Source organism: Brachypodium distachyon, chromosome 5 (genome assembly GCF_000005505.3).
Source record: "Brachypodium distachyon strain Bd21 chromosome 5, Brachypodium_distachyon_v3.0, whole genome shotgun sequence".
NCBI classification, from domain to species: domain Eukaryota; kingdom Viridiplantae; phylum Streptophyta; class Magnoliopsida; order Poales; family Poaceae; genus Brachypodium; species Brachypodium distachyon.
In genome coordinates, this window is record NC_016135.3 from 14543617 (window position 1) to 14687219 (window position 143603).

General features: G+C 48.9%; 3 protein-coding genes and 2 long non-coding RNA genes across 23 annotated transcripts; 2 read left to right on the forward strand and 3 right to left on the reverse strand.

The window, feature by feature from the left end:
• The first annotated feature begins 34998 nt into the window (after positions 1–34998).
• LOC100826105 (auxin response factor 9) lies at positions 34999–43453 on the forward strand. Its single transcript, XM_010241640.3, has 14 exons — positions 34999–35490; positions 36024–36139; positions 36243–36338; positions 36427–36483; positions 36595–36744; positions 36824–36908; positions 37122–37212; positions 37326–37490; positions 41225–41344; positions 41429–41513; positions 41641–41809; positions 41975–42408; positions 42503–42693; positions 42779–43453. Exons 1-14 carry the CDS (start codon positions 35439–35441, stop codon positions 42906–42908), a joined length of 1941 nt encoding a protein of 646 aa, XP_010239942.1. The 5' UTR covers positions 34999–35438; the 3' UTR covers positions 42909–43453.
• A 660-nt stretch (positions 43454–44113) lies between these two features.
• On the reverse strand, positions 44114–50751 carry LOC104585342. 19 transcript variants are annotated; one of them, XR_002960939.1, is made up of 10 exons: positions 50457–50742; positions 48662–48774; positions 47775–47883; positions 45659–45857; positions 45453–45545; positions 45304–45366; positions 45011–45084; positions 44750–44851; positions 44603–44623; positions 44114–44474 (listed from the first exon to the last, which is right to left on the reverse strand). XR_002960939.1 is itself a non-coding variant. In XM_024455720.1 (9 exons), the coding sequence occupies exons 4-9, from the start codon at positions 45483–45485 to the stop codon at positions 44433–44435; spliced, it is 354 nt and encodes a 117-aa protein (XP_024311488.1). In that variant the 5' UTR covers positions 45486–45545; positions 45659–45857; positions 47775–47883; positions 48662–48774; the 3' UTR covers positions 44114–44432. The 19 variants fall into 19 exon arrangements, 3 of the variants coding, with proteins under 3 accessions (XP_024311488.1, XP_014751641.1, XP_014751640.1); XR_002960938.1 differs by having other exon boundaries at positions 50201–50742; XR_002960937.1 differs by having other exon boundaries at positions 50016–50742.
• A 309-nt stretch (positions 50752–51060) lies between these two features.
• Positions 51061–54545, forward strand: LOC100826728 (putative pentatricopeptide repeat-containing protein At5g08490). The gene is made up of 2 exons (XM_024455721.1): positions 51061–53377; positions 53480–54545. The coding sequence occupies exons 1-2, from the start codon at positions 51267–51269 to the stop codon at positions 53883–53885; spliced, it is 2517 nt and encodes an 838-aa protein (XP_024311489.1). The 5' UTR covers positions 51061–51266; the 3' UTR covers positions 53886–54545.
• A 2361-nt stretch (positions 54546–56906) lies between these two features.
• Positions 56907–58527, reverse strand: LOC104585343. Its single transcript, XR_733045.3, has 2 exons — positions 57839–58527; positions 56907–57724 (listed from the first exon to the last, which is right to left on the reverse strand). It is a non-coding gene; the product is annotated as an uncharacterized LOC104585343 (long non-coding RNA).
• Positions 58528–66693: 8166 nt separating this feature from the next.
• LOC112269286 lies at positions 66694–84922 on the reverse strand. Its single transcript, XR_002960940.1, has 3 exons — positions 84913–84922; positions 77903–77904; positions 66694–66782 (listed from the first exon to the last, which is right to left on the reverse strand). It is a non-coding gene; the product is annotated as an uncharacterized LOC112269286 (long non-coding RNA).
• Between the last annotated feature and the right edge of the window lie 58681 nt (positions 84923–143603).

The following is a 143603-nucleotide window of genomic DNA, read 5'->3' on the forward strand; positions in this document are numbered from 1 at the left end:
GCTTCCTCTGCATCCGGTCCGCCACCTCCTCGACGAACCTGCTCATGGCCTTGCAGTGAGGAGGGCCGTCCTCGCTGTCCGATAAGGCGTCCAGCAGCGTCTCGAAGGGGAAGTCCGGGTGGTGGAGGTGCACACGAGGCTATCTCCCCATCGCAGAACTTGGAGATCCACACGTCGAGCGCCCCGAGCTTCCCCACCATGTCGGAGAAGAAGGGGATCAAGGTGCTGACGTCCGTGCCGTCCACCTTCGTGGCCTGCATCTCGAACCTCGGCAGCAGGTCGTCCATGGCTTGGGCGATCTCGCGGAGCTTCTCGGTCTCCCTCCGCCGCTGCTCCGCCAACTTGTCGTGGTTGCCGCGCGCCAGCACCACTGCTTTCTTGGCCTGCTGGAGGAGTTCTGCTCGCCGCGAGATCTTCGTGGCCTTGGCCACGTTGTCCTTGCCTACTTTGACGAGCTCCTCCCGGGCAGTGGCCAATTCGGACTCGAGTCGGACGCTCTTCTCCTTGGCGGAGTTGAGCTGCATCTCCTGCTGTGTCGACGCCGCTACCGCGTCCTCCGCAGCTTGGTGCGCAGCCCCTGGAGCTAGGAGAGGTAGCTACAGACCAGCTCGCTCTTCTCATTGAGGCGAGCTTGGGCCGTAGCGAGCACCTCCTCGTGCTCCTTCTTGGCCTTCTCCTGCGCTGCGGCCAGCAAGTCCAGGGCTTGTTGGTGCTCGGCGTGCTGGGCCTCCAGTTGCCGGTGGAGCTCCGCCTCAAGGACGACCAGCGTTGCGGCTTCATCCCTGGCCCGCCAGGCCAGGCGTGTCTCCTCCCACATCCGGGAGAGCTCCTGCCGCTCCCTCTCGACGGCCTGCCGCACCTCGCCGAGCTGGCCCTTTGCGAGCTCGTGGCGCTCCCTCACCTGGTTGAAGGAGGTGACGAACGGCAGTTGCTGCTCCTTGATGGCGTCAAGGAACTGGTGCCCCTGGTCGTAGATGCTTGGGTCCCAGGTGATTGGGTCCCAAGTCGGCCCGACAAGGATGCCGAAGTCTGGGCCGGAGGTAGCAGCGGACGACGACTAGCCTCCTGTTGCTCCCCTGCCGCAGCCTCCTCCACACCTGCACCCACGGGTTGCGGGACTGGTGGAGTTGCCGCACCCCCGGCAGGAGGCGCCTCCTGCTGGGTGATCGCGGGATCCGCGTCATCAGCCTGCACGGCCCGGGATGCGCCACCGAGCTCCGCCTCGGTAGCGACGGTGGGCGCCGCCACCGTTGTGTCTGGTGCGGTAGAACTTGGCACGGGAGCCTCTTTCGGCTCCTCTCTCGTCCCCGCGTCTTCGACGTCAAAGCCAAGATCGACCACCGCATCGCTCGCTCCCGTCGTGGGCGCAGTCGGGTCTGTGACAAAGAAAAGAATTAGAATCTAAAAATAAACTAAGTTACCCGGTGATGGACGCAAGGAAGCTCTGAACGAGTACCTTGCGGGGCCGCCGAGATTGCGGGAGGAGCCTCATCCTCCTCCGTCCCAGCCTTTGTTGCCGGGGCGTCCGCCGGGGGCTGGACTTCGCTTGCAAATCAAGAAAGCGGCACGGTTGTGGATCAATAGGCAGGAGAAGCATAAACAATGGGTCGGCGGCAGGCGCAATGGCGGCGCCACCAGCCCCCGCGCCGCCTGGGGGCGCAGCTTTTTGCTCGGTGCAGCGGGCGGCGAGTCGGCTATCCCCCTCTTGCCGGCTCCCGTCGGGGTGCCGTCCTTCGAGGGGTTGAGCTTGAACTCAAAGCCCCGGAAGAGTCCCCGCTTGGGCAGGGCCGTGGGCGCCTGTGGGGTTGCCGTGCCCCCGATTGCTGCGGGAGCCGCCACGGCGCTAGCGGACACTACAGAGGTGACCGCTGCTATGGGCGCTCTTGACCTCCGCATGATCAAGGGTGCGTCGTCCTCGTCCTCGTCCTCCTCCGCCGCGGGGAGGACAGCTTGGGTCTCGGCAACTTGACCCACCTTGTCGCCGGAGGACTCGAGGTCGGGCCGGCTGAGCACCGACTCTCCTCCACTGTCCTCGGCCACCCGCTTCCCTCGGGTTGCGGGTGGAGGGGGACGTGGGGCCCGAGCGGGGGATTCGGACATCAGCCCCCACTTGTCGTAGGGTGGGTAGCCGCTGATAATCTTGTGCAGCCCCGAGACGCCAGCATGGAGGGAGGGTGCCCCTGGCGGCAGCTCTGTGAAGGGGGCGTCTTCGCCGGTGATCCCCTTCACCCACTCCCGGATTGCTTCCGGGGCCACGCCCCCGTGCTGGAGGCGGGTGGTGTCCCCGGGCCCCGTTTACATCCACGCGGGCCGGGAGCGCAGCTGCAGCGACGCGATACGCCGGCTGATGTAGGTGTGCGGCACGTCGAGGTCGGTGAGCCCTGCTAGCTGCAGGGCCTTGATTCTCTCAACGATGGGGAGGAGTTCAGCGTCGCGGCTGTAGCGGTTCCGCCAGGTGTCGTTGGGCACCGGCTGCTCGGTGGGCGTGTAGATGAACTCCTCAGGTTCCTCCACACGAACCCAGCACCAGTCCGCGCGCCACTCCTTCTCAATCTTCTTCTCCGACCGGACGATGAACTCCGATTTCATCCGATCACCCCCGACGACATCGCCCCCGTCTGCTCGACGCGCGGGTAGAAGTAGTGCCGGAATAATGCCACCGACGACATCACTCCGACGAACCCCTCGCAGAGGAACTGGAAGACGGCGAGGAGGAAGAGGGAGGTGGGGTGGAGTTGCGCCACCCGAAGCTGATACGCCTCCATGAGCACGCGGAGGAACAAGGAGTATGGAGGCACCAACCCGGCGAGGATGAAGCGTGCGAACACCCGGAAGTCATTCTCCTGGTGCTTGGCGCCAGCGGGGAAGATGAGAGTCTCCCCGTACTTGTTGAACCGTGAGGCAACGGTGTGCCGGAACTTGTCCAGCCCCTCGCCGTTGTAGCCGGGCCGGAAGGAGGCGTGCGTGGCCCTCAACGCCCGCCTCTTCTGGTCCTTCTCCGAGGCGGGCTTCTTGGGAGCCATCTCGCTCATGCTGGCCACGGGCTTCTTGGTGCCTTTCCCTTTCTTGGGAGCGGTGGGCAACGTGGGGAACGCAGGCGGACGCTAGCAGGATTCAGGGACGCAAGGGAGCGTGAGGATGGAGAAGAAAGGCTAGAGGGCTAAGCATTTGCTGCTCAGCACAGCGGAGGGGTCTTATAACACCCAGGCGCTAAGCAACGTTCGCATCCGCACCCTATAGGTGCGTTGGGGATAACTACACTTCAAGAGGATAGCGCAGGGCGTGGCCTTAACCACACGAGTTTAGGGGGGAGGGGGGTTAGGGCGGAAATCTCGCGCCCACTACTCTGCCCGTAACGGCAGAATCCTTGAAGCAGCGCATAGACGAGGACCCAAAGCGGCTCGGGACCCACGCGTCGGTCAAGGGCGTAGCCCGGCAACCGACCAGGGAAGAGTCCACCTGGGAACAGGAGTTGCCGGCCCATGCAGGGGGCTACTGTCGCACAAGTGGCACCCGGGGTACCACCGCTGCATGACGCGTGGGCCACCTCGCTTGCTCCCCGGGAGGATCGCACCCCGGGCAGCACCCCGCGAGCTGCTCGGGAAGTCACCAGCACGGCAGGGCTAGCCGGGCTTGCGGGGGTTGCCCTGGAGGGCAGCAAGAGAAATCCCACCTGGGCGCTTCCCGGGAAGGTTACTTGCCGGGAAGGGTGTTCCCGGGCGCAAGCGCCCGCTACAGGAGCGGGACCGAGCAGCATCGGCCTCGTCTTCTCCGACAACAGAGCTAGTTGCCATGGCCCCCCAAGCGGGCTGGTGGTTCTCGGATCGACCCGCGTGGTGCCCCGACGGCACACACGCGGTAGCACGACGTGCAGCGCACATCGCAGGACCAGGGCGATCCCGAGTTTGCCTAGGTGCAGCAGCCGCAGTCGCAGTTGCCACCGCCACCACCCCCTCGGCGGATGACCGACTGAGGGGGCCGGCGGCTCCCAGCGCCGGAGCCAATCGCGCGAGCGACCACAATGCCATACGCGCCGGTCAGTGAGTCCTCTCGCGGGCCGAAGACACGCAGCGGCCGCTGCGCCACGAGCACACCGCGTCACGAGCGACGCCGTCGGGGTCGCACCCTACCCACCCGGGTGCGCCGGGGGACAGGGCGGGGGGCAGCCGGTCGGAGAATCGGCTGCCTCCAGCCCAAACCGCAGGGCAGAAGCTATCATCGCCGCACGGGTCATGGTGCGCTATGAGCCACCGCAGGGCACGCTGACGCACGAGGCATGGAGTGCGGAGCTGGAGGCGCTCCTGGCACTCGCCGCACCGCAACCGCAAGGCGAGGGCACCCCGCGTCCAGAGGAGCAGGAGGATGCTCCCATGGGTGCCGAGGATGGCTGCACCGCGTTCACCCGCGAGCTACGCCGGGTAACATGGCCCCGCAAGTGGGGAGCGCCGACGCTTGGGACGTACGACGGGACCGTGAACCCGAAGGATTTCCTCCTGGCCTACACGTTGGGGATGCAGGCCATCAGCGCCGACGACAAGGTCAGGGCTCACTGGTTCCCGATGGTCCTCAAGGGATCAGCGAGAACTTGGCTCCTCAACCTGCCTGCCGGGTCCATAGCCACTTGGGCGGACCTGCGCGAACAATTCGTGAGCGCATTCCAGGGCGGCTACAAGTGCCCGGGAACCATGGCGGAGCTGCACACCGTGTGCAGAAGCCAGGAGAGACGTTGCGGAGCTTCGTCAACTGCTTCTCCAGCCTCTCCTACTCCATTCCAGAGGCAGAGGCTGCCGCCATCATCAACACCTTCGTCATCAACGTCCGCGACCCGAAGATGCGGGAGAAGCTGAGCACGCATGTTGGGGTCCGAAACTTGGGTTTTTTCCTCATTCTAGGGCTTGGGTTTTAATGTTCCTTAGTGTTTTGTTACTAGCTTTTCACCAAAACTTGGGTTTTCATGTCACTTTACTCTATCATAGTGTTTTATTAGAACATCTCAACATTAAAAAGCAAACATCTACCCAAGTCCTCAAAGGATTCTGCTCCGTCCGTCCGAATTGTGACATTTCCCCCTCTAATTCCAGAACGTTCGTGCGGGTTAGTCTAGTTTGTGAAGGAAGGGCAACCTCAGACACTTGGATTGTGTTTTCCTCTTAACATCATATTTATATACCCATTTTATGACATCATCCAAGATTTCATGTTCTCTGGACCTTTCGTCATGTGATTTGAGACATCGCCCTCTCCCGTGGGCCTCGTGGCTTCTGCGGGGTAGCTTTTCACAAAAACTTGTGTTCTCAAGTCACTTTACTCTACCTTTGTGTTCTACTAGCACATGGGGACATGAAAAACCAAAAGGCTACCCAAGTCCTCAAAGAATTCTGCTCCGTCCGTCCAAATTGCGACTTCGACTTTCCCCCCTAAGTCCGGAACTTCCGTGCAGGTCGTTAGTCTAGTTTGTGAAGGAAGTGCAACCTCAGATACTTGGATTGTGTTTTCCTCTTAACACCAGCTTTATGTATCCATTTCATGACATTATCCAAGATTTCAAGTTCTCTCGACCATTCGTCGTGTGATTTGAGGTATCGCCCCATCCTCCCGGCCTCGTGGCGTCTACGAGATAGCTTTTCACCAAAACATTGGTTTTCTTGATGTTTTGCTCTTACTTAGTGTTCTATTACCACATGGGCACATGTAAAACAAAAAATCTACCCCAAGCCCTCACAGAATTCTTCTCACTCGGTCTGAATTGCGTTTTTTCCTCACTAGAGCTTGGGTTTTAATGTTCCTTAGTGTTTTGTTACTATCTTTTCACCAAAACTTGGGTTTTCATGTCACTTTACTCTATCATAGTGTTGTATTAGGACATGTCAACATGAAAAAGCAAACATCTACCCCATGGACCGACTAAATGATGTTCCGTCGGTATGAATTGAGACTTTTCCCCTCAAGTGTGGAACATTCATGCCCATTCGCTAGTATTGTTTGCAAAGGAAGTCTCACATCAGGGGTATGGATTTGATTTTACCATTAACACACCCTTCATTTACATAAACATGGCACGCCATGCACAAGAGGAAAGTTGGGAAACCATTTGTTTCGTCATTTTCATGCGTCGATGAACCGATCGTAACCAATTAACTCACGGCCATGCAAATTTATGATTTCAGAAACTAAATTTTATAAGTACAAATTGGGTTCAATCTAAAAAAATAATATATACTGCTCTATGTGTTTACGATATGGTTGATTTACATAACAACCAAACAAGAAAAAAGGAAAAAAAATAGCTTTGACGGCGTCTATTGTATGCTCCTTCGGCAAAGCAGCCTTTGCCGGCGGCTATTTATCGGGGCCGCCGGCAAAGAGCAATTTACTTTTCTTTTTTCGTTCGGTTAAATTCGAACGGGGGATTTTCGGAAACAATTCTTTGGGTTTTGTCGGCGGTCTTTTCTAATGGCCGCCGACAAAGAGTAATTTCTTTTTTTTATTTCCTTCGGTTAAATTCAGACGGGGGACGCGGGAAAAAAAAACTTTACCGGCAGCCAGCCTCAAGCAAAGATTTTAAAAGCAAAAAAAAATTAGCCCGCCCGGCCAGACCGAGGCTCAACCAGGAGGGCCCGGGAGTTGACACGGCCAGGCTGGGCCCCACGGGGCATTTTATTTATCTGAGCCCACAATTCGGACCCACATGCAAGCGACTGGGAGGAGAGGGCCCACTGAGCAGGCAAGTTGAGAGCAGGTCAGCTCTCGGGTTAACAAGGAAGTCAAAGGGAGGGGGATGCTCACCTATTTATGTTGGTCGGCCTCCCCTTAAATTGGCGAGGTGGGACTAAAACCCACCCCGCCCGCAGGAACAGCGCTAGGCCGCGCTCGGCCAGGCCAGCCCACGTACACGCGCTCACGGGCAGGCTGGCCCAGGAACGGCGCGCGCATGCCGGCCCGAAGAGCTTTGCTGGCGGCCTTTTCTCCTGGCCGCCGGCAAAGAGTAATTTCCTTTTTTTTTAATGTCGTTCGCGCTGGTGTCTAAATTTGAACGGTACGCGCGGAAAAAACGAATCACTTTGCCGGCGGCATTTTGCGGTGGCTGCCAGCAAAAAAGAAATTCCGCTGGCCGTTTCGCCCGACATCAACCGCGCACGCGGGCCCACATGCAGGGTTTCTTTGCCGTGGGCCTTTCTTTGCCGACGGTCTTTCATAGGCTTTGCCAGCGGCCCATCCTATGCCGTGGGCTTTTCCGCCGGCCCACGGCATATTAGCTTCTTTGTCGGCAGCCCGATAGAAAGCCGCCGGCAAAGAGGGTTGCTGCCAGCAACGCCACGTTTTCCGGTAGTGATGCCTACAGAGTTGTTAGACAATCATCGGCGCACACACGCACACGCACGTATATAACAAAGCACTACAATGCATGGGCACCTGCACAATATGACGTTGGTGAGCTGGCCGGTGTAGTCACCTGGATGGATCTGCAACCATGTCTGATGTCATGCACAAATGCTCATTGCAACGTATGCAGATGGGAAAGTGGAGCCCCAATAGTGGTTCTTCATCCCCATCTGGTTTGGAGCGGGGAACGGGTTCCTTGTTAAGAACCTATATTCACCTGATATTGTTAGAACCTTATGATGAAGTGAGAGAGAGACCTTGAAAAACGAAGTTATAGGGTTTCCTGTGCTAATTGTGCGGTAGTACAACTCTTTTTACAAGGCGGTATTACCTCCCTGGTACCAGCCCATGTAGCGCAAGGGGGTTCAAAACCCTTTTGTTTCCTTGCGGTACTCGAGCGGGGCACTACTACCGGTACCTACTATGCAGCACTACAATGGTTGGATTTTTGGGGGGGTGGGGATGTCTTCTTCTGTCGCACCAGTGGCACCCGGGGTACCACTGCTGCGCGACGCGTGGCCCCCTCCCCCGGGTTCCCGGGAACGTCTCATCCCGGGGAGCGCCAACGAGCTTCCCGGCAAGCTACCAGCCCCGAAATGGGTTAGCGGGGCCTCCCGGAGTATTCCCGATTAGGCACCTCCCGGGAAGCTGCTTCCCGGGAGGAGGTTCCCGCGCGTGCTGGGCCCGGGTGCTTCCCGGGCCGACTTGCGGGGACTGGAGGCTCCCGGACGCGTGCCCCCGCCTCGGGTCGTGGGGCCTGCTGGACAGCGCCACATGGGCGCGTGGCGGGCGCGGAACGCGCGGTCCCACCAAGGCAAGGAGTAAGGTGCGCCGCTCAGTAAACGAGCTGACCGACGGGTAGTTACCCGTCGGGTCGAAGGAACAGTGGTTGTCCAATCCTACCCTAGGGTCTTAGGCCCCTAGCAGCGGAGGTGGCACCCATGCATGCCACCAACTCACAAGGGAGAGTCGCATGCCTCCCCGCTGGACACTTGTAGCCCATGCACCGTGGCACATGTGGCATCCCCTTGTGTATAAAAGGAGGACCCATGCCAACGGTCTGGGAGGAGGGGGGGTTGACAGGTTAGTCAGTTGGTCAGTTAATTGGTTCGGACGAAGTTCGCCCGATAGATGCTTAGTGGCTCCAGCAGGCGGCCAGCAGAGAGCGGTAAGGAGTGCCTAGCCACTGAGAGAAAGCCCGGGGGCTTGCCCGGCAACCTGTAAACATTTGATTCGTAATCAATATCAGCTCAGACAGGCAGGACGTAGGGTTTTACACCTCCGGGTGGCCCGAACCTGGGTAAAAATCGTGCGTACGTCTGTTCTTGGACTAGCGCGTACCTCTAGCACTTTGCCTCACCGGCCCAGTAGGGCCTCGTCGGCCGTACCGGCGATCATCTGGTCTCCACCCCAGACGCCCCTACCGAACCTGAAAGGGGGACGTGGCTGCACGCCCCCGGTGTCAGAGCACCGAGCGACGACATCTTCCCAAGTCGACCCAACTTCAGCTGCCTCCGCCGCCTCCCGGACCGTCGACCGACAATCGGCTGAGGGGACCGGCTGCCCCCAGAGCTGGGGGCAGTCGGGCGAGCACGCATGGCGTCGCCTGGGCCAGCCAACGGGTGGAGACGCGACCCGAGGATGCCCCGCGGCAGCGGCAACCGGAGCACGCCGCGTCCCGAGCGACCCCTGGAGGTTCGCACCCTGCATGCCCGGAGGTGTCCGGGGCCAGGGCGGGAAGCAGCCGTTCAGGAAACCGGCTGCCCCCCGTGCGAACCCCGGCTGAAGCCATCGTCGCCGCGCGCGTCATGGTGCGGTACGAGCCGCAGCAGGGCACGCCGGCGCACGAGACGTGGGGCGAGGAGTTGGAGGCGCGTCTCGCCCTGGCCGCCCAACAGCCGCAAGGCGAGGGAGCCCCGGTAGGCTCCGGCCACGGGCCGAACTCAGAGCGCGAAGGCGCGCCGTCCGCCTCACGACAGGGGGAGAACCCGCCCCCTCCTCAGCGGGGCCTGGTAGACGGGAGCCCGGAGGGGTCCTCAAATTCATCGCCCACCGTCCCAGGGGGCGATGCGCGTGGCATCTTGAACGCCCGACAACAGGAGGATCTGCGCCGGCGCTTGGAGCGCCGGCGCAGGCGCGAGGTGGAGCGCCGGCACCCACTGGAGCAAGAAGATGCTCCCCTTGGCCCAGAAGACGGCTGCACTGCGTTCGCGCGCGAGTTGCGGCGGGTGGCGTGGCCCCGTATGTTCCGAGCGCCTGCGCTCGGTACGTACGACGGGACCGCTAACCCCAAAGATTTTCTCCTGACCTATACGCTGGGCATGCATGCCATCGGCGCCGACGACAAGGTCAGGGCGAACTGGTTCCCGATGGTCCTGAAGGGATCAGTGCGAACCTGGTTGCTCAACCTGCCCGCCGGATCTGTCGCCACCTGGGCAGACCTGCGCGAGCAGTTCGTGAGCGCGTTCCAGGGCGGCTATAAGCGCCCGGGAACCATGGCGGAGCTGCACACCATCGTGCAAAAACCGGGAGAGACGTTGCGGGCCTTCGTCAACCGCTTCTCCAATCTCTCCTATTCTATCCCGGAGGCGGAGGCCGCCGCCATCATAAACACCTTCGCCATCAACGTCCGCGATCCCAAGATGCGTGAGAAGCTGAGCACGCATCGGATCCGGACGACGCAGGACTTGTACGCCTTGGCGCACAAGTGCGCCATGGCCGAGGAGGGGCGCCTAGCGCCTGAGCTGGCAGCCCAGGCTGCCGCGAGCCCGGGCGAGGGCTCGCCGAAGAAGGGTTCCCGTAAGCGCAGCGGGAAGCAAGTCCTCGCTGCGGACTCGGGGGCTCCGGCCGCGAGGCCCACGAAGAAGGCCTCGCCGGGGGGAGAGTCTCGCGGGAAGCAGGGCGACACGTCCCGCTGTCCTATCCACAACAACTCCACCCACGACGCGCAGAGTTGCCGCGTCCTGCAAGGGATCAAGCAGCGGCGGGAGCAGCGCCACGAGGAGCGCCGCGCCGCCGGCGCCTGCTTCAATTGTGACGACATCAGGCATCTCTCCCGAGATTGCCCGAACGACCCCGGGGCGGGTCCGAGGCCGGCCGGCGGGGGTGCCGACAGGGTCGAATCCCAAGGAGGGCGCAGCCAGCCCCTCGCTGTGCAGGAACACCCTCCTCGCGGGCGCGACAGGGTGCGTCCCGAGGAGCAACGCGAGTCCGACCGTTCCGGCGGCGACGAGCCGGGCTTCCAGGAGCCTCGTGGCATCGCCTGTATCCATGGGGGATCTTACGCCCTCCCATCCCACGCCGCGGTGAAGCACCTCACCCGCGACGTGTGCGCGCTGTTGCCGGATGCGGAGCCGCAACAGCCGCTGAGGTGGTCGCACGTGCCGAGCACCTTCAGCGCCGCCGACCACCCGGGGCGACAATTGGGTTCCGGAGTAATACCCTTCGTCGTCTCGCCGATCATTAGCAATATGACGGTGACCAAGGTCCTGGTGGACAACGGAGCGGGGCTTAATCTCCTGTCCGCCAGGCTGGTGGAAAAGCTCCAGCTGCCGATGGAGCAGCTGAAGCCCACCGAACCGTTCCGGGGGGTGAACCCCGGGATCGTGCGCCCGCTGGGACGCATCACACTGCCGGTCACCTTCGGGTCCCGGGAAGCCTTCAGGACCGAGCACACAGTGTTCGATGTGGCGCATACCCCGTTGCCCTATAACGGGATCCTTGGCCGTCCGGCGCTGATCAAATTTATGGCGGCTACGCATTGCGCCTACGGCGTGATGAAGATCCCGTCCGTTTACGGAGTCCTCTCCATCGGGTGCGATCTCAAAGACGCTGCTTGGTGCGTTGGCGAGGTCGTCCGGGCCGCTGCTGCAGCTGACGCGGGCGACGAAGGTGTTGTCGAGGACGACGCCCTGCCGGGTGACACCCCGGCAACGAAGAAGGCCCGCGCCACCCCGCAAGGGCTAGCCGGAGGAGGTGCGGGCTCGAGCGCGCGTCCCGGCAAGGGGCGGGGGCTCCGGGAGGAGGCCGCCAAAGTGAAGAAGTTGCCCCTCCAAGCCGGCGACAAGGAGCGCACCGTTACCGTCGGTGCGAACCTGACCGCCGAATAGGAAAGCGCCCTCGTCACCTTCCTCCGGGAAAATGCCGACGTGTTCGCCTGGGAACCGTCGGACCTTCCCGGAGTCCCCAGGGAGGTGATTGAGCATCGGCTCGCGGTGCGCCCGGACACGCACCCCGTCAAGCAGAAGATCCGGCGGCAGGCACAAGAGCGGAAAGATTTCATCAAGCAAGAGGTGGGCAAGCTCAGGGCTGCCGGGGCGATCAGGGAAGCTTTGTACCCCACTTGGCTGGCTAACCCTGTAGTGGTGCCCAAAGGTGGCGCCCCGTCTGCACTCTACCGCAAAGCATCGCGGAACGTTGGACCAAACGGAAAGCTAAGTATCTGAACATGGACGCTGAATTCGCTAAGAGCTGAACGAAACTGAGCACTGCCCCGCTGGGTGCGGCCCCGGATCCCGCGTGTAGCCGGAGTGTTACAAGGGACGCTTGCGGGGGGAGTGCGCTCCCCGTGTGGCTCCCGGCTCCGCCTCGGGAGGGCACGGCTCGGGGTGGCTACCCCGCAAGCGGAGTGGCTCCCCGCTACCGCTTGGCCCCAGGTCGGCACCGCGGGTCCGTCCCGGGTCCCTGGTCTGGTCAAGGGTGAGGCGTGCGCGAGTCCCCCCGCAACACAAGGCAAGACACGCACGGGCTATGGGAACCACCCCGCGAAGCGGCCTCGGGAATAAAGGACAAAATTTGAGCAAACTAACGAGCTTGATTGACTAGGTGTCGAGTGATTACATGGACTAACCAAAAGATCATTGTCCAAACGGCGCTAAGCGCCATACTTGCAGGTAAAGCAAACAAGAAAGAGGTACAGGGGAAGCAACGAGTATAGCCAGGGGCTGCGGCAGCTAGCTGTCGTCGTCTTCGGCCGGGGGCTCGATGGGGGGTTCAGGCTCCGGCTTCATCTGCATCCGCTCGACGACCTCGTCGACGAACGCGCGCATTGCCTGGGCGTGCGTGGGCTCGTCCTCGCTGTCGGACCAAGCGTCTAGCAGGGACTCGAAGGGAAATTTTGGGTCCCGGAGATGAATCCGCGGGAGGATTGTCCCGGCAACCTCCCGGGCGCAGTTGGCGACTTCGTTGGCGCCGTACTTGGCGATCCAGACGTCGAGCGCCCCGAGCTTCCCCAACAAGTCGGAGAAGAAGGGGATCAGCGTCGTGACGTCCGTGCCGTCCACCTCCGCCGCCTGCAGCTCGAACTTGGGCAGCAAGTCGCGTAGCGACCCGGCGATCTTCGCCAGCTTCTCCGTCTCGAGATGCCGCTGCCCGATCAGCGTGCTGTGATTGAGTCGGGCGTCATGCGCGGCCTTCTTGGCCTTGCTGACGCAGCCCTCCAGCTTCGCAAGCTCCAAAGCCTGGGCCGCGGTCGCCTCGCTGGCCTTGGCGAGCTCTTCCCGGACGGCGGCCAACTCGTCCTCAAGCCCGGCCGCTTTGCCTTTAACCGAGTTGAGCTCGGCCTCGTAATGAGTCGCCGCCCTCGCCGCGCCCTCGGCGGCCTTGACCTGCACCTCCAGCAGGACGCGGAGGCCTTCGATGTCGCCGCAGTAGTTGGCGATCAGCTCGCTCTTCTCGTCCAGCCGCGCCTGGGCCGTCGCGAGCACCTCGGCATGTTCCTTCCGGGAAGCTTCTAGAGTTGCCGCCATTGCGTCGAGCCTACCTTGGAGCTCCGTGCGCTGGACCTCCAGTTGCCGACGGAGCTCGGTCTCCGGGACTACCGGCTCCCGAGCAGCCTCCAGGGCTTGCCGGGCTTGCCGGGCCAGCCGCGCCTCCTCTTCGGCGAGGCGCGTCTCCTCGCGCAGCCGGGAGAGTTCTCGCCGTTCTCTCCCGACGGCCTCCCGCACCTCGCCGAGTTGATTCTTGGCGGCGGTGTGGCGCTCCCTCACCTCGTTGTAGGAGGTGACGAAGGCGAACTGCTGGTCTCGGACGGCGTCCAGGAACCGGTGCCCCCGCTCGAAGACGCTTGGAGTGAGGGTGCCGAGGTCGGTGCCGGGGAGAGCCCCAGAGGACGACGAAGCCCCAGCTGCTGAAGTGGAGCTGGGCGCGGGGTCGCCAACTTGCTCCCGGGGGTCTTTCCGTCCTTCCCCGACAACTTCCCCCGCGCCCAGGCTCCGGGGCACCGGGGTTGGAGAGGGTTCCCTGCTTCCGGCGGGGGTCGTCCCCTGCTGGACAGCGGGTGAGCCCGAGGCGGCCACGTCCGCGACTTCTGGCACGTCGCCGGGTGCCGCCGCGGTGGCGGCGGTCCCCACTGTTGCCGCTGTGTCCGTCGCGGCGGGGGCGGACATGGGAGCCGTTTCCGACTCCACCTCCGCCCTCGTGGCCCCGACGACCGTGTCGGGGTCGACCACGGCCGCGCCCGTTCCGGGCGCGGGCGCGCTTGTCCCTGCACCCGTGGAGAAGCATGAGGGTCGGTGATGGTTGGTGTTATCGGAGGCGAATAGGGGCGACCAGGGCGGTTACCTTGTGCGGCCGTCGGGCGTGCCGATGCAGCCTCCGCTACCTCGCTTGCGCCAGCAGGAGCGTCCAAGGGTTTTGCCGCGGGCGAGCTGCCGCCCGCTGCAGAAAGAGAAGGCATATTTGTGAATTTGGCTAGCAGGAATTGCAGTTGCAGGGAATCGACGAAGACATACCTGGTGCCGGCCCTGTCTCCGCTTGGGCTGGGTCGCCAAAGGGCGCGCCCGTGCCGACGCTGGTCCCCGAGGCAGCGGGGTCGGTGGCGCCGCCAGTGTCCGCGCGCGTCCTCTTGCTTGGCGAGCCGGTTGGAGAATCACTCCTCGCCCTCTTACTGGCGCCCGCCGGCGAGGAGGACTTCGGAGGGTGGCGCCAGAGCGCGAAGCCCCGGAAGACCCCTCGGGCGGGCGGCACCGTGGGCGCCCGCGGTGTCGTCGTGACTCGGAGAGCTCCAGGTGTCGATGGCGATGCCGTCGCACCGTCGGGCGCCAAGCTCGCAAAGGCCCCCGCTACCGGAGCGAAGGCCGTCGCCGGGGCGCCGAAGGCCCCCGCAGGTGCTGACGTTGCCGGGGTGCCGGCGAGAACCCCGGAGCCGGTTCCCGCCGCCGGCAAGACAGGGGCCGCCGCCGAGGCACTCGCGGCCCCTGTTGCCCCGGATGCCGTCGTGGTACCAGCGGGCGCTCTGGGAGCGGCGGCCGCTGCCAGGGTGGGGCCGCTGCCGGGGCAGACGTCGCTGCTGAAGAAGTGGCAGCGGCCGTGACGAACGCCCTCGACCTTCTCAGGGTCAGGGGCGCACTGTCGCTGCTTTCCTCGTCGTCGTCCTCCACGGCCACGACTTCCGAGGACGCAGCCACCTGGCCCGCCTCGTCGTCCAGCGACCGGAGGGAGGGCCAGCTGGGCTCGGACCCGCCTTCGCTCTCCTCGAGCACCTGCTTCCCGCGGGGTGCTTGCGGGGGAGCGTGCGGGATGCGGGTGGGGGTGTCGTCCATCAGCCCCCACTCGTTGCAGGGCGGGAAGCCGCCGACGATGTCGCTGAGTGCCTTGACGCCGGCATGGAGAGCGGAGACCCCCGGCGGGAACTCTATCGACTGGAAGACCTCCCCGGAGATCCCCTTCACCCACGTCTTGAGGGACTCCAAGTCCACGCCGTCCGCCTGTAGGCGTGTCCTGTCCCCGGAGCCCGTGTACATCCACGCGGGCCGGGAACGCAGCTGCAGCGGGGCTATGCGCTGAAAGACGAAGGTGCGCGCCACGTCGACATCTGTGAGCCCCGCTAGCCGCAACACCTTGATCTTCTCCACGATGGGGAGGAGGTCGGCGTCGCGGCGGTACCTGTCCTGCTAGCCGATCTGGGGCACCGGCAGCCCCGTCGGCGCCTGGATGAACTCCTGGGGGTCCTCCACTCGGACCCCGCACCAGTCACCCCGCCATTCTTTTTCGATCTTCTTCCCCGACCGGACGATGAACTCCGACTTCATCTGGTCGCGGGCACGGAAAACCACCCCCGACGACATCGCCTTCGCATTGTCGATGCGCGGGTAAAAGTAATGCCGGAAGAGCCCCACCGACGGCATCACCCCCACGAACGCCTCGTAGAGGAACTGGAAGGTTGCGAGGAGGAAGAGCGAGGTGGGGTGGAGCTGCGCCACCCGCAGCTGATAGGACTCCATCAGCGCGTGGAGGAACAGAGAGAAGGGCGGCACCATGCCGCAGAGGAGGAAGCGCGCGAACACCCGGAAGTCGTTATCCTGGTGATCGACGCCCGCCGGGAAGATCCGCGTCTCCCCGTGCTCGTTGAAGTTGGAGGCGACGGCGTGCCGTAGCTTCCCCAACGCCTCGCCGTTGTAGCCAGGGCGGAAGAAGGCTACTTTCGCGTGCATCTCCCGCCTCTTCTGGTCCTTGGCGGCGGCCGCTTTGAGTGCCACCTCGGTCTTGCTGGTCGCAGGCTTCTTCGAAGACTGGACCTCCTTCCCCTTTCTGGTGGTGGGGGGCGCCATGAGGAGCGAGGGTGGAGGCTGGCAAGAGCGCAGGGATGCGAGATGCGAAAGAGGATGGAGGCGAAAGGGCAAAGTGTTGCTCCCCGTTGCCAACAGTGGAAGCTTTATGACGCCCGGTCGTTTGGTAACGGCCGGCTCCGTACCCTACGGGTGCGCGGGGATAACTCCTAATCACTGGGAGTAATGCGCGGAGTGGCCATAACTACCCCATTTAGGGGGGGGATTAGGGCGGAAATCTCGCGCCCACTACTCCGCTTTTGGCGGTGCCGTACACGGGGCAGCGAAGGGGCGCGGGCCCGCAACTGATCGGGGGCCCACGCGTCGGTTAAGGGCGTAGCCCGGCAACCGGCTAGGAAGAGACCCTTCCGGGGACAGGTGATGCCGGCCCACGCCCGGGGGCTACTGTCGCACCAGTGGCACCCGGGGTACCACCGCTGCGCGACGCGTGGCCCCCTCCCCCGGGTTCCCGGGAACGTCTCATCCCGGGGAGCGCCAACGAGCTTCCCGGCAAGCTACCAGCCCCGAAATGGGCTAGCGGGGCCTCCCGGAGTATTCCCGATTAGGCACCTCCCGGGAAGCTGCTTCCCGGGAGGAGGTTCCCGCGTGCGCTGGGCCCGGGTACTTCCCGGGCCGACTTGCGGGGACTGGAGGCTCCCGGACGTGTGCCCCCGCCTCGGGTCGTGGGGCCTGCTGGACAGCGCCACACAGGCTCGTGGCGGGCGCGGAACGCGCAGTCCCACCAAGGCAAGGAGTAAGGTGCGCGGCTCAGTAAACGAGCCGACCGACGGGTAGTTACCCGTCGGGTCGAAGGAACAGTGGTTGTCCAATCCTACCCTAAGGTCTTAGGCCCCTAGCAGCGGAGGTGGCACCCATGCATGCCACCAACTCACAAGGGAGAGTCGCATGCCTCCCCGCTGGACACTTGTAGCCCATGCACCGTGGCACATGTGGCATCCCCTTGTGTATAAAAGGAGGACCCATGCCAACGGTCTGGGGGGAGGGGGGGTTGACAGGTTCGTCAGTTGGTCAGTTAATTGGTTCGGACGAAGTTCGCCCGATAGATGCTTAGTGGCTCCAGCAGGCGGCCAGCAGAGAGCGGTAAGGAGTGCCTAGCCACTGAGAGAAAGCCCGGGGGCTTGCCCGGCAACCTGTAAACATTTGATCCGTAATCAATATCAGCTTAGACAGGCAGGACGTAGGGTTTTACACCTCCGGGTGGCCCGAACCTGGGTAAAAATCGTGCGTACGTCTGTTCTTGGACTAGCGCGTACCTCTAGCACTTTGCCTCACCGGCCCAGTAGGACCTCGTCGGCCATACCGGCGATCATCTGGTCTCCACCCCAGACGCCCCTACCGAACCTGAAAGGGGGACGTGGCTGCACGCCCCCGGTGTCAGAGCACCGAGCGACGACATCTTCCCAAGTCGACCCAAGTCCGAGCCTCCTCTCTCTACACCATTTTCAAAGATTCATTTCTTCAAGATCTCTCCCCTATTGCTTCCCCCTAGCCAATTGTTTGAGAGTTAGAAAAGAAGGTGTTGATTTAGGGTTTCACCATCTCAAAAGTTGATTCCGCTTGTTTTCCTACAAGGATTTTGTTACTCTTGTGTTTTTCAGAACCCTAGACAGAAGAGGTATCTCCTAGTTCCTTCTTTGTGGTGTGGAGCCTAGGGATTCGAGTACGGAGCATCTCATTAAGTTCTGGAGTGGTGCCCCTCTCAAGTTTGTAAATGCTTTGGGTGCCGCCTTCAAAGGAACAACTTAGTGGAGCTAAACCTCAACCCTTGTGGTGTGAGTTAGAGGAGAATAAGGTGAGCCTTTGCGGGGTAGGTGGACTCCGTGGCACTGCACCTCTCCAAATGAAGACATACTCCTCCCAAAGGAAAAAAACTCCGGAATAAATCTCCGTCTCTCTTGTGTGGTATCATTTCCCTACCTTTACTTAATTGCAAGCTCAATTCGTATACCATGTATGCTTGTGAGTGCTTCGGCTATTGTATGATAGTAGATTGTTCACATAGTTGCATATCTAGTGAACCTACTTTGATTGTATCTTTCAGTTTGACAACGGGTTAAATTGGAAGCCCATCCTACAATTTTAAAGTTTTGTAAACAAAATAGATAGTCCGTCCCTGAAAAATTTGAAACTTTGTTAACATTTGTTGAAAAAGCTCATCCACAATTTTGAAAGTCTGCTCTTCTTCAAAAAAGTTAGTCCATCTTAAGTTTTGAAAGTATTCGTAAACCTAAAATCTCATCTTTAGAATTTTTGTTAGGAACTCAATTTTAAACATTCTTTTTTTAGAAGAATCAAAAGAAAGGGAATAGAAGAAAGCCCAAACAGGCCCAAGTAATATAAAGCTTGGTGCCTTGGTCTCTCTCCTTGTTCGCTCACGGAAACGAAGCGCTGGCTCGCTCCAGAAAATGACACGGTCGCTCGCTCGTGGGACGACATTGCGTCTTTGTGGAGCTCCCCTAACTAGCGATTGCCCGTGTGTTTTATATTCAGTTTCGCTTCCCTGAAAACTTCGTAATGACTTCATATATTTAATAATAAAGGATTATTGTGGAGGTCTCCTCCTTTTGAAGGAAATTATCCTGTATAGAGTTGATCAACCAGAACTAGGCATTTTCCAAAACTTACGAGAGATGATTTGTTGAGAGAACTGGAAGAGCAGAGCAACCGTGTGTTTTGTCCTGCAGAGTAGCCCGTATAACTCTTCCGCTGCTGCCCAGTTGCTAAGTGTTCTGGCGTGTCTTGGTTACATGTTGGAAGCTCAGAACCGTCCCAGAAACTGGAATCATCAATATATTATGATGTCGTACACGCTTTAACATAGAGATGAGAAATTTGGTCTGCTTCAAGTCGATAATACATCTAGCTAGCGAGCTACCTGCCATGCACTGTAACTAGTGTTTAATAACGCATACTTATGCCTTCCTCTTAGCGTATGACCAAAGCAAGTTTATTTATATGTGATGGGTGCCATTGTGGCACCGGTGAAGCATAGCATCTTATCCTACACAGTTGTTTAAACGCCTGAGTGGCCATGCCAGTTGTTTTCTTGTCGATGCCTAGCTACAAACTACAAAGCACGTTGACTAGGATATTAGCGTTAGCACTGCGGTCATGCAGAGTGCATCACATGCACACAAGCACCATGCATATATATCCTTTCGATTGTTACCTTTTCCCTTTCTTGATTTGCCTAGATATCACAGAGCATCTGTTTAATTATTCAATGCCTTAATTTCAACAACTTAGGATTTCAGGGAATAGTAGGAAAGCATTGAAGATATGATGCGCAGATCGATCTTCCTTGGGAGTATTCTCCAGAGGGAAAGGGTAGGACAAGAAAATGAAGTACTCTACCTTTCTCTTGCGAGGAACAATGAAGTATGCCTAACTACTCCGTAGCAGTACTGATCGGTCTACAAAAGTACAAATACACTAGTACTACTCCAAACATTATATAACTTAATCTTGTGTTAATTAATTCAGTATTGATTTCTAGAGGAGTAATAACATAAAAAGTCTGGATTTCTTCGATGCCTTCAATTCGCGAGATTTTAAAAACACAGGAATATGAAAAACATAGGAATTGAATGTCACGTTAATCTTACAGGAATCCAAAACATAGAAGTATGTGATACAGAAGTTGTTTGATTAAAATATAGAAAAAAATGCAGGAATTCACTTTTGATGGAAAAGATGCTAGCCTTAGTTGTCGTAGAAGCAAAGAAAAAAATTCCATGAGATGAGACCTCACGTTCCTTCGCAATTGTATGTGAAGTAGTCCGCTGGAAAAATTCTATGGTTTCAAATCCTGCAAATTAAACAAGTCGTACATGAAAATTGTAAGCCCTTGGGGTTCCGGTTTTGCTGAAATAAACCCTTGAAATCCGATTTTTTTCAAAGAAGACCACCGAAGGCATGGAATCTCCTCGAAAACAACTCCAGGGCTCCATTTTCGCAGGAAAGCCATCGAAGTACCATTTCTTCTCACAAACAGAAGATCTCGGGAGTCTCGCATCGAAGGTTGACCCGAAGGCATTCTCAATGCCTCCCGCTCAAGGGGGCTACTATTGTAGTAAAATAAAACCCTTATATGGGCTGGACCGTAAATTTTACGTGGCGACGACCAAGTCAACATTTTGCAAGCGCGAGTCAAGACGCTTACGTGGCGCGGTCAATCCTACGTGGCAAAGGAAGACTAGTCAACGAGTCAAGCCTCTCATGCCATGGTCAAAGGGTCAAATGAGTTAGAGTAGGAGGTAAGAAAGGTGTGAGAGGGGGCCTTAGTCCATGGTGCACCATGAACCAAGCCCTACTTTTCTCACATGGTGCACACAAAAGTTATGTACCAAAGGAGCTACTTTTACCATTTTGGTCCCACTTTTCTCTCTCCCTCAAGGGTAGTCATGGTCTTTTGTCATGGACCCCTAGGCTATAAATACCCCCCATGGGGGATGAACCATTCACTCTCACTTGAATAAACTCAAGGGGAGAGGGCTAGAGAGCCTCTTTGAGAGGAGCTCTAGTTTCGGGATCTCGGGAAGCCTCGTTCGGCCCGAGCCCGAAGGAGAGGGAGTCGGCTTAGAGTCCTAAGGGTATCTCGACCTCGCTACTTGGGAAGCCTCGTTCGTCCAAAGTACGAGGCGGCCCCTTTCGACCTCTCGATAAGTGATTCGGAGTGCCTCAATCGACCCGAACGCTTTGGCTAACGACCCCCTCGAAGCCTCTCCTAACATAGGACTAAGTCGCACCCGCAGGATCGACCGAACCTAGTCAAAAAATATCAATGTGTCAACTTGTCCAAGTGTACGGCGACCTTCACTATAAGGCCGGCATACACGCCTACTTTTATACTCGCACTTGTGCCATCAAGTTTTGGCACCCCTTACTCCAATCGTTGCCAAGAATAACAACAGTGGCGCCGACCGTGGGGAACCCTCGCCGCAATTGAAAATCTAATGACCTCAACGAAGCCTACTTCATCGGGTCCCCAACTTGCCGCGAAGTCTACACGGTTGCAAACAAAGAAAGCAAATGCCTCGGGGGCTCCTGAGGAAGAAGGAAACCTCACCAATCCGGACGTCGCCGCAAGCATGGTCGCCCCGACGGAAGTCGCGGTCGCCCCTCCGCTACCGACCGTCCCGGAAGGAACCGAGGTGCTTGAAACCATCATAGGCGGTCCCTCGACACTCACCAACGTAGTGGCAAGGATCGGCGAGCTGCCTACGGTTGCCGCCCCCGCAGGGGATCCGGAACTCGGCATGCCTCGCTCGATGGGCTTCACGCCACCTTCCCTACAACCGGTGGTGACCCTGCCCTCGGAACCTACAAGAGGAAACAATGTGGCGTCGGGAGGATCCGCACAAGAAAACCAAGGAGTCCTGGCTTACGACCCCTCCAACCCGGGATTACCTCCACTGGCGATCGCCCAAGGACCTCCTTGATATCATCCTTATTGGGGGCTTCCGTCGCAAGGCGCTCTCCAAGTCGCACACACTCAACATCAACCTCGCTTTGCGAGTGCCCCGCAAGCGCCCCTTGCTCCTCCCGTCGGGATCGAACAAGGCGGCCATCAGGTACCACCTCAAGCTGCGCCTCGCGGGGAACGAGACCCCAACGTGCACGGAAACGAGCAAGTGGCGGAATCCGGAGCTCGTGCCGACGGCGAAAGGAATTCCCGTCGACGCTCCGACCCTCCGAGAAAATGCCTAGATCATTCTCAAAGCGACCCCTCCAGCGACGAAAGCGACGATAGAGGACCTCGCCACCAGAGGAACCAAAAGAATCGGCCGACTTGCAATCCGCTCATGCGGGAGATCCAAGACGCGCCTTTTCCGCCAAGGTTCAAGCCACCCACAATACGGCCGTATGACGGGGAGTCAAATCCTCTTCAATCCTTGGATGTCTACTCCACCGTATGACGGTCCCGTCGAGATGTGCAACCTCTTTCCGCTCGCGCTCACCGAGATGGTGCAAACTTGGTTTTATAACCTGCGGAAAAACTCCGTGCACTCGTGGGAACGCCTCCAAGAATACTTCATAGCCAACTTCCAAGGAAACTTTAAAGAACCCGTGCAGTCTCACGAGCTATACGCCGTGAAACAGAAGCCGAGGGAATCCCTCCGAAGCTTCTTCCATCGCTTCGCGAAGGTACGAAGCCAACTCGCCAATCCGCCATCAACCACCGTGATCGACGCGTGCATGCAAGGACTTCTCCAAGGAGAAGTGAATCGGGCCCTAAGTCGCAATCCTCCGAAGACGACCAAGGAGCTCTATCGGATCTTGCAGGAATACGCTCGGGGCGAAGACGGGGGCATTGCTAAGAAGGACACGCCACGCGCCGCTCCCGAAGGAACTCCCTCATCCGACAAACCCCCTGCGCCCGCTTCGTCTTCCAAGAAGAAGAGGAGGTGGGGGGAAAAGGGCGCCGGTGACCAAGCCCAGAAAATCTTCGCCGTCGAAGGACAAGCACCGTCTCAAAAGACTTGACAACCCAAGAAGCCACCTCGTCCGACCGAGGGAGGAACTGAAAGATGCCTCATCCACAACTCGGCAAGCCACCACCAAGGAGTGCAACACTCTCATCGCGGCCCGCAAAAAATTCCAGGCATGAATGCAAGCCCGGCGCAAGGATCAAAAAACTGCCGAGGCTCCACGCCCCGCCAACGTCCTCGTAGCTGGCCCAGCACCTAAGGAGGACAACCTCCCGTTTCAGGAACCCGCGCATCATGTCGGAGTGATACTCGAGGGCTCCGCCACAGGCCGGGGATCGAAGCGACGGCGCAAGGAGTATGCTCGCGAAGTCAATGTCGTGGGAACCTTCACCCCGACACCACCGCCGAAATGGGCAAGCGTGCCGATTGCCTTCACCAAGGAAGACGCCAAGGGGATACGCTTCCTGCACGACGACGCCCTCTTCGTGACGGCGATCGTCGCTAATTGTGAGCTCAAAAAGATTCTTGTAGATGGCGGAAACTCCGCCGACATCCTATACCTGAGCACTTTGAAGAAGCTGATGGAACCACAAGGGGGATACAAGAACGGCTCGTTGCAGCCATCCCTTTATTCTCTCACCAGCTTCGTACCGGGGAAGTCCATTCAGCCGCTCGGACAGATTGAGCTCCTTACGACCCTCGGGGACGCCACAAATCATCGAACCGAGCTCGTGCGTTTCGACGTGGTGGACATGGAAGCCTCCTTTAACGCCATCCTCGGGAGGACTACGTTAAACCGTCTCTGCGCCGCCGTTCATCACAACTTCTTGTGTATGAAGATCCCGGGTCCGAAAAGCGTGATAACGGTCCGCGGCGAGCAATCTTCCGACCGGAAGACCCTCTACCGCCATGAGACCAAGTGCGCCGAAAAGGGAGAATCATCCAAGAGTATCAATATGCTTTCGAATGCAGGAGAATCCGCGACCGATCTCCTGGAGCGCTACATCCCTAAGCCCCTCCCCGAAGGAGAACTCAAGGGAGTACGTGTCTCCCAAGAAGACGCCACACGCACGGTGAAGATCGCAGCCGACCTCCCGAGTAAACTCGAGGAAGAACTCGTCGACCTACTTCGCAAGAATTCCGATCTCTTCGCTTGGTCTCCTTCCGACATGGGAGGAGTCCCGCGCGACGTCATGGAGCATCGCCTCGCCGTAAGGCCCGACAAAGCTCCCGTAAAGCAAAAACTTCGGAAACTCTCCACCGAGCGATGCGAGGTCATCAAGCAAGAAATCGCCAAACTTTTCGACGCCGGGCTAATCCCAGAAGTTTGGCACCCCAAATGGTTAGTCAATCCTGTCTTGGTGAAGAAGACCAACGGCAAGTGGCGAATGTGTGTCGACTTTACCGACCTGAACAAGGCGTGCCCCAAGGACGACTACCTGCTCCCTCGGATCGACCAACTGGTCGACTCCACGGCGGGATGCGAGAGGTTAAGTTTCTTGGATGCCTGTTCAAGATATCACCAAGTCCACATGGTAAAGGAAGACGAAGAAAAAACCAGCTTCATCACTCCCATCAGCACCTTCTGCTATCGCAGGATGCCTTTTGGTTTGAGGAACGCCGGCGCAACTTTCCAACGCCTCGTCAGCCTCATCCTCAAGGAACAATTGGGGAGGAACACCGAAGTGTACGTTGATGACGCCGTCATCAAAAGTCAAATTGCAGGAACTCATCCCAAGGACCTGCAGGAAACCTTCGACAATCTTCGCAAGTACAGTGTGAAGCTCAATCCGGAAAAATGCGCATTTGGAGTTCGAGGAGGGAAACTCTTAGGCTTCCTTGTCTCCCAACGGGGATTGAGACCAACCCGGAAAAAATTCTGGCCATCCTAGAGATGGAACCTCCTCGGTCCGTCAAAGATGTGCAACGCCTGGCAGGAAGAATGGCGGCCCTAGGACGATTCGTCGCCCGGTCGGCCGAAAGGGGTCTCCCTTTCTTCAAAGCCCTGAGGAGCCTCAACAACTTTGAGTGGACCGACGAAGCCCAAAGGGCCTTCGAAGAGCTCAAGACCTACTTGTCGACCCCTCCACTTCTCACGAGCCCAAAATAGGGGGATCCTCTGCTTCTATACCTCGCCGCGACCCCGGTCGCCGTAAGCGCAGCGCTCGTGAAGGAAGAAGATGGGTCACAACGCCCAGTGTACTACGTGAGCGAAGCCTTGGGAGGAGCAAAGGGTCGATACACCCAGATCGAGAAGATCACGTACGCCCTCCTCATGGCCTCTCGAAAGCTCCGCCATTACTTCATGGGCCACACCATCATGGTGCCAACTACATTCTCACTCAAGGAAGTCTTCGGCAACATGGAGGCCACCGGAAGAATCGCCAAATGGGCAACGGAATTGACACCTTTCTCGTTGGAATTTACGGCGAGAACGGCCATTAAATCCCAAATCCTAGCTGACTTCATGGCCGAGTGGCACGCTCCAGCAGTCTCGCTCGAAGAAATCACATCCAAGACCGAGTTCCCCGAACCACATTGGATAATGAGGTTCGACGGCTCTAAGCGCCTCGACGGTGCGGGGGCTCGGTTATACTCATCGGTCCCGAAGGCAAGATCTTCGAGTACGCCGCCCATCTTGACTTCAATGTTACCAACAATATGGCAGAATACGGGCGCTGCTTCTCGGACTTCGGCTAGCCAAGGCCATGGGAGTCCGATGCCTCCTCATCCAAGGAGACTCCCAATTGGTGATAAACCAAATGGACAAGTCATATCAATGTCTTGATGAAAGGATGAAGAAATACATCGAAGAAGTTCGCAAGATGGAACGGTATTTCCTGGGCATGGAGGCGCAACGCATTCCGCGAGGAGAAAATCACCTGGCTGCAGGTTAGCCCGAACGGCCAGTTCCAAAGAACCACTGCCACCCGGTGCATTCTTCGAAGTAATTCGTGCCCCATCCATAAAGAAAGAAGCCGACACCCTTGACGAAGCATCAAAGACCAGCATGGTCATCGACGCTCCACCCTCTTGGATGACACCGATTATCCGCACCTTGGAAGGCGAGGTGGACGAAGAAGCAGAAGGCCAAAGCGCCAAAACTCTGCTCGCAAAAGCAAAGATGTACGTCCTCCTCGACGGCATCCTATACAAAAAAGGAGCGGCCGCGTTGCTTAAGTGCATAACTCCTGACCGGGGAGCCGAGCTCCTCCTGGAAATCCATTCAGGAATATGCGACCACCATCTTGCGCCAAGGGCCACCGCGGCAAAAGCCTTACGTCAGGGATTCTATTGGCCCACCATGGTGCAAGATGCAATCACCATATTGCGGAAATGCGAAGCTTGCCAGAAAATGGCTAAGTCAATCCATGCGCCCGTGACTTCCGTGAAGAATATCCCGATAACATGCCCATTTGCACGCTGGGGAATGGACCTCCTCGGGCCTTTCCCCGCATGCAACAGGGGCTGCAAGTACCTCGTGGTGACGATTGATTACTTCTCAAAATGGATAGAAGCAGCGCCGCTCGGCAAGATCACGTCACAGGCCGTTCAAATTTTTTTCTGGGAAAACATCATATGCCGATATGGCGTCCCGCGAGAGCTAACCGTGGACAATGGCAAACAGTTCGACTGTGCGGAATTCATCAAATTCTGCGAATGCCTTGAGATCAAGTTGCACTTCGCATCCGTAGCTTACCCCAAAAGCAACGGCGCATGCGAAAGGGCAAATTGATTAATTCTCCAAGGACTCCGCCGAAGGGTAGAGCACACGGTTAGCAAAGCAAGGGGAGCATGAGGAGATGAACTTACTACCATGGTTTGGGGCATACGCACCTCCGTAAGCCGTTCCACGGGCCGAACACCATTCTCTTTGGTGTATGGAGACGAAGCAGTTCTTCCCGCCGAGGTTGAGTTCCGCTCGCCTCGGGTCGAAAGGCTCCAAGAAGCCACCCCAATGGCCTTCATCGAAAATGAAAAGCATCACAAGATGCCCGTCGATCTCGTGGAAGAAGCTCGTGACAAAGCTTTCATGAGGCACGCCGTCTACGAGCAAAGCGCAGCACGCTTCTACAACACAAGGGTGCGGTAACGAGCCTTCTCCCAAGGAGATCTCGTAATGAAAAAGAATGTCGACCCAAAGATCCAGCGCAAACTCGACCCTAAATGGGAAGGATCGTACCGCATCGCCGCAGTATTGGGAAATGGTGCATATCACCTCGAGAACATGAAAGGGCAAAATCTTGTCCATGACAAGCTCCGACGTTTCTACGCCTAAGGAGGATCTTCAAGGGCAATCCTTGCCGCTCCCAAAATGAGATCATCAGCGCCCAACTGGCCTCTTCCCTACGAAACTTCAAGGGATCATAAGCGCCAACGAGGCCATGTCTACATAAGGCTTGTAAGAGCCCATCGGGCCATACTTTAAGACAAGCAAGCAAGGATGAATAAAGCAAATCCTTGAGAAAAAAATTAAGAGTGACACGAGACACTCACACGACTCATCGTCGTAACAGAGCCGCTGCCCCTGTGCCGCTCATCGAGGAACGCAAAAAGGCCTCCGTTGGCCCGAGCATCCTCTAAAAATGTCCACGGACATAGGTCTCTACTAGAGACTTGTTCCTTGGTGAATCCTAGCATGCCTCGAGGCCATCCACCAAGTAGAACCAAGTCCCCGAGGGTCGAAAGCTCCTTAAAACACATTTAAGGGGAACCGTAAATAAGCGAGTTATGCATGAGCTTACTTACCTCGGAGAACCATGCTACCCGTGTGCAAGACGTCGCGCGCGGGCCTGGATCATAGTAACCGGGTTAAGGCTCCATAATAATCGTGGGAAAGCATAGCTTCCTGAAGTCCGAAGAGGGAAAATTCCGCATGAAATTTCTCGAACGGCAAGTCGAAGTGTCCGGATCACTACCGGCATATCGATAGCAACCCTCACAAGGGTACTAGGACCCATGGCTCGTAACCATGGCCTAAGGCACCGAAGCCAAGTCATATCCCAACGGCGACAGCAATTGATGACACAAAAGTGTAATCATAGCGAATGATCGCGAGCTGTATAAACTGAGGAAATATAGTACTTCACAAGAAGGAAATATATTACTCCGAGAAACACATGTTGTGCCAAGTTAACATTTCCGATAATGTCGACTACATGGTGAAACGTGAGAATTACATGCTGAGCTAAGTTAACATTTCCGATAATGTTGACTACATAGTGAAGCATCAAACACAACAAAAAAGCTGCCTTACAACCTCTACGACTAAAAGCCTAAACATGCTGGCCACGAGGCTAGTCAAGTGGAGATATGCAACATCGCATAAGTAAGCAGCTGAGGTACATCACCACCTCCGAGGGCAACGAGGCTCATGCCTCACCATCACCCTCCTGAAGAGCGGGCTCAAGGCAACGCACGAAGCGTCGAGCCCAAGCGCGAAGAGGAGCCCCCTGGTTTGCCAAAAACTTCTTCGCCCCGTGAGACATCTCACTCTCAAGCCCGCTCATCCCGGCACCGCCGTCCAGAACTGTCGCAACCGCCGACGAAACAAGTCGAGTACCCGTACTCAGAAGGCACTTCTTCACGGTAGGCTCGATGAGCTCCACATAGGAAGTAAGCACCCTACTCGCCTCATCCACCGTGCGACACGGAGGAAGGTCCGGCTGGGAAATGCTCCTCAAGCAAATCATCGTCTCCCGAATCTCGGTGGCCTGAGCAAGCAAAAGCGAAACCACCTCGGGACGACGATCCGAAGAAGGACGAGCAGGAGAAGCGAGCATCGGGCCGTCACTCGCTGCAGCCAACTCCACCTTGAGGGAAGCAGCTTCCGCTCGAGCGTGCTCCCTATCAAGGTTGGCAAACACCAAGTCCTCCTCAACTCGACGAGTCTTTGCAAGCTCGTCAGCCTGGCGCTCCTCAGCAAGCCGAGCCATGGTCTCCATGGCCGTGAGCTCCGCCGAAACGCGAGAAAGCTCGGTCTCCACGGCCTCGCGCCGCACCCTCTCCGAAGCCAACTCGCTCAAGGCAAGGGTAGACTTGGACATCTCCACGTCCAAATCGGCAGAAAGCGCCCCCACTTGAGTCTTGAGGGCAGGAAGGGTGCCCACGGCCTCGACCAAACCCCTCACCTACAAAGAATACGGAGTTACCCCAAAAGCAAAACCGAAGGACCGAGGGAGACCTGTCACGGACGCTCACCAAGCTCCAGTGTCACGAGAGGTTCTCTCACCCCATCCTCAATCGTCGGAAGCTCTCCGCCCCTCGCTTGAGTCAAGGGGTCGCCCTCGGGAACCTCGGGAGCCGCGACCCTCGCACCTGAAAGCAAACCAAGGAAACCATGTTAGAATCTTCAAAGAAGATCGACACTGCCAAAGAGAAAGGCACTCACCTGAGGTAGGAGCATCCTCCTCAGGACGCTCGTGACCAATGGAGAACACCGGGACGCCCGCACTACTGGCACCGGTCGACAACTCCACCACCGAGTCGCTCCGCAGCCGAAGGCCTGTCTTGCGAGTGAAAGCCTCAACCTCGTGGCTCGAAGGAGGGAGCACGTGCTCAAGTCCAATCTTCCCCTTCATGTGTAGGTCCAAGGTCACCCTCAAAGGGGACCTCGACTCACCCACGACGGGATCCGCTGAATCCGCCGGAGCGTAGTCGTAAGAAGGAGAAGGAGTCGGGGGAGCCTTCCTCTTGCATCCGCTCGACGGACGAGGTACCTTGGGGACCGGCGCAACAGGCATCGCCAGGCCCAGCACCTCCGTCCCCATCTTCACCTTCCCGCAGGTGTCCCGCAACTTGGACCCTACCGCCAGATTCGACGATGTCGCCAAGCGGGAGTAGCGATCGCCCACTCGAAGGAGGCGCTCGAACTTCGGATCCTGTCGCATTGTCACCATCTTCCCGAAGCACTTCGCGATAATGTTGTGACATCCCCAGCCACTGATCTTGGTCTCGTAGCCACGATGCACCCTGGACGCCGCTTGTGGTCGAGCTTGTACTTCTCCCCGTCAGGCAAGGCACCGTCCCCCTTGGGGAAGTACCCCGCCTCCTCTAGCTGGACAAGGTCCTCGGGGCTTGTCGAAGACGGGAGAATGTAGTCGTGAGCCCAACCGCCCTCCATCGGAGCCATCGGGACCACCGGAGGATCCCCACGCAGACGAAAGGCGACCTTCTTCTTCCTCGACGGTCGGTTCGCCGCACACTCCGCCGCAGAGCCCTTGGACAGCCCTCTCTCGGTCACAAGATCGACGTCGGGACCATTCATCTCACCTACGCAAACAAAGATTCAACAATGGTTAGAAGGGATACGAGAAAATATTCAAGGGGATTAGCAAAAAAAAAAAAGAAAGGGGCAGCAAGGCTGGGCTGCTCCGCCCCGGCGGGTGCAGGAAGGAGGCCGAGCCTCCCAGCCTTCGGCCGGCCCGAGAAAAAAAGAAGAAAAACCAAAACAAGCTCGCGGGGTGTTTGACGCAGTGACCGCCGCGCCGCACGCGCCTGCGCCGTGCGCGTCCCGACCGAGCGCCGGTGCCGCCGCGCCAGGCGCCCCCTGCCGCTGCCCCGCGCTCCCCCTGCCGCAGTATCGCGTGTCCGCGTCGCGCACCCCGCGCGCTGCGCCGCGCGCGTCCGGACGCCCTGCCTCGCGCCCCTAGCTGCAGTGCCCCGCGCACCCGCGCCACACCCGCCCTCTTCGTGCGCACCGAGCCGCTCCGCCGTGCGCGCGTCCAACCACAGTACCACGCATGCACCGAAGGCGCTCGACGGAATGCCTCAAAGGGCTCGCCGACGCCCAAGGAAACCAAACTCAAGCGTGAGTGCCCTCGCCTCACCTTCACACGAACAGGGAAGAGGCGGCCGACGTTGAGGGTCTCCCGGGAAGACTTGAAGGCAGCTCCTACACCTCGCTCCGAGGGGCCTCGTGCGCGCACCTTGTCCCCACGATGCCTCGACGATGACAAGCCTCCACAGCGGCTCCCTAGCAGCCAAGGAGATCGCCGTAACGGCCAAGGTGTGGCTAAGAGCCCCTACAAACACCAAGCCCCGAAGAAATCTCGGACGCCGCCGAACGAGGCTTCGGCGCCGGAGAAGTCGGACAAGGCCGGTGTGAAGCTCCACCACTGGCCCTTGGTTCCATTTTATAGGCCTCAGGGGGTCCTTGGCGTTCAGGCCGGCCAACCCAAGCTCGACACATCGCCGTCCTTTGTCACAGTGCATCAAGACAAGGAGGAGGAAAATTGGGCAAGGGGAACACCTCCTTTCCCCAAAAGGAGACCAGCCTAGCCAAGGGAGGGCGCCCCCCCACGCGGGCTCAGCGTCTTGGCCGAGCCGGCGTCACTACCGGTGACGATGCCGTCTGCGAAAAGGAAAAGGAGGCATCGGTCCCTCCTCCTCCCGTACAGAGGAGGAAGATGACCGAGAACCGTCCGATCCAAGGCATCCCTCCGTTCGGAACCGTCCGATTTCACTTAAGTGAAATCTGAACCGGTATCGGGCCTAGGTGGGCCTTGGCCCAGCCGCGGCCCATGAAACCAGCCTGCGTAAAAAAAAAGAAGAGGAAACCCGCTCGCGCCGGCCCAGAAACCAGCCCAGCTCGCGCCCGTAGCGCGCGCGGCCGGCCCGGCCGGCCCCCTACCCGGTTGGGGTGCCGGAAATTTGCAAATAAGCACATAAATTTGGGGAAATAACAACCGAGCCCTCGGAAATTTTGGGGAGACCCTCAGGGTCCCTAATTTTTGCAAAATGGTCCCTCGGGACATCGGTTTTCTCGCGGAGAGGCCCCTAGGGTCCCGGTTTTTGCTGAAATACCCTCCGAAATCCGATTTTTCCCAAAGAAGACCACCAAAGGCATGGAATCTCTTCGAAAACAACTCTAGGGCTCTTTGTTTGGAGGAAAGCCATCGAAGTACCATTTCTTCTCTCAAACAGAAGATCTCAGTAGTCTCGCATCGAAGGTTGACCCGAAGGCATTCTCAATGCCTCCCGCTTAAGGGGGCTACTGTTGTAGTAAAATAAAACCTTTATATAGGCCGGGCCGTAAATCCTACGTGGCGACGACCAAGTCAACATTTCGCAAGCGCGAGTCAAGACACCTACGTGGCGCGGTCAATCCTACGTGGCAAAGGAAGACTAGTGAACGAGTCAAACCTCTCATGCCATAGTCAAAGGGTCAAATGAGTTAGAGTAGGGGGCAAGAAAGGTATGAGAAGAGGGCCCTTAGTCCATGGTGGACCATGTACCAAGCCCTACTTTTCTCACATGGTGCACACAAAAGTTTTGGACCAAATGTGCTGCTTTTACCATTTTGCCCCCACTTTTCTCTCTCCCTAAAAGGTAGTCATGGTCTTTTGTCATGTACCATAGGCTATAAATACTCCTCATGGGGGGATGTACCATTCACTCTCACTTGAATAAACTCAAGGGGAGAGGGCTAGAGAGCCTCTTTGAGAGAAGCTCTAGTTTCGGGATCTCGGGAAGTCTCGTTCGGCCCGAGTCCGAAGGAGAGGGAGTCGGGTTAGAGTCCTAAGGGTATCTCGACCTCGCTATTTGGGAAGCCTCGTTCGTCCCAAGTACGAGGCGGCCCCTTTTGACCTCTCGCTAAGTGATTCGGGGAATCTCGATCGACCCAAACGTTTTGGCTAACGACCCCCTCGAAGCTTCTCCTAACATAGGACTAAGTCGCACCCGCAGGGTCGACCGAACCTATTCAAAATATATCGACGTGTCAACTTGTGTAAGGGTACGGCGACTTTCGCTATAAGACTGGCGTACACGCTCTACTTTTATACTCGCACTTGTGCCATCGAGTTTTGACACCCTTGCTCCAATCGTTGCCAAGAACAACAACAGGAACAATAGCCCGGGGCTTAATGAAATTGTGGCTCCGTCACTGAACACATCTTCGCCATGCTAAATGGGAGTCCGGAACCCGTTACCCTGGATCTCCAAGTTGTGATTATATATACTACTAGTACTATAAAACACAGAATCAAGGAGGAATAAGTGGGAATCTTGGCCTTTGGCCATGCCAAGGAGACGGCCGGCACGATCATAGTTTATGTATGTTGGGATGGATTAACTAGCATTGTTGATTAGTGGAGCTTGGTGTTGGTACTGTACGACGCTTGAAGCACAATCTGCCAATCCACGAGCCGGCAGCGCTTTGCTTGCTTGGTTTCTTGCTGCAATATACATCTCCGTTTGTTTTTTCTCTGCCCCCTTTTCCTGTGCCTTGCTCCCGTAGCTTCCCCACCAGCAACCAAGCAGATGGAAGAGAAGAGGGGACCCAATGCAAAGATCAGAGCAATAATTGAGCATTAGTTAATGATTATATCTGCCTTTGATTAACCAGTAATGGGAAGGCAGGATTAGAAACTAGCTGTAGTCGTTAATTGGCGCTGTTTAGTTTAGTTTAGTCTAGTTTTGCCGAACTTGACTTGTGACCAGGATTCACGTTCTTCGACCGGGACCTGGGTGTAAAGTGTGAACCAAGGCCTAGATCCTCCTTTACAGCTTGCAAATCGTCGGCTCAATCACTTTGGCCAAGGAAAAAACAATTGCTCCAGCTTCGTTGTGGCTTCTAATTAATCGGGCCGGGGTTCCATTCGTAGTTTGCGTTAGAAGAACCAGAGAGATTTACACCACACTGCATGTCTGCATAGCGAAATCCATCCGTGTTCATCGCTGGTTGTTATTCGGTTTTGCCGGTGCACGGGTTCACGCGATCAACGTCCCAGAGACCCGACCGATCGGGTCGTACGTCACATCGGGTGGTCGAAAACGGCTCTACGGAACGGTCAAAAATGAACTCATGAGACCGCTTGCTAAAAAGGAAATTACTAGGCTAGCTCCGGCAAGGAGGCAGCTGCCAAACCAAAAGTCGCTCTCGCTTTTCCATTTTCCGATCCCCGGGCGGATCGGTGAGAATCGACGGGACGAGGCGTACGCAAAACACCGGGAGACCGCGGGTTTGGAACTTTGGACGCGGACGACGACATGGGCCCTCTTTTTTTCTTCTCACATTTTTCTTCCCCTTGTCCATGTCTCACAGTCTCTGCAGCAGCTCCTTGTCCTCGACCAATTAATTTGCTGTTGGAAAAGCATCACGCATGGAAAGATCCACAGTGGTGGTGATTTGCCCTCACCTCACCTTGGAGGGTGCAAGTTGAAGCAAGGACGGATTACTAATTGCGCCAGCCCTGGCTAGAAAGTAGAAGGTCCGCATAATCAGTCAACCGATCGTGTGCGTCCAAAGTAATGATTGTATGGTAGAGAAGACGTCGACCGAGAGAAAAACAATTTCAAGATGATTGTACGGTTAAGAACGTGTGTGACCGAGAAAAACACGGCCAAGCAAAACCGAAAGTAGAAACTACTCCGGACTTCTTAAAGGGAAAAAAAAAACTTGCACTGGAAATGCCGAGTCAACACACCGCGTGTTGCATTTGCATCCTTTCGCACGGCATGATAGCTGCAAGTCCCAACAGTCCACACCACTACACCACCAAGTTGGCACTGGGCTACTCTGAATTCGGTAGCACACGCCGGACTACCAGAGTGGAGCTACAGTAAATCACATAAACCAAAAATTCTCCATCTGCTATGCGATTGCGTCAACGAACCTTAAACTAGCTAAAGCGAGCACGGGTCCAGCCGCGTTGCTGGACTTGGCTTTGCTTTGCATTGCAGCCGCTCGTACGTAGCATCACATGGCTGGCTGGCTGTCTGGGGCTGTACAGCACGTACGTATATATACGTGGGAGAAAAAGAAAAGAAAAAGGAGGAAGCGGACGTCACGTAGGTAGGCCGGTGCTCTGCGCTGCTTTCTCTGGCTTTGTGGTGGGTGTGGTTGCGTATTGCCGGGTCGGTGAGGGACACGCTGATCGGCTAAAATCTTAGGCAGTTTGGACCTATATGGCGTCGTGCCACTGCCAGTGGGCCACGGGAGACGCCGGACCTCATGTAAAGATCTCACGACGGACGTACGGAACGGCGCCGGCGTCGGTGGTGGCGTGCGCCGCCGTCACGGGCGTGAGACTGCGCATCGATGGTGTCAGCTTTGCCCCAAATGCTGCACGATCAGCAGCGGTGGTTCACTGGTTCTACTTCTACTGCAGGTCACGGGAACAAATAAAAGACGAGCCACCACGACACGGGGTTTCCTCGAAGTTCGGGTGCAGCTGCAGCAGCCGGCAGTGAACACTCGGAAAACTCCACCAGAAGTTTCTCGCAAAATAAAAAGGCGTCCATTGTATCGGCATGCATTGTTAGGATTTTTCGCATGAATTTTCTTAAATAAGCCGTGCATTGCATCGGTTTTTTGTCCGGTTTTTCTTATAAACAGGACCAACTCTTTCTTCTAATAGAACCACGGGTATCACTAAAAAAATGTTTCCCGCAAAATAAAAATAGAACACGGGGGAAAACAAAAGAGGGGAAAACAAGCACCGGCAACAAGCGAGGCCACCCATGATCCGCATCCGTACCGCGCCCATGATCCGCACGCCCGTGATCCGCCTGTCTCCTGCCCGTACCCCCACTGCCTCCTCGGCCTCGTGCAGCTCCCCTCCCTCCTTAGACCGCGACCGCCGCTCGCTGTCAAAACCAAAGCCCCAAACAGGAGGACTCAAAGAGTGGAGAGCAGCCAAATCCAAAGCAAACGCACCTCACCCGCGGCCAGTTCTCACACCTCCTCGGCTCCTCCTCCTTCTCACCACACACGCTACCCGCTGCGCTTCCCTCCCTTGAATTCCACGAGGGCGGCCAGTCCCTCCCGCGTGAGTTCGTGACGTGAGTGGCGTGACCCGGCCCTGATCCGACCGCGCAGCCAAGCCAGCGTCTCCTCGGGGTCCCCCGCCCGCGGACGCCGGGAATTCCGTGGTTTCCGGAGGCCCGGCCGGCTCTCTAACTAAGCCTCGTTGGCCCTTGTGGGCGTCGACGCAGATAGATCCATCATCCATGGAGCTCAGCCCTGCGGAGCATCAACTGTTCTAGTACATCGTGAGGAGCTCTTTGTTTGTTTGGTTCGTAGCGGAATTTCTGGGCGTTCGGCTTCGGGAAGATGGCTGCAGCAGCGATGGAGATGTCCAATCATGCCCCGGGTAGTGCCCCAGGTTCGATTTCGCGTCCCCCTGTCCTCGCAGTTTTTTTTGCCTTTTGGGAAGCTTGTTTGGATACGAATTGGTCTGTTTCGCGTGGACTTGCGTAGTTGACTGTTTGTGTGTAGAAAAAGTAGCGGGACTTCTTCTAATTCGAGTCGATGTTGATGAACAGAACATTAGGCCAACCTAGCCATTTTGGATATTGGATATTTCTGCAACCAGTAACTCCTTAATCTCTTAATCTGTTTGATTTTGGATATTTCTGCAACCAGTAACTCCTACGTGGCTATGTTTTTGTTTCTTAATCTCTCTGATTTGTACTGAATACTAGTATACTTGGTATAGATGCGTTGATGAAAAATTGGACTATAGGAAACTTTAGTGGGGTGGATTCTTGTGCACTATATTAAGTTCTCCTATCATGGTTAGAGCAATCAAATAAATTAAAATTCGACAATCTCAAATTCAGAAAAGAAAATTGTTTTCATCTCTGCGATCCTGAATTTCTGATGACCTATTGTTGTAAATCAATTGCTTTCATGCAGGAATCTGTAGCGATGCACTATTCCATGAGCTATGGCATGCTTGTGCTGGCCCGCTGATCACGGTACCTAGACAAGGTGAACGTGTCTATTACTTTCCTCAGGGCCATATAGAACAGGTACTCAACGATCTATGAGTCCTTTCGGGCCTTTTCTCTTGATTAATAATTTTTTTGTAGATATATATGTTTTTGTCCTCAAACTGGTCGATTTTCACTACAGCTCGAGGCTTCCACAAACCAGCAGCTTGACCAGTACCTGCCGATGTTCAACCTACCATCCAAGATACTATGCAGTGTGGTGAACGTAGAACTCCGGGTCAGTGTTTATTAATGGTTAGTCTAGTTACTGTAGCTAGAAATGTTTTACTTTGCTAACGGACTGAACTCTGTTCTCTGTAATGCAGACGGAAGCTGATTCAGATGAAGTTTACGCTCAAATTATGTTGCAACCGCAAGATGAGGTGAGTCTTTCTGTTTTAATCATCTCTAGGATGCAAAGTATCCATAGTATTCTGCAATGTACACTCTTATGTTCATTCATTAATTTTTCCACATTGAATTGCCTTGATTAGCAAAGTGAGCTCACAAGTGCGGGTCCACCACAAGAACTTGAGAGAGGCACGATACATTCGTTTTGCAAGACACTAACAGCTTCAGATACGAGCACCCATGGAGGTTTCTCTGTTCTTAGGAGACATGCTGAAGAGTGTCTTCCTCAGCTGGTTAGCATCAAAAGCATTTTATGACTCCAGTTGTGCCTACAGAGTTTCTCGGTTATTCAATGGTATCCTTGCTTTGCAGGACATGTCTCAAAACCCACCATGTCAAGAGTTAGTTGCCAAAGATCTCCATGGAGCTGAGTGGCATTTTCGTCACATCTTTCGTGGTGAGTTTGCAATTTCAGTATTCAGCTTGAAGCTATTTTCAATTCCCCGTCACTAAGTTCTTATTTTGTTTTGGTCTAGCACTTCATGTCATAGTTAAATATGCTTACCATTGGGGCGAGACATGTTGAATCTACTGATGCAGTAGTTCATGAGTGTGTGCATGAGATCTATCTTTGGTTCTATCTCATGTATTTCTGTGTTGCTCACTTCAGGACAACCTAGGAGGCATCTACTTACAACTGGCTGGAGTGTCTTTGTTAGCTCAAAAAGATTGGTTGCTGGTGATGCATTTATCTTTCTGAGGTACACGATACTGTAATCTTGTCACTTGGAGGCATTTTGGTGTGTTTACACCTATCTCCTGGCTTGGTTTAGTCGTGGTGAACACTGTTAATTATTATTCGTGTCATTTGCAGAGGTGGAAATGGTGAGTTACGGGTGGGTGTACGGAGGCATATGAGACAAGTAAATAACATGCCGTCATCTGTCATATCAAGCCACAGCATGCATCTTGGAGTTCTTGCAACAGCCTCCCATGCCATCTCCACCGGGACCCTGTTTTCTGTTTTCTACAAACCCAGGTAAAGGTTCAACCAATTTTCGTTGTAGTTACGCGCTTTCTTGAAGCGACCGCGCCCATAAAAGGGTTTGATCTCTATGCTTAAGTGCTAGTCCCTGGATCGACTCACTAGCACACACAGTTTCAAGATGTAATATCATAGAACAAAGGTCTCAAATATTACAACGCAATATCCAGAATTTAAGAGTACTTACAAACTCGCATAACTACATGGGTTAGCTGGAATTAAACGAAAAGTTCAATAGCGGAAAACGGCAAGAGCCACATCAACACCACAGTGGTAGCGTGTTGGAATGTAGGCTCGCAACCCAAAGACCAAACGTACCCTTACTCTTCGTCAGAACTTCCTGCATCATTAAATGATGCAGCCACTAGGGTCAATACATTGAATGTATTGGCAAGATCACATTTTGATATAACAACACCTAACAAGTACATGCATATTTATGGCAAGGTGGAGTTCAGGCTACTTGCATAAAAGCTTAATTGTTTAGTCCTATGATTTTAATCAAATAGTTTTATCACTATTGGACATTGGGTAGACACACCAATGCTCCTATTAAACTATGGACATTGAGTAGACACATCAATGCTCCTAAACCCAAGTTCAAACCATTCATTTTAGTTTTTGGAAATTAGAGTGAGTGAGACTTTCCTTATAGTTCCCTAATCTAGCTGCTCATAAATGTCCATGACTGGGGACACGGTTAAGTACTTAGTTTGACACTCTTGAGAGGTTGTACACTTACCCACAAGAAACCGACGTGTTAATCCCTTGCTGTCCTTAGGGTAGACTAGCAACGGCATCGATTACAAGACTTTCAGAAGTAATCCCCCAGACCCATACCGAGGGACCCGCTCCCACCTACACGGCTACATCATCATGATCACCTCGGGCCCAGGTTCAAACAGCTTACTCAATTTTGGCAGAGCCCATATTACCATGTGGTTGTACTGGAAGCTACTAAACAGGAAACTAGTCCAGTCTCTAGTTACCCCGGGTGGCATCCCACATTAGCGACGCAGGCGCTCCCATAGACATGGAGAGATGACTCATAGAAATGGACCCATAGACATGGACCTGACGCCGCATAACATTCAAAATCTCAAAGCCGCCCACCCAGGATGGTTCATTAACAATTAAGTTATTTTGCCATACTCTAAGTAAAACTCAGCTTTTCTCCATAACCACAATATTATCATGATGTAGTAATTTCCCCCACGATACTACCATAGCATAGCATTCAACTACAGACGATGGCAATTTGGTAGTAAGGTAATGGCATGGGTACAACTACACTACCTGGGATTCATAGCTAACATAGAGATACAAATAATATTCCTAATGTAACTAATAAAACATCTAGTGCATAGTAAAATATTAGGGAAATGATCAAAAGTGACTTGCCTTGTTCAAAGCTGTGGTAGTTCTCGCACTCTTCGCAACAACAAGGTTCACACTCCAAACAATCTAAAATAAACAAGCACAATACACATAAACATGCAATTCAATACAAAGAATATGCCATGATGCAAAGTTTACCATGATGCACTCCTAGCTTGGTTTTAGTATTCAAAATTTTAGTTTCTGTTTTAAAGAATATTTCAAGAGATTGGACAGATTATAACATACTAAGAAGGTACTCATTGTGCAAGAATCAAAATATGATTTAAAAATAGTTTAATGAATATTTTAGAAGGTACGGGCAAAATAGTTTGGTACTGCAAGATTATTTTTCAAAAATAATTCTCCCTCTGATCCTACTGGATAGAGAATAACTTTAAACATTTTTCGAAATGATAACAGGTTCAAAATAATTTTAAAACATTTCATATGAATTACAAACCATAGTTAACCATTCTGTAATTTTGTTCTGTCAAAGTTAATCAAATTCAAATTTGAACAGTGCCAAAAAAATCTACATTCCATGAGGATTCCAGAAAGGTGCAGAACATAAAGTTTGGCCAAACGGTTTAAAAGTTATGATCATTTGAATATCCAGGGGTGTTTCTGCAAAGTTACAGATTAATTTGGCCGGGGAAAATAAGTTTAATTTTAAAACGGACACGTGGCAAGCTGTGATTGGCTGGTACCGGTTCGGGGGTAAAATAAAACACGGGCCGTCGGATCTAACTTAAGTGAGATCCGACGGTCGGATCTGCGTACCGGTTTGGGATTAAAAGAAATCTAATCGCGGCCGTTGAAAGGAGATCGGACGGACGGGATGAATCGGCCTTACCTCCGGCGGGCTAGGGTTCCGGCGAGGTCATCGGCGGCTCGGGAGGATGGCGGCGAGGGGTTCCGGCGAGGTCTCGGGCTCGGAGAAACTTGGGGAAGAAGCGGCTCCACGAGGCGAAGATGATGGTGGCGGCGGTTCTCCTCGAGGGCGATGGTGGCGACGCCTAGGATGAAGAGAAGACGGCGGCGGCGGCGAGCTCACGGTCGTCGGCGGTCCGGGCACTACAGTGCACAAGAAGGGAAAAGAAGCGCGTCACGGCGTGCGCAAAGAAGAGAGGTGAAGGAAAAGCCAGAAGATGGCGGCTATGGCTCACCGGTTAATCGGCGGCGTCTGAAAATTCTCCGACGAGCAATTGGGCAGCCTGGCGGCGTGGAATGGTCAAGCGAGAGAGGGGAAAAGCTGCGGGGGTGAAGTGCTTTATACTGACGCGCTCGGAGAGGGAGATGGGGGTCGTGGGCGAGGCGGACGCGGGGTGGAGTTCGTGGGCGAGGCGGGCGGCGTCTGTGCGGAGAAAGCGGGTGGCGGTTGAAGACGATGCTGACAGGTGGGGCCCGCCTGGCAGCGGCTGCGGCTCGGGCGCGCGTGGAGTGGGCTGCGCGTGCGGTTCGGTAAGTGGGCCGGCCTAGTAAGGGTCGGTCCGGTTCTTTTTTTTTCCTTTTCTTTTTCCTTTTTCTTTTTCTGGTTTTGAACTAAACTTTTGATTCAAAGCTCCAAATTGAGTCAAATAATATGCAACAAAATTTGTAAAATCATATTTTCATATGATTCAACTTTTGGGACAAGAATTCCCTCAAAATAAAATATATAAAAATACTTTTGCCTATAAAATTGACTTTAGGGCTTTAAAACTAATAAAAGTTGTAGGGTTTCAAATTCAAAAACAAATAACAAATATGGGGTACCATAAACATGCATTAAACCACCTTTATTAACACCACCCTAATGGGTCAAAAAATCCAATTGGCAAGGGAGAAGTAAAAAGCAAGATTTCAAATAAAAGAAACTTGGTTATTGGATTTTCTTGAGTTAATTTTCATGGTTTTAAATGTGGTGAAATGCCAAGGTGACCTGATGCTCATGGAATGCAATGCATTATGAAAGGTTTTGAAAATTTTGGGATGTTACATTTCTTGTACTGTTTTTTTTTTTTGCAAGCAACCTTGCATAGTGATGTTTTATCTCTGGCATTTTATTGCATTTGCATCACAATGCAAGATCATGAATAGTTTTTGCAGATTTTACTTAATTCAAAAGGTTGTACATTCTGCTTAGGTGTGAGACATAATTCCTATTCATCTTGTCTACTGTACCCTTAAGCTCAATGCTTATACCTGTGTCATGTATTAACGTCTGAGAATTTACCAGTTTACCACTACCAACCATCCTTTCTTTTTGCTGAAGCGGCACATCATTATGGTTATCATAATGAGTATTAAGATCGACGAAAACAATCTTGTCTAAAAATCTTAATGCACGTCTTTCGTTCTATTCGCAGAACAAGCCGATCTGAGTTTGTTGTGAGTGTTAACAAGTACCTTGAAGCTAAGAAGCAGAACATGTCTGTTGGAATGAGATTTAAGATGAAGTTTGAAGGCGATGAAGCTCTTGAAAGAAGGTAATTTCAGATTGTTTGTGACAAGATTATGTTGCTTCACTCCAACCATCTAGGTGCATATGACAAGCATTTCTCCAATTGCAGGTTCAGTGGAACAATTGTTGGTATGGGGAGCACGCCGACAATGCCATCGTCTCAATGGGCAGATTCTGACTGGAAATCTCTCAAGGTATGAAGATTCTACGTTGTGTGGGTTCAATTGGAGAACTATGTTGTCTCTGGAGTGCTTCTAGTGGTCCACTGTCATGTTTCCGTGTTTGCTTTTCAGATCTTACTCTTTCTGTAATTATTGCCAGGTCCAATGGGACGAGCCTTCATCTATTCTTCGTCCAGATAGAGTTTCACTATGGGAATTGGAACCACTGGATTCAGCTAATCCTCAAACCCCTGAACCTCCATTGAGGAATAAGCGTGCAAGAGCTCTAGCTTCACCTTCTGTGGTTCCAGATCTTCCTCCAAATTTTGGTAAGAAATGCAAAATCCCTTAGCACCTGTTACAAGTTCTAGTTCTGGTTCTGGTTCGTGGATACAATGCTCAGCTCAGTCTTGCACAGCATACTTCCATACGACTTAGTCTCTTGTCCATTATCCTTTTGCTTGACATATCTAAGCCGGTGCTATTTATATCAGGACTATGGAAGTCACCATCTGAACCAAGCCAAACCCTCTCATTTTCGGAACCACAACGGGCTCGAGAGTTATTTCCCACTTCAATCTTCTCATCAACAAACGTTATGTTCGATCAGTTCTACTGGCCAGGAAGAGAAACAAAGGACGGCTCTTATGCTGCAAGCACTAACAAAGTCACTGCTGAAAGAAAGCACGAACCAACAACTACTGGTGGTTGCAGATTATTTGGAATTGAGATAAGCTCTACTGTGGAGGAAACACAGCCCGTGGTTACTGCTTCAGTTGGCGATCATGACCAAACTGCTGCATCTGTTGACATGGACTCTAGTGTGCTCTCGCAGCCATCCAATATCAACAATTCTGATGCCCCAGCAGGAAGCAGTGAGCGTGCTCTTCTTGAGACCCAAAGTCGCCAAGTTAGAAGCTGCACAAAGGTGATAGTTTATCACATTATTTTCATGTTCAAGATGTTCAACTTTCCATTCCTGTAGCTTGTAACATAATAATAAATTACGGTTCCTCATGTAGGTAATTATGAAAGGAATGGCGGTTGGAAGAGCAGTGGACTTGGCAAGGCTAGATGGGTACGGTGATCTTCATCGCAAGTTGGAGGAGATGTTTGATATACATGGGGAGCTATGTTCCACACTGAAGAGATGGCAGGTTGTTTACGCCGATGATGAGGATGATATGATGCTTGTTGGGGATGATCCTTGGGAGTAAGAAACTTTATCACTATCTTTGGGTGGATACAATTTTCCTGAATCCAAGTCCTGATCCCACTGTTAATGCTTGTTGGTGCAGTGAGTTTTGCGGCATGGTGAAAAGAATTTACATTTATTCATATGAGGAAGCGAAGCAGTTGGCACCTAAGGCTAAGACACCGGTCATCGATGGCGCCACCAAATCTGAGTGGTGTGAACTCATGACATGAATAAGTCACCTGTGGAGTGAAACACAGACCCATGAATGCTAACTTTCCTCTAATTCTGTTCTTTGTTCTGTTGATCATTCGGGCAAATGCCTATGGTCCTTCACTATCCTGGGTTGCTAGGGAGAGCTACTCATGATTGCTTCACAGACTAAAGGTGTTGTCTGGCTTCGTCTTGAATTGTGACGGCTTTGGATCTGCAGGGTCCTATATCAACAAAGAATCCGAGAAGAGGCATTCTGGCATCACATGCCGTTTCCTTGCCAGTTACTCGGTTTTAGGCGTGAGCTGGTGAGCCAGGGATATTGCCTTAGGCTTAGCCCCTACCTTTTGTTGCTGCTAGTAAATAGTTGTATGCATGTATATAATTATTGCACGGGTATTTGTGTGCACCGGTGTAATCCAGCAATTGTTACGTTTAGCAGCAGCAACCTTGTGGTGTGTGTTAGTGGCGATGGTAGTATGTTTCTTGTAGCATTTATACATTCTTCCTTGTGAAAGCTATATGTACATATCTAATAAGTAACGTTGTGCTTTCTGATCTTTGAGCTTTTTGCCTTTGGTTTCCTGAGGTCCAGTGTGCATTGACTGCATTCTGATCTCTAATACGGGAGAAGACATAACACAATGCCATGTTTGGTACAACTAGATGTATTTGTAAATTGATTGTGCTCCTATATTCGTGGGGAGCTAATCGGCGGAGCTCCGCCAGGTTCCCTTTCGGCGGACCATTCCGATCAGGTGTGGTCCCGTGCTCGTCCTGTTCCTAGCGTCCTCTTCTCCCCTTTTTGTCCTATCCCGCAATTGGCCTTGTTTCTTCCTTCCGTTCAGCATCGCCCGCGCTCAGCCGTGCTCGCGTTCTGCTTTGTCTGTGTTGGGCCTCGTGTTAGAGCCCAACAAGTCCGATCCAGTCTTTTTCTCTTTTCCCATTTTGTCTTTTTTACTACAGAAAAGTGTTGCCTCAAATAAAAAAACTACAGAAAAGTATTGTTGTCGTGCTTTTTTTTCTTTATCTTTTCCCTTTCTGTGACAATGGTTCTCAGGGAATAAAAACGGGTGGGGAGTAACACTTTCAATCAAGAAGACTAGACCCTTTCAAATCATATTGAGATTTTTTAGATCACGTAGGGAAGGTTTTTATGTCTTTCCAGGCAATAGATATTCAAACTTTTAAAAATACTGAGAAGTTCATGAAAAGCAAGCTTGTGTGGAGGAATCACGAATCTCATATCGAAGAATTTGATTACAATGTGCTCTAACATTAGCTCATTGAGCTTGCAATTTTTTTTTTTGTGGAATGAAGGTTTGAATCCTGCTGTTTTGAGAGAAACAAACAGACGCAAAGTATTTGATGGTTTCTACTGAAAAGCCGAGCAAGAAATAAAAATCTGACATATAAAGAAGGGATCTGAATGTGTTTGGCCATTAATCCTAAGCTATATTAACCTATATCAGTAATATTTTTTTGCGAGGTCTAACAACTCAATGTGCTATCTCCGACCCTTTTGTTTCTCAAAAAGTTTGACTTCAACAAAATGTTTCCCATGTCCATGGGCAATAACCTGGTGTCTACAAAAAAGGAAGATGTAAAACATGTGTTCAGTGAAATAATTGTCATAAAAAACAGTATGGAAAAGATGAAAAGTAAGTTCAAATAAGTGTATGTAAACATCGAAGTTTCCATTTACAAAAAATACCTTGTAATCAAAAGGAACATTCTGCAGGGTGTAAGGTGGGGGGAGTTAGAACAAAAAGAGGGAAGAGTTAGCTTATTTTGTAAGAAAAAACTTTGAAAAAGAATTGCTAAATAAAATACACAGAAAAGGAGGCTTTTGGAGACTTACATGCTTAGAAAAGATTTCCTTTGTCTCTGTCATTAAACACTCATTGCACGGATGCGCAATCAAGTAATATGTTAGAATTTTCCGTAATGCCTTTGCCTTTTCCTGCCAGATGGAAAAGAAGAGTTTATACAAGTATGCGCAATCAAGTAATATGTTTGAACTTGCTGTAGTTCCACCCCAGTTTGCGGAAGAAAACTGAGTCTATCCCTTTCCTATTTGTTTAATATCCTGTAAGGAATTAAGAAAAAAAATGGAACTTACTGGCTCAAAACATAAAATAGTATCTCCATCATGGCTTTTGATAAGTTTCATGACAAAAATACCAATGTCCAGCCCTGTAAAGAAAAGGATAAAATATAATAACCAAAGTTAGAAGATATGTGTACATAGAGAAATGACAGGATTAAAAAAATTAACGTGGTGACCATGTCAAAAACATTGACTTGAGCTCTTGGATTGGCTATCCTAAAAGCGCTATTGAAGTTCCTAACAGAAGTGTTTGCTTCGTCGCAAATGAGATACATCTTGTTATTTGGGTGCAAAATCTCACGGACCTTTTTCTTGAAGTTTGCCACCATGAGATACCAAAAGCCATACGTGGGTAGTGGTAGCAGTATCTGTTTCGAAACAGACCATAACAAAAAAAAATGCTTTAATGAAATTTGAACAATGTAAAGCTATAACAAAGTTGTGCATATTTTACCATATCAATGGCGCCAAGCCGACACCCTGTCATACATTCAGTCAGATGTATGGGCAACGCAAGTGGATTTTCAAAAGCCTTATGGAACAAAGCCTGACCATTCATATTGAAGAAAAATAAACTGAGAAATTGTCAAGAACTGCGTAGCATAGTGTTTGAGAAAAAAAATGCAGCTTAGTACGTTATGAAAAAGGAAGAGTACTTACAGCTGTATCAACTATGATATACTATCTTGTCCAATGTGCTTGACGAAATAAGTCACACTTTTCCCTTTCTTGGTGTTCAACCATTACTGATTTCCCCATCATATTCATGAAATACTTATTGATTCTACCATACATATTCATGTTTCGCCCGAGGGTTTTGTGGTCTACCCAAGTTGAACCAATTCTTATTATTTTTTGGCTGAAAAAAGAGGGAAACAACAAGTAATTAGAAAAGCAGCACATGCTACTAATCTCTGCTTTTGTAGGCATATTGAACAGGTTTAAATATAAAAAAATTACAATGCGAAATGCATGATGCTATATTGTATACAAACCTCCTTTTTTGATATGGTATCCGTGCAATAATATCAGTATAAACATCCTTTTCCATAGAAATAGAGCTGAGACTGCATCATATATTGCTTGTACTCCCTCCGTCCAACAAAAGATGTCTCAAGTTTGTCAAAAGTTGGATGTATCTAGACATGACTTAGTGTATAGATGCATTCAAATTTAGTCAAAGTAGAGACATCCTTTGTTGGACGGAGGGAGTACTTATTTTAGATATTTGACTTTCTTGGTTGGTGGACGTGATAATATGACGTTGCTGTTTTTGTGCATAGTACTCTTTGGCAAGCATGTCAAATGATCGTTAAAAGGTCATGATGAGTTCGTTAAAAGTCGTGATGAGATCGTTAAAAGATCATGATGTGATCGTTAAAAGCTCATGATGTGATCGTTAAAAGTCGTGATGAGATCATTAAAAGCTCATGATGTGATCGTTAAAAGCTCATCATGAACTTAGAAAAATAATGGAAAGCCTATCTCAAGGATTTTCGAAAATTAAAAGCACACGATGTGTTCGTTAAAAGCTCATCATGAAATCCTTAAAATCTCATCGTTACAATGCTAAAAAGCTCATCATAAGATCATTATAAGCTCAACGATTTGTGAAAAAACAATACGAGATTTGTTCATTATAAAACAAATCATGGGATCATAAAAAAACTCATCAATATAATATTAAAACCTCATCATATGGTCTTTAAAAAGCTCATCACTACAAAATTAAAAGGCTCAATGGTTTTTGGAAAAATTAAAAGCTCATGATGAAAATCTTGAAAGTTCATGCTGAGATTGTTAAAAGCTCATGATGAGATCGTGAAAAGCTCATGATGAGATCGTTAAAAAGCTCATAATGAGATCGTTAGAACCTCATGATGAGATCATCAAAAGCACATGATGCAATCGTCAAAAGCTCATGATGACATCGTTAAAAGCTTATCATGAACTTAGAAGAAATAATAATATTAAAAGCTCATCATGTGGTCTTTAAAAAGCTCATCATTACAAAGTCAAAAGGCTCAATGGTTTTTGGAAAAATTAAATGCAAATTATGAGAACCTTGAAAGTTCATGTTGAGATTGTTAAAAGTTCATGATGAGATCGTTAAAACCTATGATGCAATCGTTAAAAGCACATAATCTCATCGTTAGAATGTTAGAAAGCTCATCACTAGAGTGCTAAAAGCTCACCATTAGAATGCTAAAAGCTCACCGTTAGAATGTTAGAAAGCTCATCGTAAAGATCGTTAAAAGCTCATGTATAATATACAAGGAAAAATGGCCTTAGAAAAAGAAATTGAAAGCACATCTCAACGATGTATGAAAATTGAAAAGTACATGATGAGATTGTTAAAATCTCATGATAATATCATTAAAAGCTCATGGAATGGATCATTAAAAATCTCATCATTAGAATGTTAAAAAGTTCATTGTAAAGATCTTAAAAGCTCATGAGGAAAAATGGCTTTAGAAAAAAAATAGAACGCACATCTAAGCGATGTTTGAAAATTGAAAAATACATGATGAAAAAAAATAAAAGCACATGATGCGTTCGTTAAAAGCTCACCATAGGATCCTCGAAGCTCATCATTAGAATGCTAAAAGCAACATAAAAAGTTTAATGGCTTTTGGAAAAAATTAAAAGCTCATGATGAGATCGTTAAAAGCTCATCATGAACTTAGAAAAAATAATTGAAAGCATGTCTCAAAGAGTTTTGAAAAATTAAAAGCGCATGATGAATTTGTTAAAAAGCTCACCATGGGATACTTACAAGGTCATCATTACAATGCTAAAAAGCTCATCATTAGATCGTTAAAAAGCTCCAGAACTAGAATGCTAAAAGCTCATCATAAGATAGTGTTACATGTAGGCATGTCGGGCTGCACATAGGAAATTTTAGATGATGAGCTTTCTAATTAATTTTCACTCTACTGAAACATGCATATGCCTTCGTAAAACTTAAATGTAATAATGCAATAGCAAAAAAGAACTACATCAAACAAACACACAGTATGTAAGCATTATAAAAAAAACATGTAAAGAAATGGCCCCAAAACGAGAATTGATCCACAATGAGTGATGGCATACCATTTTTTGGTTCTGCCAAGGCACAACTGACATAATGAAATGTTTGAAGGTCCTAGTAGGAATTGGCTTGAAGGGGAATGTGCATGGTAAGAACTTTGCGCGAGAATGCATGCTGATTTTGTGAAAAATGAGTTTTATTCCCAAACTCTGAAGAATTGGTTTCCACATGGTCACTACCCAGGACAAAGAGTGAAGATGTGCTGGAAGCAACACCTGAACCGAATATTGGTGCAAGTGTTGAATTCTCAGAAATTTCAATTAAAAGAAAACACAACGATTCGCTCGCTGAGCTATTAAGGATAACAAACAACTGCTAGTGAACCGACAACCCTGATTGATTCCCGACCACTAGTAGAGATCAAATTCAGAGCTTTTATTTTGAGAGGACAGATCAATTCAGAGTTAATTCGATGCAACTAGTTAACTAATTGTAAGCTCAACAAGCAATTGATGTGGATGACTGGATCAGCAGGAGCACACTCTAGAAATGATACACATGGCCCACACACTAGCCACGTACACCTGTGTGTTTTAAAAAAATAAAAGGGAAAATAGTACCACAAAGCATACCTTATCATCGATGATCTCTGCAATACTCTCCCTTCTGATGATTTTTGGTCACCACTGCTAGATGCCCCCGTAAATCTTACATGCACCATGTTGTTTTGATTGAAACAACACCCCTGTTTTTGATGACAAACAATGTTATAATGCTTATATAATATGTTGCATCACAACAAAAACAGGTAATAAATTTGTATCATTCTACACCATACATCCGGAATCATGTATCGTAACTGAAAACCAATCTAATTTGTGTTGGAAGGCTCATTCTGCACAGAAACAAAACTAAAAATTACAAAGGTTACCTGCATGCCTTGACAAAATAGAGACGGTTGCCTCATACAATAAGATATAATATGCCTTGACAAAACTTCGGCAACTTTACACTTTGGCTGGATACAATATTTGGAGTGTGCTAATGTGTTTCGCAGAAATCAAGTGGCTACATGGTGCACAAAAATAAGCAGATATGCAATTTTGTGAATGGGGGGTAGGGGCCAGGCCCAATCACAGTCATTTTGTGAGTGCAATAGCCAATAGCAGATATGCAACCTGACTATGTTTCACAATCCATGGTACTTGAGGGTCCTAGTTTGATCTCAGTGGAGTTTATGTGTAACCTTTTTGCCCTTTAATCATATTGCCAATTTGTTTCATCTTGTCCTTGCAGCCATTGCTAACAAAGAAAGCAGTGGTACATCCCATTGTAAAAAGTATACATCAATCATCACCCAAATCATGTAACCATTCTGTTTTCTTAGGTGCAAGTTTTTAACATTTTAGCTGAGCAAATGGAAAGATAAACATATGGAACTATACGGTGAAGATGCCTGCATTGCGGAATGAATGGTTCTTATAAATTTCTTCCTCCTATTCACGTCGCCCAGGTTTGCACTGAGAATAGCATAACCCCTTTGCAAACAATTAAAATATGTTGAAGCAGCAACAAACTAAAGATTCTCCGCTTTCATCAATCTCAAGCGATGGCCATGTTTGCAAAAATGTCACCAATGGCAATTCATACAATAGTGATATTCAGAGAACCTGAAGCCCCAACGAACCTATCAGGTATTCAGGTGGTGGTTGCTGCAACCCATGATATGGGCATTGAGAAGGATGGAACATTGCCATGGAAACTGCCTAGCTAGTGACCTAAATGTTTTTAAGGAGCTTACAATGGCTACATCAGACCCATGAAAGAAAAATGCGGTCATAATGGGAAGAAAAACATGGGGAACCATTTCTCTACAGTAACCACCATAAGCACTTGCAACAGTATTGAAAATGCATAGCCGGATTTATTTAGAGGTCAGTCATATCCATATCACAGGTAAACAGGGATAGAAAAAGGAGTGGCCACCTACTGATGCTTTACCGCAAAATAACAGCAGACACACACTCCCCATCTGGTCTCCTCCGACACCTGGGTCTCCACGCTGCCACCTCAATCTCGCGTCTTGCGCGCATAGGAACAGCGCAGCCGTATTAAATACCAAGGACGCGGCAACTACATGAAAGGGAGGGTTCCAAGTGTGTTACCCCTACCGTGGGATGGCCGGGCCCGAGCAAATCCGGTGAGGAGACGCTCTGCGAATCCAGCAGCCTAGAAGCCCCGACGCGGCGACTACGAGGATTCACGCCGCTCTCGGAAGTCAGCAGCCACCCGCACCAACGAATCCCCTGAATGGGGCGACCACCACCCCACGGCGTCGACTCGACTGAGTGGGGTTACCACCACGACGAGGGCCCTCGCTGATTCCGGTGCCCAGCAGCAGAAAAAATCCCAAACCCCCGCCCTCACCTGGGCCGTCGAGGAATCTCGCGGATGGAGGAAGGCAGCTTCTGACATCACAACGCCGGCGAGGATCTGTACGACCACTAGAAAGAATCGGGGATGGAGGAGAGCGGCGGAGTCCAGGAAGCAAAAAAGCACGAGGACGATCCAAAAAAATTGAAACGAATGGGAAAAGGGAAGAGACCGTCTAGATTGGGGAAGATATTTTGGCTAGAGGAAACCGGAGGCTGGGACAGAAAAGGAAAGGGTGCAGAAAGAAAAAAAGGGAAAGAAGGAAGGCGCGCGTGGTTGGATTTCGTCCGCGCGGTCCGGACGAGCGCTTAAGAGGGGTTTCGTCTATATATATGGAGCGCAGATAAATTTTAAGAAGTGGTAATTGCACCTGACCCAACAATTAGAGAGCTACGCGTTTAGTTCAACAAATTGCAAAATGAGCTTGATAAATTTTAAAAAGTACTACTCCTGCCAATTCAGCTTGTATATTTTCATTTTTTTTAGCAAAATGTAAATATCCGAACTGAACTGGCATAGGTTCGATTTTCAAAATACAGTAACTAAATTAAAAGTCGAAATCAAGTCGAACGATGGTGAATGCATTTTACTCCGTGTTTGCGCAGCTTGCGCCCACGCAGGCGCGCACCCCGCCTTCGAAACGCCGTCCCCTCTCGGTCTCATTTGCTCCCTTCCCAGAGCGTGCGGCCGCGGCCCGGACGTTGGTTCGCCGGCTCGCCGCAACGAGCGTTCCAACGATTCCACGAAAGCCACCCATGCCGGCCCACCCCCACGCCCTTCTCCACACTCGACCTTCCACTGATTATGCTCCTGCTCCCCACAAGGCTGGTCAAACCCGGATGCTGCTTCTCTCCTACAATCTCCCCCCGTCTCGCCCATGCCGCTCTCTGCTGGAACCGGCTCCACAAAAGCGATGCGCACAGCCTGTTCGACGCGGTGCCTGCAACGGACCACAGGCACTGCAGCGAGCTGCTCAGGGCGCGGACAGCGAACGGGGATCATTCCGGTTCTATCTCCCTCCTTCGCGGGATGCTCGGGCGGGGCCTCCGGCCCGACAGGCTCGCGCTCGCCGCGGCGATCAAGTCGGCGTCCGCGCTCCGGGACGGCGAATCCCTGGGGAGGTGCCTCCACGGGTTTGTTGTCAGGACCGGGCACGCCGCGGGCGTGGCTGTGGCGAAGGCGGTCATGGACATGTACGGGAGGTGTGGGACTCTCGCGGACGCCCGCCTGGTGTTTGATGAAATGAGCTGCCCTGATACGGTGTGTTGGAACATCCTGATCACTGGGTCCTCCAGGGCTGGGTATTTTGACGACGTGTTTGACTTGTTCCGGTCGATGGTTGCATGTGGTGCAGATGAGAGCATGCCGACCGCTGTGACGGTGGCTGTCGTCATTCCGGTATGTGCAAAGTTGAGGGTGTTGAGGGCTGGGATGAGTATCCACGGCTATGTCGTCAAGACCGGGTTGGAATCTGATACTTTGTGTGGAAATGCATTGATATCACTGTATGCAAAATGTGGTGGAAGTGGGACCATGGATGATGCTCATAGAGCATTTTCTTCAATCGGTTGCAAGGATGTTGTTTCATGGAATTCAATCATCGCAGGACACTCTGAGAACGGGTTGTTCAAAGAAGCACTCGCGCTATTTGGTCAGATGACCTCAGACAAATGTCTTCCAAATTATTCAACAGTCGCTAATATTCTTCCTGTATGCTCATTCATGGAGCACGGGAAGTACTATGGCAAAGAAGTGCATGGTTTCGTCTTCCGGGTTGGTTTATATGTGGACATATCTGTTTGTAATGCACTGATGACACATTATTCCAAGGTGTATGAAATGAGGGCTGCGGAATCAATATTCAGAAGTATGAATACAAGAGATATCATTACCTGGAACACAATAATTTCTGGATATCTGATGAACGGGTACCACTCTAGGGTGTTAGACCTGTTCCATAGGCTTCTTTCTACAGGAATGACTCCTGATTCAGTTTCATTGATCAGTCTGCTCACTGCTTGTGCTCAAGTAGGTGATGCCAAAGGGGGGATGGGGGTTCATGGTTATATTTTTCGACATCCAGTACTTCATCAGGAAACATCCTTAATGAATTCTCTTGTTAGCTTTTATAGCCAGTGTAACAGGTTTGATGACGCTCTTCATGCTTTTGCTGATATTTTGAGCAAGGACTCGATATCATGGAATGCAATTCTATCTGCCTGTGCTAAAAGAGGAAAACATATTGAAGAGTTCTTTAAACTCTTCAATGAAATGTGCCACGAGGTGACTCGGTGGGACTCGGTCACAATCTTGAATGTCGTCCGCGTGAGTAACTTGTGTGGCAGCACTAAGATGGTTCGGGAAGCTCATGGATATTCCTTGCGAGTTGGTTATATTGGTGAAACTTCAGTTGCAAATGCTATTCTCGATGCATATGCAAAGTGTGGCTACCCACAGGATGCAGATGTACTCTTCAGAAATCTTGCAGTTCGGAACATTGTAACGTACAATACTATGATTTCTTGCTACCTGAAGAATAGCTCTGTAGAGGAAGCTGAGATTATTTTCAACCAGATGTCTAAGAAAGATCAGACGACATGGAATCTCATGATCCAAGTGTATGCACAGAATGGTATGTGTGATCAAGCTTTCAGTCTATTTCGTCAGTTGCAGTGTCCTGATACTATCAGCATTACAAATATTCTCCTGGCTTGCATCCATTTGAGTCTGGTACAACTTGTGAGACAATGCCATGGCTACATGCTCAGAGCATCTCTGGAAGACATTCATCTTGAAGGATCCCTTCTTGATGCATATTCGAAGTGCGGGAACATAACCGATGCATACAACCTATTTCAAGTCAGCCCTACCAAGGACCTTGTGACGTTCACTGCCATGATAGGAGGTTATGCAATGCATGGAATGGCAGAAGAGGCAGTAGAGCTATTTTCTGAAATGCTCACACTTGGCATTGGACCAGATCATGTCGTTCTAACGGCTCTGTTGTCAGCCTGCAGTCATGCTGGACTTGTTGATGCAGGAATCAAGATTTTCAAGTCTGTCAGAGAGATTTACAGAATTGAACCGACGGCAGAGCATTACACATGCATGGTTGACCTTCTTTCCCGTGGCGGACGTCTCCAAGATGCATATAATTTTGCCTTGGATATGCCCCCTCACTTGGTCAATGCCAATGCTTGGGGCTCTCTAATAGGGGCGTGCAAGGTCCATGGAGACGTCAGAATCGGCCAGCTCGCAGCTGATCAATTGTTCTCCATGGAGTTTGGGGACATTGGGAACTATGTCACTGTGTCAAATATATACGCAGCTGGTGAGGAATGGGATGGTGTTGAGCATGTCAGGAAACTGATGAAGTCCAAGGATATGAAGAAACCTGCAGGATGCAGCCAGGCACTTTCATAGCCAGTGATGTTAAGCATCAAGATAGGTCTTCTATCCACGACACGTCAGGAATCTTGTATCAGCAAATCAAAGATATGCAGCCAGGCACAGAACATTCTGTTGTTAGTTACATCATTGACGCAATCGAACTGGCCAGAGGTTACAGAAACTTGAATGGGAAATTTTGTTCTAAAAAAATGTCTTTCATAGCTTATTTGCCATCCATTGTATCTATCATCCTGAGGTATGCTACGCAGTAACGGGAAAACATAACCTGGTGGCATCAACTCTGGATGACTTGATAATTTGTGTCCATCACTGATTTATTATACGAACTAAATCATCTATTGGCAGAGTTACGGATGGGGAGTTATGGATTGGTGTAAGGAGGCTCATTATACAAATAAGTTACATGATCCACCAGACCACAACATGCATTCTAGATTTAAAGCAAACAGCGACTACATCATGTCCATCTCCACTGGAACTCTCCTGTGTCCTGTCAGTTTTCTACAAACCCAGGTTAAATAACTTCTCACTTTTTTCATGCATTTCTGCGCATCTGATTTACTTCTGGACTTCTGGTGTATTGCCAATGTTCTACCATGATGCCGAACAAGTATAAAAAATAATGTTGCCTGCTGATTTGATTGAGCTCGAAAGGAAACTATTTATTGCCTATTTTTCTTTGGCCGGCACTTGCGAGAAAGGATTCTTGTTCATCTGGGCTGCTACGGCTTATTCTTAATACTTGTGCTTTAAATCCTGCATGTATGCCTTACAATTCACCTTTTGGATAAGGTAAAAAGAAGATAAAAAGAAAAGAAAGAACATACTGTTTGTGTGCAGTACATTTATCGTACTTCCATCCATGGGCTCCCCGATAAATGATCAGCAGCTATACCGAATTCTGCTATACCCACTCGCCTCTCTTCACTGACACGATGACCCCACGAACCAGCACGCTCGATATCCCACCCCCACTGCCTACTATTCCCACAGCATAGAGCGTCTGTGCCTAGCAGGGAACGAGGAGCGCGCCATTTTTGGCAAAAAGAGTTCAGTGGGGGAAGGGGAAGCTCCACCCCCACTGCCTTTTCTTTTGTGAATACCATCCCATTGCCTACTATCCGTGCATACTCCCTCTCTCTATTTCCCTGACTCTTGGGGGATTTGGGCGCTTTCCAGTGTTCTCTCTCCGGCGGCTGCTTGGGTTCTTGCGGGGTGAGTTGAGGCCGGTGTCGATCTGCCCTGCTCTTCGTTCTCGGTGGGTTTTCTCTCTTTACTTCTTAGGTATGGGGTTTTGGGTGGATGGGTGGGGTTGATTGAGTGCTTTACTAGGTTTAGAGGTCAATATTGGTTCATTTTGTCGTCAGGGTTAGAGTGAAATCCTTGATCACAATCTCGCAAGTCGCGAGTTTTGGGATGGTTCTCTGAAAGTAGACTGCGGATTTTTGTGGTCATGTGCATTTTGGGTTCTTGCTCCTTCATTGCAAAAAAGGTGTTAGTTTTTGAAACTAACATTAGTAATTTTTTTTTTCGCTCCACCTTTTGCAAGATCTCCTCTGCTTCTTTAAACTAGAAATCAGCTTGTATGCTGACGTACTTGCCTACACCAAGGGAACACAAAGGGAAGAAAACCTACTCAGGGGATAGAGACAAGGGAGACAAGCCAAGCCCTTAAAAACTCTTTACTTCTTTAGCCCCAGCACTAAACCTACAGCTCTGAGATCTGAGAGAGATCTGGAGTTTAACCAACCAAGAATCGACAGAGGGCGAAATATTGTTGAAGATAGATCATTTCTGCCTTTCCATATTTCCCAGGCAGCCGAGAGAAACACTTATCTGTGGATGGAAATGGGGACACATGTTTTGATCTTGTGTACCTTGTCCCGAATGGAAGAGCAGTTGCCTAGCTGGGACCAGTTGATCCCCAACCGAAGCTAGCAATTTTTGCTAAAGGAGCAGGCGAAAAAAAAGGTGATTGCTGGTTTCCCTGCAGTTAGAAGAGCAGAGAGAACCCCATCTCTATTACAGCACCTACGGTACATCATGTCCCTTGTATTCAGACGGTCATAGGAGAGCAGCCAGATGAAGCCTTTAATTTTGGGGACACACTCCCTCCAATCCATATTAGTTGTCGAAATATTACATGGATCTTGACACTTTTTAGGCATAGATACATCCATATTTGGACAAATTTGAGACAATCAATATGGATCAGAGGGAGTACTTGTTTTTTGTCCTTTACGGATCAATTAGGCAAATTATGGTACTGAACTTGCCTGATGCCCCTCTGGATATTCCAAACCACATTTGGTGCATCTGTTGGCTAGAGACGACACGCACATTGACTGTTTTTAGAGTAAATTGCCTTCATGCGTGTTTCTGATTTTGGTTAATAGTTTATATTTGAAATATGCAGAAAGAATGAGCTGAAAATGAGATTTATGAAAAAGACAAGACACCTAATTGGAAAACAGCCGCTGCATTTATATACACAAACCAGCATTTATATACACAAACCATGGCGCACCTAATTTAAGGGTTGAATCGGACACATTGGAAACAGGGGAAGAGTAAGGAGGAGTAACGGAGGAGAAGTAGAAGCGGAGCTCACCAGCTTGAGGGCCTAGAGGGTAACCACCTTCAGAAGCAGCGCCTTCTTCTCCGGCGGCGGGATCGTCTTCTCCGACGGATGTTCGGTCGCCATCGCTGGCGGAGCAAATCAGAAGAAGGGCGTCCCGAAGCTGTCTAGGGTCGAGAGGTACCGAGCAGGCGATTGGGGAGCGGCGAGGTCGCGGGAGAGGTGGAGGCGGGGAAGGAGGAGGTCTTGCGCTCCGTGAGCTCGCAGTAGGTAAGCAAGCGCAAATACACATTTTACATCATGTAGAAATTGGACTTTAAGAACTCAAACACAAAATTGGATTCTATCTCAGAGGCTTATATCAGGTTAGCACTTCAAATGAGCCCAAAAGGGACAACAATAAAGCTGCAACTTGCTCTAACATAATAACATCAGAAATTAGATTCTTTTCAGCCTACAGTAAAATTCTTTCAACTATATTAACCAATTGATATAAACAAGTACATATGACTGGAGAAGCAAACAAGCTATGGGATTTCATACAAAAAATATTTTTTCTTCACTAGTTGGTTTAACCATAAAATCAGCAACATCCAGGAAGAGTGTTAGTTGTCCACCTCATTGCAATCAAAATAAATCTACACTGAAACTGGTAGTAACCAAGCATTGCTCCGGCAAACACAAGCTACTGCCGACGGGAAACACAGCAAATCATGGAGTCAGAGTGATGGACCTTTTGGGGCATTACGAGGTGGCGATTTGCAGAACTTCTCCTTGCACAGGTCGGACAAATTTGTACAAATTGCAGCGCAGCAATAATTTAGGCAGCAGCGTGATGCAATTCTCCTTGCTGCTGCAAGTGAAGGGGACCTCGCCGTGATCCCCAACTGCCGGTCGAGGCTGCCGTTGTACACCTGCGTGACAAAGGGATTCAGATCAAGCTTGCAGAACCTCCCGGTCGCTGGACCTTGTTGCTGAAGGGGACGAGGTCGCCGAGCATGTTCTCGGTCTGAAAGGACGGCCACCAACGAATCCAATGCGCTGCCAACGTCCAATGCTGAACCAACCTGATCAGTGTTTCAATAAAATACTTCCATAGAAAATAAAATCTTGTAACATTGGTCAGAGTTTCAAGCTTGCAGAGAAGGATGTAAAGAACAAACCTGCAGTGTACCCAGAAAATAAAAAACACTCTCACGAGCATTCCATCAAACAGGTGCAAGTCAACTTGATCCAATGTGATATTTCTCATGGCTGATGCAATCAACTACGCCTACTCATAGCAGCAACAAGTTTTAATCGCAAGACAAGGATAAAAACGAGCATATAGAAAACAAAATTCCATCGATTCATCCAGCAACCATTCGGAGGCAGCATGACGACTTACCGGGTGGCGTCTGCGGCGACAGGCGGCAAGTACAGGCATAGCAAGGCGGCGACCTCGTTTGGAAAAATTGGGGGAAAATGAGAAAGAAGAAATCCACGGGTTTGGCCGATGTCGGTGGCCACGGTGGCAGCGAGGTCAAAAACGCGGCCAAGGGAGGAGCTGCTGGCGAGGGGGTGGGAGCAGACGTCACGTGGTCGACGACGCCAAGCCACGGGTGCGTGCTGGCCTGGGAGCGGATTTCGATTGCCTCCAGCGCGGCGTCGGCGAGGAGGTGTCGGAGACGTATGCGTCGTGTGCGCTGCCTCGGCCTCGGCGAGCTCGCGGTAGGTGTCCCGCACGAGCTTGTCGAGCTGCTCCTCGCTCAGGCCCCAGTCGTCGTCATCGAAGTCGCCGGCGCCGCCTACGTTCGGCGCAAGCCGTGCCCACGCCACTCGCCGCCGGCCTCAGGCCCAGTCGTCGTCGTCGTTGAAGCTGCCGGCGCGGCGCCGCCTAGGTTAGCCGCAATTCCAGCCGCGCCCGCGCCACTCGCCAGCCACGACACCCCTGCTCCACCCGAACCGCACGCACAATCTGAGAAAGGTGGGCTTCTTTTTTACGGGAAGGTGGGCTCGGTTATCTGCAGGAGAGAAACTGCCGTCGTAAGAAAAAAATTGAAATTACGTCGACTGAGGTCGAGTGGCCTGGGTCTCGTTCTGGTCCGGGCGTCCGGCTCGTTAGACGGACCACGTGTAAAATAGTTATTCTGCATGTATCCAACAGAGTTTCTAAGGAGATGGATTTGGTGCGCCTGTCGTCCTTCTTTTAGTTCTTTCTATAATTTCACGAGAATTGATGAAGTATTCCTTCTCTTACATGCATATGACCACTTTTGACCAGGATTCAAATTGTTGCTCCTTTTAGCATTTTGTTTTGTTTGAGGTGCACAAAAATTCAAAAACACTACTATTTTGGATTGGGCCATGGACCACTAGGCCTAGGCATTGAATCTCGTGGCACATGGATGGCCGGTTTAGAAATAGAATGGGTCTTGAAAGCAAATGGCAGTGGAAAGAAAAGGTCAGATTGGGTGGTCCATGGACAGTTCACGTGCAACCACTGATGTTTTGCTCCAATCTCCCCTCACAACGGGTGGCACTCATTCCTTCACAAAATAACATAAAAACAAACACATTTGATTCTTATAACTAGATCGATCCATATGCTCTAAATCGATAAGAGAGGTATGGATTTTTCGCTCAGATTTAATTTTTTCCTTTTCTTTCTGTTTGGACAAGAAGATATATTAAATATTTGACTAAGACTGGGTTTGATTCTACTTTCCTATTTCTCAACAACAACTTCGCTCATCAGCTATTTCGTGTTTTCAAAGTTATTAATTGTCTCATACATTATTTTCGATTTCGATAGTCTGGTGTAGCGTACCTTATGCAAACAGAATTCTAAGGTTTCTTTATTTTATTATGCAATAAGAAGAATTCTTCCATTCTCTTTTTCTTTGGTTTTAGGAAAATCCAAACTAAAAATTTTATAGGGAAAGCAATTCCTAGTAAAAAAATCCTGGATCCTTCCACTTAACATAGATCAAAAGGAATTTTTCCAATAGAACTATGGAACCCCTGAGCGGTTGTACTTGTACTGCAGGAATAGGAAAACTCGCTATTTACTTAGTTTATTTGCCATAATGAGTTATGTGGGAGAGATGGCTGAGCGGTTCAAGGCGTAGCATTGGAACTGCTATGTAGACCCTCGGAGAGAAGGAAGAGATCTTCGAAAAGTAGTTTTTTATGATTTGATAAAGAATCAAACTTCTTTAAATGTTCCAGCTATTCTCTATTTCCTTGAAAAGGGTGCTCAACCGACAAGAACTATTTATGATATTTTAAAGAAGGCGGAATTCTTTAAAGAAAAAGAAAGAACTTTGAGTTAAAATAGAGAACTAAATGAATAAAAAAGTAGGAGAAGATTACTAGTATCCCTCGTTGTCTAATTATTTAGATACAATTTTCTTAGTCCTATTTGGATTTATGTCGTGCCAATTCAACATAAACCCCTATTTTATTTACTTTTTTTATCTAATTTTTTTCTTACCATTGTATCTCCATTGACAAAGGTCTCTTGAACAACTAGAATTTGTAGATAGATAGGTCTCTTTATCCTCACTCCATATTCTACTTTTCTGCCTACACTTCCCTCAAATGATAAGGGTGTTTCTCTTCCATCTATTTTCATAGAAGATTTTTTTAATTTAAATTAAAAATCGCTAAAAAAAGGACAATTTTCCCATCGCGATTGGGGTCACTCTTTTTTTTACCTTAGGGGAATTTAACTGGATCTGTTCGTTTTAGCATTTGAGTCTTTTTCATGGTCGATAAAATCTTTCTTTTTATGTCTTGCTAGTTCAATGGTTTGGCAAAAGCGCGCGGTGTAATTCTATTGATTTTTGGATTTCGATCGTATCTAAGATTCTTTTTTATCTGGGTTGCTAACTCAATGGTAGAGTACTCGGCTTTTAAGTGCGACTATGATCTTTTAAACATTTGGATGAAGCAACAAATTCGTCCAGACTCTTGGTAGAGTCTAGAAGACCACGACTGATCCTCAAGGGTAATGAATGGAAAAAAAGCATGTCGTAATAAAATTCATTTCTTTTTTTTATTTTTGGAATGGAATAGAAAATTTACTATTTTCTTGGTCTAGTGAATAAATGGATAGAGCCTGGCTCTAATTCTGGTAAAATAAAAAGCAACGAGCTTTACTTCTTAATTGGAATAATTCCCCGCTCTAATTAGACGTTAAAAATGGATTAGTGCCAGATGCGGGGAAAAGTAGGGTTTTCCTATGAGTGGGCCCTTTATTTTTTCTTTTTTTAGAAATCCTTATTATTCTTGATTATGGGTTGAATAAAGGATGTTATGTATTGAACGTAAAGGAAGCAGTATATTGATAAAGAGACTTTATTCCAAAGTCAACAGAGCGATTGGCCTGCAAAAATAAAAAAAGGGGTTCTGCTCTCTTTTCTAAATTAGAACAAACATAAACTAATTGGATAGAAAAGGAACAAAAAAAAGTGGATTAGACTCCCTTTCTTTCCAGGGTTTTTATTAAAAAATGCAACACCCTGTTCTGACCACATTGCACTATGTATCAGCATTCGATAAACCGAGAAAAGCTTCTTCTTTCTGATTCAAGTAGAAATACAAATGGAAAAATTCGAAGAGATTTCAGAAAAACATAAATCTCCTCAACAATACTTTGTATACCCACTTCTCTTTCAGGAGTTTCTTTATCTATTTGCCCATGATTATGGATTAAATGATTCTGAACCTGTGGAAATTGTTAGTTGTAATAACAAAAAATTTAGTTCACTACTTGTGAAACGTTTAATTATTCGAATGTGTCAGCAGAATTTTTGGATTAACTCGGTTAATCATCCTAACCAAGATCGATTGTTGGATTACAAAAAAATAAATTATTCTGAGTTTTTTCTCAGATTGTATATGAGGGGTTTCCGATCGTTGTAGAAATCCCATTCTCACTACAAGAATTTTTTTGTCCGAAAGAAAAAGAAATACCAAAGTTTCAGAATTTACGCTCTATTCATTCAATATTTTCCTTTTTAGAAGACAAATTTTTGCATTTGCATTATCTATCGCATATAGAAATACCCTATCCTATCCATTTGGAAATCTTGGTTCAACTCCTTCAATACCATATCCAAGATGTTCCATCTTTGCATTTATTGCGATTCTTTCTCAACTACAATTCGAATTGGAATAGCTTTATTACTTCAATCAAATCTTTTTTTCTTTTAAAAAAAGAAAATAAAAGACTATTTTGATTCCTATATAACTCTTATGTATCAGAATATGAGTTTTTTTTGTTGTTTCTTCGTAAACAATCTTCTTGCTTACCATTAGCATCTTCTGGAGGCTTTTTGGAACGAATCCACTTTTCTAGGAAGATGGAACATTTTGGGATAATGGACCCTGGTTTTTTTTGGAAAACCTTATGGTTCTTTATGGATCCTCTTATGCATTATGTTCGATATCAAGGAAAGGCAATTCTTGCATCAAAAGGAACTCTTTTTTTGAAGAAGAAATGGAAATGGTACCTTGTCAATTTCTGCCAATATTCATTTTCTTTTTGGACTCAACCGCGAAGGATCCATCTAAACCAATTGGCAAACTCTTGCTTCGATTTTTTGGGTACCTTTCAAGTGTACCAAAAAGTCCTTTGTTAGTAAGGAATCAAACGCTGGAGAATTCTTTTCTAATAGATACTCGAATGATAAAATTCGATACCATAGTCTCCGCTACTCTCCTCATAGGATCTTTATCGAAAGCTCAATTTTGTACTGGATCGGGGCATCCTATTAGTAAACCCATTTGGACAGAGTTATCTAATTGGGATATTCTTGATCGATTTGGTCAGATATGTAAAAATCTTTTTCATTATCATAGTGGATCTTCCAAAAAACGGAATTTGTATCGACTAAAGTATATACTTCGACTTTCATGCGCTAGAACTTTAGCTCGTAAACATAAAAGCACGGTACGAACTTTTATGCAACGATTGGGCTCGGTATTTGTAGAAGAATTTTTTACGGAAGAAGACCCAGTTTTTTCTTTGATGTTCACCAAAACAACCCTTTTTGATTTCCGTGGATCGCATAGTGAGCGTATTTGGTATTTGGATATTATCCGTATCAACGGCCTGGTGAATCCTCGTAATTAATTATTAGACAAAACTAATAAACAGGAAAGGGTCGATGAATGATCAAGATAAAACTTTCATATTTTTGCATTCTGAAATGTTCTTCATAATTTTTGCATTCTGAAATGTTCTTCATAATTTTTGCATTCTGAAATGTTATTTATATTATAATAAAGAGTAGGCGAATCTATTTTTATTTGGGTACCATATGCACCTCTTTGGGCTTCTATTGAATCGAGAAATTGGATTGTACATCTTTCATCTTTTTGATTTTGATATCGATTTTGATACATATAAGGTGTCCTACGGATAATGCAAATCGAAGCTATTTGATGTCTGACTCAGGCCTATATGACCGATCGATCGAAATACTCCAAGACTCCACCTTTGTCATATATTCCATATATCGCATTAGGTAGATATCATATTCATGGAATACGATTCACTTTCAAGATGCCTTGATGGTGAAATGGTAGACACGCGAGACTCAAAATCTCATGCTGAAGAGCGTGTGGAGGTTCGAGTCCTCTTCAAGGCATAATATGGAGAATGCTCCGTAGAAGTATTCCGGAAATCTGCGCCTGGCGCTCTCCTCTATCTTCTGAGGTCCTTAACCATCTCTCTGAAAAAAGTAGACAGTAAAAGCCAAAATAGACTAAATATAGCCTGAACGATCCTAAAAATCCCTCGAAGGAGATAATAAAGAACCCAAAACGGATGGTATCCTACTGCAAGGGTGGTCTTAAGAATCCAAAAGAGGTTGCTCAGAAGAGATAGATGTATCCCAACCTCTATTGCTCTCGCGTAAAGACTTTTTTTTACGCGACAGGAAAAAGTGACTACGAATTCCCCTTTTTGTTTGCGAATCCCTGGTTGTATCCTTTGAGCGCACGCCCATAAGTAGCGATCAAATCAAGGAAATCGAGCAAACGATCCCAATACCGTGAAAGAGAAACTTCCCAGATCCAGGGAAGCTTATCATAAAGGGCTTCGACAAGGGGTTTTATTCGTTCTTTGAGCAAAAAGATAAAGATCGGATAGATTCGAACCACAATTGCAAAGGTAATAACTACTATGCCAGCCCAAATCATGATCTTCACCAACTTGGATTTGGTTCTCTCGCTAAAATCGTGAGTTGCAGAGATGAGAATCATGAAAAGCAAGATCCCGAATAAGAAAACAGAAACCGAGGAAACCACAAGAGTGAAGACTAGTAGAGTCTTGTCTTTTGTCATTCTTTGCTCCTTTTTCACTCAATGATTCTTTCTAATTTCCAGACCAAAAATTCTATATGTCTATTCTATGATATTTCTATATATATAGAATATGATATCTAATATGACACCCGATTTGTCAAAGGGGTTGGATTTGTGACGACGTTCCAAAAACGGGTACTATCGGCTCGGGTGAATTAGAGAATAGACAGAGGTCCGTTGGCATTTCAGCCTTTCTTCTCCTTTCAGGGCCTATCCGAAAGAGAATCTAGTACCTCTTGGTCCTGAATATCAGAATAGGACGAACGAACTGGCCTCCGCGGATATCTTTGCTTCGGAACAAAACCCTGCAATCAAATGGATTGTCCCAAGGGCGCCATATTCTAAGAGCCCAAGTTATGCTATTGAAAATTCGTTCCTCTAGCAGTTCCGGTTTGACCATTCCGTTCCCTTTTTCAAACTCCACTTCTTTTCATATAGCAATCCCTGATCAAAGAGAGAACAATATCCATTTCAAAACATTTCTAACGGATTCCTTGGTTCGGACCGACGAAGTAATGGCACTTGATTATTATCAACCTGACTGCAATCTTTTTCTGTCGGTAAGGATTGCATTAGAGCACCTTCTACTTCTAATAGGCCATGAACTATAGATAGAGAAGAATCATTCTGAGCGAGTCCATAAGAAGCGATCCACTTTTTTTCATTGGTTCCAGGGGAAGACCAAAGATCTTGCATGGCAGGTCCGCCATAAAAACGCAAAAGAGAAAGAAGTCACGTTAATCTCTTCATGCTCGTTCCAAGTTCGAAGTACCTTTTGGCCAAAGAAAAACCCGCTTCCTAACACGATCACCTCTTTATATAGATAGATTGATTCTATGGGGTTATTACTTATAAGTCTATTTTGTACAAGAGCCCCTCATATCTGATAGAAAAAGGTCCCATGATCCTGAGCCGATCTTACCTTGGCTCGCAAACCACAAGTTTGTCTATGAAGAGTTAATCTAATTGTATTTTTTTCTATAATGGATTTCTTATGTGGAATACTAATGGACAGGGCCTCGTTGCTAAGTGCTACAAGATCTAGTGCACTGGAACTCGTGGTTATGCACCCGAATCTTTTAGTATGGAACATTGTATTTTCTAAGTAAAAACCCCTAGTATATGAAAGAATGAAAAGGTGCTTTCGTTCTTGTGGAATAAGAAGCCCTCGTACCTTAATGAAAGGAAAATCGTAATTTTTCGTTAGGTATTTGACCAAATAGGATCGTCCAGTTCTTATAGAACCTGTCACTAAAATACCCGATAGGGCTAAACGGAACGAAAAGGGTTTTCCATGAGATGGTAAATGAAAACGATTAGCCCCACATGAGGTTTGGGAATAAGTGATTGTCTGATAATGAGCAAGGAGTATACGTCTTTCTGCTAAAGAGGATCTATTAAACTCATAATTCATTAGATCCTTGTTATCAATGCCAACTAGGTATCATAAGTAAATGGATCCCGGTTGTTCAATCCTTTGATAACCAAGGTCATTCTTTGCTAAAGAGAAATGATCACTATGAGTCAGACTCAATAGAATTGGATCAATTCCAAATAGAGAGAATTAGGATTCTTGATCCCTCTCAATCTCTCTTTCAATTCGAGGATCCAGAGAGGTGTTTTCATAGTCATCTCCGAATATTTGCCATCTCCGAATATTTTTGATTTCATTTTTCTATGATATGTCTTTCTATATGAAAATTGGTTATTTACGATGTAGGATGATCCCTGTTAAGCATCCATGGCTGAATGGTTAAAGCGCCCAACTCATAATTGGTAAATTTGCGGGTTCAATTCCTGCTGGATGCACGCGAACGGGAACGTTCCATAAGTCTATTGGAACTGGCTCTCTATCCATGGAATCTCATCCATCATCCATACATAACGAATTGGTATGGTATATTCATACCATAACATAAGAACAATAAGAACTCGAATTCTTATCGATACAGGAACTCAGAGCATAGGAGGGAAAGTTGATTTATGGATGGAATCAAATATGCAGTATTTACAGAAAAAAGTCTTCGTTTATTGGGAAAGAATCAATATACTTTTAATGTCGAGTCAGGATTCACTAAGACAGAAATAAAGCATTGGGTCGAACTCTTCTTTGGTGTTAAGGTAGTAGCTGTGAATAGCCATCGACTACCCGGAAAGGGTAGAAGAATAGGACCTATTCTGGGACATACAATGCATTACAGACGTATGATCATTACCCTTCAACCGGGTTATTCTATTCCACTTCTAGATAGAGAAAAAAACTAAAAGAGAATACTTAATAATACGACGAAACATTTATACAAAACACCTATCTCGAGTACACGCAAGGGAACCATAGACAGGCAAGTGAAATCCAATCCACGAAATAATTTGATCCATGGACGGCACCGTTGTGGTAAAGGTCGTAATTCTAGAGGAATCATTACCGCAAGGCATAGAGGGGGAGGTCATAAACGCCTATACCGTAAAATCGATTTTCGACGGAATCAAAAAGACATATCTCATACACTATGAGGATGGTGAGAAGAGATATATTTTACATCCCAGAGGGGCTATAATTAGAGATACTATTTTTTATGGTATAAAAGTTCCTATATCAATGGGAAATGCCCTACCTTTGAGTGCGGTTTGAACTATTGATTTACGTAATTGGAAGTAACCAATTAGGTTTACGACGAAACCTAGAAATCGATCACTGATCCAATTTGACTACCTCTACGGGATAGACCTTAACAGAAAACTGTTGATTGAGTAACGGCAGCAAGTGATTGAGTTCAGTAGGTCCTCATAGAAAATTATTGACTCTAGAGATATGGTAATATGGAGAAGACAAAATTGTTTGAAGCACGCACAGAACCGGAAGCGCCCCTTGTTTCAAAGAGAGTAGGACAGGTTATTCACATTTAATTTGATGGTCAGAGGCGAATTGAAAGCTAAGCAGTGGTAATTAAGACCCCCGGGGAAAAAAGGGATGTCTCCTACGTTACCCATAATAATTGGAAGTATCAACGTAATTTCATAGAGTCATTCAATCTGAATGCTACATGAAGAACATAAGCCAGATGACGGAACGCGGAGACCTAGGATGTAGAAGATCCTAACATGAGCGATTCGACAGATTTGGATTCCTTTCCTATATATCCACTCATGTGGTACTTCATCATATGATTTATATAAGATCCATCTGTCTAGAGATCATCATATAGAAAGCCGTATGCTTTGGAAGAAGCTTGTACAGTTTGGGAAGGGGTTTTTTGAGAGAAAAGAAGAATCTACTTCAACCGATATGCCCTTAGGCACGGCCATGCATAACATAGAAATCACACGTGGAAGGGGTGGCCAATTAGCTAGAGCAGCAGGTGCTGTAGCGAAACTTATTGCAAAAGAGGGTAAATCAGCCACTTTAAGATTACCATCTGGGGAGGTCCGTTTAGTATCCCAAAACTGCTTAGCAACAGTCGGACAAGTGGGTAATGTTGGGGTGAACCAAAAAAGTTTGGGTAGAGCCAGATCTAAGTGTTGGCTAGGTAAACGCCCCATAGTAAGAGGGGTAGTTATGAACCCTGTGGACCCCCCCCCCCCATGGGGGCGGTGAAGGGAAAGCCCCCATTTGGTAGAAAAAAACCCACAACCCCTTGGGGTTATCCTGCGCTTGGAAGAAGAACTAGGAAAAGGAAAAAATATAGCGATAGTTTAATTCTTCGTCGCCGTAAGTAAATACGTAACTAGGAATATGGAAAATTGCATTTTTTGCATTTGCAATAGTGCGATGGGCGAACGACGGGAATTGAACCTGCGCATGGTGGATTCACAATCCACTGCCTTGATCCACTTGGCTACATCCGCCCCTTATCCAGCTACAGGATTTTTCTCTTTTTTCCATTCATCATTATTCTATTTATTCTGACCTCCATACTTCGATCGAGATATTGGACATAGATTGCCGCTCTTTAAAAAGGAAAAAAAAGGAGTAATCAGCTGTGACACGAAAAAAAACGAATCCTTTTGTAGCTCATCATTTATTGGCAAAAATAGAAAAGGTCAATATGAAGGAGGAGAAAGAAACAATAGTAACGTGGTCCCGGGCATCTAGCATTCTACCCACAATGGTTGGCCATACAATCGTGATTCATAATGGAAAGGAACATATACCTATTTACATAACAAATCCTATGGTAGGTCGCAAATTGGGGGAATTCGTACCTACTCGGCATTTCACGAGTTATGAAAATGCAAGAAAGGACACTAAATCTCGTCGTTAACTGAATTCAGAATAGAAAGATTCAGAATAAAAAAAAGATGCAAAGTAAAGAAATACCCAATATCTTGGTAGAACAAGATATTGGGTATTTCTCGCTTTCTTTTCTTCAAAAATTCTTATATGCTAGCGGAAAATCCTTATCCATTAATAGCGGGAACTTCAAGAGCAGCTAGATCTAGAGGGAAGTTGTGAGCATTACGTTCGTGCATTACTTCCATACCAAGATTAGCACGGTTGATGATATCAGCCCAAGTATTAATAACACGACCTTGACTATCAACTACAGATTGGTTGAAATTGAATCCATTTAGGTTGAACCCCATAGTACTAATACCTAAAGCAGTGAACCAGATTCCTACTACAGGCCAAGCAGCCAAGAAGAAGTGTAAAGAACAGAGAGTTGTTGAAACTAGCATATTGGAAGATTAATCGGCCAAAATAACCATGAGCCGCCACAATATTATAAGTCTCTTCCTCTTGACCAAATTTGTAACCCTCATTAGCAGATTCATTTTCAGTAGTTTCCCTGATCAAACTAGAGGTTACCAAGGAACCATGCATAGCACTGAATAGGGAACCGCCGAAAACACCAGCTACACCTAACATGTGAAATGATGCATAAGGATGTTGTGCTCTGCCTGGAATACAATCATAAAGTTTAAAGTACCAGATATTCCTAAAGGCATACCATCAGAGAAGCTTCCTTGACCAATAGGGTAAATCAAGAAAACAGCAGTCGCAGCTGCAACAGGAGCTGAATATGCAACAACAATCCAAGGGTGCATACCAAACGGAAACTAAGTTCCCACTCACGACCCATATAACAAGCTACACCAAGTAAGAAGTGTAGAACAATTAGCTCATAAGGACCACCATTGTATAATCATTCATCAACGGATGCAGCTTCTCAAATTGGGTAAAAGTGCAATCCGATTGCCGCAGAAGTAGGAATAATAGCACCAGAGATAATATTGTTTCCATAAAGTAAAGAACCAGAAACAGGCTCGCGAATACCATCAATATCTACTGGAGGGGCTGCGATGAAGGCGATAATAAATACAGAAGTTGCGGTCAATAAGGTAGGGATCATCAAAACACCGAACCATCTGATGTAAAGACGATTTTCAGTGCTAGTTATCCAGTTGCAGAAGCGACCCCACAGGCTTGTACTTTCGCGTCTCTCTAAAATTGCAGTCATGGTAAGATCTTGGTTTATTCAAATTGCAAGGACTCCCAAGCACACATATTAACTAGAAATAATATAGATAATAGAAGGCTTGTTATTTAACAGTATAACATAGACTATATACCAATGTCAACTAAGTCAGCGCACTTCTATGGTATCCTATAATAAATAGGGACCGTTTATTTGTATAGACCTAACAGTAGATATCCGTGTATACTGCTAGAACTAAACCGGCAGTACATACGCCGCTCAGAGGGCAGTTTGGAAGATCGAAATTTTTCAGCCCGCGTGGACCCGACCTGGCCCACCCTCTCTCCTTCTCGTTCGTTCCCCTGCTCCCCCTTCTTCTTCCCTGCGCTTGGAGCCGCCGCGCCGCCGCCATGCCCACAGCCCTCCGTGAACCATCTAAATACTGCTGCACTAATCGTTTGATTCCGATGTCCAGAAGCCACATAGGAGGTATGAGATACACTGGTTGAGATAACCAAGGCATGGACAGAGCGGTGTGGGTTCAGAACCGGGAGAAGATGTAGTAGCAGTAACTCAATATTTCATTCCTGGCATTGATATCGATGTACCCTTGTTCGAACCAGAGTTCTTCAAATGCTTGTTGTAACATGAGATTAACCGTGGTAACAGTATGTGTCTATATCTCTCCAATCTCCATACAGAACCAGCTATGCCACTCAAGCTTTTAATAGTTGACTAAAAAAAAATCCAATTATAGTACCACCGCAGCGGCGAGACGCTGGCTAGGTGTGCATCCCTCGTCTCTCTCCAATTTCTTCAATTTCTCAGGAAAGAATCCCCAATTTCTTCAACCCTAGGGCTGGAAGTCGATGTTCGCCTGTTCATGCGGCTGCCCGGCCTGCCTAAACTTGTAGCCGTGGGGCCAACAAAGACAGGCAGTATCTTTTACGGTTAATTGATTTAAATATCAAATGTCCATACAACCCTTAGAACTCAACGGTGGATATGTACATATACTGCTCACTCCCTCCTAGCAGTACAGGGGTACCATAAAAAAGCTCAAATTAAAACTTTTCCCGAAAGTTCAAACCCTAAATCACCTTTCTGTCCGTGAGAGTAAAACAGGCATAACTATTGATTGGATGAACCAAAAAATACGTATGAGTACGCAAAAGAAAGGTATTGAAATTATGTAACCAACGCAACAAGAATCAGATCAACCGTACGTACCAATCAAAATATATGGTCAAAACAGTAACAGTTGACAGAAAGTTACGAGGATTAATCAAAAACCAATTTCGAGGAATAACGAGAAAAATGAATTAATCGCTATCTTCCCTTGATCTCATGAGAAACCTGCAGCAATGTGTTATGATCTTGTGAGAAAGCTGCACCAAAGTGTTAGAAAAATCTAGCATGAAGATTCCACGCAGATCCGAGAAGAACAGAGATAACAACTGCAACGATGTCGATCGATTACAAAAGATGCAACCATGCATCCAAGAACTCTCTAAGAATTGATCTAAATCCAAAGCTCTGAGTTCCCTCACGTCCTTGCTAAAACCCTAGCCTAGACAACCTCTATTTATAAGAGAAAATTCGCGACCCTAAACCAAGTCCGAATCCAACACGAACTCCTTTGTCCCGGTTGCTATTCTGCCAGTGGGGCCCGCATACGACCTCGGATTGAGATGACTCCAAAAGAAAAGTCGTTCGTATCGACGGCGCGCACAACTTTCATGTGGACTACCTTTCCATCAGATGCCATTTTGATGACGATACTATTTAATCTTTAAACAGCTCTCATCCAGCCACGGCTGAAGACCTACATGTCTTCACGTCGATGCCACTCAATGCACATCAACTCTTCTTGTAATGTCTTCAAAACTCGACCATCACGTGTCGAATATCTCCAATACCGTACATCTCCGGTATAAACAATGTACGACAAACCGGTGCCCTCCCGAATCACTTCCATTGTTCCTTCGCACGAATGTCCCGCATGACCTCGATACTCGACCTCAGCTTCTACCAAGCTTCGTCCCTCGATCCCGTCATCGACCATGTTCCTCTAGCTCCGGCAACACCTGAAAGCGAACACACAAATAACCAGTACGAGCACAAGTGGACGACTTGACTCAGGGTAAGTTACACACAACTCACGCCATGTTTTTACATAAGAAACTAATGGATCAACACACCAATAGCAAAGCACTAAGTCCAAAACATGATAAATTTCATCACAAAAGTATCTATATTATCCAAAGTATCCACACCAATGTTTCACCTAAAACACTTGCCAATGTTACGCATCACTTATGATTTCATAGCTGTGAACCAGAGGTTGTCGCTCCCCTTCAGCCCGCAAGTGGCCTCGCTGGCTGGCACGTCCGACGTTAACCCTGTGATCCCCGTGATCCTGGGACGCCCTAGCGGCGTCATGGGACCGAGTGTGCCGCACAAGTCGACCCTGGGCTCGTTTGCCTTCTTGGGTGGCATGGAGAGCGGGCGAAGACGATGGTGATGACGGTGACGCCGGCGGTCACGTAGAGTTCTCCGCACGCCCCCCCCTCCCCTACCTTGCGCACCAGATGTCGGAGCCCAAAACTCCGACACTGGGGATGTTGGACACCCCCTTTTTGGTTCGGTGGAGGGTGAAGGGGATCATGCCGGCGATCTAAAGACACGAAGTGTTGACACGAGGTTTTACCCAGGTTCGAGCCACCCAGAGGTGTAATACCCTACGTCCTTTTTAGAGTTTTATTCACTAGTCTGAGGGTTTACAGGTTGCCGGGGGGTTCCCGGGCGGAGGTTGGTCTACTTGGGTGAATGCTGAACCCTTTGAGCGGTGGCATTGGTCCTCCTTTTATAGACAAGGGGATACCACAGGTGCCGATGCATGCAACGCAACACGTTAACTGAACGCGTGGCAACGCCACAAATCTTATTCTACTATTGATCCTCGCGGGGCTTCATGCAGCGCCCAGGCCACTGTATGTGGTAAATAAAATGAACTATAGGGTAGCCGCTGTAGCCTTGCTGAGCAAGAGTAGACCTAGTGATGTGACTCCTGTCGGTGCATTAACTGCACTGTCCCTGCTGTCTTCACTGTTCTGCTGACCCCACCTGTAAGCCCAAGCACCGGTAGCTGGGAAGCACCCTCGTACCAGCGCCTGGGCAGTTGCGGGGGCATTGTGCCGTTACCTTGCCGGGATGAGGCCTCCCGGGTACCTATTGCGGTGATTATCCTTCTTATTCTGGATCTTGGCCTTGACGTTGTCAATGGTGTCAGAGCTCTCAATCTCTACTGTGATATCTTGCCAGTGAGCGTCTCCTCGTAACCCCATTAACTGTTGTCTCGGGGGTGGGGCTTCCTGAGTTCGCCCTTCCCGGGAAGTCATCCTTGCGGGAGCTCTGCCGTCGCGACCCACAGTCCAGCAGCAGTGGGACTCCATGGGCCACTGGTGCGACAGCAGTTGTCCCGACCGGCGTCTGGAGGTGCTTGTGCGTAGCAGCTCCTGCTTCAGAGAGCACCTGGATGAGGTGCACAGCATCGCGAAGCAATGCAAGCCGCACGTGACGCCCCTTGTTGCCGATGAAAAAACCGGTCTTGTCCGGACCAAGTTGCGCTCCGGGGCTGTTACCCTCCGCGTCGTGGCCAACCTGAAAATGAAAGTTTGGAGTGCCGTAGGTGGCGTGGAAGAAGTGATGTGCCGTGCCAATGTGGTGGCGGAGGTAGCTGACGTAGCCTAGCGAGCCGGCGGCCACCAACGTGGCGGCCGTGACGACATACGGGGCCGCCACGGTAGCTAGGCGAACTTGCTGTCCTGTGACATTGGCGAGCATCACCAAATCATCGGGGCGCGCCTTCTTCTTCACGGAGGACTTCTTCTTCTTCGGCTTCAGCGTAGCAGCCTCCGGTAGTGGCTCCTCAGCAACCTTGACGGCCAGGGGCTCCAACCGCCAGTCTTTGCGCCGCGGGCCGGCTGCTTTAGCTTCGGTTGTGAGGAGGGCCGCAGTGGTGACGAGGTCCTCAGGCCTCGTTCCAGCTGGTAAGACAGCACGCGCCGCCTGCTTTGGAACCCTAACTAGCAATCGGTGGAGGAGACCAGCGGGGGAGCCTTTCATTTCGTGGCAGGGCAGAATTTCGGTTGACATTGCGAGCTAGGGTTTGAGTTAGTGGCGGTAGCGGCACGGTTGGGCTCTGGGATGGGGAGAAGGGGGCAGAGGAGGAGGTGATAAGAAGGGGGATTCTGTACTATTTTCTTGCGGGAGAAGAGCAGATGGAGGGCCCGGCTATGGCTTCTGTTGGAAGGAAAGCATCTCCATCAGCTCGAGCTAACCAGCGGCGATGGAGGTTTAGTGAGTGTGTTATGTTCTGCAATTGTAATCAACATGGAGAAGAATGAAGCTTTTCTGATAGTGGGCCCGGCGGCCATTGTTTTTAAAATTGGCCGGCCACAGGAGGCAGTCGGGTCTTTTTTAAAATTGGACGGCATTGGTTGTATGCACGGGTCTTTTTTAAATTAGGCTCTCAATTGCAGGGCAGTTAATTTCCTTCTGTGATGTGATTGTTGCCTGGGGGGTTGTTTACCTTCCTGGTTGTATGCATGGGGCAGTTTCCATCCTCGGCAATTTGTAAAGCGAAGATTTACGTTAATATTCCCGCTCAAACTTATACGCCTTATATTAACTTTATGTGGCTTCGTATGCAAAACATGGATCTTTGACTAGAAAAGAGATGAAAACATGGATTTTTGACTAGAAAAGAGATGAAAACATGGATGTCCGATCGATCGGCATGCACGCATGAGATCGAGAAAAGAGATGACATGACATGAGATGGTACGACAGGCTGCAATGAGGCAGCACAACCGCAGAGATGGATCGCATGCAAGACCGAAACGCATGGCAACTGTCTCATGCACGGCAACGGGCGAATATGAACGAAGCCAAGCTAGCATTGGCACGGGCGAACGCTTGCACATGGCAAGTGCCTCATGCATGGCAACGGGCGAATATGAACGAAGCCAAGCTAGCATTGGCATGGGCGCACGCGCGCTTGCGCATGGCAACTGCCTCATGCATGAGTTGGATACGCCTGCAGCCGTGGAATTAGCAACTACCTAAGGCAACTACTTAAGGCAACTGCATGCCTAATTTCTCTCGACGTCTGGTACGCATGAAGGGAGTATATCCTTGGTGGAAAAACGGAGGGGGTATATCCTTCGTGGCAAACAAGAGCTGCATGTTGCAGCACGCACAAAACTAACTAGCCTAATGCCATGCCATGCGCTTCCACGTAGAAACAAAGCATTACAACATAAATAGGCAGAATTAATCAACCAAAACATTGAGTCAACCAATGCTACCATGCTTACAAGTACATGCAATGTTAAATCGTGCTTCGAGAATGAGACAACATTTTGTTTCGTGCGTGATTAGCCCGCAAATAAACTATCGATGAAAGTGACATCATATGAGTGTAAAACATAGAGTTACCGATCTTACGACAATTAGAATGTCCAAGAAACTTGGAATGACTGTTGTTGGGATGGAAATTGCACCTATTTGGGTCCTCACAAGTGGGATTTCTCCTTTCGGGTCTTTTGAGAAAGTACAATAATATGAAATGTTACTCTGAAAATTCTGAAAACTTGCATTGGCTCCTTATTTGTCATTTGTTACCACCACAAAAAAATTCAGATCAAAATCGTTTCGTCATCATATGGTTGCTGTTGAAAGTAGCACATGTCTTTAGAAACTCTAAGGAAGATGTTGGAGATTCGATCATCATTTGTGAATTCCATCATATAACTTCCTCCAAATCAAGTGAAACTTTGCACCATGTCCACACATGACATGTGGAAGCACCATGTCAAATTTTGTTCACTTCTGACATGGATTGCATTTTTTTGAAATTCAAATTCACTCAATTTTGGATGTTTGCTACCAGATGTGTGAGCAATATGTGGAACAATGGTCCCAAAAGATTTACATAGCCTTCTGAGTTCATCACTAGTGTTTTCACCAAGTCTCAGAATTTCTGCACTTGAAAAACTATATTTCGTACATTCCTTGAATTTCTGAGGATTTCAGCCAGAAAATAATAAATTGATGAAACTGGCCACAATTGAGTGTACACCGAATGCAACAAAGTTACTTCTGAACCAAATATGTCCAAGAAACTTGGAATGACTGTTGTTGGGATGGAAATTGTACCTATTTGGGTCCTCACAAGTGGGATTTCTCCTTTCGGGCATTTTGAAAAAAATACAATAATATGAAATGCTATTCCGAAAATTCTAAAAACTTGCATGGGCTCTTTATTTGCCATTCTTTACCATCACAAAAAAATTCAGATCAAAATGGTTTGGTCATCATATGATTGCTGTTGAAAGTAGCACATGTCCTTGAGTGGTTTGAAACTCAAAGGCTTATGTTGGAGATTCGATCAACATTTGTGAATTCCGTCATATAACTTCCTGCAAATCAAGTGAAACTTTGTAGAAGCACCATGTAAAATTTTATTCACTTCTGACATGGTTTGCTATTTGTTGAAATTCAAATTCACTCAAATTTGTATGTTTGCTACTTGATGTGTGAGCAATATGTGGTACAATGATCCCACAAGATTTACATAGCCTTGTGAGTTCATCACTAGTGTTTTCACCAAGTCTCAGAATTTCTGGACTTGAAAAAATATATTTCATACATTTTTTGAACTTCTGAGGATTTCGGCCCGAAAATAATAAATCGATGAAACTGGCCACAATTGAGTGTGCACCCAATGCAACAAAGTCACCTCTGAACCAAATATGTCCAAGAAACTTGGAATGACCGTTGTTGGGATAGAAATTGTACCTATTTGGGTCCTCACAAGTGGGCGGGCTGGCGCTCCCTCTCGCACTGACGCCGGCGTGGTAAGAGCGGGCGCAGGTCTTCCTGCAGGGGGCGTTCGGGATGCCGCGTGCGGCACCTTGCGTGACGGTTGGTGATGAATCCGAGTAGTCCCCGGAGTCATCACTGTCTTGTCCCCCAACGGGTGGGGGACGCTGTTCTTGTCCTGAGGCACGGGGAGGATCCCCGTGTCCCAGGTTCTGGCCTCGGCCCGAGCCGGCCTGGCCACCCTCTCCTTGCAGTTGCTGGGCGGCGAGTGCGAGGAGCGCGTCTAGCTCAGCGCTCCACGCGTCGTGAGTCGGCGTGCCTTGCGGTGGTTCGTAGCGCACCATGACACGTGCACCAATGATGCCTCTGCCGGAGTCTGGGCGGGAGGTAGCCGGTTCCCTGACCTGCTGCCATCCTCCCGTTCGCCTGGAGCCCTCGGGTGAGAGGGCTGGGAACCAGTTGGCGTCGCATGCGATGCGCTCTGGTTGTGGCGTGACAGTTGTCGCTCCCCTTCAACCCGCGAGCAGCCTCGCTGGCTAGCACGTCCGACATTGACGTCGCCTGTGCGGCTAGCTCCGGCCCTAGGCGCCGCAGGTCCCCTCGGCCGGTTTTCTGCCGACACTTGGGGGCCTGGCGGTGGCAGCAGCCGCTGCTGCTGGGGGTGTTGCTGCTGTGGGGAACCATGGTCCCCGTGATCCTGGGACGCCCTGGCGGCGTCATGTGTGGCGACCCAGCCCCGTAAAGGTCCGGACCTCTGTGTAATCTGTGCTAGTCCATGGATCAAATGCTAGCACACATAGTTCCATTGATGAAATACCATACACATGTCTATTACATCGATTTGAAAAACAAATCCAGAGTAGTTATTACAAACCAAGCGGAAGTCCAAATAAAGCAAACTGATAAAGAGGGAGTCCCATCAACGCCACAGGCAAGTTGAGTGTAGACTCGCGACCCTGCGTCTTCTTCTTAAGCGTCACTCTCTGCACATGATAGGTGCAGGTCAGTACATTGAATGTACTTGCAAGTCACACCTGTGTGGTTAGGAGGAATGCATGGAAATGATGAAGGATTTCCTAGTTTGGCTACTAGGGTTGTTTTTGCAAAATGCTGCTTTTGGGGTTTTGAATTGCTCATGTACTTTCCTTTGAAAATCTCTAATCCTGAGTTTTGATAAAACAGGGTTTGATCAATAGTATGGTCATTCTGTGGATGTTCACTCCACGACCTAGCTATGCACTCTGGGTCAACTAACGCTCGAATAGCATCCCTTTTCCCTGACTTATCCTGTGGAATCTTCCATCGATTCAAAACAGTTTGGGGTTTTTGAAAACAAAAATAGAAGATCTCCATTTCTCCTGACTTAATGACTCAAAGTCGCCCGTAACCAGGGGCATGGCTAATCGATTAGATTGACACTCTCGAGAGGTTTGTACACTTTACCCACTTGACACAATCAGTCCAAAGTGTTGCCTGATGACAAGCGTGCGCAACAGCTAAATATTGTGACGAAGTCTTTCACTAGAAGCCCCCTGATACCTAATTCTGGCACCGCCCGTCCCATATGAGCACATTGGCCCCTCTTCGGATGGCGATACCCAGGTAAGGGTTTCCCGCTAGTTAGTCGACCAAGCCAGAGCCAATAATAGCAAGTGGTTGCACAAGAAGCCTTGGGTACATGAGAAGATTTGAACTCTTGGATTTCTGGACGGCGGTCCCCACCTTCTCGTGAGCGTGTACCCGTTACGGGGTTACAACACTTGCCGACAGCCAACTAGCCTCCATCATACCACTCCGTCCAGATAAAACATTTTGGTTTTATTTCGAAAACATTTTTCCAAAAACATACTTGCTCATAAAGAGCACTTAATACTTTTCAATATAGTTTGGGTCCCGTTCCGTTATAATGGTATAACATACTTTGGAAAAAAATAAATACATAACCTATGGTATTTGGTGGCATGGCAATAAAATCCTATAAGCAAACTATTAGGAATAACTAAACATGTTGAAAACGCATGTGATAAATACTTCATAAAGAAATAACTCTAACATGCATCAGTATGACATTGTAAACAAAATAGCATAAGCAAAAATATAGGTACTACATGATCAATAAGTATAACTTGCCTGGATCAGAAAAGTGGCTGCGGTCGTCAACTCCCAGGCACTCGTCGCAATCACAATCCGAATAATCTAACGCGAAGAACGAAACAAAATAAATGCATAGCTCCAAACATATATCGAAATCCGAATATAAAAGAATGTATTACAAGCATTCAAGAACAGAACCTCAACTTCATACAAATAATACTATAGTAGCAACAAACAAGGTTCTAAAGCCTATAACCAAGCCTAGAGTGGCTAAGTCTGAAATTCGGTAATCTTCTACTGTTAACAGGTTGCAACTAAGGTTGATAGGTAAAAGGTGCTAAAGTACAGAACACGGCATGCAACGTATGCTACTGAACAGTACTAAGATTGTAATAACTAACTCAACAGGTTTCATGACAACTGGATCCACAGATCAAAAGTTACTGGCTTGCAAATGTGGCTAGTCAGATTCTGACAGATAATGGATACTAAGTTCTACTGAAAAGCTACTGGTGCTTAACCATTCTAATGACAGGGAACTAAACATACGAATCCAAGAATATGTTCTACTCTTCCAAATGGCACTGGTTTCACGAACTATGGAGATATGGGCCAATAGCTATGAACAGATGAATGTGGCTACTCTAAAACATAACAGTACAGGATACAAACTTCTACTGTCGTGCTACTAGTGGAGATGAATTTGAAATGGCCCAAATAGGTAACTAGTGTGCAAGAATGTAACTAAGGTTCTAACTACAGCAAGAATCAACTAAAATGGTGCTATGTACAACAAGAAGACCTACTGTGAACTAGTCTACTCGGCAAGAATGGTGCTACAACTTCCTGCCGCGGCAGAGAGGCTGCTATGAATACAGTTTTGCAACGACAATGCAGTGATCAAGATGAACCATCTACGGCTACTATCTACAGATCAATTATAGATAAACATACACTCTACACAATGGCGAAACCTAGAGCATATCATGATTAGAGGATTGCTAACAATCGACGCCTAAAGAGGGCTAATCGAAGACAATTCCGCACAGAGAAGGTGAACCATTTCATACCCCAACTCTCACTGGAGAAGAACGAAATCGAAGAAGAGAGGCTCGGGGAAGTCGAAGAAGAGGTGGACGAGGTTCACGGTTTCGTGGGAAGAAGAATGGCGTCGGCGGCTTGCTCCGGGGTGGTCTCCAGCGGCGGCGCGTCTCAGCTCCGGCGAGGTCGGCTTCGGTCGTCGGTGTCGGGGTCCCTCCGGCGTGCTCTGCCTTCTGTGCGGGGGCGCCCGAGCTCCACGGCGGCGCGGGGATCGAGAAGGCGGCGGTTGCTTCACGGATTGGGCGGCGGTTCTCTGGCGATTGCTCGCCGGAGTTGGGCGGCGGCAGTGGCGGATTGGGCGCAGGGGAGAGGGAGAGCGCGGGCAGGCGAGGGCATGCGAGAGAGGGTGCGGGGCATTTTATAGGCGGCAGAGGGGGTCGTTGGATCGGGCGCGGCGCGTGGGCGAGGTGGCCGATGGTTGCCGCGCGGGGTGGAGGCGTGGGCACGTGGGTGGTTGGAGTTTGGCCAGAGGTCGGGGATGACAGGCGGGGTCCGCGCGTCAGTGAGAGAAAAGGGAGAGAGAAGGGAGAAAGAATGGCCGTTGGATCTGAGATGGATGGCTAGTATTAGAAGATACCCCTTCGGGGTTTTAAGTGAAAACGCATTTCAATAGGAATACGCTTTCCTGCGGGGAAGGCATACTATCAGAGGAAAAGAAAAAGAAGAAAGAAAAAGAGTATAAAATACTTTTCAGGATCTATAATTCTCCCAAAAATCCATTTAAATCATTTAAAATATCAAATGGCTTCAGAAAAATTCCCAAAAATTGTGTAAAATAATATATTTCATTTAGAATACAGGAAAATTATTCCCACTCAAAAATAAAACAATAAAAATAGTTTTAATGCCTTTAAGTTTTAAATAAATCTAAATAAAATCCTAAAATGCATTTTTAAATTCTAGAAAATTCTCAAATCAAATTCTATCAACCTAACACATTCCAAAACACCATTTAAAACACTTTCAACGAAGCATCATAATGAAACACCAAAATTTTAAGATATGATCAAGGTGATATGCATGAGAAATGAAAAGGTGTGAACATCCGAAATTGAAAATTTGGGATGTTACATCATGGGACCGAGTGCGCATGGAGAGCGTGTCGCGCAAATCGACCCGGGGCTCGTCTGGCTTCTTGGGCGGCATGGCGAGCTGAAGAAAATGATGGTGAAGACGATGACGCCGGCGGTCACGCAGAGTTTTCCGCACGCCTCCCTACCTGGCGCGCAAGATGTCGGAGCCTGAAACTCTGGCACCGGGGATGTTGGACACCCCCTTTTTGGTTCGGTGGAGGGCGAAGGGGATCGCTTCAGCGATCGCTGGCATGAATAATGACACGAAGTGTGGACAAGGGAATTTACCCAGGTTCGGGCCACCCGGAGGTGTAACACCCTACGTCTTGCTTTGGAATTGTATTCATGAGTTTTAGTGTGTACATGTTGCCGGGGGGTTCCCGAGCTTTGCTACTTGTCCCTCTAAGGGCTTGTTTACTTAGGTGAATGCTGAGCTGAACTCTACTGTATTCGAACCCTTTGACCGGTGGCATTGGTCTTCCTTTTATAGTCAAGGAGATACCACAGGTGCCGATGCATGCAACGTGACACGTTAACCCCACGCGTGTCTACGCCACAAGATCCCCTCTACTGTCGATCCTCGCTAGGCTTCATGCATCGCCCAGGCCACTGTTCATGGTAAATAAAATGAACCATAGGGTAGCCGTTGTAGCCTTGCTGAGCAAGACTAAACCTGCCGATGTGACTCCTGTCGGTGTATTAAATGCACAGCTTCTGCTGTCTTCACTATTCCACTGACCCCACCTGCAAGCCCAAGCTCCGGTAGCCTGGAAGAACCCCAGTACCGTTGCCTGGCCAGTTGCAGGGGCAGAGAGTTGTTACCTTGCCAGGACGAGTCTTCCCGGGTAGCTATTGCGTTTGTTATCTTTCTTATCCTGGATCTTGGCCTTGACGTTGTCCATGGTGCTAGGGCTCTCAATCTCTAATCTAATGGTCTTGCCAGTGAGTGTCTTCTCGTAACCCCCTTGACTATTGTCTCGGGGGTGGGAGGCTTCTCGGGTTCGCCCTTCCCAGGGAGTCATCCTTGCGGGAGCTCTGCCGCTGCGACCCATGCGTCCAGCATCAGTAGGACCCCGTGGGCCACTGGTGCGACACCTACCGATGTGAGTCGATGCATGCTTCAACCAAGTAGTGGACATGGATGCAGCAGGAGGTCTGTTTGGTCCTGAGTGGCCAAAAGATCGCTCGAGGGATATTCCGTGTGAGCCATGAAAATGAAATGTTGAAGTTGCTAGATACTTCGGGCAAGGGAGAACTTCCCAACAGAAGCAAAACACAAATACGTAGATACTATCAGGAAAAAATACAGATTTTTTTTTCTGATGGTAAGACATGCGTAGAGAAAAGAAGGGTTTTGCATGCGTAAAACAGAAACACAATAGCCTAGAAGGCAACAAGCATACTAGGTCAGTCGTGCTAATTAGATTAAAGTCTTGCGCATCAAACTAGGTTAATTTGATAGGGGATATGCAAGTTTTGTATCTAAAATAGCTTTGCTATTTACCTCTGTCATGGGGATGCAGGGCAAGTTTGACCAAAATGTACCCTAATTATAGTGGTTAGAATTCTCCATGGGGAAGGTGTGTTATGTATCGACATTTTGTTTGTCGTAAAATAAGAGATGACATGTAGATTACCAGTTGCATTGCGAGCGGACATTTTCTGAAACAAGGAGTCGCATGATTATGCATTCAATTTACAATGATGTTTAGGGGTATAAAATTTCACCTTCACAAGCATGGTTTTCAAAGTGTCGCCTAGTCAATGCTTAGCCATCTAAGCGCCTAGCGATGTCAAGGCGTCGTTCTCGCCTTAGAATTTGAACTAAAGCGTCCAGGGGCGTGGCCTAGGCACTAAAATCGCCGCTTCTCTTGTTTCTGGACGCTGTCGATAGAAGGTCGAGCGGGAAACAGAAATCGGCGGAGAAACAGATAAATTGGGGGAAAACAAGCTGGGGAGAGAGAGGAGAACACAGCCGTTGTATAAATCGAGGGAAAAGAGAGAGAGGAGCTCCTGCCAGATCCCTCCGCCGCTAGGAAGCTTCCCGCCAGATCCCATCCTCCTCCGCCGGCCTCTCCCTCTCTGGCCAAGCTCCTCCTCTGCTGGCCCTTTCCCTCTCCGGCCAAGATCTTCCTCCGCCGGCCCTCCCTAGGGCTGAGTGCTCATGGATTTGGTGGTTTGTGGTGTGGCGGCTGCAGTTCGTGGGGAGCACGGGAGAGGGAGAAGGAAGAAGACCCTTCGTTCAGTCCACTTAATGGGCCTTAGGCCATCATGGGCCAACTACATTCAACAGTTCCCCTAGCGCTTTGTAAAAATGACTAAGGCGTCGCCTCGCGCTTTAAGCTCCTAGGTGTTGTGGAGCCCCCCCCCCCCCCCAACGCCTTAGAGCGCCTGGACGCTTAAAACCATGTTCGCAAGTTGGTGGACAAATCATCTATTTTTTTAGTAAAAGTTGCATCTCTAGAAATTTGCACGATTAAGCATTCGATTTGCCTTTCAATTTGCATCGCTGCCCAAGGTTTAAGACGAGGTTTTTACGAGTTGCCGGACTAAACAACCGTGTTGAATTATAAGTTACTGGACTAATTAAACTTGTTGAATCTGAAGTTGCTAGACTAAGTAAGTTTTTGCGACAATAAGTTGCTTTTTGACCAATCAAGCTTTTGAGTAATAGTTGCATTCCAGCCAAAATTTCCGATCCGTGAACCACCGACTAGAAATTGCATTAGAGTCAAATTTTGAAGCAATTAAGCATTCATTTGCCTTAATTTTTCAATAGAAGTTGCTTCATGAGTGTTTATTACAAGTTGGTTTAGCTTATCAAACTCTTCATAATAGGAGTCTAATCACTGATTAGGCAAACTATTTAGCTCATGTGTGTTGATTAGGAGTTGCTTCACTGTTCATTTTTCTAGACTATAAGTTGCCTTCGATAATCGACCTATTTTTTGAACGTACGACTGATTAGGCAAATATCGACTAGTGGTTGCTTCATTGTTCTTTTAATTTCTAGATTATAAGTCGCCTTACGACGGACTGAACTATTTTTCGGATTGGTATGCATGACCAATTAGGCAAATTAGCAACTAGGAGTTGTCTTTTGACAGATTGAACTATTGTTTGGATGGTGTTTTCAGAAGCATTTGGCTGCCGCATCGAGCTCGATGGGCGAATCAAGCACCGTGGTCGCATAATGCACATCGACCTAAGCAACTTGCATAGGAGTTCACTATTAGATCCTCCAAAAAATTGCTTAAGTACCCGTGTATCATTGCTAAATTTGGTTTTGGTTCACATTGGTCTGAAGCAGATGGGGCATTGGGTGTTCTTGATCTCCTCGTCTTCTCCCTCAACGACCACCTGATCCACTTCAGCGGCGACCTAATCGAGGCTCACAAACTCTACATCAATTTGCATGGCCACCACATGGGCTCATGGCGAACACCTCGAGATGCACGGGAACCACGTCGACTTGATCCGCTACTAGCAGGTGATGTGCCTAGGTTGTTTTTCGTTTGATTTTTGTGTTTTCTATGTGCTAATCTGCCAGCTAATTGGGCTACTAATTTTACCCATAACTTGCCAAACTCGATGCTAATGGTTCAGTAATTTTGAGATATTTTATTGCCTACTGTTTGTATTCTGCATGTGTTTTGATAGGGGTTTTGGTTTCATGTTTATGCGCATGATAGATGATTTTCCTGATTACAATTTGCTAGACTAACCACATATTTTTTATTAGAGTTGCTGCTCTATTGATCAAAAGTCTTTTCATGCCACTTTTCATTGATTTCTTGATTAGATAGTTGCATTCCTCAATAAAAGTCGTTGACTAACCACCTTTTTTTGAATAGTAGTTTGCATGACTAATTAAGCAACTAGGAGTTGCTTCACTTTTATTTTCCTTTATTATAAGTTGCCTTTCGACGAATTGAACTAAATAGGTACTGCATGAACATTTAGGCAAATTAGTGACCAAGAATTGTTTCACTTTTCTTTCTTTTTATTATAAGTTGCCTTTTGACGCATCGAACTATTTTTGTATAGGTATTGTATGATTGATTTGCAAATTAGTGACTAGGAGTTGCTTCACTTTTTTTTATAATAAGTTGCTCCACTAACTATTCAACTTTTGAATAAAAAGCTACATGACTAATCAACTGTCTTGAGTTAGAAGTTGTTGGACTAAGCAGCCTTTTTTTAATTATATATTGCATTTTACTAGTCATACTATTGACCAGAGGTTGCATTACAAGCCGAATTTTGAAGCAGAAGTTGCATGATTAACCATCTCTTCGTTTTAATAACCATTCACTATTTTGAATAGGAGTTGCATGACTAATTAGCCTTTGTTGAACTAGTAACTTATAGGTTAAGCAGACTTTTTTAGTATCAGGCACCATGAACACAATTGAGGATGAAAAAGCAGCGAGAGTGCTTGAAGAAACTAGGGATGTAGTGCGTAGTCGCAGGAGGTTCGATGCACATGATGGTCTACTTTCAAATACAGAACCTGCGTAGCAGCTGTCGACAACACAAAGTGCATGTATTTTGTTTTTTTTAAGAAAAAGACCCTTCATTAGTTGCTTTAGGTTCACTCATTCTTGACTTGCTCGGCATGGTAATTATGTGCAGGTTGCAAATGAGAGTACTGATGCGGTTCTAGCTAGGCGCAGACGACCTTGACCCACATGCAAAGATGGACTACACAACAAATGTTCATATTAGTGCAGTAGTTCTGTAGTGTTGTGGTCTTTTTTTCCAATAACAAAGCAGTGCATCATGTGGCTGCAGTACGTATTTTATGTAAGAAAAAATGTTTCCAGCAAGTCACTAATATGAGACATCTAGTAATGTTTGCTCTATATATGTAGCTTCAACAGCAGGTTAATGCTTTTGCTTTTTACTTGCCTGGCGTGGCCATCTTTGCTTCCCTGCAATCTTTTTTTACTTGCCTGGCGCGGCGTTCTTTGCCTGCCTGCAATCTTTTTTTACTTGCCTACTGTGGCGTTCTTTGTTTGCTTGCAATACTCATATTTGCATCTTCTTGTACATATTATACATGGATTTTTCCTTGTAGTCCTCATAGTTGCATCTCCTTAATCTGAACTGTACAGTACCATTTTTTGATGCAAATCCACACATCAGAGTGCCAGTGTTTTAACCTGCATAACCAAACACTTATGGTAGCAACTTTTGTGTTTGGAAGAGGTCAAGGACCTCCTTTTCAAAGTCCAAAGAAGTCCAGACGCAACAGAAGTAAGATATTTAGGAGGAGGATTTGGCACTGTACCTTTGATCTTCCCTTTTTCTTTCCTTTATTGTTGCATTTGGGTAAGTACCATTGATAAAAAATCTGCTTGGATGGAGAAAAGCAAGTCAGAAGAAGGGGGGCCGGGAAGGGTTGCTTACGATAGCAGAGCAACCTAGGCAAACGTGCGGGGGAGTCGGTGGGCTAGGTAGGGGTGCCATGTGCGGGGCCAGGGGGCGCACGGAGTCCGGAGAAGGCAGCAATTTCCATTTTAGGAAAAACCATCTAGATCTTTCCATATTTGGGTGTGCACCCTGGACATCCTTATAGTGCACATGCACCTCCTAGTCCTGTCAAAAGCACCAGACTTTTCGTCATTGAGTCAGTGAGTGGTTTGGTCTTTAAATGGGCAGGCGCACATTTGACTCCACTCGTCTTACCATGCAAAAGTGTGTTTTTCGGAATTTCCAATAGAAAGAGTGAAAGCGGCATCAGCGGGAGGGCACGGGTGGACCTTACGGCGTTGGGTTTCACTTGTGCGGATCCTGTTGTAGAAGTCTCATAGGTCGAGGGCCTTTGTCGATTGCAAGGATCAACCCTTTTCAGAGGGTGTGAAGTCGGCACGAGTGATTTTTGAAAGTTGCGGCGAGCATGTTTGTCGAAAATGAGGTGCACCAGGTGGTGGTCTTGGGCTTGGGTGCTCTTGTTTCCGGATCAGATGATATTCCCTAGGTTGTAATCCTGCTCTCTAGATCCTCTGAACCCTACCTCCAAACTCTAGTCTTTTTCTTTTTCTATGTTTCTTGTGTAAGGTTTTCCAGTCCGGTTTCCCTTATAATCAGGGCCACCTGTTCGCGGTCGAAAGTCCTTTGACAATAAATAACCCGCTGATGTTTGTTTCGTTGAAGAAAAATTGTGAAAGCAAAATAGAATACTGCTATATCCGTTTATGATAGAAGACGTTATGCCAGTTGAGAACTGGCAGAACGTTTTACATGTAGGAACAGATGCAGTACTGACAATGTTATCATTTTAGAATTCGACATCCTCATCGAGTATCTCTATTTAGGAAGGCCTTAGGATGTGGTCTACTTAAAACTGGAACTGGATTAAATCAAGAGCAATGTCTCCAAAGACCTGGAGATACTCGATGGAGCTCTCACTATAGAACATTAAAGAGTCTGGTTGATATGTTCCAAGCAGTTATCAAAGTGCTTGAGTTTGTGGAAGAGGAAGACAGGGACAAAACAAATAGAGATCAAGCATTTGGTCTTTTAGTGTACTTACAGTCATTTGATTTTGTCTTCTTTTTGCATCTCATGCTGATTATCTTGATAATCACCAACACCTTGTCATTAGCACTCCAGCGGAAGGATCAAGATATAGTGAATGCAATGAATTGTGTCAAATCAACTAGAACTTATTTGGTTGGGATTAGAGAAAATGGATGGGAATCTTTGTCGTGCGAGGTGCAGGCATTATGTGAGAAACATGATATTGTCATGTGGAAATGGAAGAAGCATACATCAATCCAAAAATGAAACGACAAATAATTGGAATTAGCAATAGACATCATTATCAGATTGATTGTTTCAATGATGTTATTGATTGGCTAGTTCAAGAGCTTGATAGTCGCTTCAATGAGACATCTTCTAACTTGCTTGTATGGTCAGCGGCTTTTAGTCCAAGAGACTCATTTCATGATTTTAATTTGGAGAATCTGGTCAGCTTGGCTAAGCTTTACCCAGATGATTTTGATTTGGGAGAATTGAGAGATCTTAACCATCATCTTAGCCTCTATATTGCTGATGTGCGAGAAGATGCCAGATTCTTGAACATACAATCCATTTGTGAGCTTTCACAAAAAATAGTAGAGACAAGGAAGCATATTTGCTATCCTTTGGTTTATCGGCTTCTCAAACTAGTACTTGTGTTACCTGTTGCCACTACTACAGTTGAGAGGTGTTTTTCAGCTATGAAACTTGTGAAAACGGACTTGTGCAATCGGCTCAATGATGATAGTTTGAGTGATAATCTCATTTGCTATATCGAGAGAGAAGAAATGAAAAAGGTCACCAATAAACAAGTGGTTGATCGCTTCATGAAACTAAAAGATCGTAAATATTGAAGGTACGTTCTCATTTAAGTAATTTTATTTGGTGATTTTGCTATATTTTTTTAGTTGAAAATTTAAAGTCAGATCGTCAATTTTATAGGTTACCGAGTGCTTGAGGCTGGATGATGTATTTTGGCAATGCCACCTAACTTCGACAAGCGGATTCGTCCTTAGTTTCTTCATTTTGGTACGCGCTTAAAGATTACTTGTTTTCTACTACACGCTAGTTGTTCTAAGAATTGTGAAACACATTATTATCGGTATATTTTTGGTTGAAATTGCATTTACTTTTGTGTGAACGTCAAAGTTGTGCACTTGGGTAATTTTTCTGTAGCTCCGCCGCTGTGTGAACTTATGGAGAATCACAAGGGAGAATCACCAGGATCCTATCTAGATCAAAGGACATGCCCCTTCTATCCACACACGAAAGCTAACGCTCAACAAACACAGTGCTCTCAGCACATACACAAAGGACATGCCCTTCAATCCACACACGAAATATGAACCTCTTTCAAAAAGAAGGGTGGGGAATACTTATACTAGGAACATTCATCCTAGTTAGGTGTGTAAGCAACCCAAAATGAGTTTTAAAAATGTGTGGCTCTGTCTTGGAAAGGAGGAAACTTATGGAGACTCGCGTAGCAATCAATTCTTGAACACATTGCATTGAAACTCTCATATCTTTTGACTTGGGCCTTCAAATCATGTTCCGTTTGTTGTGCCTGCAAGCTGACTTCAAGTACTAGTTATTACTGCCTCTACACATGCAGGACTCTTTCGGAATGGTGTTGAAAGAGGTGGAAACTTGGAGCACAAAATCTGAAGTGGTATCTCTCCGGTGTACACAATTGTTCTTGTTAGGTTCGTTGCATAGGAAACAAAAAAATTTCCTACGAGAAGTGCGGAAGAAAACCCAAGAATATATATATACTAGATGTATGTAACGAGAGGGATCATGAACACCATACCCTCGTAGACCGCTAAGCGTTACGATCACGAGATCGTTGTTGGTGTAGTGGAACTTTCAATGAGATCAATCTCAGTGCCGAACGGACAGCACCTCCTTGGTATCCACACGTTCAGCTTCACGTTGTCTCCTCCTTCCTCGATCTAGCAAGCGAGAGGGAGAGGTAGACGAGATCCCGGCAGCACGACGGCGTGGTGACTATGGTGAATATTCTCACGGGCAGGGCTACGCCGTGCACGTGAGAAGAGGAGGAGAGGAGGGCTCAGGGGAGAGAGATCCAACTGAAAGCTTGGGGTGTCTCTCTCCCTTGCCCCCCCTTCTATTTATATAGGGGTAGAGGAGGCGTGGCCGGCCAGGACTATCCCGTGGCCAGGACTCTCATGCGGCCAAGACTCTCCCGCGGCCAGGACTCTCCTCCTGGCCGCATGGGCCCTGTGGGCTAGCCCCTCGGCCCATTAAGGCCAGGGTGCTCCCTCACAGGCCCATTTAGCCCAGGGATAGGTGGGCCTCAAGGTGGAACCCTCCGGATCCCTCCGGAACCTTCTAGAAGCTTCCCGGTCAAAACCGGGAAATATTCCAAACTTTCCAGAACCCTGAAAACAACTTTCCATATATAAATCTTTATCTCCGGAACATTCCGGAGCTCCTCGTTGCGTCTAGGATCCCATCCAAGACTCCGAATCATAATTCGATATCATCATCATTTATCTCGTCTAACCCAAGCAACATGAAACGTTAAGTGTGTGACCCTACGGGTTCGAGAACATGTGGACATGATCAAATATCAATAACCAATAGCGGGACCTGGATGTCCATAATAGTTCCCACATATTCCACGAAGATCTCATCGGTTGAACCACTATGTCGAGGATTCAATTAATCCAGTATCCAATTCTCTTTGTCTCGCGATATATTACTTGCCCGAGATTTGATCGTCGGTATCGCCATACCTAGTTTAATCTCGTTACCGGCAAGTTCTCTTTACTCGTTCCGTAATATAATACCCCCGCAACTAAACACATTAGTCGCATGCTTGCAAGCTCATTAGGATGTTATATTACCGAGAGGGCCCAGAGATATCTCTCCGTCACAAGGAGTGACAAATCCCAGTCTTGATCCATACAACCCAACAAGCACCTTCTGGGATACCTGAAAAACACCTTTATGATCACCCAGTTACGAGATGACGGTTGATGCCCACAAAGTATTCTTCCGGTACTAGGGAGTGGCATGATCTCATGGTCTAAAGAAATAATACTTGACATAATAAAACATAAGCAACTTAAACTTAAGTGACACGATCAAAAGCTATGTTTAGGTTTGGGTCTGTCCATCACATCATTCTCCTAATGATATGATCTCGTTATTAAATGACAACACATGTCTATGGTTAGGAAACCTTAACCATCTTTAATCAACGAGCTAATCTAGTAGAGGCGTATTAGGGACACGGTATTTGTTTATTTATCCACACATGTATTTGAGTTTCCAATCAATACAATTATAGCATGGGCAATAAACATTTATCAAGAACAATGAAATATGATAATAACAAATTTATTATTGCCTCTAGGGCATATTTCCAACAGTCTCCCACTTGCACTAGAGTCAATAATCTAGTTTACATTGTAATAAATCTAACACCCATGGAGTCTTGGTGTTGATCATGTTTTGCTCGTGGAAGAGGTTTAGTCAACGGGTCTGCGACATTCAGATCCGTATGTACTTTGCAAATCTTTATGTCACCATCCTTGACATATTCACGAATAGTGTGAAACCGGCGTTTAATATGCTTGGAATTCTTGTGAGACCTCGGCTCCTTGGCGTTGGCTATGGCACCAGTGTTGTCACAATAGATGTCCATGGGATCCAACGCACTCAGAACCACACCAAGTTCGGATATGAACTCTTTCATCCAAACTCCTTCCTGTGCCGCTTCTGAAGCAGCCACATATTCCGCTTCAGTTGTTGATGCTGCCACAACGCTCTGCTTGGAACTCCTCCAGCTAACTGCACCACCATTCAAAATAAATACGTATCCGGATTGAGACTTAGAGTCATCCGGATCAGTGTCAAAACTAGCATCGACGTAACCCTTTACGACGAGCTGTTCGTCACCTCCATAAACGAGAAACATTTCTTTAGTCCTTTTTAGGTACTTAAGGATATTCTTAACTGCTGTCCAGTGTTCCACTCCTGGATCACTTTGGTACCTGCTAGTCAAACTAACAGCATGACACACGTCTGGTCTAGTACACAGCATGGCATACATAATAGAGCCTATGGCTGAGGCATAGGGGATACTATTCATCTTTTCTCTATCTTTTGCCGAAGCTGGACACTGAGTCTTACTCAATATCTTACCTTGCAACATGGGCAAGAACCCTTTCTTTGCTTGATCAATTTTGAACCTTTTCAAAACTTTGTCAAGGTATGTACTTTGTGTAAGTCCTATCAGGCATCTTGATCTATCTCTATAAATCTTGATGCCTAATATGTAAGCTGCTTCACCAAGGTCTTTCATTGAAAAACTTTTATTCAAATAGCCTTTAACACTTTTAAGAAGTTCTATATCATTCCCAATCAGCAATATGTCATCCACATACAGTATTAGAAATGCTACAGAGCTCCCACTCACTTTCTTGTAAATACAAGCTTCTCCGTGAGTTTGGACAAATCCAAACCCTTTGATCACCTTATCAAAACGGAGATTCCAACTCCGAGATGCTTGCTTCAGCCCATAAATGGAACGCTGAAGTTTGCATACCTTATTAGCATCCTTAGGATTGACAAAACCTTTGGGCTGAACCATGTATAACTCTTCCTCAATGTGACCATTAAGGAACGCGGTTTTGACATCCATCTGCCAGATTTCGTAATCGAAAAATGCAGCAATTGCTAACATAATCCGAACAGACTTTAGCATCGCTACGGGTGAGAAAGTCTCATCGTAGTCAACTCCTTGAATTTGTCGAAAACCTTTTGCGACAAGTCGAGCTTTATAGACGGTAACATTTCCATCAGCATCTGTTTTCTTCTTGAAAATCCATTTGTTCTCAACGGCCTTTCGGTCATTCGGTAAGTCTACCAAAGTCCATACTTGGTTTTCATACATGGATCCCATTTCGGATTTCATGGCTTCTAACCATTTTTCGGAGTCTGGGCTCATCATCGCTTCCTCATAATTCGCAGGTTCATCGTTGTCCAACAACATGACATTCATGACACGAACATTGTACCACTCAGGAGTATTACGTGTTCTCGTCGACCTGCGAAGTTCAGTAGTTGTCTCATTCAAAACTTCATGATCATTATCATTAGCTTCCTCTCTAGCTGATGCAGGATGCACGGGAACAGTTTCTGGTGCTGCGCTACACTCAAATTCGAGAGAAGGTTCAATAACCTCATCGAGCTCTACCTTCCTCCCACTCACTTCTTTCGAGAGAAACTCCTTCTCTAGAAAGGACCCGTTCTTAGCGACAAACACTTTTCCTTCGGATCTGTGATAGAAGGTGTACCCAATTGTTTCTTTAGGGTATCCTATGAAGACGCATTTTTCCGACTTGGGTTCGAGCTTATCAGGTTGTAGCCTTTTTACATAAGCTTCGCATCCCCAAACTTTAAGAAAGGACAGCTTAGGTTTCTTGCCAAACCATAATTCATACGGTGTCGTTTCAACGGATTTAGATGGTGCCCTATTTAAAGTGAATGCGGCTGTCTCTAATGCATAACCCCAAAACGACAGTGGCAAATCAGTAAGAGACATCATAGACCGTACCATATCCAATAAAGTACGATTACGACGTTCGGACACACCATTGCGTTGTGGTGTTCCAGGCGGCGTAAGTTGTGAAACAATTCCACATTGTCTTAAATGCGTGCCAAACTCGTAACTCAAATATTCACCTCCACGATCCGATCGTAGAAATTTAATTTTCTTGTTACGATGATTCTCCACTTCATTCTGAAATTCCTTGAATTTTTCAAATGTCTCAGACTTGTTTTTCATTAAGTAAATATACCCATATCTACTCAAGTCATCTGTGAAGGTTAGGAAGTAACGATATCCATCGCACGTTGTAACACTCATTGGTCCGCACACATCAGTATGTATGATCTCCAACAAGTCACTGGCCCGTTCCATTATGCCTGAAAACGGGGTTCTAGTCATCTTACCCATGAGGCATGGTTCACATGTATCAAATGATTCAAAATCAAGTGATTCAAGTAGTCCATCAGAATGGAGTTTCTTCATGCGTTTTATACCAATATGACCTAGACGGCAGTGCCACAAATATGTTGAACTATCATTATCCACTTTGCACCTTTTGGCATTAACATTATGAATATGTGTGTCACTACTATCGAGACTTAATAGAAATAAACCATTCACAAGTGGTGCATGACCATAAAAGATATTACTCATATAAATCGAACAACCATTATTCTCTGATTTAAATGAATAACCGTCTTGCATTAAACAAGATCCTGATATAATGTTCATGCTCAACGCAGGCACCAAATAACAATTAGTAAGATTTAAAACTAATCCCGAAGATAAATGTAGAGGGAGCGTGCCGACGGCGATCACATCAACTTTTGATCCATTCCCGACGCGCATAGTCACCTCATCTCTTGCTAGTCTTCGTTTATTCTGTAGCTCCTGTTTCGAGTTACAAATGTGAGCAACTGAACCAGTATCAAATACCCAGGTGCTACTACGAGTACTAGTAAGGTACACATCAATAACATGTATATCAAATATACCTTTGACGTTGCCAGCCTTCTTATCTGCCAAGTACTTGGGGCAGTTACGCTTCCAGTGGCCAGTCCCCTTGCAGTAGAAGCACTCAGTATCCGGCTTAGGTCCAGATTTGGGCTTCTTCGCGGGAGTGGCAACAGTTTTGCCACCCTTCTTGAAATTTCCCTTCTTACCCTTTGCCTTCTTGAAACTGGTGGTCTTATTGACCATCAACACTTGATGCTCCTTTTTGATTTCCACCTCCGCGGTTTTTAACATCGCGAGGAGCTGAGGAAGTGTCCTATCCATCCTTTGCATATTGTAGTTCACCACAAAACTTTTATAGCTAGGTGGTAGTGACTGAAGAACCCGGTCAATGCCTAATTCATTAGGAATCTCAATTCCCAGTTGTCTCAGGCGGTCGGCGTACCCAGACATTCTGAGCACGTGCTCGCTAACGGAGCTGTTCTCCTCCATCTTGCAGTTAAAGAACCTTTCAGAGGCATCATACCTCTTCGCACGGGCTTGGGTCTGAAATAAAATATCCAGTTCCCCAATCATAGCATATGCCGAGTGGTGCTCAAAACGCTTTTGGAGCTCAGGTTCCATACCAAGCAAGAGGCCGCACCTAACTACATTGTGGTCCTCAGATTGAGTCAGCCAAACGTTCCTAACGTCAGCAGACTCAGTTGCTGCGGGTTCTGCACCAAGCGCTGCATCAAAAACATAAGCCTTTTTGGCAGCTTCGAGGATAATCCTCACATTCCGGAACCAGTCCGTAAAGTTGCTTCCATTGGACTTCAGTTTATCTTTCTCTAGGAGAGTATTCATATTGAACGTAGTACGAGCCATTGATCTACAGCATATTTGCAAAGGCAATTAGACTAAGTTCATGATAATAAGTTCAAGCTAATCAAATTACTAATGAACTCCCACTAAAATCAACATCCCTCGGGTTGTTTAGTGACACATGATCCAAATCCACTACACCAAGTCCGATCATCACGTGAGATGGAGTAGCTTCAATGGTAAACATCAGCATGTTGATCACATCATTCATATGACTCATGTTTAACCTTTCAGTTTCTTGTGTTCCGAGGCCATGTCTGTACATGCTAGGCTCGTCAAGTTAACCAAAGTATTCCTGCATGTGTAAAACTGGCTTACACCCGTTGTATGCGAACGTAGAGTTTATAACACCCGATCATCACGTGGTGCTTCAAAACGACGAACTTTTGCAACGGTGCATACTAAGGGAGAACACATTATTATCTTGATATTAACAATAAGGGATCATCTTATAATGCTACCGTCAACTAAGCAAAATAAGATGCATAAAAGGGATAAACATCACATGCATAAATAATGTGACATGATATGGCCTTCTCTTCGTGTGCCTTTGATCTCCATCTCCAAAGCACGGGCATGATCTCCATCATCACCAGCATGGCGCCTAGGTCCTCGGGCGTCATGTATAGTTGCCTCCACCAACTATTGCTACTACGACTATTGCTACTACTAGCGATAAAGTAAAGCAATTACATGGCGATTAAATCATTGACACGAAGGTCATACAATAATTAATGAGACAACCATACGGCTCCTGCCGGTTGCCAAACTCATCGACATGCAAGTTGTGAAATATTACAAAACATGATCATCTCATACATCAAATATATTATATCATATCTTGGCCATACCACATCACATGCCCCTGCAAAAACAAGTTAGACGCTTCTACTTTGTTGTTACATGTTTTACGTCGCTTTAGGGGCTGCACTAAAAGAACCGTTCTTACTTACGCAAAAGCCACAACGGTGATATACAAATTGCTTATTAACCATATAGGCCTCCCATTGCAAATCAGATTTCAACTATAGTGGGAGAGACAGACACCCGGCAGCCGCCTTATGCAATACAAGTTGCATGTTAATTGCGCAACCGGTCTCTTGTGCGAAGACAAGTAAGGTTGGTCCGAGCCGCTTCATCCCACTATCCCGCAAAATCCGATAGTGCACAAAGGAGGTAGCAATATGAACATCAACGCCCACAACTAAATTGTGTTCTACTCGTACAAAACATCTACGCATAGATCTAGCTCTGATACCACTGTTAGGTTCGTTGCATAGGAAACAAAAAAATTTCCTACGAGAAGTGCGGAAGAAAACCCAAGAATATATATATACTAGATGTATGTAACGAGAGGGATCATGAACACCATACCCTCGTAGACCGCTAAGCGTTACGATCACGAGATCGTTGTTGGTGTAGTGGAACTTTCAATGAGATCAATCTCAGTGCCGAACGGACAGCACCTCCTTGGTATCCACACGTTCAGCTTCACGTTGTCTCCTCCTTCCTCGATCCAGCAAGCGAGAGGGAGAGGTAGACGAGATCCCGGCAGCACGACGGCGTGGTGACTATGGTGAATATTCTCACGGGCAGGGCTACGCCGTGCGCGTGAGAAGAGGAGGAGAGGAGGGCTCAGGGGAGAGAGATCCAACTGAAAGCTTGGGGTGTCTCTCTCCCTTGCCCCCCCTTCTATTTATATAGGGGTAGAGGAGGCGTGGCCGGCCAGGACTATCCCGTGGCCAGGACTCTCATGCGGCCAGGACTCTCCCGCGGCCAGGACTCTCCTCCTGGCCGCATGGGCCCTGTGGGCTAGCCCCTCGGCCCATTAAGGCCAGGGTGCTCCCTCACAGGCCCATTTAGCCCAGGGATAGGTGGGCCTCAAGGTGGAACCCTCCGGATCCCTCCGGAACCTTCTAGAAGCTTCCCGGTCAAAACCGGAAAATATTCCAAACTTTCCAGAACCCTGAAAACAACTTTCCATATATAAATCTTTATCTCCGGAACATTCCGGAGCTCCTCGTTGCGTCTAGGATCCCATCCAAGACTCCGAATCATAATTCGATATCATCATCATTTATCTCGTCTAACCCAAGCAACATGAAACGTTAAGTGTGTGACCTTACGGGTTCGAGAACATGTGGACATGATCAAATATCAATAACCAATAGCGGGACCTGGATGTCCATAATAGTTCCCACATATTCCACGAAGATCTCATCGGTTGAACCACTATGTCGAGGATTCAATTAATCCAGTATCCAATTCTCTTTGTCTCGCGATATATTACTTGCCCGAGATTTGATCGTCGGTATCGCCATACCTAGTTTAATCTCGTTACCGGCAAGTTCTCTTTACTCGTTCCGTAATATAATACCCCCGCAACTAAACACATTAGTCGCATGCTTGCAAGCTCATTAGGATGTTATATTACCGAGAGGGCCCAGAGATATCTCTCCGTCACAAGGAGTGACAAATCCCAGTCTTGATCCATACAACCCAACAAGCACCTTCTGGGATACCTGAAAAACACCTTTATGATCACCCAATTACGAGATGACGGTTGATGCCCACAAAGTATTCTTCCGGTACTAGGGAGTGGCATGATCTCATGGTCTAAAGAAATAATACTTGACATAATAAAACATAAGCAACTTAAACTTAAGTGACACGATCAAAAGCTATGTTTAGGTTTGGGTCTGTCCATCACATCATTCTCCTAATGATATGATCTCGTTATTAAATGACAACACATGTCTATGGTTAGGAAACCTTAACCATCTTTAATCAACGAGCTAATCTAGTAGAGGCGTATTAGGGACACGGTATTTGTTTATTTATCCACACATGTATTTGAGTTTCCAATCAATACAATTATAGCATGGGCAACAAACATTTATCAAGAACAATGAAATATGATAATAACAAATTTATTATTGCCTCTAGGGCATATTTCCAACAGTTCTATCCTCCTTTGGCTTTTCCAGTGATGTGACATTGTTAAGAACATGGTTTGCGACATTATCTTCCTTGATCATTACTTGGGCCGTATCACCAAAGGTGCCTACTATCCAAGCCAAGCTCCCAGCAAATCAGATAAGCAAGTTTCCAACCTTCTCACTGTTCATTCAATCTTAGTAAGTACAAGGTTAAAAAGATAGCAAAAAAATGAAGCGACCGCCCCCTTACTAGGGTTCGATCTCTGTGCTTATTTGTGCTAGTTGCTGGATCGACTTAGTAGCACACACAGTTCAAGATGTAATACCAAGATACAATAGTCAAAATGTACATTATTACATCGTATCATCTAGAACTTAATTGTACTTACAAAATTCACATGACCTCTTAGGCCAGCATAAACAAATATTGTTTCAAAACCATGATAACATTGTATCATCAAACTGCAGCGGAAAGGTAGAGCAAATGGGCCTCATCTACTCCCAGAGGAGAGAGCATGTTGGAATGTAAGCACATGACCCAAAGAACATCGACGAACCTCACTCTTGGTCAGATTCACCTGCATTATTAATTGCAGCCACTATGTGGTCAATACATTGAATGTATTGGCAAGTTCACCTGGAAGTTATAATAGATCCTACCAAGTATATGCAATTGAGGTATAGTGGGGTTCAGGCTTTATGGCGTGGTAGCAAAACATAATTTATCTTACTACAAAAGAAAGGTACAATATTGTTAACTAATGGACACGGGGTAGAAACACCCATGCTCCTATTAACCTAGAGCACATTGAGTAGATACATCAAGTGCCCCTACCCTGTTCAAACCATTCATTTTATTTAAGAAATTGGAATGAGTGAGACTTTCCTTACAGTCCCAATATCTAGTTGCTCATAATTGTCCGTAACCGGGGACATGGCTAAGTACTTAGTTTGACACTCTCGAGAGGTGTTAATCCCTTACTGTCCTCCGAGTGGAGTAGCAACGGCATCACCTTCAAGAATTTTCAGAACATGTTCACCCAAACCACCTGAGAGACCCGCGCTCCCACCTACACAACTACCTCAGTACAATCCCGCGGATCTGGGTAAACATTTCTTACTCCATCCAGGCAGAGCCCATAATACCATGTGGTTGTACTGGAAGCTACTAAACAGGAAACTAGTCCAGTCTCTGATACCCCAGGTGGCATTCCACATTTGCGACGCAAGCGCTCCCCGAATCCACGGAAGACACGTCCATGGACGATCCATCTCCGAATCCACGGAGACTCGACTCAGAGGGACCCATAGAAATGGACCTGACGTCGCATAACATCTCAAAATCTCAAAGCTATCCTGTCGTCGCGCGGGGCTCCGACACTGGGAGCGTACGGTCATGGCCCCCTTTTAGGTTCGGCAGGGGCGTCAGGGATCGCCCCGGTGATCGCCGGCGTGGCCGATGGTCCTTCGGGACCGGTGAAGGGATGTACTCGGGGTGCGCACAAACCAAGAACACATGCACGCATGTTTTTACCCAGGTTCGGGCCACCCGGAGGTGTAAAACCCTACGTTCTGCCTGTCTGAACTGGTATTGATTATGCACCAAGTGTTTACACCTTGCCGGGGGAAGGTCCCCGGGCTCTCTCTCTTTCCTTGCTAACGCTACTTGCTACCCTCGGACTAGGGCTAGTTGTGAGCTATGAGTCTGTGTAACCGTGTGACTATCGAACTATCCAACTGACCAACCTTTGAAAACTTGGAACCCTTTGACCGCTGGCGGGGGTCCTCCTTTTATACTCCAGGGGATGCCACAGGTGCCACGGTGCATGGGCTACAAATGTCGAGCGGGGAGGCATACAACTCCCCCCCGGTGAGCTGGTGGCACGCATGGACGCCACCTCCGCCGCTAGGGGTCTAAAACCCTAGAGTAGGATTTGACAGCCACTGTTTATTTGATTTGGACGGGTAATGCCCTTCCTGTTGGCTCATTTAATGAGCCGGCGCCTTACTCCTTGCCCCGGTGGGGCCACGCACCCCACGCCCGCCACGCGCCCGCGTGGCGCTGTTGATCTGCTCACTGGGCCCCACCCTTGAGGCGGGAGCCTGTGCCCGGGAACCCCCTATCCTGGCAAGTCGCTCCCGAGGAAGCGCCCGGGCCCAACGCACCCGGGAACCTCCCCCCGAGAAGCGGCTTCCCGGGAGGTGCCCAGGCGGGAATATTCCCCGAAGCCCTGCTAGCCCTTCCGGGCTGGTAGCTAGCCGGGCTGCTCGTAGCCGCTGCCCGGGATGGAACCTTCCCGGGAACTCAGGAACGGGGCCCACGCGTCGCGCAGCGGTGGTACCCCGAGTGCCATTGGTGCGACAAGTCCACCCAGGATGGTTCATTAGGGTTGTTTTTGCCAAGTTTCCAAAATCACTCCACATCATGATTTCACAGTGATTGAGATTCCCTCCCATGTTTACTAACATAGCATGACTAAGCAATACTAATCACGATGGCTATTGGTGGAGGATTCATGGCAAAGGTAACCCTATAGCTAGTAGGTCAATCATAGCTAGCATAAGTACGGGTAATGGTCCTATCAATGCATTTCTACAAACAACTCTAATGCATAAGTATTTTAAAACAAATAAACAGTAATAGGATATGATCAAAGTGAACTTGCCTTGGTAGCAGTTGGAGTTCAAACACTCGTCACAATCACAAGGTTCGCTCTCCGAGAAAACTATTCAAATACAAACAATATACACACACATAAACATACAATTCACATCATGACCAAAAATAAAGTATGCTATGATGCGATGCAAGCATGTGACATGATTGGGTTTATTTTTATTTGGGTGATCAACTGATCCTAGGCATTAGAAATTAAAAATAATGCATTAGGGTTTTAAACAAAAGGCAAAAACAATTAATTAAAACCCTAAATTAAAGTTTTATTGGCATCAGCCAAATAATTTATTTCAAAATATTTATTTCTCTGTCCCAATGGAGATAGGATAATAAAACAAATTTTTGGGCACTGGTTTCAATTAAAAAGGATTTCTAAATAATTAGTTATGATATAAATGGCATTAAACCCTATTCTGTAATTTGAATGTGATTCAAATATTCAAATTTGAAATTGGACAGTGCCAAAAGATTCTACAGGTTGAGAGCTTTCCAAAAAGGTAAAGTTTGTCAAATTTGGCCAAAGGGTTTAAAAGTTATAATCATTTGAAGTTACAGGGGATTTTCTGCAAAAGTGCCATTTCTAATTATTCCGGGAATTAAAATTACATTTGCATTTTTATTTAAGCCATGACACGTGGCAGCTCCTGATTGGTAGGTACCGGTTCGATTAAAATTAATATGTGAGATCTAATCTCGGCCGTGGGCCGAGATCCAACGGCCACGAGGGGGTCGGGCTCACCTAGGGATCCGGCGAGCGGCATCCGGCGACGGCGCGGCACGGGCGGGTGGCGGGCGGCGTCTCGGGCGAAGCGGGCGGCCGGGGAAGCGCGGGGACGGAGCGGCGTGTCGAGGCGGGGTCGGGGACGCGGTCGGCGGCGCTCGGGGACGGCGGAGCTGACGTCGAGGACGGCGCGAAGACGGTGGCGGGCGGCGGAGCTTCGGGCGCTCGTCGACGGGGAGCTGCGGTGTGCCAAACGGAAAACCATCCATGTCAAAATGCTCTCAAGAGAGAGAGAAGGAAGAAGAGGCAGGCTGCGACGAGGATGGCTCACCGAGCTCGTTGGCGCGATGCGAAAACGGTAGCGGCGGTGGAGCTTCTCCGGCGAGCGATTCCGGCGGCCTGGGGGCGTGCGAGCGTGGGCGAGCAGAGGGGAAGAAGAGAGGAGAGCTCGGGCTTTATAGTGCCGTGCTCGGCTTGCTTCGGAAAGGCCGAAATCGGCGGGGCGGCAATGGCGCGCGCGGAATCTGACACGGATTCGGCGGCGGCGCGGGCGGCGCTTTCCTAACGAGGACGAAGGCCCTGACAGGTGGGCCCCACCTGTCAGTGGCTGCGGGCGCGCGCGCGCGGACCGGGCGGGCTAGGGCGGTTCAGGCACGGTCGGTTCTGGGCCGGTTCGGCCCAAGCGGGCGGACTGGTCCGGTTTTCTCTTTTCTTTTCTTTTCTTTTTCCCTTTTTCTTATTTCCTTGATAACTTTTGATTTTGAACTCCAAATTGGATCAAATAAATTCTAGAAAATTTGTAAAATCATGTTTTATCGTGATACAACTTTTCGGAGTAATTTCCCTTCAAAATAAAATATATAAAAATACATTTGCCCTATAAATGCCTTTAGGCCCATGTAACTATTTAAATAAAATAGTTTTTCAACTCCAAAAATTATTCAAAAATTATGGGATAGCTTATTTATGCAATAAACCCCTTTTATAAATAAACCTTATTGGTTTGAAGATCCAAAGCTCAAATGGGTGTAAACCCTAGGGTTTAAATTGAAATAAAATCTTTTAAAAGCCTTTTGAGATTCAAATTTGAATTCAAACATGCAATTGGGGCATGATGCTTATGGATGCAATACATATGTAAAATTTTGAAATTTTTGGGATGTTACAGACCTAACCCTCTTAAGATGAATCTCGTCCTCGAGATTCGGTGTGGTTAGTAAAGAGGTGTGGGTGGTTTTCTTGAAGATCACCTTCGTGTTTCCAAGTGGCTTCCTCTTCGGTGTGATGGTCCCACTGAACTTTGCAAAACTTGATGGTCTTGGATTGGGTTTGTTTCTCAGCTGTATCCAAGATTCTGATAGGTATCTCCTCATAGGTGAGGTCACTCTGTATCTGGACTTCTTCTAGGGGTATCGTATCCCTTAGTGGTGTGTCGGCCATCTCAGGATGACACTTCTTCAGCTGTGATACATGGAAGACATTGTGGACATTGGACAGTACTTCCGGTAAATCCAATTTGTAGGCTACCTCTCCTTGTCGTGACAAGATCTTGAAGGGTCCAATAACACGGGGTGCTAACTTTCCTTTTATTCCAAATCTCCTAGCTCCACGTATTGGTGAAACTCTGAGATACGCTCTATCTTCAGCCTCGTAGGTAACCTCCCTACGTTTGGTATCCGCGTAGCTCTTTTGTCTTGACTGGGCTGCCTTCAGCCGGTCTCGGATGAGTCTAACCTTTTCCTCGGCATCCTTTATCATGTCCGGGCCGAATAGGCCACGATCTCCTACACCATCCCATAACAATGGTGTTCTGCACTTCCTTCCATACAAAGCTTCAAATGGTGACATTCCTATGCTGGCTTGGAAGCTGTTGTTGTAAGAAAATTCTGCATATGGCAGGTTGTCATCCCAACTGGATCCATAATCTAGAGCGCAGGCTCTCAACATGTCTTCAAGGATCTGACTAACCCTCTCGGTTTGTCCATGTTGCCGGTGGAGTAGCTGAAGCCCACCAAGCCGCTGGGACGCATCACGCTGCCGGTCACCTTCAGGTCCCAGGAAGCGTTCAGGACCGACCACATAGTGTTCGACGTGGCGCATACCCCGTTGCCCTACAACGGGATCCTTGGTCGGCCAGCTCTGATCAAGGTTATGGCGGCTACGCATTGCGCCTATGGCGTGATGAAGATGCCGTCCGTTTATGGAGTCCTCTCCATTAGGTGCGACCTCAAAGATGCGGCTTGGTGCGTTGGCGAGGTCATCCGGGCCACGGCTGCAGTTGACGCCGGCGACGAGGATGTTGTCGAGGACGACGGCTTGCCGGGCGATGCCCCAGCAACGAAGAAGGCCCGCGCTACACTGCAAGGGCTTGCCGGGGGCGGCGCAGGCTCGAGCTCGCGCCATGGCAAGGGGCAGGGGCTCCGGGATAACGCCGACGTGTTCGCCTGGCAACCGTCGGACCTTTTCAGAGTCCCTAGGGAGGTGATTGAGCATCGGCTCGCGGTGCGCCCGGATGCGCACCCTGTCAAGTAGAAGATCCGGCGGCAAGCACAAGAGCGGAAAGATTTCATCAAGCAAGAGGTGGGCAAGCTCAAGGCTGCCGGGGCGATCAGGGAAGTTTTGTACCCCACTTGGCTGGCTAACCCTGTAGTAGTGCCCAAAGCAGGGAATAAGCTTCGCATGTGCGTAGATTTTACCGATCTTAATCGTGCATGCCCCAAGGATCCCTTCCCTGTGCCCCGTATCGACCAGATAGTTGATTCTACCGCTGGTTGTGATTTGCTGAGTTTTTGGGATGCTTTCTCCGGCTACCATCAAATCAAGATGGCGGTCGAGGATGAGGAAAAGACAGCGTTTATCACCCCGGTTGGCTGCTACTGCTATACATGCATGCCTTTCGGGTTGAAGAACGCGGGCTCCACATTCCACGCGCCCTGCGAGAATGTTTGGGGCCCCAGCTAGGCCGCAACGCGGAGGCCTACATGGAGGACATCGTCATCAAATCGAAGCGTAGGGACTCCCTGATTGATGACCTGCGGGAGACGTTCGACAACCTCCACAAGATCAAACTCAGACTGAACCCGGATAAGTGCACCTTCGGTGTCAACTCCGGGCAGCTTCTGGGTTTCTTGGTTTCACACCGGGGGATACAGGCCAACCCGACCAAATTAAAGCCATTGAGAAGATGGAGGCCCCCTGCAAGGTGAAAGATGTCCAACGCCTCAATGGCTGTGTTGCCGCGCTGGGACGTTTCATCTCCAGGCTGGGCGAGCGTGCCTTGCCTTTCTTCTGGGTAATGAAGAAGAAGGGTCCAGTCGACTGGACTCCCGAGGCCGAGGCGGCATTCCGTGAACTCAAGCAGTACCTGAGGTCGCCGCCCATCCTCGTCGCCCCCAAGCTGGGCGAGCCGCTGCTACTCTACCTAGCGGCGACTGACCAGCTGGTCAGCTCGGTGCTGGTTGCCGAGAGGGAGGAAGACGTCCCGGGGACTGGGGCTGCAGGGCAGGGGGCGGAGCGGCCTCCTGCAACCGCCTCAGACCCAGGGACCGCCCCCGAGTCAGCAACCTCGGCACCGCGGATGCGGTTGGTGCAGCGCCCGGTGTACTTCGTTAGTACGGTGCTGCACGACGCTCGGACAAGGTACCCACAAGTGCAGAAGCTCCTTCTGGGGATTCTCCTTGCGTCCAGCAAGCTGCGCCACTACTTCCAGGCGCACCGCATCACGGTGGTGTCCGGGTTCTGCCTTGAGCGAGCCCTCACCAACCGTGAAGCCACCGGGAGGGTGGCCGAATGGAGGATGGAGCTGTCGGAGTTCGACCTCCGCTTCGCCAACTCCAAAAGCATTAAGAGCACGGCGCTGGCGCACTTCGTCGCGGAATGGACGTCCACGGGCGTGGAAGAAAGTAAGCCGGAGACCAGCCATCCCGGCAAGTTGGATGAGGACCACTGGGTCCTCTACTTCGATGGTGCGTTCAGTCTTCAAGGAGCGGGCGCCGGGGTCGTCATCGAGTCACCCACAGGGGACCAGTTGAGGTTCGCTGTTCAACTCAACTTCGCTAACTGCACCAACAACACGGCGCAGTACGAGGGCCTGCTTGCCGGGTTGCGGGCAGCGGTCGCCCTCGACATTAAGCGCCCGGTTGTTTGCGGCGATTCCCAGCTCGTGATCAACCAGGTGAACAAGGACTACGATTGCCCTCAAATGGCGCCGTACGTGGAGGAGGTCCGCAAGCTAGAACGGAAGTTCAAGGGTTTGCGCTTCGAGCACGTCAAGCGGAAGGATAACTTCACTGCTGACGAGCTGGCCAAGATGGCAGCAGAGCGCCGGAAGCCTCCGATGGGGGTGTTCTGTCAGAAGCAAGTGGCTCCTTCAGTCGCCCCCCAGCCGGCTGCCGGGGACGCCCCTCCGGCAACCGAAGGAACCCCTGCAGCAGCGGGGGTCCATCCGCTGATAGGCGGCATGCGTTGGCAGGGAGATTCCCCCCTGGGCGGAAGAAATCGCCCGCTATTTGAAAGGAGAGGCTCTCCCGGAGGATGACGTTGCCGCGGAGCGTGTAGCGCGGCAAGCCAAGATGTACACTATGGTAGATGGTAACATCTACCGCAGACGTGCGAATGGTGTCAAACTCATCTGCATGCCGCAGGATAAAGGGTGCGCACTGTTGGAAGACACAACCAAACTCTTTAATGTTCTATAGTGAGAACTCCATCGAGTATCTCCAGGTCTTTGGCGACATTGCTCTTGATTTAATCCAGTTCCAGTTTTAAGTAGACCACATCCTAAGGCCTTCCGCACTTGATCAAGATTTATATCCCTAATCATGTCTCTTCGCTTCGAAGATCCACCCACCACATTTAATAAGGTTGAAATCATATTAAAGAAATTACTAATGTCTTTATGCTTTCTTACCACGGCCACGACAACTAGCTGAAGCTGATGTGCAAAGCAATGAACATAATAAGCTGTACTACTTTCTCTCATAATCAACGATTGGAGGCGATTGAACTCACCTCGCATATTGCTAGCACCATCATATCCTTGTCCTCATACTTGCTGTAACATCCAAAAATTTCAAACTTTTACATGTGCCTTGCATCCATGAGCATCATGCCACAATTGCATATTTGAATTCAAATTTGAATCTCAAAAGGCTTTGGAAAGATAAAAGGGGTTTAAAGCATATATAAGCTATCCCATAATTTTTGGATAACTATTTAGAGTTGAAAAACTATTTTATTTAAATAGTTATATAGCCCTAAAGGCATTTATAGGACAAATGTATTTTTATGTATTTTATTTTGAGGGGAAATTACTCCCAAAAGTTGAATCATGGTAAAACAAGATTTTACAAATTTTCTGGAATTTATTTGAAAAAATTTGGAGTTCAAAATCAAAAGATATCAAAGAAATGAGAAAAGCAGAAAAAGAAAAGGGCTAAAAGAAAAAAAAAAGGGAAAACCGGACCGGCCCGGCCAAATTGGGCCGAAATGGCCCCGTTCCGCGTGCCCGCGCCAAACCGACCGGCCCGGTCCACGCGCGCACCCGCACCGAGCCGCTGACAGGCGGGGCCCACCTGTCAGGGTCATCTTCCTCGTAAGGAAGGCGCCCGCGTCCGCCGCGCTGCCTGCCGTTTTCGCCGCCGCGCGCTCACCGCCACAATCTCCCCGCCCGTCCTTCTTTTGCAACCCTGAGCACGTCCATTTAAGCCCCGCGACCCCCTCTCTTCATCCCCCTTGCTTCCCCAGTCGATTGCGCGCAACGCCGAAGAAATTTCTCGCCAGAGTCCAACCGCGCCGCCGCCGTTTTTCTCTCGCCGACGAAGTTCCGGTGAGCCATCCCCGAAGCCGCCGCCCTCTCTCTTCTTCTCTCTCCCTCGCGGTTCGTGTGACATGCTTCTTCTCCATTTTTGTGCCCTGCAGCGTCGCCCCTGCCGCCGCCCGAAGCTTCGCCGGAGCCCGTGCCGCGCCGCCCCGCTCACCTTCGTCCTAGGCGCCGACCCCGACGCGCCCGAGCTCCGCCGCCGCCACCCGCGCCTCCGCCCCGACGAGCCGCGCACGCTCGTGACCTCCCCGAGCCGCCCCATCGCCGGAATCGCCCGCCGCCGCTCGAATCCCTGTGCTCACAGTGCTATCCCTGGATCATAGCTAGCACACACAGTAACAAGTGGATACCAAGAAAACATATATCATCTTTATTAATCAATGACAAATCCAGAGTTTTAATTATTACAATCTGCACAGCTATAGTGACTGGCTCAGTTTACAACGGAAGCAAAATAAAGCAAATAAAACTTGGGCTCCATCAACGCCACATGGCTTTATTGAGTATAGGCCCCGTGAACCCTGCGTCTTCACTCGTCATCTGCACGTGATATGTAGCAGGTGAGTACATGGAATGTACTCGCAAGTTGCCAAGGGAAGTATAACAAATGTATATGCATGGATAAGGAAGAGATGGCTGAGGGGTTCTTTTGCATAAAGCCAATTTTTGTTTCGCAAACATTTTCGAAAGCCTTTTTTTTTAAAGGATTTCTTAAGTCAAAACAATCTTCCCATGGTACATCCCCATGTCAAAATACGAGCTAAACTGACTCCAGCCAATCACTAGGTAGAGCCAGCTGCTTAGGCTTTTCGGGCAACCGCTAGTCAGATGACATAACTTGCCAAAACCTTTTTTTTTAAACACTTAGAAAACAGAGGAGATCCTTCACTGGTTTCGAATCTTCAGTCGCTCAAATTGCTCATAACCGGGAGCACGGCTAATCGATTAGATTTCACTCTGCAGAGGTTGTACACTTTTCCCACATGACACAATCAGTCCAAAGTGTTGCCTAACGACAAGCGTGCGCAACAGGTAAAGATTGTGGCGAGGTCTTTTGATGGAGTCCCCCGTACATAATGCCAGCACGCCCACGACCCTGATCCGAAGAACGCTCTCCTAGGGCCATGCCAATGCACGAGTTCTCATCCACCTACTTGACCAAGCCAGAGCCCATGTAGCATGTGGTTGTACAGGAAACTTCTGGGAATGAAACTTAAAAGGTTCTCTTTGTTCCTGGGCAGCGGTCCCCACCAAAATCCTGAGCATCCGCAGAGCCAATCACTGGATGCAGCTCTTGTAGACACCAATCACTGGCTCTTATCATACCACTCCGCCCAGAGAAAAACATTTTGGGTTTTGGTTTAGAAAATACTTTTCACAAAACTGCCCCATAATGGGCTCATAATTTCATAAAACCATTTTATCGAAAAGACCATAACCCTTATGCAAGCATTGCTAAGTACATAGATTTTGTAAAGTATAAAACAAGGCTACAAGGATAAATGGCATGGAACCTATGGCTATCTACTATTGGATATAGAAACATATAGCATTTTCCTACACATGCATTTCTACAAAAATAGATAAAACATGCATAGCAAAATAATGGGATAAATATGGTCAAAGCAACTTGCCTTCTGAGTACTCGCAGCAAGAATCACACTCCTGATAGCACTCCGCGTCACACTCCGTGCAATCTAACGTTAAAAGAAACGATACCGAAATAAATAAACAACTCCACAAGAACACGTTTTCGGTATGCATGCATGAAACTCCAAACCATTGTAAACACGTTCGAGTGCAAAGGTACTACTGAAGAAAAACTCCAAAACCAACATAAGCATAGTAATAATAATTTGATGGTTTCTCAACTACACCTATTTAATCTAAGCTTAGACCAACTTACTGTTCCAATGTCTAAACAAGTGCTAGCAAATTTTATTGAAGATTTACTGTTGCTAAATATCTTCACCGAGAGTTACACCAAAAAAAGGGGTTTGGTTTTAACTAGGTTATGGGCAGATTAGGCCGAAACTTAACCTGTAATTACCACTGCAGCAAGTTTTTAGAAACTAGAATCTAACAGGTTCATTAAATCCTACATGTTCTAGGCTTTCCAGAAAGGTCTAACTTGCAAAGTTTGGATTAACAAATCAAAAGATATGCTTTTCAGAAGTTGACCAACCTATACTAGAGGTGCTGTGAATACAGTTTTCCAAAGATCATATACTGGTGTGAACCGATCTGATGTTGTGCAACAAGTGAACTAATGTTTGGACAAAGATCTATTCTACGCTCTAAAGGAGGTTTTACGCCAGCAGGTTCTACAAAACAGTCTATACGAATTCTAGAAGGTGACTACTGCAGAAGACACATGCTGTGGATAGCTAATACCAACGAAGATGCACTACAGGAGATCATGGATACGGGGTATCCCTAGTGAACTAATCTGTAGATAAATGTTTGCCCTAACAATAGCAGAAAGAATTGGCTAAAAATGTTCTACAGTTCAAGAGTTACAAGCTATCGAAAAAGGCTAATCAAAACTGCTCGTGCTGAGTGTTTCTAACCGGAGGAAGTTCGCCGGAGTTGAGGAAAACAGCGAGGGAATGGGGCAGCGCTTGGGCGTAGCCAGTGGGGTGGCGAGGTGAGAAGAAAGGAGGACCTGGGCGCCTTTTATAGGGGAAGGGGAGAGCAGGGTCGAGAGATTATCTCGTCGGAATCAATGGCTCTAGCCATTAATGGAGAGGAGAGCTGTGGGGAGACCGTTGTGCTGTAATTTGGGAAACTGAGGAGGGGATTGGGGAGAGGAGGCTCGTGGGATTCGATTCAGAGCACCTGGACGGGGAACGGTGAGGGAAGGTGAGGGGAGCCGGAGGAGATTGCGCCGGCGACGGCGCTGTGCCTGTGTCTGTTCGTGCTCGTGCAGGAGGAGGAAGACGAGTGCCTGTGGGGGTTGGTGAAGGGGCGCGTAGAGATAAACAAAAACTTTTCTTACGCGAACTCCCAAGATCTAGCCGAGGTAGAAGGCCACAAGGATTACCACTAGACACGCAGTTGCGGATTATCGATGCGGCGCCTTGATGCAGTGCAGTCTCTCGATCCGATCCAGCCGATCCAATCCCGCGATCGTCGAAGCGCTGAACGTACAGCACCTCTGCCGGTATCCACACGTGCGAGGAGGAGCTCCGGCGGCGGACTGCTAGGTCCGGTGCGACGGTTGGACTGAATAGGGGTAGGGTTCTCAACGCATAAGAGTGGAAAAACCGTGTCCCTTAGGCATCCCCGCCCCTGCTTATATACCGAGTGGAAGTGGGCTCCAGCACTTGTGGCCCATCCACTCTGCAAGTCCAACTCGCATTGTCAGCCCAATTCCAATTCGGGTCCAACCCGACCAAATACTTGCTCCCGCTCTTATGTGTGTGACCCCGCAGGCTCATGGCGACTTGGACACGATTGGAGTCCGACTCTCAATCGATAAATCAGTAGCGGCTCCTAGCAGAACGTGCCGACTCCCAAGTACCATCGAGTCATGACGACGTACCTTCCAATGTGACATACATCTTAGTCCCTTTTGCCTCACGATATACCTTGTCAAACTATAGGCGATTAATCGTCATCCCTTTAATAGTTCAATTCTCTTCTCGATCTGTGATATACGATTCATCCGACTAACTCTTAGTCGATCGGCCCGGTTAACAGTTAACCAAATCGCGCATGGCCATGCTTCCCAAATCATATCACTCGAGAGGGCCCAGAGAATATCTCTGCAGTCGGAGGGGCAAAATCCCATCTTGGTTATCCACATCACACAGCTTGATTCTCAGTCAACCCGAACTCTGCCTTTATAACTGCCCTGTTACGGAACAACGTTTGACAGAACCTAAGTTGGTGATCCACAACTCGGATTGTGCGATAACCTCAGGTCTAAGGATTACATTGATTGAGACATGCAAGTGACGACCTACTCGTTGCATCTCAATATGGGTCAGTCCGACTCGCTAAACTCTTTAGCCGAGTCCGTGTAAGCTGAAATGACATCACCATGCCCATGACAAGTGGAACCGAGTCATCAGCCAACTTTCACATTAGTCTAGGTTATGTGTCCAACACAACCTCAATGACTAAGGACAATTTAGTATGAACAACATGAATACATAGTTTCATAATCAAATCACATATTCAATGATACATATCAGATGTTCAAACAAGGACAACTTAATAATATTTATGAATACATTGAGAATTACATCATACATGATTGCCTCTAGGGCATATTCCCAACAGTTGGGCTGGGCTGTGGCGCTCGGGAGAGATGGGCCAGCGAGATGGGCTCCCTAGGTGGGCTTCGGTAATTTGTTTTCTGGTTTTTCCAAATTGTTTCCTCTTTAATAAATTCTGGATTTGGTTATGGTATTCAAAATAACACCAAACCTTGTGCATAAAATTCCAGAGATTCAAACAAAATGCTTTGGGCCTAGGAAAATTATTTCCAGCCATACATACCATGTGAAAATAATTATTGTATCAAAATATTCCGCTACGAGCTTAAGTATCTTATAAAAATTAATTTATAGAGCTTGTACTTCCCACAATATTTTATAACTCCAAATATGCATTGGTGACATAAATTAAATCATTCCCTTTTTGAGAATGTCATGTTACCCTCTTCTTGTTCTCAAACACACTTGGAAATGAAATAAAATATGTCTAGAAATTCAAAAATGCATGAGAAACTAAATATGCATGAGGCATGATGCTATTACAGCCAAAATGAAATTTTGGGTGTTACAGCTCCTTGCCGAAACCCTAGCGCCGGTGAGCTCCCATATTCAATCCCGACCGTCCATCCATCTCCAACGGTGTAGATTAGATCTATTTTTATTCACTTAACCGAACCGGTACGCACCAATGAGAACGTGCCACGTGTCACTGCGTTAATAAGATGAAAATCTAATTTTTAATTCCCCGGATTAATTAAATGGCATTTTGCAGATAGGCCCCTGTAACTTCAAATGATCATAACTTTAAATCTGTTTGGTCAAATTTAATGATCCGCACCTTTTTGGAATCCTTAGGAAATGTAGAATCTTGCTAGCACCATCATATCCTTGTCCTCGTACTTGCTTGAAGCTCAGGTCATATTTTACAAATAGAGATTCGATTGAAGACTTGAGGCCGGAAGAAGTTGTCTCTTTGACATGAATAAGACCAACAAAACTCTATTTAACAATTCCACAGCTATCGACATACCGCAAGACCACTGCCATTTGCTCTTTTGCAAGAGACATCTCTTGACTCATCAACAAGCAAGCAGAACACACTACAACCAATTTCTTTCAGAATAGAACTAATTATCTCTTCTGCAAAACAAGTAGCTATATCTTTTTGTACTTCTGGGGACGCCATAAGAGAATTGCCCGCAGCATCTTTTCCCAATGCCTTGCCATAAGCTAGATCATGCTCTGCTAGGACATCACGAAATTCTCTAAAATTCCCCTTGTTTAACGATTCCTTTGACTCATCATGGCCTTCGAAAGCCAATCCTTGCTTCAATAGTAATCTAGCGGTGACAATTGAGGAATCTAGTCATGTAAAATAAGCACGCTTCGTGGCTTCACTCTGTATATTGATAGCAACATCAATACGGTCATCAATATGCTCTTTCAGACTTGCCTTTCTGTTCCAGGCGTTCCAACCTATCAACAACTGCCCCATACCCAGCTTCTTTTTGACTGCCACAGTCCTTGAATAAGAAGCAACAAAAACAATATGCTTTTTTTTTGGATTCGCTATACTCAAGCCAACTCCCAAACTCATCAAACCATTCAGGATTAAACCTTCGATTTTTACCCCCAATCATTCTATATTCAAATCCACAGCTGCGAGGTTGGGAAGGTCCTCTAACCAGGTACTTTCTTCTCACGAGATCTTTCATATTAGGATGGTAATCTTCGATCATTTTTCTTTTCCCCGGATCATATTCAATCTCCTTTTTCCAATCAATATCTTCTGGATGAACAATCTGTGCTTGTGACGATGATTTTCATTCTAGAAGATATCTATCCATGTTATTAGTTACCTACGTTTGATCATTGAGCAGCTTAATTAATGGAACGTAATTGGGGAAGAACAGATCGAGTTCAAGGCAAGAATAGATCAGCCGATCAGGGAAGAACCTGATCCTGACGGCCCTGCTGACGGCGTGATGAATTTCGCGTGCAGTCGTCGCCGGCTCCGATCCTCCGATCGTCGATCGAGTTCAAGGAGCAGCAGCGGCGGGCGGCGGCGGGCGTGATTTTTTTTGTTGAGTTCTAACTTCTGCCTGGAACTGGAACAGGCCTGAACTGGAAGACAAAAAGACGACGGCTTGACGAGACAGGGGCGAGTGTGACGGGCGGATTGAATCACGAGCAGGGCGCACGATCGATCGATTGATGGACTTTTTCTAATCGACTTCTTCCAGGCCTGCAAGTAGCGCCTAGCCTAATAGGCAGGCAGGCCTGCTGTCGCGTACTCGGTGGGCTTCAGGTTGACGACGTGGGCTTGGCCGGCTGGAGCCAGGTGCACAACGGTCACACATCCCTGGTTCACCAGCATAAATTATGTATAATTAGCATTAAACTTCTTTTTTGACCCTCGTGCCTGTGCACCAGGGTGGCTCCACGTAGCTCCGCCCCTGTATGTAAGCACATTATAGTCGACAACATTGCAGAATTCATTTGATTCATAAAATCCAACATTAATATCTGAGCACATTACAATCAACAAGACTTACAGCTTAGGCAACTAATACAGTTTCCAATACAGTCTACATACCAGGCACTGCAACATTACAGAACCAATCACAGACTAGGAAAACAATAAAAATCTGCAGACTTTGCAGCTCCTTCCTCATTATCTTCGCATCATTCTCTAGGGAAACCACGTTCCTCTCCTCGCGTGGTCCAGCTTCTGTTTCATTTCAAGCAGCTGTATTTCAACATCTCCATATTTAGACTTCAGATTTTTCCTTCTCCTTCTTCCATTTCACACAGCAATCACGAAGATCCCCAATTAAATCCCTCAAGAATGAGGCTGTTGGTGTGTAATGCCATAGAAAGAAGCTGCATCCTTCGGATGCCTAAAACAACCCATACAAAAACTGTGAAGAACTTGAATTTTTTAATCACACACAACATGGGCACTGCAAAACTTACCCCGCGTGATGGGCACGTGTTACAATCTCCCTGGGTTCATCAGGCTCCACGAAATCCAACGCGGCGACTTCATCCCACGGTCGCATATATAACACCTCCGGCGAGTACTCCATTGGCTTCTCGCGGTATGAGATTGGCGATGAGGAGGCAGGAGTCGGCAAGCTCACACCACCGGTAGTGGACCGCGAAGAACCAAACCTAAACGTTGATCAGCCGGAACTACGCTCCATTGGGATGGGATTGCCGCTGCAAAGCTTGATTCCCCCGATTCAGGGGCTCTCGATTACTAGGGTTTCTCGAGGGGGGAAATTGGGTCCTTTAGTGTTTTCGTGAGAAGGGGGGAGAAGAGATGGGATTTAATTGCCAAGCCACATCACCGGTCATCAAAAGAGTCAACTATGCCTAATCATGCACTAAACCGCCCTAAATGTGCCACGTCGAGTCATATATCACTAAGTAGGCTGGTATTAGGGATTTCAGAGTTAAAATTACCCGGTTTTGCACTTCAGGGGATCCACGAGCTACATTTGAAGGTGAAATATGGACTTTTTTTCTTTTACCGCAGACTCACGTGATCAAGGGTTGGAGATAAATTAATCTAACAGACATAGAGGTGATCGATCGGCGCGAAAAATCCGTAAGCTACAGGCCCCAAGAAATAATGAACTATTTAAAACCTTGTCCAAAATAAGCTTACAACGGCTTTGATTTGCCACGTCACTAAAAGAAGTGGACCTAACATGTTAGAAACCAGTTAATCATTTAAATGGGATTAAACATGTCACATACTTACAAATAGAGGGCAACAGGTGATACAAATTTTAAATGAGATAAACGGTGTCACACATTGCCCACATGTGTTAAAAACTACTCCCTCTGTCCCATATTAAGTGACTCTAATTTAACCAAACATGGATGTATATGTACCTAAAAATCATGGAGATACATGTAAGTAGAATTCACTCAAAATTCAAATTCAATCAAACTAAATTTCCAAATGAGCTGAGCTCAATTTTGGTTCCAGAATCATGTGCTCAATTTTTAGGCCGACCTCTTACCATTATCGATTTCGGGCACACTAACGGTAAGCAATTGATGAACCAAGTTATACTGATGCGTGCCACTTCAAAGTGACTTTCTTATAGCGACATACCAGGCAAGAGTTAGTTATGCCACTGCCATCCGTAGCTACCTTGAGCACCATAACGTTCACATATTTGATAACAAAATTAAAAACCGACTGCCAACAATTTGTTCCATAAAGCTTGATGGGAAGATCCCAACATTAATCCTGTTCTTCAAAAAGAAGAAGAAGAACGGGTTGCCAAGGATATTTTTCGCACATATTGAGAACACTAATCCAATCGCCAATAACGTGTAGGACAAATCAAAGCCACATCAGAGTAAGCAAGGTTGAGTTTATTTTAGTATGTGTATAAATAAGGTTTTTATCGGCTTACAGTCACAGTTTCGTCGTTATACCGGACCCACTAATCATCCTCCAATGAAATGCAACAACAATGCATCCCAGCAAAACAAATCTGCACACATAAAAAACAAAACAGAAATATCATATCAGGTTTGTACACTTGGATGACTAGAATTACAGTCAAGATCCAAAAATAGCAAAATGTAACGCTTCTAATTGTAAAAAAAATAACGTGTTGAGTTTCCATAAGTTTGATAGTCCAAGTAGTGTAGTGTGTAAAGGTCCTCAAGAGTGGGTGTTAGGGTCGTCGCCCGTAAAATCTCTACAGTTGGTATCAGAGCAGGTTGGTCGGGACCATTCAGGGAGGAGTCTTTAGTAAGTGCGGGGCACTTACATCAGCCGGTGCAGTGGTAAGCGCAAGGCGTTTACATAGCTCAGTGTGGTACTGAGAAGGTGCTAAGGGAAGATTCTGCCGGAGCACAGTCTGCGACTGTGGAGATCACTGGTCTGGGACCAAGTGAAGTGGACACGGGGCGTCAATCGAGATGACGGATTTCATGATCGCAAGCAATGGCATGTGGAGGCTCAATAGTCATAACTATGGCTATTGGCAGACCTGCATGGAGATATCCCAACTTGCCCCGGATGAGAAGGTGAGTGAGGCTCGGATGAGGAGAATCATCATCCATGGTCTTAGACCCGAATACAATGGTTCATGGTTGCGGTGATGGGATGGCCTACTCAACTTTCAGTAGTGGAGCTGGAGAATTTATTGGCTAATCAAGAGGAGCTAGCCAAGCAGATGGGCAGTATCACCTTTAAAGAAAGAGATGAAGAGGATGTGCTCTTCACCTATAGGAAGAAGAGTCCACTAAGGAGCCGAGAAGCGGTGAACGAGAAGTGGACGAAAGATGAGAGGTGGTGCCCAAGGGAGAGCAGCTATTCAGGGGGAGCTCAAAGAAGAAAAGAAGATCAGCGGGAGCTGATATATGAAAGGAGAAAGAAATGTGAGTGCTTTAATTGTGGCAAAAGTGGCCATCTTGCTAGGGATTGTTGGAGTCCAAAGACACTCGGAGAAAGAAGTGGTGACTATAGAGGAGGTAGAGTGGGATGCTCAAGAAGGATTAAGCATGATGGAGGACGAAGTCTATTTTGTTGAAGACCTAACTGAAGGTGAGCATTCATCAATCCAAGGTGTGGCTCTAGAAGAATCTAGAGAGGATGAGGATGAAGAGGAATTGGATGCTGAAGGTGGCTCCTTCATAGAGGATCTAGAAGAATCCGGAGAAGAAGAGAATGATAAAGAAGAAGAAGAATGGAATGGTGAAGGTGGCTTCTTCATGGAGGATCTAGAAGAATCCAGAGAAGAGGAGAATGATGATGAAGAAGAATGTGATATAGAAAATGGCTTATCCACCGAGGTGAGAAATCTAGAACCCATGCATGAGCTTCCAGTGTTTGGATATGACAGTGATGATGGAGACTTGGAGGATCACGATGATAAGCCAAAGGAACAAGGGCTTATACATTATGTGGACGAGAAGCCACGTGAGAAATCTAAGTATAATGGAGATGGTGATGGAGCATTAGCCATGCAAGATGATCCATCAATGAAGGTAATGGAGAACAAATGTATAGATCAACATAGAGTCAAGGAATCCCAACGAAGTCAACACGAGGTCAAGAAACATGAAGTATGGAGGACAAAGCCACCAGATCCGAGGTATGTCCGTGGTTCTCTTTCTCAAGTATCTTCATACATGGAAATAGAAAAGGGTCAAGTTTGGATAAGGACAAAGAAGAAAACTGAGCTGCAAAAATGCAATGAGGTTAAAAAGAACTCAATGCACGAAGAAAAGAAGAAAGTTCGCAATGGAAGAGTTCAGAAGATCCAAGAACATCATTGAAGAGATGATTGGGAGTCAAGTATGCATTGAGGGGAGTGTTGAGAAATAGCAATGCATACTTGAGAATATTCTGGACCACTCTGGATAATTGGAGAGTGTTGGGAATTGGTTATGCATATTTGAGAAGATTGTAGAATAGTTTGGATTATTAGAGGAGAAGATATTTACAAGGAGCCGTCTAGTGTCATGAGAGAGGATATGAATATTCTATAAGGCTTGAGAGGTTACTTGAAGAGTGTTGCAATTTACCATGGCAGGACCTAGTTAGGGTAAGTTTCAAGAATAAGTGAGAATTATCTAGAACTAGGATACATGTATAGTATTCTAGAGAATTGTAGTGGGATGTACCACATGGTCTTGTACAACTATAAATAGGGATGCTCCCCACCTCATAGGTGTACCACAATCACCACGAGTAGTGTATCACCACACCAAGTAGAGAAGTGAGCTACCATGGTAGAGTTGTATGTAGGGTAGCCAATAAAGAGAGTGTTGTACCAACATTGAAATAGTGAATAAAGTGTTGAGTTTCCACAAGTTTGATATCCCAAGTAGTGTAGTGTGCAAAGGTCCTCAAGAGTGGGTGTTAGGGTTGTCGCCTGTAAAATCTCTACATAATGTTTCCAATATTTTCATAGTTAGGAAAATGATCATGCAAATAATTATCCAATGAATTGCCCTTATTGAAATTTAGTACTTCGTACTTTAGTTTTATTCAAAGTATAACTAGAAACTAGGCTGATCCCTCCCGCACGTCAAACAACCCTCCTTTAGAGTCGACACCATTGTTGCAACATACCGTGGACAATGATCAAGAAAATGTAACGCCCCATCACACCATATAATAAGGTTGAATCATCAGTTTTATTGCAACAAACCAACGATGTTTAACAGTTGGTTTCGTAGGTACAACAAATTATAGCATACTGAACCATGTGACCATGCCATTGATTTACTGCGGCAAGCATTATATTATACAACCGATCAACTAAAAGTGTTATGCATCTAACAGCAACAGAAAAATGTGCCAGTGCTTGCACTTTAGCACCCGAAATGCATCTAACATCCAAGCAGCCCCTGAAAAATTGGGGTTGTTCAAGCTAAAATTCTGCAATAGGCTAAATACCATATCCAGTATTTGTGGTGGAACAAGCATTTGGGAGAAACAAAGATGACTACCCACAAAGGACGCACTATCTAATATACTAATTTATGTGACCTAGGTTGATTCTGTAGCACCTCTACTAATAAAATAGGATAATAGCTAAGAAGATAATTTGCTTTTGTTTAAGCTAGGTGACATGCTTATTTCAGAAGTAGAACACATTTTCAAAATGTTTATGAAAAGCAACCACCAAAAGTACTGTCAAATGTCAATAAAAGTGTTCTTTCTAGTCATACCAAACTTCTGAGAAAATGTTTATTTCGTGCATCCCCATGTTTATTTCGTGCATCCCCACCAAATAAAGCACTGATGTCCATCTCATTTGAAATACTCGCCAGTATTCCTGATATGGAAACCGCATCCTCCTTCCCGGACGACCAAGCCAATTCTACATGAATAAAGTTAATGGACAAGAAGAAATCAATGTCACTAAACGATCTTACTGCACATGGACACAAAATTTATACAAAACTAAATAACACATGTAGAGGATATGCAACAAGCAGATTTAATGCCAACCGAAATTTTGGTTCGGTTAGGTTATTTTGGTTTCGATTTTCGGGTCCTGTTAGGTTATGCACACCCTGAGACAGGAGCATTATTTAGGACTCCGAGACTGAAAGGGAAAAATATTGCATGCAGATGCAGACAGGTTTCGAATGTATGCAAGCCCAAGAGAAACAAGCTTACCAACAGCTAAATTACGGGGAGCACTGGAAAGTTTACAAGATACATCATTTGATGCTCCACAACCCCCGGCACGGCAAAGTAGCAGATCACTCGTCACGACAACCTTCAATAGATCTAGCATCAAACAAAGAACAGCATTGAGCAAATACCATGAATTCTAAAAGCCAGAAAAAAATAAACAAATAGGTCAGCAATATTAATCATGAGATTCAACCAAACAAACAAACCATTGAATTCAGAAGTTCAGCTGTATTGATAACAATCGTAAAAGAGCTGTATTCAAAACTTGACTGGGATCCACATTTGCGACAACATATGTTGTCCGTCTATGGGCAAGGGATATTTACTCTTTACCGTCACCTCGTTTAGTGAACGATAGTCAATGCACATCCGTTGGCTCTTGTCCTTCTTTTCTACAAACAGGACAGGTGCTCCCCATGGTGATGAACTGGGGTAGATGAAACCTTTCGCTAGCTGTTCAGCTAGCTGCTTCTTCAATTCCTTTAACTCATCCACAGCCATCTTGTATAGTCTCTTGGCTATGGGTCCACTTCCTGTCATTAACTCAATAAGGAACTCCACATCACGATCTGGTGGCATGCCTGGTAATTCCTCTGGAAATACGTCCGGGTATTCCTTCACTATTGGTACATCGTCCATGCTAACCCCCTTAAGAGCATTAACCTTGGGTTTCTTTAGCTCGTGGGTTGACTTGTACCGGATGCGTCTCTTGTCTAGGGTAGTGAGTGTGACAGTCCTCAGGGCACAGTCTACTAATCCTTCATATAAGGTCAACCAGTCCATTCCCAAGATTAGGTCCAGTCCTCGGGAATCTATAACTATGAGATCAGAGGGAAAAATGTGTCTCCCAATACTTAGGGGTAGCTGGCGACAGTGTCGGGTTGCTAGCATTGTTCCACCCGGTGAGTTTACTTTCATAGGTCTACTCATGGTCTCAGAGGGTAATTTGCCTCTTTCTACCAATACTCTTGAAATGAATGAATGCGATGCTCCAGTGTCAAACAGAACTATTACTTCAAAAGCATTAATGTGGAAGGTTCCAAGTATGATACCTGGTTCCTCGGTGATTTCTTCCACATCCACGTGATTCACGTGGCCCTTCTGGAATGGGTTGGGCTTGTTCCCAGTGCCATCCTGGTTCTCCGGGCAGTTGGTGGCGTAGTGTCCCATCTTGTGACACTTAAAGCATTCCACCTTGCTCATGTCCTTATTGGCATTGTGGTTCTGACCATTGTTGTTCTGGCCATTGCCGTTGTTCCTGCCATTCCCGTTGCCATTGATGGGCCTTGGGCGAGCGAACTGGTGCTGTTGCTGATGCTGGTACTGCTGATCGTGGCGGTTCATATTGCCACCCTGATGGTGGTGTCCTTGGCTTCCCTGGCAGTGGTGGTGACTATTTCCCCCACTGCTTGGCTGTTCTGGTTCCCGTTCCAGCTCAATGAGGGAACTGCCACTTCCATCATAGGAGATGCGCTGCTTCTGGTGCGGCCCAGTGTGAGAGCCTCCTTGGTGAAGTCTTTTCTTGCGGCTCTCCATTTGAGTGAGCTTACTTTCCAAAATAATGGCCTTGTCGATCAAAGACTGGTAAGTGGGGGTGTAAGCAACAGCAAGTTGAACTGACAGCTCGTCGTTTAGACCGTCCAAAAACTTCTCCCTGCGCTTGGCATCGGTGTTCACATCGTCCGGCGCGTAGCGGGACAGCTGGTTGAATACTTCTATGTATTCCGACACTGAGCGGCTTCCTTGTCGTAGCCTGTGAAACTCTTTCTTTTTCAGGCTGAGCACTCCCGCAGAGATGTGGGCGGTGCGGAAGGCTTCTTGGAACATGTCCCAGGTGACATCCTCAATGGGGGTGGTGATCTGAAAATTTTCCCACCACGACGCTGCGGGTCCTTCTAGCAGATGAGCTACAAACCGCACCTTCTCTTCTTCAGTGCAGTTGATGGTGACCAAGTTCTTGTTGACTGACCGGAGCCAATCGTCAGCCATAATGGGTTCAGTGGAGCTGGAAAAAGTGGGCGGGCGCAAACGCAGAAATCTGGTCAGCATATCCACTTGGGGTGGGTGGTGTTGCTGGTTGTTGTGGTTCTGCTGGTTGTTGTTGGCCAATTGTTGGGTGATCATCTGGAAGAATTGGGTCTGGGCGGCCAATAACTGTTGCATGGTGGCAGCATTCCCTTCTGCGTTGGCATTGTTAGCCTCGGCGTTGTTGGCGGGGTTCCGGCGTCTCGGAGGCATCTGTTTAGGGTAGCATAGATGAGGAAACAGATAGAATAGAGCTAAGGATAACTAAACCCCGAAACAAGATATAACTCAAGCACATATCAATCATACACTCATCAATCATAAAAGGTTTTGAAAAATCATAGCAAAACACACTTGTTGGTGGTGGGACATTGCCCATAAAGAAAAGAGTACGAGAAAAAAGCAATCAACCTATATTACCATACACATAGGTTGAATGGTTAATGACTAACTCGCAATATTGATAACGATAAAAACTAATATAAGCTGGTAGGCTACAATAGACCTAAGGGAGTGTGGCTGTCGGTGTGGTCCCGTTTGCCTTCATCTTGGAGCGGGTGTTCGTGGCAGGGGTGTCCATCTCGTGGGCCTCCTGGGGCTCCTCCTCCTCAGTCGGCTCCTCCTCCTGAGGCTCCATGTCCTGATCCTGTTGTGGAGGTGGGACCTGGTCTGGCGCAGGTGCGGCAGCTGGTGCTGCTGCGGCTGCTGCTGCGATGAACGCCTGGAACTGCTCGCAGTAGTAGCGAGCCTGGTCCCTCTCATACTGCAGCTGCTCGATGGCGTCTCCCATGTTGAGGACAGTGTTCTCCAACACGGCCTTGTCCTCAAGCCACTGGGTCTTCTCTCCCATCAGATTACCAACCTGCTCCTCGGCTAGGTCGGCCCTGGTCATCTCGTGCTCGAGACAAGACTCCAAGTCCATGGTGTTTATCTCCATGTTCTCGAAGTGGGTCGTCACTGGGGTCAAATCCTCGTCGTTGGTCGTAGCCACTGCCGAGCATGCATGGTTCCTCCTTCCAAAGAGGAGGAAGGGGGAGTCCTCGGGGAACTCGTGCCGATAGTCCCGGCATACCTGTGCGAAGGCGCACTGCATGGTGAACTGAAGGCCTTGCTCGAAAGTGGGGTAGCGGCTGATGAAGGTGATATCCGGCGTAGCTGGCGCGATCTCACGCCCCCGGATCTTCGCCTTGATCTCCCACCGTGGCTGCCATCCCTCGGGTGCGGCGGTCTCAACTCGGCCTCTGAACCTGGGTGGTGGCAGGTCGAGGAAAGCACACAGTGCCGCCAAAGGGGCACTGAACAGCTGGTCGTCATCCGTGGAAGGGTAGTAGACGCGGGTGAACGGCGGTACATTGCCGAACGGTGTTGGGCTTCCCATCTATAGAAAAAAAAATAAAGAAGGAGATAAGGGAGTATCAGTGACATGATCAAATGGTCGAATGTAAGTAAAAATAAAAAGTGGTAGAGTGGGAATCAAGTGATAAACATTAATATCAAGGGTGGAAATGTAAATGTAAAATTGGATGCATACTAACATGTGAACAACATGGCAACATGATTATAGTGGTGTATGGTGTAAAAATCAAATATGCATCTGTAGTATAATATAATAAACATGCATATCTGGTAATAAGCATAGTATTCGATGTATATGTGGGATACAACAATAAAATGACATTCACGAGTTATCGCGAAACAAGCATCGGCAAAATCATTCAACGGTCGGTAGTTTCCAAGCACGCAAAATTGCGATCACGATGTTTTCTCATACAAGATCAAAGAAATTACAGAACAAGAAGGTGCGACTTGGGGGCTACTGACGTGGTTATGACTAACCACGTACTCGACTCGAGTATACCCGATACAGCCTAGCTGGGGGCCCACAAGGAAGCCTACTTCGACTGAAGCAGTTTACATGCCAAATCTTGCGATTCAAGACAAGGAAGGTTAATTAGAGTATATATCTCCTCAGTGTAACCGACCTGGACTCTATCTGAGACCTGAGTTCCTGCATATATAAAGGACCAGGAGGGGGAGCCAAGAGGACACTCCAACTTAGATACAAGTCGCCTAGACGCACTCGACGACTCGGTGCATCTAGACTCTGCAGCACCCCATTGTAATCGACTCATCTATACAGATCCGACAAGCAGGACGTAGGGGTATTACCTCATTGAGCGCCCTGAACCTGGGTAAATCGTGTCCACTGTGTCCTTGTTCGCCGACGAGTTCGCCAACACACACTCGAAATCTTTCCTTGATACAAGTCCATCAATATGGACATTGTCGAAGTTACATCTTCTTCAGCCGTCAGACCTTCCCGAAGTCCCCAGGGAGGTGATCGAGCATCAGTTGGCAGTGCGGCCAGACGCGTGCCCCGTCAAGCAGAAGGTTCGCTGACAAGCACAAGAACACAAGGACTTCATCCAGCAAGAAGTGGAGAAGCTGAAGAATACCGGGGCGATCAGGCAAGTGTTGTACCCCACTTGGTTAGCAAATCCTGTTGTAGTCCCTAAGGCTGGGACTAAAATACGCATGTGTGTAGATTTTACTGATCTTGTTCGTGCATGCCCTAAGGACCCTTCCCTGTACCCCGAATTGATCAAATAGTAGATTCCACAGCAGATTGTGCGTCTTTATGCTTTCTAGATGCCTTCTCCGCCTACCTTCAGATTAAGATGTGAAGCAATCCTCCCCCTTACTAGGGTTCGATCTCTGTGCTTACTGTGCTAGTCCTTGGATCGACTCACTAACACACACAGTTTCATGATGAAGTATACAGAAACAAAGGTCAAAAGTACTTTATTACATTGCATCATCCAGAATTTAAATAGTACTTACAACCTCGCATGACCTCTGGGGCCAGCATAAAACAAAAACTGTTTCAACATCATTAAACAATGTTTCAAAATATTGCAGCGGAAAAAGGGTTGAACATAAGGGCCACACTACTCCAAGGTGAGAGCATGTTGGAATGTAAGCACATGACCCATGACAAAACGACGAACCTCACTCATCGTCGGATCCACCTGCATTGTTAATTGCAGCCACTACGTGGTCAATACATTTGAATGTATTGGCAAGCTCACTAGAGTTATAAAGGGACCTAACATGTACATGCATAGTTTGGCTAAGTGAGGTTTGGCTATTTTGCATAAAAGCATCAGTATTCAACTCCTATCATTTTTAGACAAATAGTTTTGAATTCCATTGGACACGGGGTAGAAACACCCATGCTCCTATTAACCTAGGCACATTGAGTAGAAACATCAATGCTCCTACCCAGTTCAAACCATTCCTTACAGCCCCAATATCTAGTTGCTCATAATTGTCCGTAACCGGCGACACAGCTAAGTACTTAGTTTGACACTCTCGAGAGGTGGTACACTTTACCCACAAGAAATCGACGTGTTAATCCCTTGTTGTCCTCCAGGTGGAGTAGCAACGGCATCGATTACAGGAATTTTCAGAAAATATTCCCCCAAACCACCTGAGGGACGCGTTCCAACCTACACTGCTACATACCGATGTCACCTCGGATCCAGGTTCATATTTCTTACATCCATCTTGGCAGAGCCCATAATACCATGTGGTTGTACTGGAAGCTACTAAACAGAAAACTAGTCCAGTCTCTGGTTATCCCGGGTGGCATTCCTCGGTTGCAACGCAGGCGCTCCCATAGAAATGGCGAGACAACTCATAGAAATGGACGGTTCATTGAATTACTTGTTTTGTCATACACTAGGAAAACTATATTTGTAATTCAATAGTATCACATTGTAATAATACCGCCCTCGTTTATTATCATAGCATAGCATTTTACTACTACGATGGCAATTGGTGGTGAGGAAATGGCAAAGGTGTCCTATACTACTAGGAGAGATCATAGCTAGCATAGATACAATAATAATCCTAACAATGCAACTAATAAAAATCTAGTGCATAATAAAATAATGGGATAATGATCAAAGTGAACTTGCCTTGATAGTAGTTGGTATTCAGACACTCTTCACAGTCACACAGTTCGCTCTCCGAGAAAACTATACAATCAAGCAAACATACACAAACATAAAACACCATACAAACAAAGAATATGTATGCCATGATGCAATGCAAATCATGTGACATGAGTTTTGGTTTATTTTATTTGAGTGATCTACTGATCCAAAGCATAAATAATTTAAGCACATGCAATTAGGGTTTTAAACTAGTAACAAAGGTTAGGGTTTAAACCCTGAAATGAGGTTTTATTTGCACCTGCAAAACAATTTAATTCAAAATATTTAGTTCTCTGTCCCATTGGACAGAGGACAATAAAACAAAATTATGGGCACTGGTTTCATTCAAAAAGGACTCCTAAATACTTAGTTATGATTTAAATGGCATAAAACCCTAATCTGTAATTTGAATGTGATTCAAATATTCAAATTTGAAATTGGACAATGCCAAAAGATTCTAAATTTTCTAAGGATTCCAAAAAGGTGTGGATCATTAAATTTGGCCAAACGGATTTAAAGTTATGATCATTTGAAGTTACAAGGGCCTATTTGCAAAAGTGCCTTTTATTAATTCTGGGGGATTAAAAATTACATTTTTATTTTATAAATCCGGGTTCCACGTGTCAGCATCTAATTGGTGCATACCGGTTCGGTTAAAAATTAAAACGGGATCTAATCTTAGCCCTCAGATCCGAATCGGACGGACGAGGGGAGTTCTAGGGTTTTACCGGGCGGCGCGGCGGTCACCGGAGACGGAGGGGATGGCGACGCGGGCACGGCACGGCGGCACGGGGTCCTCGGGAGAAGCTGACGTCGCGGGGGTGGCCGGGGACGGCGTGGCGCGGCACGGCGGAGACCGGGACGCGGTCGGCGGGGGCTCGGGCGGCGCGGGTCATCGCCTAGGTTGAAGAAGACGCGGCAGCGCGGGTGCGGCTTCGGCGAGGGATTCCGGCGGCCTGGCGGCGTAATTGAGGGAGAGGGCAGAGGGGAAAAGAGGAGGGGGTCTCGGGGATTATAAAGACGCGCTCGGGGCTGCAAAAGGAAGGACGGCCGAGGTGATTGCGGCGGCGAGCGCGCAGGGACGGCGGCCGAAAATCGCGGCGGCAGCGCGAGGCTTTCCTTCCGGGGAAGAAGCCCCTGACAAGTGGGCCCCGCTGCAGAAAGAGAACGCATATTTGTGAATTTGGCTAGCAGGAATTGCAGTTGCAGGGAATCGACGAAGACATACCTGGTGCCGGCCCTGTCTCCGCTTGGGCTGGGTCGCCAAAGGCGCGCCCGTGCCGACTCTGGTCCCCGAGGCAGCGGGGTCGGTGGTGCCGCCAGTGTCCGTGCGCGTCCTCTTGCTTGGCGAGCCGGTCGGGGAATCACTCCTCGCCCTATTGCTGGCGCCCGCCGGCGAGGAGGACTTCGGAGGGTTGCGCCGGAGCGCGAAGCCCCGGAAGACCCCCCGAACGGGCGGCGGCGCCGTGGGCGCCCGCGGTGTCGTCGTGACCCGGAGAGCTCCAGGTGTCGATGGCGATGCCGCCGCACCGTCGGGCGCCAAGCTCGCAGAGGCCCCCGCTACCGGAGCAAAGGCCGTCGCTGGGGCGCCAAAGGCCCCCGCAGGTGCTGACGTTGCCGGGGTGCCGGCGAGCACCCCGGAGCCGGTTCCCGCCGCGGAGCCGGCGGCCGCCGGCAAGACAGGGGCCGCCGCCGAGGCACTCGCGGCCCCTGTTGCCCCGGATGCCGTCGTGGTACCAGCGGGCGCTCCGGGAGCGGCAGCCGCCGCCAGGGTGGGGGCCGCTGCTGGGGCAGACGTCGCTGTTGAAGTGGCAGCGGCCGCCGCGAACGCCCTCGACCTTCTCAGGATCAGGGGCGCGCTGTCGCTGCTTTCCTCGTCGTCGTCCTCCACAGCCACGACTTCCAAGGACGCAACCACCTGGCCCGCCTCGTCGTCCAGCGACCGGAGGGAGGGCCAACTGGGCTCGGACCCGCCTTCGCTCTCCTCGAGCACCTGCTTCCCGCGGGGTGCTTGCGGGGGAGCATGCGGGATGCGGGTGGGGGTGTCGTCCATCAGCCCCCACTCGTTGCAGGGCGGGAAGGCGCCGACGATGTCGCTGAGCGCCTTGACGCCGGCATGGAGAGCGGAGACCCCCGGCGGGAACTCTATCGACTGGAAGACCTCGCCGGAGATGCCCTTCACCGACGTCTTGAGGGACTCCAAGTCCACGCTGTCCGCCTGTAGGCGTGTCCTGTCCCCGGAGCCCGTGTAGATCCACGCGGGCCGGGAACGCAGCTGCAGCGGGGCTATGCGCCGAAGGACGAAGGTGCGCGCCACGTCGACATCTGTGAGCCCCGCTAGCCGCAACGCCTTGATCTTCTCCACGATGGGGAGGAGGTCGGCGTCACGGTGGTACCTGTCCTGCCAGCCGATCTGGGGCACCGGCAGCCCCGTCGGCGCCTGGATGAACTCCTGGGGGTCCTCCACTCGGACCCAGCACCAGTCACCCCGCCATTCTTTTTCGATCTTCTTCCCCGACCGGACGATAAACTCCGACTTCATCTGGTCGCGGGCACAGAAAACCACCCCCGACGACATCGCCTTCGCATTGTCGATGCGCGGGTAAAAGTAATGCCGGAAGAGCCCCACCGACGGCATCACCCCCACGAACGCCTCGCAGAGGAACTGGAAGGTGGCGAGGAGGAAGAGCGAGGTGGGGTGGAGCTGCGCCACCCGCAGCTGATAGGACTCCATCAGCGCGTGGAGGAACAGAGAGAAGGGCGGCACCATGTCGCAGAGGAGGAAGCGCGCGAACACCCGGAAGTCGTTATCCTGGTGATCGACGCCCGCCGAGAAGATCCGCGTCTCCCCGTGCTCGTTGAAGTTGGAGGCGACGGCGTGCCGGAGCTTCCCCAGCGCCTCGCCGTTGTAGCCGGGGCGGAAGAAGGCTACTTTCGCGCGCATCTCCCGCCTCTTCTGGTCCTTGGCGGCGGCCGCTTTGAGTGCCGCCTCGGTCTTGCTGGTCGCAGGCTTCTTCGAAGACTGGACCTCCTTCCCCTTTCTGGTGGTGGGGGGCGCCATGAGGAGCGAGGGTGGAGGCGGGCAAGAGCGCAAAGATGCGAGATGCGGAAGAGGCTGGAGGCGAAAGGGCAAAGTGTTGCTCCCCGTTGCCAACAATGGAAGCTTTATGACGCCCGGTCGTTTGGTAACGGCCGGTTCCGTACCCTACGGGTGCACGGGGATAACTCCTAATCACTGGGAGTAATGCGCGGAGTGGCCATAACTACCCCATTTAGGGGGGGATTAGGGCGGAAATCTCGCGCCCACTACTCCGCTTTTGGCGGTGCCGTACACGGGGCAACGAAGGGGCGCGGGCCCACAATTGATCGGGGGCCCACGCGTCGGTTAAGGGCGTAGCCCGGCAACCGGCTAGGAAGAGACCCTTCCGGGGACAGGTGATGCCGGCCCACGCCCGGGGGCTACTGTCGCACCAGTGGCACCCGGGGTACCACCGCTGCGCGACGCGTGGCCCCCTCCCCCGGGTTCCCGAGAACGTCTCATCCCGGGGAGCGCCAACGAGCTTCCCGGCAAGCTACCAGCCCCGAAATGGGCTAGCGGGGCCTCCCGGAGTATTCCCGATTAGGCACCTCCCGGGAAGCTGCTTCCCGAGAGGAGGTTCCCGGGCGCGCTTGGCCCGGGTGCTTCCCGGGCCGACTTGCGGGGACTGGAGGCTCCCGGACGCGTGCCCCCGCCTCGGGTCGTGGGGCCTGCTGGACAGCACCACACGGGCGCGTGGCGGGCGCGGAACGCACGGTCCCACCAAGGCAAGGAGTAAGGTGCGCCGCTCAGTAAACGAGCCGACCGACGGGTAGTTACCCGTCGGGTCGAAGGAACAGTGGTTGTCCAATCCTACCTAGGGTCTTAGGCCTAGCAGCGGAGGTGGCACCCATGCATGCCACCAACTCACCAGGGAGAGTCGCATGCCTCCCCGCTGGACACTTGTAGCCCATGCACCGTGGCACATGTGGCATCCCCTTGTGTATAAAAGGAGGACCCATGCCAACGGTCTGGAGAGGGGGGGGGGGGTTGACAGGTTAGTCAGTTGGTCAGTTAATTGGTTCGGACGAAGTTCGCTCGATAGATGCTTAGTGGCTCCAGCAGGCAGCCAGCAGAGAGCGGTAAGGAGTGCCTAGCCACTGAGAGAAAGCCCGGGGGCTTGCCCGGCAACCTGTAAACATTTGATCCGTAATCAATATCAGCTCAGACAGGCAGGACGTAGGGTTTTACACCTCCGGGTGGCCCGAACCTGGGTAAAAATCGTGCATACGTCTGTTCTTGGACTAGCGCGTACCTCTAGCACTTTGCCTCACCGGCCCAGTAGGGCCTCGTCGGCCGTACCGGCGATCATCTGGTCTCCACCCCAGACGCCCCTACCGAACCTGAAAGGGGGACGTGGCTGCGCGCCCCCGGTGTCGGAGCACCGAGCGACGACAGAGCTCGTCCAAGCTTTCACCCGCAACTTCAGGTCCACGTACAAACCACCCGTCTCCCTCGAACAACTCGGAGCCTGCATTCAAAAAGAAGGAGAGTCTATCTGTTCGTACATCTAGTGCTGGACCAACACCAAACATGCTTCTGAGGAAGTCTCCGATAACAGCGCCATCGACCCCTTCAAACGAGGACTCCGATGAGTCGAACTCAAGGAAGAATTGGGTCATGTCCGGCCCACAACCATCAGCTATTTGATGGAAATCGCCAATCGATGGGCTGACGGTGAAGACTCGGTTCGCAATGAACGCCACCGATCTCCAGAAGAAGAGGGTGACCGCGGTCACGATCGAAGGGTGACCGCGGTCCAGAGAAGATCACCCACCCTGCATCCCGTAACCGGGAAACGCAGCATTGGTGCTTGACGCACAGATCGGGAGTTACATGCTAAACAAAGTTTTTATCAACGCTGGAAGTGGGCTCAACATCATCTACGCCGACACCCTACGAAAGATGAACCGCTCAACAACAAAGCTGGCTCCCACAAAGACAACCTTCCATGGGATCATCCCAGGAAAAGCAGCCACTCCACTGGCCAAAGTCAGCCTTGACGTGGTGTTCGGCACACCCGACAACTTCAGACGCGAAAGACTCGACTTCGAAGTGGTCAACTGGCCATCCCAGTACCACATGGTCTTGAGTCACGTCACGCTAGCACGCTTTATGGCAGTCCCGCATTACACTTACCTTAAGCTCAAAATGCCTGGACCCATCGGCGTGATAAATATCTTTGGAAGTTTCCTGCGGTCCGATCACTGCGACCGTGAATTCCATAAAATTTTCGAGTCACTTGCCGCGCAGGACCAGGCTGGCCAGGCCTGCTTCGTAACAGACAATGACCAAATTTACGTCCTTAAGAAAAGAGCCATTGAGGCCACAGGCGGTGTAGACTTGAAGACAGAGGAAGCACAGGCCTCTTCATCAAAGGGGGCCAAAGCTGGCTTAGCCAGCAGCCCTATCAACTAAGGGGTACTGGCTTGCTGGGCTCCCCCAATCACAACAACGGGAGCCCCCTCTAGCAGGCGCACTAAAACAATAAGCGCACCAAGCCAGCTTCGCAGCCCATGCAGTGTAGCTCAGAAGACGCCTGCTGAAGAGTGAGTCAGTTCAAACACATACCTGAGAGCTCATCCACGCCTTAACATGGTTGTTCAGCCAACTCGACTACGGGATATGAGAATCAAAAACCTCCCCCTTAGACTCCAATCTAGAGCCGGGGACTTAAGAAACAAGGCGCGGAACGCCACACAACTGTGCCGCCAACGCGCCAGGCTTTTTTATTTGGTTTCTTTTTTTTAGTTTCTCATCTATTTGTCCTCTTTTCTCTGCATTTTTAAGTACCTTCTTATACCATAGATACGTAATAAAAAAATTTATGCTCCTATACTCAGAGTCTTTTCCTTTTACTTATCTTGTTGAGATCACATCACACTTAGAACTGAGAGATCGATCCCAAAACTTGTCATTAGACGCACCCGACACTCGGAGGCTGCATCCAGTCGACCGCAAACTTGTCATACGACGCAGCCGACACTTGGTGGCTGCATCCAATCGACCCAAAACTTGTCATTGGACGCACCCGACACTCGGAGGTCGCGTCCAATCGACCCAAAAATTGTCATTGGACGCACCCGACACTCGGGGGCCGCATCCAATCGACGTAAAACTTGTCATTGGACGCACCCGACACTCGAGGGCTGCCTCCAATCGACCCAAAGCTTGTCATTGGATGCCCGACACTCGGGGGCTGCCCAATCGACCACAAAACTTGTCATTGGACGCACCCGACACTCGGGGGCTGCGTCCAATCGACCGCAAAACTTGTCATTGGACGCACCCGACACTCGGGGGCTGCGTCCAATTGACCCAAAACTTGTTATTGGGCGCATCCGACGCTCGAGGGCTGCGTCCCATCGACCCTAAATCCTCTCGTTGTACGCACCTGACATTCACGGTTATCGCGAAACAAGCATCGGCAAAATCATTCAACGGTCGGCAGTTTCCAAGCACGCAAAATTGGGATCACGATGTTTTCTCATACAAGATCAAAGAAATTACAGAACAAGAAGGTGCGACTTGGGGGCTACTAACGTGGTTATGACTAACCACGTACTCGACTTGAGTATACCCGGTACAGCCCAGCTGGGGGCCCACAAGGAAGCCTACTTCGATCCAGGAGTTTACATGCCAAATCTTGCGATTCAAGACAAGGAAGGTTAATTAGAGTATATATCTCCTCACTGTAACCGACTTTGACTCTACCTGAGACCTGAGTTCCTACATATATAAAGGACCAGGAAGGGGAGCCAAGAGGACACTCCCAAATTAGATACAAGTCGCCTAGACGCACTCAACGACTCGGTGCATCTAGACTCGTCGGCACCCCATTATAATCGACTCATCAATACAGATCCGACAAGCAGGACGTAGGGGTATTACCTCATCGAGGGCCCTGCACCTGGGTAAATCGTGTCCCCTGTGTCCTTGTTCGCCGACGAGTTCGCCAACACACACTCGAAATCTTTCCTTGATACAAGTCCATCAATATGGACATTGTCGAAGTTACATCTTCGTCAGCCGTCAGACCTTCCCGAAGTCCCCAGGGAGGTGATCGAGCATCAGTTGGCGGTGCGGCCAAACGCGTGCCCCGTCAAGCAGAAGGTTTGCTGACAAGCACAAGAACACAAGGACTTCATCCAGCAAGAAGTGAAGAAGCTGAAGAATATTGGGGCGATCAGGAAAGTGTTGTACTCCACTTGGTTAGCAAATCCTGTTGTAGTCCCTAAGGCTGGGAATAAATTACGCATGTGTGTAGATTTTACTGATCTTAATCGTGCATGCCGTGAGGACCCCTTCCCTGTACCCCGAATTGATCAAATAGTAGATTCCACAGCAGGTTGTGCGTCTTTGTGCTTTCTAGATGCCTTCTCCGCCTACCTTCAGATTAAGGTGGTAGTCGAAGATGAGGAGAAAACAGCGTTTATCACCCCGGTTGGCTGCTACTGTTATACATGTATGCCTTTTGGGCTGAAGAACGCGGGCTCGACATTTCAGCGTGCTTTGCACGAGTGTCTAGTACCCCAGCTAGGTCATAATATCGAGGCCTACATGGACGAAATCGTCGTCAAGTCGCGGAGCGGGCACTCGCTCGTCGGCGACCTGCAGGAGACATTCGATAATCTCCGCAGGATCAAATTCAAGCTTAACCCCGAGAAGTGCATGTTCGGCATGGACTCGGGGCACTTGCTGGGCTTCTTGGTATCTCACCGGGGAATCGAGGCCAATCCACAGAAGATCGAGGCGATCGAGAAGATGAAGGAATCCCGCAAGGTCAGAGACGTCCAGCGCCTCAAGGTTGGGCGATCGAGCCTTGTCTTTCTTCAAGGTAATGAAGAAGAAGGGCCCAATCAACTGGACCCCCGAGGCGGAAGCAGCGTTCCAGGACTTGAAGCAGTACCTGAAGTCGCCGCCGATCCTCGTCGTCCCAAGCTGGGCGAACCGTTGTTGCTTTACTTGGCAGCAACAGATCAGGTAGAGAACTCCGTGCTCATTGCCGAGAGGGAAGAGCAAGTCCCAGGGGCTGAAACAGGGGGCAGGGGGCTTCCGGCGATCCAGGAGAGCCCCCGGCTACCGCCTCTTCCCCGGGAGCCGAGGGACAGTCCACTCAGGCTGCCCCCCGCAAGAGGCTAGTGCAGCACCCCGTGTACTTCATCAGCACGGTGTTGCGCAATGCCCGAGTACGGTACCCACAGGTTAAGAAGCTTTTGCTTGGGATCCTGCTCGCTTCACGGAAGCTGCGCCATTACTTTCAGGCGCATAGCATCACGATGGTGTCGGGGTTCTGCCTGGAGCGAGCCCTCATCAACCGTGAAGCCATCGGGAGGGTGGCCAAATGGAGGATGGAGCTGGCGGAGTTCGCACAACGTTTCGCGAATACCAAGAGCGTCAAGAGCGCCGCTCTCGCCGACTTTGTCACGGAGTGGACGTCCACTAGAATGGAGGAAGAAGAGCCGGAAGCAAGCCTTCCCGGCAAATTGGATGAAGGGTACTGGGTCATGTACTTCGACGGCGCCTTCAGTCTGAAGGGCGCCGGTGCCGGAGTGGTGATCGAGTCGCCCACTGGAGATCAGATCAAATTCGTCATACAACTCGACTTCGCCAACTCCACCAACAACATAGCATAGTACGAGGCGCTGCTAGCCGGGCTACGCGCAGCGATCGCCCTCTACATCAAGCGCCTGGTTGTTCGCGGGGATTCTCAACTCGTGATAAACCAGGTGAACAAGGACTATGACTGCCCCCAGATGGCAGCGTACGTGGAAGAAGTGCGAAAGCTGGAGTCCAAGTTCAAGGGACTCCGGTTTGAACACGTAAAGCACAAGGACAACTTTGTTGCGGATGAACTGTCCAAGCGGGCAGCGGAACACAGCAAGGTGCCTCCTAGGGTATTCGTACAGAAGAAGTCAAAGCCCTCTGTCGATCCCAAGGCGGTTGCCGAGGAAGCCCCTCTGGCAACCCGAGGAGACCCCGCAGCTGCGGGGCACCATGCCACCGAACTTGTGGCATGCTTAAGCCGGGAACCGCCACCCTGGGGCACGGATATTGTTTGTTACCTCAGGGACAGAACCCTCCCAGAAAAAGACGTTGTTGCGGAGCGAATAGCCTGGCAAGCGAAGATGTACGCTTTGGTAGATGGGGATCTCTACCGGAGGCGTCCAAACAGAGTTATGCTCCTTTGCGTGCCCCGGGAGGAAGGGCGCACGCTACTGGAGGATATCCATCGAGGCATATGTTCGCACCATGTGGCCTCCAGGACACTAGCTGGAAAAGCATTCCGGCACGGCTTCTACTGGCCAACAGCCTTAGGCGATGCCGAGCAACTAGTCAAGACCTGCGAAGCATGCTAGTTTCATGCCAAGAAGAGCAATCAGCCAGCGCAAGCCCTGCAAGTCATCCCGTCCTCGTGGCCGTTCGCGGTCTGGGGGCTGGACATCATGGGCAAGATGCCGAGAGCTCTTGGCGGTTACGAGTATCTCCTTGTAGCGATTGACAAGTTCTCAAAGTGGGTCGAGGTGGAGCCTGTGCGAGATGTCACAGCGCAGGCGGTCATCAAGTTCTTCAAGAACATTGTGTGCCGATTTGGTGTGCCTAACGGCATCATCACCGATAATGGCACACAATTCACTAGTGCAGTGTTCCAAGCTTACTAGGAGGACATGGGCACTAAAATCCACTTCGTTTCTGTCGCTCATCCAAGGAGCAACAGGCAAGTGGAGCACGCCAACGCAGAAGTACTGCGGGGCCTCAAGACGAGAACCTTTGACAAGCTCAAGGGCCACAGGAAACACTGGGTTGAAGAACTCCAGCCCGTGTTGTGGTCGATTCGGACCACACCAAGTCAGGCGACGGGCCAAACTCTGTTTGCCCTCGTCTACGGGGCAGAAGTTGTGCTGCCCCTCGAGCTCAAGCATGGGTCACCTCGGGTACGCGCGTACGGCGACGAGTGCCAACACGCGCACAGGATTGACGACCTTAGCTTCATCGAGGAGATTCGATGTCGGGCTGTTGTGCGAGCTGCAGGCTACCAGCAGGGGCTCCGTCTTTATCACGACAGGAGAGTCCGTCCCCGAGGGCTCGAGGTTGGAGACCTCGTCCTGCACCGGATACAAGGAACGAAGGCCGGAAACAAGTTGACTCCAAATGGGGAAGGCCCTTTCCAGGTAGTGCAGGTGACCAGACCGGGGGCTGTCCGGCTGGAAACCGAAGGAGGCTTGCCGGTGCCCAATAGTTGGAATATTGAGCACATGCGCAAGTTCTACCCATGAAACGGTGGCGCCTTACCCACGGGTGGTGCTGCGGCAGCGTGCCTCTTTAAGCTAGTGTAGCCGGGATAGGCCCGATTGTAATCCGCTAGCACAAAGATGAATAAAGATAACTATTATTTCAGTGAATATTGTTTTTGCTGTTAATGTTTGCTTCTGCCGCCTGCTCTAGGTGCACAGAATTGTCTCTTCATCCTTGGCTGTGAGCAGGGGGCTGCCGGAACCCTGAAAACCAAGCTCCTTTCCGGGACACCCCGGAACGAGGCCTAGCAGTTGCTGAATCCGTTCACAATGTGCTACGTGCCTGCAAGGCACCATGGAATAGAAGTGATGCTCACACCCAAGTCTGAGGTCGACTCTTCTGTGCTCAGGGGCTGGGAGGCAGGAGGTTATCCAGTTAGTGTTGTCATTTTTCATGCACTTCGAAAACTTTTCTACGCACCATGGGCACTGACTTTTCTATGCACCATGGGCACTGCAAGAATCTGACGTGCAGGGTAAAGATGGGGACGAAGGCACACTGTGATGCTCGTGGAGCGGTCACAGGTGTCGTCGTCTTGCTGGTAAGTTGTACATATATGGCAATTACTTCGAGGCTTGATATAGGACTCTGAGACAGGACCAGTGCCTCCACGCGCCAACCAGTGGTTCCGTGTGTGTGGCGGCAAGGGCAGCACTCCGGCTATTTAAAGACCGGAGCAAGCGCAATACCAGCAACGGGCAAGAAGGCAAGTGATGTCGCAGAGAGGCGATGGTGGTGCATCCCTCTGCACTTGTCGCCGAGGGTGTTCCCACCATCGCGGCCCTGCCACATCACTTAGAGTTGGATACCAGAGATGGTAACGCAAAAGGCGAGAGGCATAGCGAAGACGCGGTGGTGGTGCATGCCTCCGCGCATGCCGCTGGAGGGTGCACTACCACCGCGTCCTTGCCGTGGCTCTCAACAGGGTGCTCAAAATGCAGAGAAAACAGAAAGCTAAGTACTTCGTTTGGAGTCCTTAGTTTCGCACTGGTTTGCCGAGGTAAGCTCAGTCCCCGTGTAGCCGGAGTGTAGGAAGGACGCTTGCGGGGGGAGGACGCCCCCCACACGTGGCTCGCGGGTCCGCCCCGGAGGTGTATGCGCTGGGGTAGTTAGTCCGCAGGTGGAGTGGCTGGCCGCTGTTGTCTAGCCCTAGGTTGGCACTACGGGTCTATCCCGGGTCCCTGGTCTGGCTAAGCACGCAGTTGGCAAGTCCCCAGGTACACAAGGTTAAAACACGAGAAGGACAGAGCCCCTCCCTGGCAAGCTAGTTATAGGCAGGGAACAAGTAAATTGACATTGGATGAAATAGAATTTAAACAAATGAGTTCACAATTAACATTCAAACTAACAAAAGCTAACAAAAAGTAAGGTGCCTTGCCCCGCTTGCAGGAAAGTAAATACAAAAGAAGAACAAGCAGATAACTATGCAGGAGGTGCTCCCGGGGCAGCAGCGTCGGCGTCAGGTGCCTTCTCGACGCCGGGACCTCCTCCGGCGACTTCTTCATCAGCAGCTTCAGCATCGTCAGCCTTGCTCTACATCCACGCCACCATCTCCTCCACCACGCCTTGCACCGCTTCCCGGTGGGTCTTGGCCTCTTCTTCATCTAACCAGGCGTCGACGACAGACTCGAACAGGAAGTCGGGATGGGCGGAGTGGACCCGGGTACGAATCTGCCCGGTGACTTGCTCGGCTGCAAGGCTGACCTGCTGGTCCCCGAAAGCCGTGACACAGTTATGCGGGCCGTGTAGCCGGCCGACGAAATCCGCGTTGAAGGAGGTGAAGCTGCCAATGTTCGCCCCGTCGAAGGAAGTTACCGGGATGTCGAACCCCTGCAGCGCCTCCACCGCCAAGTCCGCGAGCTTCTTCAGCCTGGCTACCTCCCCTGACCTGCGGGCCCGCAGCTCGGTGCGTGCCCCGCGAGCTTCCTGGGCCTGCAGCTTGTGCTCGCGGCACTCGGTCTTCAGCTAGCCGATCTCGGACGCCTTCTTGGTATTGTCCTCGTCGATGAGCTGGAGCTCCTGCCGCGTCATGCCAATCTCGCCCTGAAGGGACGAGCGGGCATCTTGGCTGCCCCGCCAGCTCGCGCTCCCATGAGCGAGCCTGGTCTTGCAGCTCTTTCTCCCGACGCGCCGACGCTTCGGCCGCCGTCGTAGCCGCCGCCTCCCGCTCTCCGACTTCGCGCCGGAGGCACTAGATCTCCAGGGAGTAGTTGGACAGCAAGTCCGTCTTCTCCCAGAGACGCCCCTGGAACGTGTCCAGAGCTGCCTGGTGCTCCTCTTCGCTCTTGGCGTGCGTGTCCTTCACCAGCTCGAGCTCCTGCTGGTGCTCCTGCTGCAGGTCCCACAGTTGCCGGAGGACCTCAGCCTCCGAACGTCCTTGCACAGCTGGCGCCGCCCTAGCTTGTTGTGCTTGCTGGAGCTCCCCCCGGAGCCGCTGCAGCTCTCTGCGCTGCTCTTCCGCCTCCCGTCGTGCAGCACCCAGTTCCACCACCACGCGGGCATGGTGTTGCTGCGCGTCATTGAAAAAATCGACGAACATCCGCTGTTGCTGCTGGATGTTGTCGATTACCTGGTGCCCCTATTGGAACATGCTGGGGTTGAAGGTGATCCGACACCATGCCCGCCCGGCGAGCTCCCCTGCTCTCGGGCTAAAGGCGGCTGCGGCAGCGGAGGAGGACCCTGCCGCACCCGTCTGCGACCCCGAGGCAGCGTCGGGATTCGGAGACGCGTCTTTGGCATGGCTGAGTCCCGCTGCTCCTTGCCCACCCATGGGGCAGGCTGGGGGCTCGCAGGCTTCTCTAGGGCGCCGCTGCTTGCCTTGGCTGGCAGAGGTTGCCTTGCGTCACTCGACGCAGGTGACGCCACCTGCGTGGCGTCACCTGTGGTACCAGTCGTGTCCCTGGCAAGCGCCGGGGCAGGTTGTTGAAGGGCTTCGGTGGAGGCAACTTCCTCTAGAGCATCGTCGTCGGCCTCGCCGGTGAGGTAGATCACCCGCACCTCGGTGGGCGTGGGTGCGGGCGCAGCTGGGACATCCCCGGGTACTGCACGAAGAACACCTGCGTCAATCTGAGAAACGGCGCGGTTGAGTGAAGGAAACGCAACGAAAAACAAAGTTGTACTTTGCCACGTCGCACTGACGGCCTGGTGTGCGGCCCCGCCAGCTGCCGAGAGGCTCCCGCCAGACGTCGTGGACCCTGCGGGGGACTTTGTGTCAAAAAGCAGTGGAGAAAGTAAAATAAGAATAGGAAGTACTTGAGCTTGCGCGTACCTGCTGCCGGGCCGGTGCCCTGCAAGTTCGAGTCGGGGACCCCTGTGTCCCTAGCGGCAGCCGCCGCCGCAGTAAAAGCCGCATCAGCGTCGTCGTTGTCACCACCGCCCGACGCCGGCGGGGTTTCTTGACCGGGACTGCCGGCGAAGTGCTGGGCTGCCCCCTCTTCCTCGAAGAGCTTGCAGAAATAAGCTAACAGAACATGTAAAATTTGTGAAAACCGAAATGATTAAAGGAACGTCAAACTTGCACCGACGGGTTGAGATGAGCACTCTGTCCGCCAAGATGCTCCTCGCTAGGGGGCCGCTTCATGCGGGTGGAACTAGTGGAACCGCCCGGGTGGCCGGGACGGCTGCTGCAGCCGCCCCGCTGCCGGCGGAGGCCATAGTCCCCACATCGACGTGAGGCGCCTGAGGCTGCGGGCTGGACTCCCGCCTGCTAGCCCGCTCTGCCACGGACCGCCTTACTAGAGGGACGACGTCTTCGTCGTCCTCCTCTTCCGGTACAATCCTGCCAGCTTCCGGGGGAGCATCGTCGCCGTCGGAGTCTCCTCCAACGCCCAGCAAGGAATCGTCGGAGTCTGAGTCCTCCGGCCTGGCGGAGTGCCGGTCTTGGCCGCCCTTCCCCGACCCGGCAGCTGGCTCCTTGCCGGTGCAAGACCTGGGTTGCAGGGGGTAGGGCTGCGCCGAGGGGTCTTCCACGATCCCCCACTCATCGCAGAGTGGGAGATCCCGGGCTCCCGGGTTCGGGATCCCAGCATGGAGCGGTTGCACTTAGGTCTCGCGAGAAGAGATGGATTCCTCCGACGCACTCGAGGTTATGCATATCCGTTTGGGACATGTTGAACACCGACTTGCACAAGCACGGGAGATCTCCTTGCTTAAGTCGGAGAATCGGGCCGCGTCGGGCCGAGAGGATTTCCTTCTTGGGGAAATCATGAAGTTGAGTTCAGATTTGCGAGGTAACGGCTGAGTCCTCTGCTTGAAATTGTTGAGTGCGTCGATTGGACACAGCACCCGAGTGTCGGGTGCGTCTGATGACAAGTTTGCGGTCGATTGGACGCGGCCCCCGAGTGTCGGGTGCGTCCAATGACAAGTTTGCCGTCGATTGGACGCAGCCCCCGAGTGTCGGGTGCGTCCAATGACAATTCTGCGGTCGATGGGACGCAGCCCCCGAGTGTCGGGTGCGTCCAATGACAAGTTTGCGGTCGATTGCACGCAGCCCCCGAGTCTCGGGTGCGTCCAATGACAAGTTTGCGCTCGATTGGACGCAGCCCCCGAGTCTCAGGTGCGTCCAATGACAAGTTTTGGGATCGATCTCTCAGTTCTGAGTATGATGTGATCGCAACAACGTAAGTAAAAGGAAAAGACTCTGAGTAGAGGAGCATAAATATTTTTATTACGTACCGATTGTAACATCCCAAAATTTCAAACCTTTACATGAGCATTGCATCCATGAGCATCATGCCACAATTGCAAGTTTGAATTCAAATTTGAATCCCAAAAAGTCTTTAAAAGTGTTTATTTCAACTTGAACCTTAGGGTTTTACACCCATTTGAGCTTTGGATCTTCAAACCAATAGGTTTTATGTATAAAAGGGGTTTAATGCATATATAAGCTATCCCATAATTTTTGGATAATTATTTGGAGTTGAAAAAGTATTTTATCTAGATAGATATATAGCCCTAGAGCCATTTATAGGGCAAATGTATTTTTATATATTTTATTTTGAGGGCAAACTACTTCCAAAAGTTGTATCATGGTAGAACATGATTTTACAAATTTTCTGGGATTTATTTGGACCAATTTGGAGTTCAAAATCAAAAGATATCAAAGGAATAAGAAAAACAGAAAAAGAAAAGGGTAAAAGAAAAAAAAAGAGCAAACGGACCGGCCCGGCCGAATTGGGCCGAACCGGCCCAACTCCTCGCGCACGCCCGCCTCCCAGCCAGCCCAGCGCCTGCGCCCACGCGCCCGCACCCGCTGACAGGTGAGGCTCACCCGTCAGGGGCTTCTTCCCCGGAAGGAAAGCCCCCGCGTCCGCCGCGCGCCTTCCTTCTTCGCCGCCGCGCGCTCACCGCCGGATTCCCCTCGCTCCGTCCCTTAATCCTCGAGCCCGAGCACGTCCATAAATAGCCCATGCCCTCCTCTCTACTTCCCCCTTGTTTCCCCAGCCAATCGCGCCGCCAGGCCGCCCCAATTCTTCGCCGGAAAACCTTTGGCCGCCGCCGTTTCTCGCGCCTCTCCGACGAGCCACGAGGTTAGAGCCTACCCATCTCGTCCTTTCTTCTTCCCCACGTCCGGGCGCTCATTTTGACACGCTTCGTGCTTCATTTGGTGCTCTGCAGCCTCCGGACGCCGCCCGCTCGTCCTCGCCGGAGTACGGTGACCGCGCCGCCGTCTTCGCGCGTCCTAGGCAAGCCCTCCGCCCTCCCGACGTCGCGCCGACCCCGTCACCGAGCGCGCCGTGCCGCGCCGCGCCTCCCCGTGAACTCCCCGCGTCACCGGCCTCGTCGGCGCACCCCGCGCCGCCCCGCCCGTGCCCGCGCCACCATCCCCTCCGTCTCCGGTGACCGCCGCCGCCGCGCGGTAAAAACCCTAGCCCCTTGTCCGTCCGATCGTTGATCAACGGTGTAGATTAGATCGTCCTTATTCACTTAAACCGAACCGGTACCAACGAATAGGAACGCGCCACGTGGCATCTATTTTTATAAAATAAAAATCTAATTTTTAATCCCCCGGAATAATTAAATGGCATTTTGCAGATAGGCCCCTGTAACATCAAATGATCATAACTTTAAATCTGTTTGGCCAAATTTAATGATCCACACCTTTTTGGAATCCTTAGGAAGTGTAGAATCTTTTGGCACTGTCCAAATTCAAATTTCAATATTTGAATCACATTCAAGTTACAGATTAGGGTTTTATGCCATTTAAATCATAACTAATTATTTAGAAGTCCTTTTTGAATGAAACCAGTGCCCAAATTTTTTTTTTAATGTCCTCTGTCCAATGGGACAGAGAAATAAATATTTTGAATTAAATTGCTTTGCAGATGCAAATAAAACCTCATTTTAGGGTTTAAACCCTAGCTTTTGCTTTTTGTTTAAAACCCTAATTACATGTGTTTAATTCTCAAGGCATTGGAGCAGTAGATCACCCAAATAAAATAAACCAAACTCATGTCACATGTTTTGCATTCCATCATGACATACATATTCTTTTGCTTGTATGGTGTGTTTATGTATGTGTATGTTTGCTTGATTGTATAGTTTTCTCGGAGAGCGAACTGTGTGATTGCGAAGAGTGTTTGAATACCAACTACTATCAAGGCAAGTTCATTTTGACCATCATCACATTATTTTATTATGCACTAGATTTTATTAGTTGGATTGTCAGGATTATTACTGTATCTATGTTAGCTATGATCTGTCCTTGTAGTATATGATACCTTTGCCATGTCCACAGCACCAATCGCCATCGTACTAGTAAAAATGCTATGCTATGATAATATACGAGGGTGGTATTATTACAATGTGATACTATTGAATTACAATATGATTTTCCTAGCGTATGGCAAAACAAGTAATTCAATGAACCGTCCTGGGTGGGCTGCTTTGAGTTTTCGGATGTCGTGACGTTAGGTCCATTTCTATGGGGCCCGCTGAGTCGTCTCTCCGTGTGATTCGGGAGCGTCCATGGTCGTCTCCCCGTGCGATTCGGGGAGCGCCTGCGTCACAATGTGGGATGCCACCCGAGATAACCAGAGACTGGACTAGTTTCCTGTTTAATAGCTTCCAGTACAACCACATGGTATTATGGGCTCTGCCAGGAGGGATGTAAGAAATATGAACCTGGATCCGAGGTGACATCGGTATGTAGCAGTGTAGGTTGGAACGCGTCCCTCAGGTGGTTTGGGGGAATATGTTCTGAAAATTCCTGTAATCGATGCCGTTGCTACTCCATCCGGAGGACAGCAAGGGATTAACACGTCGATTTCTTGTGGGTAAAGTGTACCACCTCTCGAGAGTGTCAAACTAAGTATTTAGCCGTGTCCCCGGTTACGGACAATTATGAGCAACTAGATATTGGGGCTGTAAGGAAGGTCTCACTCATTCCAATTTCCTAATAAAATGAATGGTTTGAACTGGGTAGGAGCATTGATGTTTCTACTCAATGTGCCTAGGTTAATAGGAGCATGGGTGTTTCTACCCCGTGTCCAATAGAATTCAAAACTATTTGCCTAAAAATGATAGGATTTGAATAATGATGCTTTTATGCAAAATAGCCAAAACCCCAGTTAGCCAAACTTTGCATGTACTTGGTAGGTCCTTTATAACTCTAGTGAGCTTGCCAATACATTCAAATGTATTGACCACGTAGTGGCTGCAATTAATAATGCAGGTGAAACTGACGAAGAGTGAGGTTCGTCGATATTTCTTTGGGTCATGTGCTTACATTCCAACATGCTCTCTCCTCTGGGAGTAGATGAGGCCCTTTTACTCTACCTTTCCGCTGCAGCTTCTTGATACATTGTTATCATGGTTTTGAACATTATTTGTTTATGCTGGCCTAGGAGGTCATGCGAGGTTGTAGGTACTATTTAATTTCTGGATGATACGATGTAATAAAGTACTTTTGACCTTTGTATCTTGGTATTATATCTTGAACTGTGTGTGCTAGTGAGTCGATACAGGGACTAGCACAAGTAAGCACAGAGATCGAACCCTTGGTGAAGGGGGATCACTTCACCGATGGTACAAGAAGGTACTTAGAAATGAAGAGAAAAGAGGAAAAATAGATGAGAAACTAAAAAAGAAATCAAGTAAGAAAGCCTGGCGCAGTTGCATGGCGTTCCGCGCCTTGCTTCTTGAGTCCCCAACTCTGGATTGGAGTCTGAGGGGGAGGTTTTTTATTCTGATATCCCGCAGTCGAGTTGGCTGAACAGCCATGTCGAGGCGTGGATGAGCTCGCAGCTGAGCGAAGCCGGCTTGGTGTGCTCGTTGTTTTAGTGTGCCTGCTAGAGGAGGCTCCTGTTGTTGCGATTAGGGGAGCCCAGCGAGCTAG

Excerpts from the sequence above, each read along its gene's own strand:
- LOC100826728 (XM_024455721.1), top strand. The coding sequence starts at position 51,267 with ATGCTCCTGCTCCCCACAAGGCTGGTCAAACCCGGATGCTGCTTCTCT. Across the intron at positions 53,378-53,479 it reads ATGATAGGAGGTTATGCAAT|TCATGCTGGACTTGTTGATG; the intron begins GCATGGAATGGC and ends GTCAGCCTGCAG.
- LOC100826105 (XM_010241640.3), top strand. The coding sequence starts at position 35,439 with ATGGCTGCAGCAGCGATGGAGATGTCCAATCATGCCCCGGGTAGTGCC. Across the intron at positions 41,345-41,428 it reads GATGAAGCTCTTGAAAGAAG|GTTCAGTGGAACAATTGTTG; the intron begins GTAATTTCAGAT and ends CTCCAATTGCAG. Across the intron at positions 42,409-42,502 it reads AAGTTAGAAGCTGCACAAAG|GTAATTATGAAAGGAATGGC; the intron begins GTGATAGTTTAT and ends TTCCTCATGTAG.
- LOC104585342 (XM_014896155.2), bottom strand. The coding sequence starts at position 45,485 with ATGACAGGGTGTCGGCTTGGCGCCATTGATATG. Across the intron at positions 45,104-45,303 it reads TGGCAAACTTCAAGAAAAAG|TTTATCCTTTTCTTTACAGG; the intron begins GTCCGTGAGATT and ends TGGTTATTATAT. Across the intron at positions 44,852-45,010 it reads CTATTTTATGTTTTGAGCCA|GAAAAGGCAAAGGCATTACG; the intron begins GTAAGTTCCATT and ends TCCATCTGGCAG.